Raw genomic sequence first — 134,634 nt, 5'->3', positions numbered from 1 at the left:
AAGATTGCAGAGTTAAAGATTTTAGTCAAAAGAGCATGGAAATGCCGTAATTCCTCTTCTAAAGTAGATAACTTAGATCTAAAAATTAACAGTTCCTGCTTATCACTCAAAGAACCTAGGGCTACAGAAAGTTCCCCAATTTGAGTCAAAATATCCCGTCTAAGATGCCGGGCCTCTCGAACTGACTTAGCCTCATCGTTATTGGGTCCCTCCCCAGAATGGCCTGCCCGACCGCAAAGAACATCATCAAGCTTAAACTCAGTCGAGTCTACGGCGGTCGAGTCCTTGTCGCCACCGAGTGTAGACATATTAAATGTTGGGGCTAAATTAACAATTAAAAAAAATGAAGTTACACAAACACACAAAATTATTAGGCTACAGTAGTTATAAAAAACTTAACTGCCAAGACCGTAAAAATACAAAAAAGAATTTAAATGCACGATACCGTAGCTGTACGGGTATGAAGTCCTAAAGTCCACAAAACTTGCTTGGATTCTTCCACTTGAATCTACAAGCACAGATGGATTGTCTTTTAATCTTCTTTCTTGCCAATGAATGTCAAAGTTATTTTTCTTCTGTACCAAACTGAGAAGAATTGTCTTTACTTTTCTTTGCTTCTGTAAGAGTGTAGACTACCAACCAACAAATCTTCTTTTATTATTTCTTGTACTTCTAAGTAGTTCTTCTGCACTAGTTGACAACAAACACGTCGTTTATTTTTATGCCTTCAAGTGCTTCTTGGCCTACCAGCTAACAAATTCGTTTTTTATTTTTCTTGCTTTAATTTCTTCTTGACCTACCAACTGACAAGAACTCGTCTTTTATTTTTTATGGTCACAGCGGTAAACCATAATCTCTTCGTGGGAAAATTGTAACATAAGATTCCCGAATCCGTTCGTCTGCATGTAGGTGACCGAAAAATAAACACTCTTTCGAAACGTCTTTTCAAAAGTGTATTCCTGTAAAATTAGCCCGCGGCTATCGAAATCGAAATGCAACGCCTTGCACCTCTAAAAACTCTCACTACGATACAGATTACTTGGATAAAAGACGGAGAATTTGTCCAGCTAGCAAGCACCAAATAAACCAGTTAAATGTGCGACCGACTTCCAACAAACAACTTCAAGAATGAATCAGAAAAATTTGTGATAACTCAAAGGCACGAGAGCAGTTCGTGACGCAATATTTCATGTCCAAACAGGTCTCAAACTGAAACAGGTTTAAACCGGTCTGACACGAGTCTTACGGACGATGGTGCAATTTTGGCTCATGTTTTAGGAATTTCCATGACGTAATATTCAGTAGACCCGAACGGTTTCTACATGACGTTTGACCAGGCGAACAACCGTCTGTAACACCCACCTATTGATGCACATCCCTGGAAAGGTAATTTAATACTAAATACGAAGCATGTAAAATTTAAGTGGCACGTGTTGCGGGTTATAGTTCTATTCGAAGATGTTTGGAGAGGTGTTTTTTTTATGCAAAAATCGTATTATTTTCTTGAATATCGTAAAAATATCCTCCATCTTTGAACCGTTCTGCTGGACGTTCCTCTCAAATGCCCACCTATTGATGCACATCTCTGGAAAGGTAATTCAATACTGAATCCGATGCATGTAAAATTTAAGTGGCACGTGTTGCGGATTATAGTTCTATTTGAAGATGTTTGGAGAGGTGCTTTTATGCAAAAATCGTATTATTTTCTTGAATATCGTAAAAATATCCTCCATCTTTGAACCGTTCTGCTGGACGTTCCTCCCAAATGCCCACCTATTGATGCACATCTCTGGAAAGGTAATTCGATACTGAATCCGATGCATGTAAACTTTAAGTGGCACCACTGGCACGTGTTGCGGATTATAGTTCTATTTGAAGATGTTTGGAGAGGTGTAATATTCAATTCAATTCAATTTATTTTTCTTTGTCAGAATGCAAAAAAAATGATATTGTGAAAAAGAAATACAGTAACAAAACCAACAAAAGGAAAAGGTGGCAAAACCTTAATGGTTTAAGACGTGCATGAAAGGATAGGCTATAATATTTCGGTATATGCATCGATAAATATAATTAAGCACGGCCACCAAACCTGTCGTAAAAACATACTCCATCTTTGTAAAACTTAAGTGGCACGTGTTGCGGATTATACTTTTATTTAAGATTTTTCGAACGTATGTCAGGTCGCATTTTATGCCTCGCATTTATTCACGGATTACTTTTTTAGGCGGAAAGCGGAAAAATTCTCCTGCCAGAATGAAGGTGTTTGTTTGTTTGTTTATCTTTATCCTGCATTGCGGGAAAGCGGACTTGATTGAGCGCTATGCATCGGTGTACGCCTTCTGACGTACACCTGACCCACGCTGCAGCCGACAGCAATGTCTGTTTCCGGTTGTCTATTTTACTTATGACTTAAATTTGGTACTACCCATTACTCGAAATCGATCACTGGGTAAAGGCAATTATCGTAAAGTTTCTTGCCCAGAGAAACAACAGGTTTATTTTGAGCCAACCCAGGGGCAGTGCAGGATTAAGGTGGATGCTATTGATGCTGCAGCATTAGGCCCATTCCTGAAATAGGCCCAGACGAAAACAGACGTGAATTTTCCAGACGCTGAACAGTTTTCCTTTGCTTAATTAACCCACAAATAATTCTTGTTATGAAATTTGTAGTCCGACTTTCGCACGCCTAGGCACAGTGTTACGCCTAGGCACGTAAGATAAAGCAAGATTTTGGCATAGACTATTTATTTAAGATGAAAAATTATAACACTTTTCGAGCTGTTTCAGGGCCCTTCATTACTTCAGCCGCAGATAAGATGCACGACTTTATTAACTCTTCCCCAATCGTGTATGCTTTTTTTGGTTTTAACTATTCGTAGAGAAACTAGATAGGATTCATGAAGAAAGGATTTTTCGGTAGTCGTCATCTTTTCATTTGCTTTTTTTAATCGTTCATATCAGAGAATATTCGTCCAAAATATTCAAGTGGCTTGCCTTCAAGATTGTTGTGCTTTGAATGAAAGTGACGAACAACTTTAGAAGGTTTCATAACGTCATTTGGCAGAATTTGGGAGCACACCAAACATTAGGGCCGTGACGATTGTTCACTACCCGGAACTATTGTAAAACCAAGCTCCAAGTATTTTTATTGTATTGCCTGACAAATTCCCCTTTTCGTTTCTTACTTCCCTCTGTGACACTCAACTTATCTGCATATGCCCTTTTCGTAGTTTACATTTGCACCTACTGATACTTGGTTCATTTCCATTTTGAGAATTATTTGTTTCAGAAGTCTTAGTTTTTTCCTTCTTGTTAAAATACACTTGTTGGTTCGTTGATTCAGGGTTGCCATATTGGCGTTTTTCCTGCCAAATTCCACAAATTTGGCGTTTTTTGAAAGCGTTTGGCAGGAGAAAATTACGTTTGGTAGTTTGGCATTTTTTTGGCAGTTTTTACTTTAGTGTTTTTTTGGCATCTTTTGGCGTTTTTTTGTAATTATTACCTGTACAACTCACCACTAAAGTTTTTCAAATACTTTTATCAATGAAAGTCCATCAAAAAAGTTTAATTTATGGTCTGGAAACTCTGAATTCCTAATTTAATCAAATGTAAGCTCCAGAGGCCTCTGGCGGCTGGCCAGTCACCAACCAAAGTTGGAGTTGGACTGGACAGCTGGAGGGATGCGTTTTGACATTTATTTTCTTGCCAATGGACTAGTAAGTGTTAACAGGTTATGGTTAATGATGCGATGTCACACCGTTTGAGTTGAAAGCATAGCGTAGGCCAGAGACCTTGTAGAAATTTGAACCGGAACCGGAACCTGAATTGGTACCGGAAGTTCCTTAGTTAGTAAGTGACAATCAAGACCTGATGCCAGATATAAAACACGTTTGTAATGGGTCGCAAAAATTATCTGTATTTTGTGTTTTCTACACCAATCGTCCAAGAAGTTGAGGGCGTCAATGCAGATGCCATGTATTTGTGCTAATAACTGTAGCCTCTTGACATGTAAAGTTATCAGGTGTAGGTGTATTTCCTTCATGCCATTAACATTGTGAAAATCCTTAAACCTTAAAAGTGTTTGTGATGTTTACCAATGGTGTTTCTTGGCATTGTCCTCTTTTCACATGTTGAAGTTTAACACTGAGTTTTTTGTTTTTCAGACTTTGGCTAGATTGGTTATAAAGCATGCATTAAATGAATGGCCTACTGTAAAAAGTAGATTGTGGGACAGAATGTTTGTGTCGCCAAGCAAGGAAAACAAACTTGAACTAACATACCACTACCAGTGATTCTGATAATGAGGAATGCTATTGCATGCAGGCCAAACTTGTAAAACCTGCTAGAAAAGCAGCCCTCCCCCATAGATTCCCCCCAGGCCAATTGGTCTTTATCACCTTCTTCTAATTGCGCTTCGTTGATACTTGATAGCTCCAACTATGTGGCTGCCTCCTACAACCTTTGAAAGTTTGTTTTAATTTAGCTTGATACATGCAGTTTGTGTTTCATTATTCGTACTAAGTGGTCTATCAAGTTAAATTAAGACAATATACCATCAGAGCTACATTTTGCACCATATATAATGGTGTATGGCCTTGCTGGTTAACAGGACAAGCCGCACTAACAGTTTGGCAGTTTTTTTTGGCAGTTTATTTGAAACCCTGAAAAGTTTGGCAGTTTTTTGGCGGTTTTTACAAAACATTTGGCAGGCAAAGCTATTTTGGATCTGGCAACCCTGCGTTGATTCCATATTAATCCTTCTGTAGTTTAACAGGACAAGCTATTGCAGCATCTGAAAAGTGAAGAATGACCTTGTATTACAAAACTTTTTGAAAGCTAGACGCAGTTTATGACGAAACAATCATAAACGGCACAAAATCTAGGTCATCGGAAGGTTAACATTCGGATTTCTTTCGGAGCTAACGTCATTGAGCATAAAGCAGATCGAGAATAAAGCTCAAAATCTCGTTTCCTCGTATCCAGATGACTTGGAAGACACGCTGGTGGCTGAGCTCATACAGTTTGCTGCATTTATGCGCACCCAGAAATCGGTGAGTGTGAACGAGTCAGCAGAGCTTACCATGTACAAGCTTTTGTCGTCGTTGAACCTTTCTCAAACATTTCCAAACGTCGAGATTGCTTTGCGCATCTATCTGTGCTTGATGGTGTCTAATGCCTCCGGCGAGCGGAGCTTCTCAAAACTGGGAATAGTCAAAGGAGAGCTGCGGTCCTCGATGAGGGAGGAAAGGCTAAACATTAGGGTGGCTCTTATTTGGCAAAAAATGAAAAAAATTTGAATTTTGTGTGGGACACCCTTTTAAAAGGTGAGGTTGTCAGAAAAAATAACTCCTGCAAAAAATTTTTGAATTTGAAATTGATTTAGAGGTGGCCCTCCCCCCCTAAAGTTTTGCTCCCTCCTCCAAAATACCAAATCTGCATATCTCAAAAACTGCTTGAGCTAGAGATACGGTTTTTGTGTCAAAAGATGCAGAAAGCATGATTTCCTATATGCTTTGTGAACAGTGATTGCGTCTATCTTAAGTAGAAAAGCAGTTATTTAGAAAAAACCTGTTTTCGGTATTCTAGCACAAAACAGTGCTAAACAAGTATTGTGACCCAAGCTATTCAATAAACAAAGTTCATAAACTAACCGGTAAAACTGGTAAAGCAATAAACGAAATAAGTATTCCTAAACTTTTATGCATTCATGCATAGCTAAAATGCCCGTTTTGTATCATATTCCTTGGAGAAACTCCTGAGCGTGGAATCCGCTTTCAAGCTTCAGGTGCTATGCATCGCACTTGTTGGATGGCAAAGGCGATTTATGCAAAAAGCTTGGTGTGCATTTATGGTATCTGTCCGAAGAAATGGTTGGACTAGCCTTGTTTGACTCTCGATTGTCTGTGGAAAGTAAAAAGCTAATGGTGGCAACCATGTTAGATGAAACAGGAGAACGTCCACCAAGGAGACCAAGCATCAAAGTAGATGCGTTTCTTAGCAATAAGGGTCTAGAACAGTATTGCACCTCTAATTCAAAATGGCTTCTTCAGCTGTTGGGTGAAGATGAAGCAATAATTATACTTTCAAAGGATCCTGCTCATTGGACTGAAGATGGTGCATTTATTCAAGCTTTACACATGGCAAAGGGACTTTCAGTAGTCAATGACAGAGCAGAGAGAGGAGTTGCTCTAAGTCTAATCCAGGATTTTAACAAAATCTTAACTGAAGATGAGTACCAACTTCAGTTTCTTTTGCAAGTTGTTACTGAACACAGAAAACTGTTTCCAAATTCCAACAAGAACAATATTGTCTATTCTTCTTCGTTTAAACCTTCTTTGTTACTCCAGGGGTCAAGGGCTCTGTCTTTTACCACTCTTGGGCAGTGGCGATGCGGTTTAGATGCTTGAGCAGGTGTCGAGCAGCAATCCTTTGATTCGTCCATTGATTCGTCATCCAGTTCAAGCAGACCACGCACACCATTTGGCGCAGTTACAGATGGTGTGGTCTGTGGTTTGTTCCTCTTTGCCACACTCACAGATTGCGGATGGAGCCATCCCCAATTTGTGCATGTTGGTGCGAAATAGTCTGACTCCAGTAGGCTAGCCCAGTACGCAGGCGGTTCAGCCGCACCCAGGCCTTCCTTGGCAAATTATGCATTCCGGTTGGATGGGGGCTGGTGTCGGAGATACAACTTTAGAGTCTTGAGGAGTTCTTCTTCCACTCTGAGCTCCATTTGTTGTTCTCCCAGGTAGCCGCGCTGATGGATTGGTCTTCAGCGGTTTTCATCAGAAGTTGTGCGTCACATACAAATGGGTGTCTCGATTTCAGTTGCCGAGGATGCTCGATTGCTCGCTCACAGACTCGTAGAGATTTGAGTGGAGCAAGTGGTTGGGGTTCGTAGTGCGGCGAGAAAGAGACAGGATGGCTTCTTCGCGACGAAACTCAGCTGGTTGGTTGCCTGCAAGGACAGGGAAATTGTCCAATGGTGTAGGTCGCAGACATCCTGTCACGATGCGCAAGGCAATATGTGAAATATTGTCGATAATATCGCTTCTTCCAGTATGATACTGACCAGAATTACATTTTGATATGAATATCGTTACCAGTGTTCCCTCTAAGGTGCAAAAATTAAGACAAAAAAACGAAATTTTGTAGACGGTTTCGTGGTCACAAAAAAGGTTGTAAAATCAAGATTTGGTCAAAGGCGTTTTTTCTAAATAACTGCTTTTCTATTCAAGATAGATGCAATCAATGTTCAGAAAGCAGATAGAAAACCATGTTTTCTGCATCTTTTAACACAAAAACTGTATCTCTAGCTCAATTGGTTTTCGAGATACGCAGATTTGGTATTTCGAGGGAGGGCACAGAACTTTAGGGGGGGAGGGCCACCTCTAAATCAACTTCAAATTAAAAAAAAATTTGCAAGAGTTATTTTTTCTGACAACCTCACCATTTGAAAGGGTGTCCCAAGCAAAATTCAAAAACTCAATTTTAAGAGCCACCCTACTAAACATGCTGGCGCTTATGAGCATTGAACATGAGGTGCTGAGCAGCCTTGACTGCACTGACATGATCGAAGATTTCGCGCTTGCTAAGGCTCGAAAAACAGTAGTATAAGTAAGCAGCACTAGCGCAGCATTGACAATATGCCAACGTTAAGTTGATCTGGATTAGCCTTTTCTTCATTAACTCCGCTTTTCAGGCAATATTGGTATTAAATTGTGTTGGTGTTACATAGCCTGATGTTACTCTCGAGTTTTTACGATAACACGTCGTTATTATTGTTCATGTTCATTAAAATTTGGCTGACTGCGTCGAAAGCAATAAAGGCTCTTTGGTCGGTCTGATTACGCGTGTACGGTGGAGTCAGAGTGTCGAATGCATATGTACCAATGCCTAGAAAAAATAGGCCTGTTTTTGCGCTGCAGCCTCAGGCCCAGTTTCGTCTTAATCCGGCCCTGCCCAGGGGTACCTCTAAAATCCATTGTCCGGCTGCTCCGCATTGTCAGGTATGGTCAGTGTTGCAAGATGTTTTTCACTATAAATAGTACATATTCTATTAAAGTCAATTCTAAGTAATAGGAAATCAAAGGAAACAACAATATCAAAATCTGCCATTGCACAAATTAAAGATTAGGGTGTAACGCTCCGACCAACTTACTTGTTGGCTAGTTATTGTGGTTTGCGAAATGACCTAACTTGATCAATGGAAAAAAAAATTTGGAAAAAAAATATTGTTTAAGCAGGCCACGCTCCCCGTTTTTGTTGCGAAATCCCCATTACCCCACAATTTGCTATATCTCGTATTCTGGTGGAGATAGAGAGCTGCTTTTGCCACCAAAAGATGCAGAATACCAAAGTTTCTATCCGACTTATGAACATGCTACAGCCCTAAAACCTTTACTTCTTTCTATAATTGAGAAAAACTGTTTTGAGAGTAAAATCTGTCATTTTTGAAGCAAAATGCTTGTATTTCAGATCTTGGCTTGCACGATTGTCATTCAGTCATTAAAAACATAACCTTTATAAATCAAACTTGTAAGCTGTATAAGAACAGTGATGTTTTATTCAATAATGAGGCAGGAAACAATCAACACAAAACTATACAATACATGCTAGACCAGTGGTTCTCAACCGGGGGTCCGCGAAAGTTTTCGAGTTTTCAGCATGATTGATAAATTACGAAATTTAAAAATTGTTTGTGCTTTGTTTATGTATCATATTAGCTTACAGTGATTCTCAAACTGTAAGTTGCAACCCACTGGTGCGTCGTTTAAAATTGCAAAGAACATTGCACAAAGGTTTGATTTTTTAACTAAAAAATATCATATAAATGACTTAAACCTTTTAATAAAGCAATGTTGGCTATGTTCAACTTAATTCTTTTGAGACAGCAGATTGTTGATCAATGATTAACTTGGAAATGCAACTCACATATTTTGCAATGACTGTGATTATAACGAATTAATATTGATTACAAATGAAAAAAGAGAGAAATTCTTTGTAACGGTCACAAGTATTCTATTAACTTTTAATAAAATTTATAGAAAAACATCCTCAGCATATAGATTACTGATGTTTGATCCTGTGTGCCAACAAATTATAGCTCATAAGTCATAACATAATTTCATCAATCGTCAAGTGCGTTGCGAATTCAGCAAATTCTTCTCAGTGTGTTCCTTCGAAACTTATATAACATATGATTCCATAAGGAGACGCGATATACCAAAATTTCAAATAGAAATTGTTAGGGGTCTGCGACTGCTTCGAAGGCACCAAAAGGGGTCCCACCAAGACAAAAAGGTTGAGAACCACTGTGCTGGACAAAGTACATTGTCCTGTTAATTTCTCATTGCGAATAGTATGCATTGTTAATGTAACTCTTTGTCTTTATGTCAACTTCACTTGTGTCACGAATTTTTTGCTATTAATTGTTTCCTTCACGTGGCCTATCAATCGATCACAAGAAGTATTGTTGTTTCGAAACACTTCCTAATCATCCTTACTCCCTGGTGTCAGATATAGTGAAAATGCAGAAGTTGCATCCATAAATGCCGCCAGCGGACGGTTTGACCACAACAGAGCTTTGGTGTCTGCTTTATTTGCTGTTGAAATCCTAGATACATCAATGTTGGCATGCAGTGCACCCAACACAGCTGTCTTTGGGTTCAGCCATTTCTCACTGTGGTCAATGAAGCATTTCTTCGCTGGCTCAGAAGCATTACATGCTTTCATGAAGCTTCTCATTTTTAAGACAACTGATGAACCTTGTACGGCACTGGGATGCAAGTCTTTTGTCTGTTAATTTACAAACATTAGAACTCACAAGGTGTGATGATGTTGAAGCAATTTCCTCTTCACTGCCACTCATACACTCAAATTCACTGGATGATGACTTTGGCATTTCCTCTTCAAAAGATGTCTCTAATTCATCACTGTTACCAGTAAGATCAAAATCATCACTAGCGTGTTTATGGCAAGTTATGAGAGTTCTGTTTTGTATTTGCTTCAAATGTATTTGCTTCAGACAGCCACATCAACACCACCAATCACCATGTTACGTTCTGAGCGCTGATCTAAAAGAAGTCTTAGCTCTTTTGGATGAACTCTTGAAGACATTGGACAAGAGCAAATAACCTTTGTTCTCCAATGGTCTGTGCAGGGGCGAAATGGCCTGTTTCGGCTAGTCCGATTCGGCTAGTCTAGTATATACATTTAAGTAATGCTGAAAGAGTTTCTATCACAGACATATTGCTGAGTATATTTTGATGTGATATTTAACACCAGCAGTTTTAAAACCTGAGGTAATTACTTAACCAGCTTAAAAAGCATTATTTTGGTGACCTGGGGAAAATTCATTATTCGACTTCTTACATCTTTGTAATCAATTTTGAGATAAACATCATAAAATTTTGTATACCAGTGCACAGTGCTGTATATTGGTGAAGGAAACTTGTAAAATTATACTGATTCAATTCTGTGAAAAAGTTTGAGAACAACAATACTGTCTTCTGTTCAATGACTGTACTAGTTACACAGTTGTGAGTTTGAATAAAGGCTATCTGTAATGGCTGAATGACATTCATCTAAGCCATGACCTGAAATACAAGCATTTGGTTACGAAAGATGCAAATTTTACTGTCAAAAACAGTTTTTCTCAATTATAGAAAAAACTAAAGGGTTTAGGGCTATGGTACATTCATAAGTTGGATATAAACTTTTGTATTCTGCATCTTTTGGTGGCAAAATTAGCTCTCTACCTCCATCGTGGGATGAAATATAGCAAATAGTGGGGTTGTTGGGGTTTCGCCACAAAAATGGGGAGCGTGGCCTGCTTAAATGATTTTTTTTTTCAAAAATTTTTTCCCCCTTGATCAAGTTAGGTAATTTTGCAAACCACAATAACTAGCCAGTAGCAATTTGTAAAAAAAGTGTGTAAAGTGTTACACCCTATTAAAGATGGCATCTATTTTATGAAATGTGGTTTGAAATAAAAAGAAATTAACTCAGTAAAATGCCTGCGACTCCAATACAAAACTGCCCCAATTACCAGGAAAAAGGGCTGAGCTGGCAATTCTAGTTGGAAAAATGTTAATAACACAACAGCGTTATGGGCTTTAATATGTTAGCTTAGAAAAGCCAAAAGAGTACAAAGAACGGAGCTGGTATACAAGCCCCCCCCCCCCCCCCTTGGTAACTCATGACAAAGAGAAATTGACCAAAACATGTGGATTGAAATGTGTGAACAGTAAAGCAAGGGTAAAGTAGTTTCACCCTATAAGTTTGGTCGAGTCCTGTCTTTGTCATGAGTTACCAAAGGGGAGACTTGTATACTAGCTCCCAAAGAACTGTAATTTTGCTCAGCGCATCGTGAGCATATCGTTTTCATGCAGAAATTGAACAAGTATTCAGCGAGATGAATATTGCAAAATCAAAGGTGTGAAACAAAATAAGAATTAAATTGTAGAATGCAATTTTGACTGTCCGGGCAATATTGGAAAAAGTCAACAAAGCATGATAATGATTATGCAATTCCAGAAACTGTGACAAGTCTTGTTGCCACCAGTTTGATATAGCTACCATAAAAACAATGATATGGCAACTGGTGTTTATGTGAATGACTTTTTTTTTGCAGAGTCAGTGTCCAATTTGTATATTTTCCTTTTATGTTACAGTATATTGTTTTTTTGGGAGCTGGTATACAAGTCCCCCCCCCCCCCCGGGCCTGGGCAACTCATGACAAAGAGGAATTGACCAAAACATGTGGATTGAAGTGTGTGAACAGTAAAGCAAAGGTAAAGTAGTTTCACACTATTATGTTTGGTTGAGTCCTGTCTTTGTCATGAGTTATCGTACCAAGGGGGGGGACTTGTATACCAGCTCCGTTTTTTTGGATTGGAATGTCAAAATACGATTATACATCAGTATTGCATGTTGGTTATTTTTAAGTTTTTTGTTTGTTTAAGTTTGTTTTATTCTGGTCTTTGTTTTATTTAGGTTCATCTGGTTTATGTTAGGAAAACAAAGATGGCAACTTCGTTGTCGGCATTTTTAGAAATTGGCCGAGTAAGGCTCAGTAACTGAGCATGGGACTTTTACTTACCATGTTCATGTAAATATAGAGATAACTTAGCTAAATAACTTGATACCGTAATATAGCCAACCGGTCCTATATTATAATAATATATATAAACACCTGTTTTATATCAGAATGTTTGTATTTTACATGTTAGCAGCCTAAAGAAGTTTAATAAAATATGCCTGTGGAAAAAAGTTCAGATGGTGCTATGAAAAAAGTTTTACAAGATATTGATACATATTCAGACCATAGTAAACGTATCAAGGACACTGATAAAGCATTTTTAAAAGTTATAATGGACAGTCCTGTCATTCAGTCATTAGCAAAAGCACATGGAACTTTGGCAAGTTGCCAATTTTTTTGCATTACAAAAGCTGCTAGTGACATTGTAAAGCAAGTATTGCGTGAAACAGAACTGATTGAAGATGTACAGATACAAGAATTGTACCACTTATTGCAAAATCCCCACATGTTAAATGTTATTGCTGCTCATGACGCAATTGCCAAGCAAAATTTTTTCCCTTTACAATATGTTAATGAACCCCCTGAAGCTTTTGATCCTGAAGAATATGCTGTCAGAATGATTGGTTTATACAAGCGTCCCGGTGAATCACTGGGATTAACAGTTTCAATACAAAATGAGGAAGTTGTTGTCAGTCGAATTTTGCATGATGGTTTAGTCCATAAACAAGGCCTTCTTCATGTTGGTGACATCATCAAAGAAATTAATGGCCAAGAAATCAAAGGAGATCTAGATGTTTTGAAAAAATGTTTAAGCAAGTCAAATGACTCATACACTTTTAAAATTATTCCAAGTTATAAACAACGCTGCAATCCAGATAGCGTATTTGTGAAATGCAACTTTGCATTTGATCCTGTTGATGATTCCTATATTCCTTCCAAAGACGCTGGATTGAGTTTTAATCAGAATGACATTTTAAGAATTGTAAATCGTGATGATATGCAATGGTGGCAAGCCCAGAAAGTCAATGAGAGTGGAGAATCTTATGGCAGAGCAGGTTTGATCCCAAGTTCTGAATTGGAAGAGCGCAGGCGTATTTTAATTAGCCATGCTTCAAATAAATCAACCATTGATACCAAAAAAGAAGTGTGTAAAATGTACAGATTGTCTGATTACTACAATGAGTATACTGATGATTATCTGCTTTATGAAGAAGTTGCATTACTGCCTCCATTTTTACGAAAATGCATTGTTCTATTATCACATGACAGCAGTGTAGCTAACCAAGTTAAAAGCAAACTGGTAGAAACTTACCCTGAGTTTTATAAAGCACCAGTCACGCATACGACAAGTGGAACCAAAAAAGAACATTATGAGTTTGTCAGCAAAGAAACTATGATGCAGGACATCAAAGACAACAAGTATTTTGAATTCACAGAAATAAAAGGAGACCTTTTTGGAACTAGGTATGACTCTGTGCAGAATGTTATGAAGTCTGTGAAAAGTTGTGTAAAAGATGTAGCATTAAAGAATGTTAAGTTTCTTCTGACTTCTGAATTTATGCCGTACGTTATTTTTCTCAAGCCTGAAAGTGATATTGTTGAATGCTCTGCACATTGTATAAACCTCACGCTCACTCATCACAGCATTGAGGAGTCTTGTTCACATATTCATTTGAATATGAGAGAATTATCAAAAAAGCCCCAATGGGTTCCGGTAAGTTGGTTATATTAAACAATTTATTCTTGATGCAAAGCATGCTTGCAAATATGAGTTAAGTCTATTTATTTGTGACAGATAATTGACCTACTGTATATGACTGTAATAGTGATGTGCTGATTCGTGAACTACCGTACCTTCAATTTTGTTATCTTAGCTTTGGTTAGGCTACGGTATGTCACATGGTGTGCCACTTTATTAAAATGTATTTGCTGTAAACATCAATAAGGAAAGGATTATATTATGTTATTTATGGCAGTACCAATATTGACTTTAAAGTACACTTCGGTATACAATTTACATCTTTTAATGTAACATTATGTGGCTATGCGTATGCATGCCTAATATTTTTCGTTGTGTTCAAACAAACTTCATTTTTCATTATTGATCAAAAAATTTTCATGCACTTTTTTTACAAGTACTTTTCTAGTCACTGGAACTTGTTTTATATGTAACTGTTTATTAAATAGATGCTTGTATCATGAAACACTTATATACAAATTTAGTTAATTCATAATTTTCAATTGGTTATCTATACTAGTTTACTTCTGATGATCCGTTAAAGGTGAAACAGGCTGTTTAGGTATCAGATAGTAATAACTATATTTGATTTTATACTAAACGTATATATATACAATATACATATGCGATTATGTGGTACTTGCAATACTACTAATTGCTTATGGTATGTAATTGTATTTCATTGTTGCATCTCAACATGACCACTATTGGCCAAAAGCAAAAATACAAGTGTAACAGTTCAATGGGTTTTCAGTCTGTCTTAAATGCTTGGCAATATATATACAAGCTTGCTAAACATTTTGTATATTGATGTTTTCAAACTAACATATATTATGGTCCGTTATGGTGCTTTAAAGTTAACCCAAACTTTGATATATAATAGTTGTACTTTTTAGTTTGCACACTTTCACTTGATAGATTTTGTTTACATTATATTGGCTCATGTCTCTTTGCTTTTACGGAAAACTTAACATACATTAAGTAAAATTAAATCGGCAAGATGAGACTAGGTCTTTTGAAATGGTTAACTATCAGTATAATCTTTCAGTTTCTTCAATAATTATCAACTGCAGTATATTGGCTGAGTTTAGAAATCTCATTCTAAAATTGCTTGTCTTTTTTCCATCACAAGTTGCAATAATTAGAATATATTTTGCGAATCTTGTAGGCTATTCAATTAAATTATCTTTCAAATCCTTTTCAGCACATTTTTTTCTTTACACCATGGAATTATTTGTGATTTTTAAACCATTTTGTTTCTTGTCGAATTGTTTCATTGTTTGTGTGATATTGTTGTGAAAGCAAACAATGGCAAGTTGTTCTATAATTCGGTAATTTTGAGTTTACTTTTTAAGGCAGTTATGAATTGGGTTTAGATCAGTTGAAGTACTTATATTATGTTTATTTTAATCCATAGATTTTTAAAGCCTATGCTCCCTCCAAAAATATCAATGTTTGCCCTCCCCTTTCCTTTGTATATCCAACCATAGTCATACTAATCCTAGAGAGGGCCTTGGTTTAACTATAAAGTTGGTTAAAGTAATGATATAATCAGTTGCTATAGAGCACTAATTGTACTTGTATCGTATAAAGTTGAATCTACAGTTGGTCCTTACATCAAAGTTGTGCTGAAAGCTGACACTGCATGTATTTTTTCAACATATGATATGTGTTCTTACTGCCTCTCTGAGTTGTGTCATGCTTTGCTGCAATAACAGTGCCTGCAATGTTTTATTTATAAGCTGTATATTAGCATGCAATAGTCTTCATTTAAAATAAAAGCAATACAAACTCGTAGAACAATCTTTCATTTATACAAGCCATGTATTGCTGTGCGGTATTTCATTTGTTGATTGTCCAAGTTCTGCTTGCTTGTTGAAGGTTATTTACTTTTTTGTCTCCAATTGTTCTTTCTTGCAGTTTAAATTTGTTTTTCTAGAACATGTGTAGTTATGCTTATGGTGTTATTTGCAGGTCATTGTGATAATGGTTCCAGCTTTCCATGCTAAATCAATGTGAAAATGAGAAGTCCTACATTTTTAGTGCGCACAAATGTGTGACTTGAATTGTACAGTATTAAATGATGTAACAGTTTCATTTGTGTTCTTGTGGTATGCTTGTGAAAAATGTGAATAGAGCTGTTCATTTCAGAACAAGGTTTTGTGTTGCATGCATGATATAATGTGTAAATGTTTATGATTTTAAACTTTTCTGGCTGAAGAAAATGAAACAAATTGAAGGTTTTAGAAAATGTTTATCACACAGTAGAATTGTTTGTGGTTGGTGACTTATGGCAAAATACTTTTACGAAAATAAACCCTGAAACAAATTAGATAACTGTTAAGATTATATGTGTCATTCAAAGGGAAACAGTTCAGACAAATAATGTGTTTTCATTTGAAACGTGGAACAAAGAAAAATAATTGTCTTTATTAATTTGCTTTATAACGATAAACATTTGACCAATTTTTGTTTTAATTTTTTTGTTTGAGATTGGTACAATTAAAAAATGTTGCCTTTTTAGATGAGAAGCATTAAAAAAATTAATTGAGATTGAGACCCTAGTAACTTCTGAACTACAATATCAGTTTTGGGTATATTATTCTGATATTATGAATGCCATATGACTGCTATGCTTAAACCCTTTGCTAACTCACTAACTACGTATTTTTGTCTATCGCTCGCCAATAGAATGTATTAAATGATGTTTTTCCCTTTAAACAATGCTTGTAAATATTTCACACTGTGCTATACTGTGTATCATCATTCCCCTTTATTTGACTGAACAGTTTTTAAATTTGCATCCGGAGCACCTTCCATTTGTTCTCAGTCATCATCCTGAATCATGCACCGAGAGAGCATCCTGCCCTTTTAAGGTTGGTGAACTAAACTTTGTTCTCGTTTGAGTGTCCTTAGTTCTTGAAAGTCGTTATCTTGGGCGTTTGAATAGACGATTCTTTATTTCAGAATGGAAGCTGCTGGGGGTATGAACGAGATTGCAAGGACAACTTAAGATATGGAAAGCCACCAACTGGATGCAAGTCCAACTATTGGAAACATGAATTTCAAACACGAGTTTGTGCATAATATAAATTGTTACGTTGTTAGTACAAACATTTGCACTTGTGTTTATTTTCCTACAGTACATTAAACTGTGCACGTACAATCGTACATGGCATGCATTGCATTTTGCACAGGATGTATAAGGAGAAGATGAACTCATTTTTTATGCACATTACATTTATAGTGCTACTGTGTGTTTGGAGCAGGTCTTTACCACGCTGTCCGATTGCCGTGATCCGTATGCCACCATACATGAAAAACGTGAGACCCGAATGCCGCAAAATAGGGATCCACGTCTTTTAGGCGCAGACTGTTAGGCGCCGGTCAAATAGGCGCGCATACTGTGGTGTCAGGATATTTAGGTGCGGAGCACTGTGGCGGTGTGGCGCCCGTTCATTTAGGTGCTATTCCTAGTAAAGTCTGCAGATAGTATCAGCTCAGCTTTGGCAAAAGCTAGTCGGAGTTTTGACGGAAAACTAAGTTACTCTTCACTCAAGCCTACCACCCGCTTGAATATAAGCTACGGTATATATATATTTTTTACTGATGTTTAGAGTAGTTATTGTTTGACTTAGCTAAAAGTGAACTCAGTAATGTTCGGAAACTTGAATAATTTATTGATAAAGCTTTCGCCGACGCAAACCTGGACTAACAACAAATAAATGCCGAACACGCGCAATCGCGCATTAAACAAACAATATATTTTGTGTAAAAAGCATTGCCGGTGTAACGGTCCAGGAGTGACCGCAGTCCAAGAGTTACCAGGGTTGCCAAATATAATTAATTATTATTTTTATGAAAATAATTGTAACTTCTACCGCACAAAAAGTTACATTGATTATTTTAGGCATTAATTAATCTTAAATGAAAAGGTATGCATGTGTTTGAGAATAACTACTTAATTAAACTTAGTTGTAAAATTTTTGTTTTTGTATCACTTTCAGAAGCGCCGGGCAGCTCTGGTTATTTGTGATCTGACGTCATTTCTAGAGTGCTACGCTGCAGCAGCACGGTAACTCCTGGACCGTTACACCGGTTTAAGTAGCTTCACTCACGGAAGCCATGACATATTTTTCTGTTCAATATAACATCTTGTGTGAAAAGCATTGCCCTACCTGCCAAGCTGTTACAATCTGCAGACTTTATTAGGAGTAGCACCTAAATGAAAGGGCGCCACAGTGCTCCGCACCTAAATATCCTGACGCCACAGCGCCACAGTGTGCGTGCCTATTTGACTGGCGCCTAACTGTCCGCGTCTAAAAGACTTGCTCCCCGAAATAGGACTGCATAAGACCGATGTGCAATTCATGAACATCACATTGGGTCAGTTACACCCTTGTGACCAGTGAAAACGTAAAATTAATCTAGGAAATTCAGCAACAACAAAAGTTGCGTGGACAGTGGACACATGTATAAGAATATGCCTGTCTAGTCGTATTAATATTGTCTAATATTTCTTAAAGATACCAGCTTTGGATTGTTTAGTTAAATGTTTAAAATTTCACGGTTGACAAAATGATGAAGCGCTACTCAAATTTAAAGAAAAAAGCTGTTACAAATAGTTAAAAGGAAACAATGAAATGTTGGATACAACACGAGAAAAATGCATTAGCCTTCACAAATTATGGACAAAACTTTGCTTCTGACCATCGAAGCGAAAAATAATACTGCACTTCCCATAACATCGTAGGAGTCTAGAAAAAAGTGTAAACGAAAAACTTCGACACTACTTTGATTTTAAACAGCGATCAGTGATCCATGAAATTTAAAGAGTTACTTTTGCTGCTCTAGAACTGCAATCGGCACCTCTAAACAAAAACAACTTTAACAACAGACACAAGAAATAGCCAAGTCTCGCGTTATTACGGGTTTGCGCCATTCCGACAGCGTCATAATGTGGTGTATCACTGTGTGTTTGTTTACTTGAAAGAAGAAAATCAGGTCCAATAAAATAAGTCTATTTCAGGTTGACTTTGATTATGTGAAAGAAAGGCGGAATGAAACAATGAAATTGTGCAAGTCAAAAGAAAGCACTGACTCTTACTTGCATTGTTCCAGGTAATCTATTTGTAAACTAACTCGACCGACAAAAGTTCGCCGTTTCTGAGAATGTTTTGTTGCGAGATGTTGAAACGATGTACAAACTGCAACTTTGGCTGGCTCGAGATAATCATATCTATGTGGTTAAAACAAAAACTTTTACAAACTGTGGATGATGTGATACTGGTGATATTGGTTCGAAATAGAGTGTATTGTTAAATTTACAACTGTTTGCACAGCTACAGTTTCTTACTTAACGGCTATGCAAATAACTTTTTGGCTTATCAGGTACACAAGGTTCTGTATTGGACAAAACATATACATGGATTTGAAAGCATTATTGCATTCGGATGGGAGGGATAAATACAGAGAAGATGTTTTCAACGAAGGAGACATCGGTGGATTTTGTCAGTTGGATAAAACGTTACTGCAAAAGCAGTATGAACACAAAAGCCCACTACAATCATGGTAACAACGTAATGCTTGTGTAATTGTGTTGGAAATGCGTTATGGTATCAACTGTAAATTGCATGAAGAGATTTTTACACCGTTCAAATCCGTGTGTGTGAATAAAATTCATAAACACGTTTAGATTTTCTGAAACGTGATATTTCAATAAAATTTTCCAATTTTTATAATTGTAAAGTTGACTTCGTAAAGCGGTAGATGATGTGTTGTTTTGTTCACTGCAATTTTGATATAGGTATTTATTGGCACTTCCTAAGAAAGCGATTTACACAGCTTTTTCGTGACAATCTTCCCCCCAGGTATGCAGAGCTGCAAAACTTCACCAAGTTACCATTCAATCCTTTGCTAGAAACAAACCATTGCGACGTCGTAATCAATCATCCTGTTGTTTTGATGAAACTTGATTACGGAGGGAACATGTTTCATCATTTTTGCGATTTTTTCAATTTGTACGTATCACAACATTTGAACAACTCTTGGTTCGGCCAGGACTTGCACATCATAATGTGGGACACTGTAAGTTTATTTCAAAAGCTGCGTGTTTTGTTGCTTGCAGGTTTTTTTCATTGGAGGCCCAAAAATGTTCATAATATAGTTATACACGCAAACAAGAAAATATGCGATAATTCTCAGACAGCCAATGTTGCCAATCGTTGAAATAATGGAAAAATGTCAAGCTTTGCTGTCTGGATTGAAGTGTCATGTTTTATCAACGTCAAAATACGTTATAAGTACGATGGCGTAATCAAATGTGAGATTGTTGAAAAGTCAAGAGTTTGTTATCTGACGACTTTGCTTTCAACAGGCAGTGCAGTGGTAACATTTGTCCATCAGCAGTGTGTTTCTTATCATTATATTTTTGTCCGTTTGCGATTAAATAATGTTGCGATTTTCCAACAGTTCATCACCACCGTCTTGTAAAGTTTTTAATCATTGGTGATGAAAGATGTTAGGTGCCAACACAGTCAACTTCATTCTACTGCACGTCAGTTGACATTGGGTTTCAGTGATGCGACACCTGGTTTGGAAACCTTTTGTTTCAATATCTGAACGGTTGAACTCTAGGCCACATGAAGGATTTATTACAGGTTCATTCTGAGTGCCAACATGGCCCTACACCGTAATGGAAAACAGCCCAGACAGCAACTCAGTCGTTTTTACATTGATTTAACGTCTGCAGACGTTGAATCAAAGTAAAAAACGACTGATTTGTGGACTGGTAAACTAACCTTGCTCGTGTTTTTGCTTTCAGGCCACAAGTCATTACTTCGATCTTTTTTCCAGCTCTTGGAAAGTGTTTACTAAGCACCCGGTCACAGCGTTGATGGATTTAAAAGGAAAACGGGTTTGCTTCAGAGAAGCGATGTTTTCATTGCTTCCCAGAATGCGGTCTGGAATGTTCTATAACACTTACGTGGTAAAATTAACTTGAGATGTACCTCAGTGCATTTTGCATTAAATGAACGTAAAACTTTGCTTGCACGAAAACATAACAGAATAACGTGGAAACCTGTCCCTATCTTGACAAAGCTGCCATTTTTTGCACAGTTTTCCATGTTAGCAAAGGCTCATACAGTTTATCAAGTGCCTATGCTGCTTTACGACAGAAATAACAAATAAAATATAGTGCTTGTGCAAAGTGACAATTTCCACCGTCTGCTTCGCTATATAATTACCATTTTAATGTTGTGTAAGTACTAAGTATAATGTAGACGACTTAGCAACAGAAAGGATTTTTTTGTGTTGCGCTTTTTGGTTGATTTTATTTAGGCATCTCGGCGATCTAATTAGGTCATATGGTTGCAGACAATTAAGCACACATATTTTGTTAACCGAGGAGTTTGTTTTTACATTTTGTTCAGTTGTTTTGGCGATGTATTAGCTATGTGTCGTGAGAAAGAGAATGTGTCGCAATGTATCAATTATTATTATTATTGTGTGTTTGATGGCTCGTGTGGCATGAAAGCTTCACAGTGGTGTACTATTTGTATTTCAAACAAAAACTTCCCATCAGAAAAATTGCAACCTATCGACAAATTATTGACATCGCACTTACACGGAAAACACTTTTCGCTGCTTTTTTTACTTATAGCAAGCAAGCTCTGTGATTGATTAATTGAACTGCATGGTGTGAATTACCCAGCCAGCAAATCAGCTCTTTTTTAATGATTTAATGTCAGCAGACGTTAATTAATGTAAAAAAGACTGATTTGCTGGCTGGTTATAATGATATTCGTGCAGAAGTGCTAACTTAGCCATGATTTCCTGGTTATTGAAATTTCCTGCTTATTCCTTTGCAACTGCAGCATATGTTCACAGAGATTCTGTTAGCAAGAATGGCTCATGATTTATGTGCGGCTATAATGCCTTAAAGTTTATTTCTGTGCTATCACAGCGTGACCTTGCTCAGTCTTGATCGATCGTTATTACGTGTAGTACATTATGCTGTTACATTATACACCTTATTACAAAAATGATAGACAAATGACATGTTTTGACTTACTAATGTGTTTACGTTTCAGCCTGATTCCTGTGTTGGGTCTAACTTGTTTCGTGCCTTTTCGGAACATTTTCTTTACCGCATGAATATCACTCAGAACGGCCCAATTCACGTCGGTGGCAAGCCCATAGTCCGTCTTACCTTGCTTCAGAGAGGTAACCCAAACAAAGAAGACGTTTTCCGACAAATCAAAAATCAGTCTCAGCTGGTCAAATCCTTGGAATATTTTGACAACGTAGATGTTAAGGTTTGTTGCAGTTGATATAAAACATTTTAAAACCAATGTAAACGTTAATTTCTGTTCCAAAACCGCCGAGGCAGAATTTAAATGAAGTTCAAAGTTAGGTTTACAACCATACATGGTATCAGCAAAAGCAAAGTTTGGCGCCTCTCAATCTTTGTTCAGTATTGAGATGAATGAGAAAATATTTAGATTTACGAATGAGGCCACAACCGAACCATATGATGTAGTAAATATGGTCGGTTATATTCAGCAACTTATTTTTTTATTTAGATTAAGGTTTACCCTTTTCTTTTCAAATGCTTTGTCAGGTGGTCGAGTATGACTGGAAAAGAATTTCCTTTGAAGATCAGCTATCCATCACACACAACACCGATATCTTCATTGGAATGCACGGGGCAGGGTTGGCACACTTTCTCTTCCTCCCAAAATGGGCGGTTGCTGTGGAACTGTAAGTTAATGCCCAAGTTCAAGGATCATAATTATGCTTATTTGATAACAACCTTTTAATAAAACGTATTTCCACCGACTTTTGCATTTATTTTTGGGCTTAGCTGACTTGCCTGCGGTGGTTGTTTTTGTTTATAATTATGGCCCTGAACGCGAGAAAAGATAATGAGCTGATATTTAAGATTTTCCAGCTTAACCAATGGTTGTTTCATTTATAAAACTAATGTGTAACTTACCACATTTTGTAACTAAAAAATTTGTAACTTTGTAAAAAAATAACTTTGGTGTTATTTCATGGTAGGTACAATTGTGGAGATTCTCATTGTTACTCCGACCTCGCCAGATTGCGTGGACTTCACTATCTCACTTGGCCCCAAGATGCCCCAGCGCCCAAGTCTTATGACCAGGGAAAACACAAAATGTACGGGGACAACCCGAAGTTTTGGAACTGGAAATTTGATGTTGGAACTTTCAAGTCCTTAGTGGCCAAAGCAAGAAACATTGTGTTAAACAACCCGGCTTATCAGTTATCGTTGAGGGCAAAAGATAATGGGATTAAACGAGAAGAACTGTAGCATCGTAGTGGATAAATAGATAAAATTATTTTCAGTAGCATTTGAAAATCCACTGATTGTTTGAATATTCTTCAGTCGAGTATGAAGAGGAATCGACGGTGGTACTTCGGCCCGATTGGCTTCATCAGTACCACATCATTGGCTTCATCAGTACCACACTTGTTGTGATTGGTGTCAGCTGCCCCTCATGTTCAAAGCATTTTGTGCATATAAGGCCAAGTTTTAAGTACTTAATTTTAAGCATTCTTACCTCTTTTGCTGATTTTCATCACCTTCCTAGCTGCTATTGCATTGCCTATTCAAGTGCGAACTTATTGAATTCCAGAATGTATCCTGTTTTCTGTAATAATTTGATATTTATATTGACACGTACTGGCACTATTGTCACAAGATAAATTTTGCTGACGCAAGCCTCTATTACTGTGTGTGTTCTGTTGATTTTAATGCGTATATGTTTTGTCAAGTGGTTGTGTTTTGCACGAAACTGAACTACAATGTGAGCCTTCCAAGATAAATCTGAACTCATTGCACTCAACACCAAGCATATCATGTTTCCCACTGTTTTTGTGATTGCAAGAATATTACTGACTAAGCGTGAAAACGTATTCCGTACTGCTTTGGTGTACTCTCCGCCTTTACGGTATTATACCAACTTATGTAAAAATTACACTATATGGTCTGTAGCTGTTTGTTTAATGTTATCCTCGTTCCACTTAATAATGTAAACAATATGTAGCCTACTTTTGAAACTGTTAGAATATTATTCCATCATCATCATAATCCATCGTTGGTTTGTTCCCCACTAGTGGGGGTGGCCGATTGTTTCCGCGCAGCAACTGTTTTAATCCCTTTTCTCCATTTCACTCTGTCCCTTGCATCTTCCTCCTTCAGTCCGACTTTTTTAAATTCATCCTTCACTTGTTGTTTCCACGTTCTTCTTGGACGACCGCGTTTCCTCTTCCCATCCACCTTTAGATCTAGTGCCTTTCTAAGAAAACTTCCTTCCTCCCTCCTTATCACATGTCCATACCATCTTACTCCATTTGCCCTTGCCAGTTGGTCTATGGTCTCTCTCATCTCTAGCATATCCAACAATTCTTCAGTCCTTTTTTCCCTTCTCGTTTTCACCCCACACATTGCTCTCACCATTGACCTTTCCGTTCTTCTCAGGATTGCCAGTTCACTCTCTCTCAATATCCATGTCTCGCTACCATACAGCATTGCAGGCCGCACACAGCTCCGATATACTTCCCTTTCATCCTTAGTAAAAATTTTCTGCCATTCAACATTTCCCCACATTCCCTGAACTTTGCCCAGCCCAATCTTGCCCTTGTTGTCACCGCTGCTTCACATCCACCACTTCCATTTATCCGATCACCCAGATAACAGAAGTCTGTCACTGTTTCGATGCCATGGCAGAACTCATCATCATGGCTTTCCACTTCATTCCTTCCTTTACTGCATTTCCCACAAACAAAACACTTCGCCAATCTTGTTGCGGCTCTCTTGACATTAGCACATCTTGCATGTACCCACTTTCCACAATCCTTGCATTGCATTGAATTTCTCATCACTCTCTTGCCACATATTCCACAGGGATCTACTTTGCTCTCAACAACTGTTCCTTCTGCTCCACTCACCATCACTTTTGTTTTTTCAAGTATCACCTTCATACCCTTGGTTTCAAATGCTTCTTTCCATTTCTCAAACTTTCTCTCCAGTCCCTCCATACTATTACTTGTCAAGACCAGGTCGTCTGCATACAAAATTTCACTCAATAAGCCCTCCCTCACTCCTTCAGTTACAACGTCAACCACAATAGCAAATATTAGAGGTGACAAAACTGATCCTTGGTGTACACCAACCTTCACAAAAAACTCGTTTGAATAATTTGATCCAACTCTCACTTTTGTTCTTGCATCCTCATACATAGACATCACAGCTCTCACTAATACCTCCGGTATACCTCTTTTCCTCATTGCCCACTCCATCACTTTCCTTGGTACTCTGTCAAATGCCTTTTCTAAGTCGACGAAACACATATATAGTTTTCTCTGCTTCTCTCGGTATTCCTCCTGCATTCTTCTCAATATAAACAGAGCATCCACTGTACCTTTTCCTGGCATAAATCCAAACTGCATATCATTTAATTTCACCAATGTTCTCAACCTCTTTTCTAGTATTCGCTCCACAATTTTCATTCCATGCTCTAGTAGTTTTACACCTCTATATGCACTGCAACTTCTCACATCCCCTTTTCTTTTGAACAGTGGAACAACAGTACTATGCTTTCCACTCCATCATGTCATTAGATAATTTGTCATAACTGTGTAGTTAAAGGAACTGTGTAGAGAATATTTTTTTTGTTATTTCTCGTATTAAATGTTTCTTTGAAAATATTTAGAAAGACATACAGTCGTTTTCCATTTTGCTTGCCTACAAAATCCCATGTTTTATTGTTAGCTAAAAGTTGTGCTATCACTCCAAGCAGGAATAACGTACAGTAGTCTATGAAAAGTAAAAACATTAAAATCACCTCTTACATTAATCTTGCAGAAATTATAAGTGCTTAGGCCTTGGCAGTGGCGTAGCCAGATCCATTTTGCAGGGAAGGAGAGCAAAGAAGGGCAAGACTTTCCAGGAAGGGCAACATTTTTCGTGACGTCATAAGTGAAGGCGATATAAATTGCTTTAAAATTGATGTTAGCGTTAGATTTTAATTGACGATAAAAGATTAACTGTCTGCCTTGGACTGGTCATTCGGATTGCTTTTGCTGATTCTGGTTCGGTTATAATTGAAGGAAAAAGCGACACAAAAGACAGTTTCTAAATAACGATCATGATGAATCATGATAACACATCATTTCGTGATCATATGAAAAAATTAACAGTATCAGTCGCGAAAAGGACAGAAAAGGTTACTCTTTTCAATAACAATCGTTGGAAAATGGTTGCAAGAAAGCCAACTTTCTTTGGTTCACTACAGTATGAACAAACTATAATAAAGAGGTTGCGGGTATTAGTTAAGTCTTGAGCTTTTGTGGTATTTTGGCAAAAGAAAACAACCGGCACCACTCAGACCAAAACGATTCTCCTGTTGTTGTGCTTATTCGCAAATATGTCAACGAATTCGTTTAGATCGAGATCAATTGACCTTTCCTTTTCGATGTTACTGATACCGAGATCACCAAGCCTTTTGTCTCTCATATATAATAACGTAAGTCATACTTTTGATTCTATCTGTTTGACTGTAGTTTGTTTGCTTTTTGACAAAAAACGCTTCATTCTGATACAATGTGAATGTAGTAACTACCGATCAACTGGGATTTTACCTATTCACCATACAAAGTAGCTGGTCACTGTGGTGCAAACAAAGCTGCAACTTACTCTCTGCAGCTGCGCTGACATTTTCATAACTTTCGCAGCGGGAATCCCACGAGCTCACTCATACATTGCAGAAATCAAAGATTTTCTGAAGATCATTGTGACATTGTTTTTAGCTGAATCAAGGAAAACGAATGTATTTAACCTCAGACAGCAAAATCCGTCATTTTTACATTGAATTAATGTACCAAATCGAGTTAAATTAGGCAAGCTACTGTACCTCATGCCCTATGAGAGACTGAATTCAAATCAAAAATAGAACAGTTCTCCCTGATTAACCTCTTATGAGCTTAAATTAGATTTTTATGAGGGGGTAATTGTCCCCTTGACTACGCCACTGAGCATTGGAATGGAAAGATTATTGTCGAACATATCGTTTCGGGAGAGAGTTTGCTTTCTTGTACCAAAGACAGGCAAGATACAACAGGGTTGAACAATAGCCTATATCGAACAGTAGCGTTAACATGAAGTAGGCCTACTTTTAAACCCGGGATTTTGCGGGGCCGTTACCTTTGCAAGAAACTTGAACAAACCACCTTATATTGTTTGGATACAGTGTGTTTTTCTTAGAAATGTCTTGATTTGGGCCCGAAGATCTCATTAGTACCGGACCCAAATTCTCCTCTCAACGGCCTGTTATCACATGTAATCTTAGTTGGTGATCGAAATATGGGCTTTCAGTGGTGTGGGCTACATTATGGATCATCATCAAGTTCTTCTCGTCGAGGGTTGGAGGCAATGAAGCGCCTAGTTTCTCTGTTGTGAGATTTTTCTTTTGCAGTTAGCATTAGTCCAAATTCGTGGTAGTCTGCCCCTATGTCGTTTTCCATTCATTTTTCCTTCGAGTAGGCCTAGTTGTTGTAGCGGACAGCAGGGAACTTAACTTATCCGCTCATACCTAGCTGTAATACTAGTCTACAGTACAGCGACATTTCGGGCACAGCAATGTGGCGGAAATGATCCGAGAACGAGGTTTGTGCTTCTCATGTATGATTTTATTGTCACCACATAATTCAAAAGATTGCAATCGTCTTTCCACAATAGAACATAATTCAATATTATTCAAATCATAAGTCCAACCCAGGAAACTGCACACTGAACGTTGACTGACGGAGCCAGAAGTAATATCACTACTGTACCAAAATCATATTATAATGAGCTGCACCAAAAGTATACCGTACTCTGACATACTCCCTACACCAGTAGCGGCGCCACGGGGTGGACATGTCCACCCCATTCCTATTTAGGGTCAATTTTGTAATTCGTCGAGATCCGATGAGAAAACTTGGGGGGTGTATGCAGGGGGTTAGGGGGGCCTAGTAACTGCGTCATAAGTTAATTTCAACTACTTACGTATGAATTACTTTTGCAGCATTGACATACGAAGAAATGAAGAATCTTCAATTGTTATCGCTCTGTTGTATTGATTGATTGTAGTCTAATTTTACCATTTTGAGGTGATGGCTTTTATCACAGCTGAGAAACAAGCTTTATAAGACCTAATAAGCAAAGGTTTTGATGGGGCCACCAACATGTCAGGCAAGGATGAAGGTGTACAGCAACACCTAGTTGCAGCGAGTGCCAAAAACTGTCGGTATATTTTCATTGTTTTGCACACCGATTAAAGCTTGTGCTTGGGCGCAGTGTTGAAAACGTAGCGACAGTCAAAACAATTTTTGAAACAATTGGTAACATCTACCACTTTATGGACTGTTCTCCCAAGAGACATTTTTTGTATGAAGAGCATTTGAAAAAGGAGGGAATCACGTCTGGAAAAATTGCATTGCACTCGTTATCTGATAGGCTACTAGATGGTCTGCACGTTTAGATGATCTGGATGGGGTTATTAATGTAGCCTCTATCCAGCACTGCTGTCAATGTTCCAACAGATGTCAAACGAAGGTAAAGATGTAGCTACTTGTTTGTTGTTCCGCATCAAGCAAACTGAATTTGTTACTGCTAGTCTTATTCCTCATAAATGCTTTTCGTTAAGTAAACAGGCTTCAGATTATTTAAACAGTGAAGAAATGGATCTCACCACTGGGGTTGTTGCTATCAACGACTTGACAAGAGCATTTGACTCACTGCGTTCAGAGGAAGATATTAACAAATTGGTTTTCAACTCATCGCTGTTTGCGGATAGAAATCAAATTACCAGTGAAACCACCACGCCGGCTAAGCGATGCCGCTACCCACTAAGCCATTTCCGAGATGGTAAGATATTATATTGATAGGTTGCAACAGTCTTTTTTGGAGTGAATCTGAATCCATTACAGAAAAGTTAAGAAGAGATTTTTCTCCATCCTTTGACAGAATGCTAAATGAACTTAAAAAGCGTTACTCGGATCAAGCATGTGAATTAATGTCAAATGCCGCTACATTTTATTTCATGCACATGTCTCCATCAAATTTGCCTAAAGTTGAATATTTAGTCAAATTCTATAATTTCCATGAAAATCAGGTTGGGCAGCAATATCTTTTTTTTTTTATGTCAGCTAATTGTCGCAAGTGGAAACTAGAATTTGAAAAGCACCAAAGTGGATTGACCAAGACCGCGTGGTTGTGTTCGCCTTCACTTTTGAATTTGTGTGGACAACACGATCTTAAATCATTTGTAGGCTACAGCGATTTGTTTCAAATTATTGCTACTGTTGCTACTTTGCCCATGACTGTGGCATCTTGTGAACGTATCCACAGCAAAGTTAAGACAATAAACTATTATCTGCGACCTGCCATGTCATCACAAAGACTTGAGCATCTGCTGCAGATCAGCAGTGAGCGAGACATCGCCGTTAACACTGGTCCTCAAAAATTGGTGAAAGCTTTTAAACTGACCTGCGAGCGCAAAATAAAACTTTAGTGCAGGGATTCTTAACCTATGGGTGGCTATGGGTAATATTGGGTAACAGCCAGGTTTTTAAAAATTCTGTTTAAGGGGCCACCCAATAAATTTTTATGAGGCCGCCTGTCATTGCAGCAGCAGCTCCATGACATAAAATAACGACAAGCTTGCTAACATCAAGATCGTAGTCGGCAATCCTAGATGGACCGCAGAGGAAATGTTTGGGAGCGTTTGGCTCCATTCTATTATTTTGTTCATAATTTAGAGTGCGCTCAATAGAAAACCAGTTTTGCCCCCTTTAAATTTCCTTTGCTTATTTTTCAATAAATTTCGCAACCGAGCTGCAGTGAGTCACATCGCAATCGGCAATCTTAGTGACCATACTTTACGGTAGTATATTACCTCGAAATATGTTTGTCCACCCCACTCATTTTTGGCTGGCGCCGCCCCTGCCCTACACCAAAAGTGAAATTCTCTGTCTGTCGAATTGAAGGCCATAACACGAAATACATAGTCGCTGAGGAATCAAGCATATGTGGGCTAAAACGTTGAAGAGACGAAAAACTACGCATATGTGATTGAAACTGCCGGTTGCAAGAATGCTTTAGCTTATTGGCATGCGATTTCTTGAGGCACGCAAATTCCTAATGGCGCTTCAAAATCCCGAAGCACAACTACAAAGTTACTTCAATTACTGGGTAACGTTACATATAGGCTATGCAAAAGAACGACAATTTCACGACGGTCTTCTTCTTTTATTGTCGCACTTGATTCCAAGCATTGACTGCCTCGTGTATGAAAAGTTTCCAGGATTCTCTGTTGTTTGCTTTGTGTATTAGGTGTATGTTGGTGTTGGTTTTGTCGGTTTGTTGGTTTAAGTATGTTAATCTTTGTCTGCCTTGGGCACGCTTCCCTTCAATTTTGCCTGTGAGAGAGAGATGTTCTAACTTTCCTTTTCGCAGCACGTGTCCTAAAAATTGAAGTTGTTTTTCTTTGATATTTTTTAGAAGATTGTTTGTTTGTTTGACTTGATTTAAAACAGTTTGGTTGCTTTTTCTGTCAGTCCAGGAAATCCTCTGCATTTTTCGGAATGCCCACATTTCAAACCCATTTATTCTTTTATTAATTGATTTGGTAATTGTCCAGGTTTCTGAATTATATTTAAAAATTGGATAAATGTAACACTTCAAAACTCTGAATCTGGTTGCGAAAGATATGTTCTTGTTGCATAATATTGTTTTCATTTGCTGGAAAGAGGCTTTTGCTTGAGCAATACGTATATTGAACTCTTTATCATCTTTGGCGTCCCAGTTTATTGTTGTTCCAAGATATCGAAAGCTTTTTACTTGTTTTATAGTTGTTCCGTTCATTTTAATTTGACAAATTGGAATTTCATTTTCTTTTTTCTTTGTGATTACCATCGTTTCCGTTTTCTTTTCATTCATTTCCATTCCAAATTCTTTACTTCTTTCATTTACTTTGTTCAACAAATTTTGTAGTTTTGCTTCTGAATCAGCCACCAAAACAGTGTCATCCACCAAAACAGTGGTAACAAACATTAAAAAGACCTACGGTGAAACGCAGGGCGCTACATTGTCTTTGAATAGAATTATTGCGAATCATATGACCAAGTCCAAAATACTTCAGTTTTAAATATTTGTAGAATTTCCATGTTGGTTTGCATTCGAAATAGTAGGCCTAGCCTACATCTTCGTTTGTGATTTTATTTTTCCATGAAATTTTTTGCTTTCTAAAAACCTACTAATCACGAATGCATAGCTGTTAAAAAAAGCATCTTGGTTTGCTATTCTTTCAGTGGATGGGTAGAGTTTGTTTACGACACCATTTTGTCGTTGACGTCTTTCGTTCGACCACTCGGCATGCGACAACTCAGCAGGTAGGCCTACATTTCTGCTACTGCCAAGTCAGCAAATGTGATTTTTACTATCTCAGTTCGGACTGGCTTGGTGATCGCTTGTTGAACCGGTTGAATTCATTTTGCTGACTTGTGACATTTCAAGTTATGGCTTGCTCAGTTTCATGGTTTATCAACTTCAGCCACTTGCTCAAATGTTGCTAGCTCAGTTGTCGCTTGCTCAATGGCAGTTCACACCTGCCGACTTGTAAGTGACTCGTTAACGTCTGCGTAATAAAAAAAAAAGAAGGGCTACAGTAGCTAGCGAAATGTTACAATGTAAGTTACTGTAGGCCAGGGGTAGGCAAATACTTTTTGGTGCGACCCAAAAAGCAATCGTTCGAAATCTTCGCGACCCAAACGTTTCGGAAGTATATAGTTTTGCGCAAAACACTTTGCAAATTAATATCAATTCCAACACGGTCGTCCCCGCTTATTAAGGCCACATCGGGACCGGACGATTTTGGCTTATGCGGGGGACAATTTGCTACCACTCCTATACCTTCAGTAATTCCGGAATGGACCAAATTGGGCTTAATAAGCGGGTGGACCTATTTACCGTGGGCTTCGTCGTCGTCGTGCAAGCCTCTGGGGCAGAGGGTCTACTCTATTTTTTTACCACCCCAGACTCAAGATGTTCCTGGACTACACTGGAAGGCTACTAGAGAGCAGCCAGTCTTTAGTTTCATCATCCATGACACGCAGACCTTCCACTCCGTTAGGTGGCTTGAAGATGATACAGTCATTGATGATGTGGTCTGCGGTCTGTTCCTCGGCACCACATTTACAGGAAGAGGAAGAGGCCAATTTCCCAATGGCGCATGGTTGAACGGAAAAGCCCGACGCCTGTACGAAGACGGTTGAGGCGCACCCATGCTTGTCTTTGTAGTGTCACGCCGATGGGGCATGTGTCGGCTTCGGGGATGAACGAATGGAGTCTGGTAGTAGGCTACTTCGTACTTGACTTCCCTTCAGAATTATATCTATAATCCGCCCAAGTAGCCGCAGAGATGAAGTTCATCTGCTTCGTTGATCAGAAGCCGAGCGGCTGGCACGAATGGGTGTCTTGATTTTAGTCGATGGGGGTGCTGGTTTGGGGGAGCAGAGATCTTGTGATGGATAAGATGGTTAGGCTCTAGTGCCCGTCGGCCAAAAAGCAGAGTGGCTTCTTCACGACGAAGCTCAGCAGGTTGGATGCCAGCGAGAATGGCAAAATTGTCCAATGGTGTGGGACGCATGCATCCGGTAACTGTGCGCAGGGCGCTGTTTATGGCAGTGTCGATGTTATGGCAGTTATCACTGCAGCACCAAACAGGTGCACAGTAGCCTACTCTGCTGAAGAGTAGACAAGGGCTAAGGCTGCTATACGCAAAGTGTCAGCCCTCGCCCCCCAGCTAGAGCCTGCCAGGCGCTTGAGTAGTGCAGCGTGGGATGTCATTTTTTTTGCACAGTGACACCAAATGGTGGCGGTATGTGTACGATCTGTCTAATGTCACCCCAAGATATTTTGGTTCGGGGCAGAAGGACAGAGGTTTTCTATTGTTCTGAACATGTAGCTCACGATCAGCTTCCCGATTGTGTAGGTGGAAAGCTTCCGCCAAAGTTTTGGTTTCGCTGAGTTTCAGTTGCCAGTTTTGGAGATAAGCTGAGAGAGTTTTCATGCCCTGGCTCAAGCTGTCTTCCAGGCTATATAACCGTGGGCTTAACTACTGTAGGCCTACTACAATCGAAAGTATAAATTTTCTTGTAGCCTACTAAATTGTACGAAACTCAGCACGTCAAAGACTATATGATTGTATTTATTTTTGCCATACAAGTTATATTTATGGTAAGTTTAAACCGTTTTGCGACCCACTATGGATGGTCTCGCGACCCAAATTTGGGTCGCGACCCACTATTTGCAGACCCCTGCTGTAGGCTACCAACAAATTAATAACAGAAGAGTCGCCTACAGGCTGCAAAACTTCGAAATCTGGAATTTAAATAAAGTTGAGAAAATTCTACTTAACTTCATCTCATGAATTATGTAGCAAAGCACAAGAAATTATTAGTCTTCTGGTAAATTTTGTAAAAAGCGGAACGGCGAAGAATGTTCATACAAACAGAAAGTTTGTTTTATTTACCTTTTTGATAATAGACTGCGAAAAAGGCCCAGAGCATTTGCTTTTTTTGCAATAAGCCCAGACTTGTAATGATTAATTCTGCAAAGGAAAACGTGGTTTTGCTTTACTGATATTGATAAAATTCTCAGTAAAACATCGCCAGAATTTTGTAACTGATCAAATAAGTCTTTCATTTCCAACTCTGCGTTGGTTACGCTTGAATAATTACACATGATTCAACCTCGCGAGGAAACGATTCCCAAACACTGACTGGTAGTCTGCATGAGTTTGAGTTTCGGCAAGAAATGACGAGTTTCCAACCAATGCAAACTATCTGGTTATTTTCTTGCGCAGCATATTGCAGTAGATCTACTTGAAGGAAATAAAAGGTGAGCTTGCAAGAAATTTTTGAAGCTGATAGTTTACGACGACAGTTTTACACAGCAGATGCTTGTGGCCGATATTATTGACAGAATCGTTGGAGCTTTATTACTAGTCTACACCTGGACAGGGTTAGCTTAACACACTGTTACGTCACCTTAATCTTTTTTAACATAGGCCTCAGGCGCGGATTTATGGGGGGGGCCCAAGGGGCCCGGGCCCCCCCCGAAATTTTGTGAGAAATTGTTGCATGGTTTGATATGCTTCTAAACAGCTGATATTAGTCCCACAGCGGACTTACAACCCCCCTTTGGCACGCTTGTGACGTCACGATATTGAGAATGATGCTTTCAGTCTCCATGTCTCTAAAACAAAGTTTGCCTAATTTTAAGCGAAACTGCATTAAAAGAGCGAGTTTTGCCAATACCAAACCACATTCAAACATCTCAGCCAGGAATTAGCAACAAGAAAACATAGAGACTTAGCTTTATTACCGAAAAAATGCCGAAGAAAACATGATCTTATCCTTTTGCTATGCCACCGGACAGCACTATTTCACAGGAATATTTATACCCATATTTTTGTTGAAAATGCTCTCAGAATGCACCAAATTCAAAGTAATTTTTCAAAATTTTCTGGGGGAGGCCCCCCAGATCCCCGCCGCTGGGTGTCGCCTTTGGCAAACACGCCGTCGGGCTTCGCCCGCCGGCCGTCAAACCCCCCAAATTCCTGGCTACGCCACTGGTTGTTCATATCTGTTTTTTCTTTTTCTTACTTTTTAGTTCATTTTCAAATTTTCTGGCCCCCCCCAAAAAAAACTCCTAGATCCGCGCCTGATAGGCCTACTTCCAATTCTGTAGATATAGCATCAGTGTAGTAAAGACTAATTGAGTGTGACTTCTAGAACGAAGAAGCGTCAAGATCAAGCGGCGCTGGTTCGACTCTCGGGGTGTGCGCTTGATCGAGCAAAGCACGTTAAAGACTGCTCTCCATTCAACGGCATCTCATGGATGGAATAATTCCTGGCCACAAGACTTCAACGATCGGTAACTGCAATCTGTCAATCTCACTAACCGGGCGTCAGCAGTAGTTCAAAGCCTCTACAAGTATGCGAAATTGCCAGGATTAAACTTTCAAAGAAGCTTTCCCAGTCCGAGGATAAAGATTCAATCAATCAATTTACTGGCTAGACAGTTTTTCTGGAATGAAGTATTTGAAATATAACGCGAAGTAGCTTCGAAAAAACATTCTCAATTCAGCAACGCCAACACAAAGCCCATTTAGTTTTCATCAAGCAGAAATAAATGTATTTTAGCAAAGTTTGTCGACTACGTGGCCGAGTGGTGAGAGACCCTTGCGACGTCCGAAATGAAATCGGTTCGACATCATTGTGCCAGGGCAAGACACGTAAAAGGCTATACCGAAATAATTGGGAGCAGCTGACTTGATGACCATACGTCCCTTTGCTGGTTCTAGCTATCTGTTGTATTGCATCTGTGATTCGCAGTTGGTTTAACGTATGTTTTCGCAATTGGCAAATCATTTACAATTATTTTGATTGCTGTAGGCCACGTCGGTTTGTAGTAGTTGTAGCCGTAGTTTTATTCGCTCAATTGCAGTGCGGAGTAGAGAAAATCTTAAGCTTTTTTATCTTTGTTTTCTAGCAACTTTTAGCTGGTAGTCTTTTGTTCGTCAATTTAATTCACAGAATGATCGTTGATAGTCTCGTTTTGCTGATATGTCAATTCGGTCTCATATCGTGTTTCGATTGGTCGAGTTTAAACTTAGTGAAAAATCACATGCAGTATGTCTTTAACAATCAACCAAGGATCAAAGAATCTTGCGTCGAAGATCCGCTTTGTCCACACAAGGTAATTTGATTAGTAGAATAACATAATACGTTTGAACTTGAAGTACACTCTACAGTGCTGAATTAGTAATGTGAATTAATGATAGCTGAATAATAAATAGCTTATAAAGTTGCATTGAAGTTATATTTCTACATCCGTCATGCGCAGACCCGTCGAGAGCAGGGGTGTTTTCCTAGCATACTTTTTGGGGGACCCAACCTAACTGTGTCCCAAACAGCAAATAAACCGTTATTCAACGTTGAAAAGGAGAATGCACAGTCCGCTTGAGGTGACGATTTGAAACTACACAAAAGCACTAACTGCCAATGCAATCTTTGGAAAGCACCAGATTTTCTACGAATTTTTTGGTGATCATTTTGATGCAGAGGCCTCTGAACATGGCCCGATCTGTTTCATAATATTTGTCCTTTCTGCGAGGGTTGTAAAATGTTTATACACTAACCTACTGGAAAAGCATTCCACTGAGCATTAACAGCACGATGTTATGGCGTAACCAAACGCACACTGAAAATATTACCCACTTTTCCTTAACTCGACGTCGAACTCTGTTGCAATGCTCCCCAGTTCCCAATGCAACTACGCGGATCTGACCTTACGCGATAAGATCTGTCTATATAGAGTCTATTGCATCAGATCCGGTTAATTCTAACCTGTGGTTCAAACAATGCCACAAAATTATGTTCGATATTAATTCTTTTATTCTGGGCTCAATACTCCGCTCTTGGTGCCCAGCATTGTTGACGTACCATCAGATGTGAAAGAAATCAAAAGGTTGTTTTAAGCAAGCTTCAGTGAAACCATTCTTCCAATACTTTCATAATTGAAAGCGGAACGGACAAAACTGCCAACTACGGAACGACAACATGTGCAACACCAAGAACTGTGTCTATAAGATTATATGTAAAAAATGCAAGGAAAGCTACATAGGCAGCACGATTCGCCCACTCCATTCCCGCCTCAAAGAACATCTCAGCTCGGATAAAAATTCGGTATTTGATCACCAACAACAATGCCAAGCAGACTTTGAATTTAAAATTATTGGGAGAGAAAATGACGCGGTACAATTACGTTTCAAAGAGGCCATATTCATTAGCAAACAAAATCCTAAAATCAACAACCGCGCCGAAAGGGAAGAACTACGTCACCTAATCTACTAATCAACTGATCCAACAAAACCTCACAGCAATAACGCCTAACAGCACAGAAACTCAACAGCCGGCAGCCTCAAGCTAAAACAAAGAGCCATTTAAAAAAAACACTCACTGACTTCAACACCATTCGTCATAGCACATGACTAGGGAACTGTGTTCCGAAAGCTAGTGTAATTAGATATTGCCAAAAAGAACCCGCAGCATCAGGCTATAACAGATCGTTTGAATCTACACTGTGAAGTAAACTTTCATAATTGCTTCACAAACAGAAACCGAGTCTTGGCCATTTAGTTCACAAAGATCCAAGTCAATTCTAAGATTAAGTTAATTCTTCTGTAGTCTGCTAGTTTTTGCAATAGCCTACGCAGAAATAAAGAATGCTATAAAATCATAGGGCATAGGTGAATGGGCAAAGTTATTCATGGAGCAGCCACGGCACATGCAGACTGCGGACAGACCCAACAAAAGCTCTTCCAGGCTTTGACACGGTTACCAGAAAGTTATGGTCGACTGCAAACCGCATAAGAACAAAGCAAACTAAAACAAATGACAACCTTTATCAATGGGGGATGACAACTCAATCAAACTTCCCAAAATCTAACGCCCCAAATCAGTCCACAGACTATCTCATATTGGAGTGCCTAGTAACCAAGCTTCAATGAGGATACCTCACAGCCCACCAATGCAACAACGTCCTCATGGATTGGCTAAATGAAAACTGCTTGGACTTATATCGTCATACAAAACAACAACAACAACTGTGGACATCTACAATGACAAAAGAAACAAAATCTGTCACATTTTCCCCCCTATTTTTAAAAAGCTCAAGTTTCTGTCCTATCCATGATAAAGTCATATAGACTGCCAGATATAATCGAGCTAACCATGGAAAAGACCACTTGTCACTAATCTATATCTGTAGGTTTGATAATTTTGTTGTGAGAAACCTGTTTACCGTTCAATCGAGAAGTTGCTGTTTAGTCGGAAAAGAACAAAAGATAAAAATGAAAGCTTAAATGATCCCCCCCCCCAGCGCCCTCTCTCCTTCATTAAGCTTTCTTGTATTTCGAGTGGCCGAGCCCCCTCAAGAATGCAACCCTGGTCGAGAGGTTACCTTGAGCCCGGTACTAATGACATTCCCAGGCTCCCAAAACACGACATTGGTAACAAATACACTACCACAAAGATATACGTGATATTTTCTTTAACTTTCCAAGCCCCTGAAAAGGTTTCACGCCCTAAATTTATTCTGGGCCTAAATTTTTTCCCGGAATTTATTCTAAAAGTACTCCCTAAACCACCCCCCTCGTCAAAGCTACTGGATTTGTACCTTTAGATCTTGCCACTATGTCGTAACATAACTAGTTACGACGTAGAGGGAATCCAAGCATTCATACACTCTTGTATCGTGGGCCACTCCTATACTGTAGATGTTTGCTGGTATACCCCTTCATTTTTTTTAAATACCCATACACGCTTTGGAAAATAACGTATCGTTAACTTAGTCAATGTAGTATAATCGTAAGATCAATTAGATAACCACATGGAAGGCCATGTAATTATATTGTTATCACTGCTTATTCAGCCAAGCCATGATAATGTGGTAAATAATACGCTCTGGAGTGTAATTGTGTAAATCCTACCCTAAATCTTTTTAGATAAAATGTAGATACAGAGCCTACAGGTGTTTAATTATATAATGCTTTAAACGACGCTAATAACCTAATAAGAACCATGGATGATCGATCGTTGTGAAGAATCGCGGTAGCTGACGCCTCATTGAGTCAGGGCCGACAACGATGATGAAAAAACGCTTAAAAATATTTAAGTATTTAATAACATTCTGTTTCAATCAAACGAAACTCGTCTTAGACAAGGTTAAAACAAAATCGATAATTTTATTAGTTGGGTCGTGCCATGGTTGAACAAAACAACCAACAACGAGTGCACATTGTACAACCATCATTATGGTACAACTCGAGTAAATTAACGACATTTTAAACGGCTGCCCTGAAACTGGTTACTTTGTAATCGCAAAACGCTGAAACCAGCGCATATCTGCAAATATATGGCAGCACTTCGTAACGAAGCTTAGTAATTTGCGCTTCATAGTATTGCATAAAAACGCACGCTATTGCCACATAACGCAACTAACATAAACACATCAATATAAAACTAAGTTACACTACACTGTTTAACATCATATTTTACTAAAAGAAACAGCAGGAAGAGCGTTTTCGGGTTCCATCGAAGCTTACATGAAATCTAAACTCGAAGTAACATACAGTTCAGTTTATAGACTTGTGACAACAAAGAATGCACTTGCCTAAGAGCATCCTTTTTTGTGAGAGAATTATTGAGTTCAACATATACTGTTTCTTCATTAGGAATTTTTAAAAACTGATGAGGCATGTTGGGGATTTGAACACGAATGCAAGAAGAGATTTCGGGAAAATCACCCAACTGTTGATTGCAAAGATGCGCGAAGTAAACAAAAATATTGGTACCAGGTGAACAAATTAATTTTTCTTTGTTATAAGTTGAAGAGCATCTGAGTTACAAAATCCGAATGAAATGTTTTATTCTACATCAACACTGTATGTAATTATGATGTAACTTCAGATTCAGTAATGTCCAAACACCTAAAATTTCCTAAACAATATTATTATGCATCACACAAGATAAAGTGTTTTTGCAAAAACGTAAAAAAAATTGAAACAGGCACAGCCGTATGGAACACGACGCATTGAATCAAACGAGCCAACTAATTCAGTGGTTCTCAACCGGGGTCCGTGAAAGTTTCCGAGTTTTCAGCATGATTGATAAATTGCAAAATTTTAAAATTGTTTGTGCTTTGTTTATGTATTAGCCTACAGTGATTCTCAAACTGTAAGTCGCAACGCACTGGTGCGTCGTTTGAAAATGCAAAGAACATTGCACAAAGGTTTGGTTTCGTTTCTTAACTAAAAAATATCAGTAGATCAAAGGTTTACTTGGAAATGCAAATGTTGGTCAGCAGTCTATTACCACTCACAGTTTTGCAATGACTGTGATTATAATGAATTAATATTGATTACAAATGAAAAAAGGGAGAAGTTCTTTGTAACGGTCGCAAAATTTCTACCGCATTTACTTTTGATAAAATTTATAGAAAAACATGAAATGAGCGTATAGATTACTGATGTTTGATCCTGTGTGCCAACATATAGCTCATAACATAATTTCATCAATCGTGAAGTACGTTGCGAATTTAGCAAATTCCTCTTAGTGAGATGCTTCGAAACTTGTGTAACATATGATTCCATAAGGAAACGCGATATACCAAAATTTCAAGTAGAAATTTATAGGAGTCCGCGACCGCTTCGAAGGCACCAAAATTGGTCCACCAAGACAAAAAGGTTGAGAACCACTGCTTTAATTGAAGCCAAACTTATGCTGTTTCCACAATTGCATCAACCGGACTAACAAAATCCGTCTTTTTTTATATCAATCCAAGAGCTGATCAAATGTATACAAATGTCAAATAAATGTATAAAGGATAGATTATACCAGCTCAGAAATTCTATTAATACCTGCAGGCTGATTTCGGATACCTGTCAGATCGCTTAAATGAAATGACTTCGCGACACTTTTGCAAATCCACTGCTACAAAACATTCTTCGCTTCACTGCACAAAGTAAGCCCCATCATTGCTATGCCTCACCAGTTCCACTGTTATAAAACTTTAGCATGATAAAAACCAAACCACACTATTTTATTTGATGTGCTTGTTGTGTTATATCTTATTATCGTCTAAGTCTAAGGCCACAAAAGTTCGTGTCAAGTGTCCACCTTGAAGCTTGTCAATGCGTGTTTTTCTAAGTTACGCGCTCAGCTCAAGATCAAGCGGCGCTGGTTCGATTCTCGGGGTGTGCGCTTGAGCGACGCATTTCAGGCTGCTCTCCATTCAGTGGCACCTAGTGAATGGAATAATTCCCCGGCAAGAACACTTCCACAATCGGAAAACTTCACTCTGTCAATCTCGGTAACCGGCCCTGCGTCAAAAGCCTCTACAAGTATGCGAAACTACCAGGAATAACTTATCAAGGCAGTGTCAGTCCGAGGATAAAGATTCAAAACCAAACAAACGTCGCGCTTAAAATCCGTGATCGGCTTGCAATATTGTATATCATTCAGTCTCTCAGCGTAATAACAATGTTGTTGTGCCGGTTCATGATCGAAACTGATCAGTTGTGACTGTGAGACATAACTTTGCACGAAACTTACCGCTTGCAGACAATCAACAATGTGCAGGGCTCGAAATTTGTACCTGGATCTGAGGTTTGCGCGTGAGAGGGTGTTTCGTCGTGACAAGGTGGTTCTGCAGAAAAACGAAATTGGTGGATATTGTGATCTTGATGAAAGGAGTTTGGAATCGGAAACCGAAGTCAAACGGGATTTATCAACCTGGTAGACTACTGTATACCGTACTAAGAATTCAATCAGTCTGAATCGGCTAAGAAAAAAACTTAAAAGTTAAATGCAGTTTAAATTTTTAACGTTAAACGAAAGAGGCTAAAGCATAACTTACTGATTAACATACTGTATGATGGGAATACTGAATAAGCGCTGTTATAGGAGCAAACATGTTGTGTTGCACACTATAGCATACCAATGGCATTAGACTTGCAAAAAAAAGTAGATTAAAACTGATGTCATTAGCAGTGGCGGATTTAGGGCAAAATTTTTGGGGGCACCAAAGAAGTATGGAACATTGGAACAACCTCGCCGCAAATGGCTTGGGAAATTTTTTTTGCGTTTTTATCAATAAAATTGCCTATCTAAGTCAGGTAGGCTACCAGTCATTCCCACATCACAAATCAACACCACAAGTGACAATCAGTTGTAAAGTTGAGGCAATGCCATAATGCCGCTCGTGGCAATTAAAAGCAATAACGAACGTGAAATGATAATTTAGGTACTTTTCACTACAACTTTAGGCTATACAACAGTGATTGCTCCAAGTGAATGAAAAGGGGTAGGCCTAACTACCAAAATCCTTTTCAATAAATCGCTAACCTAGAGTGCCTGAAGCTCACTGGTGCATAGCCTAAAAATTGCATTATAAAAAACATTCAAACGGTGAGGCCTAGGTCTACTTAGTACAAGTGAGTGGTACTCAGTTAAGATATTGCGAATATAAAAATAATTCAAATATGAACAAAGCGCTTGCAGCAATAAGAGTCTACTATTTCTATTTTGTAGAATAAGCGAAATCGGGCCTATGCCCTATCAGCAAAACAAAATATTGTGAGCTGACAGTGACGCAATTGAGCAAAAGAACAATACGATTAAACTACTCAGTACTCATGCTGATAATGTTGCAAAAACGTCTCAATACGCAATTGTAATTTGTAACAACGTATGTAAAAATGACATTAGGTTTCCTCAAACAAGTAATTCGATCACAAACAAGTTTTAAATAAAATACGTAATAAATTTAGCAGAAATGTGTTCAATACCAGATCCAGCTTTACTGTCCAAAAGGTTGATGTATGGCATTTCATCCTATCTCTCTGCCTAAACTGCCTTAAAATCTGGATTTCTACCATGCATTATATTATTTAAACTTGAGTTAAAAAAAGTTTCTTTTTATGTACAAATGTTCTTTCATATAATTTTTGAATTGAGGAACCTATTATTTTAAATCAGGTGATGAAAGGTCATTGTTACGCACACAAAAAAAGGTTATTTGCGGTTAGTAGGTTTACTTGCCGAGACCAGGCCCGTAGCCAGCCGGGGGCCAGGGGGGGCCTCGCCCCCCCCCTGAAAAAAAATTTGCCCCCCCCCCCTGGCAAAATTCCAACATTCTCGAGCAACAGCTACAATTGTAATGATTTTGCCCATCTTTCCCGTTGCAGAGCTCCAACCTAGGCCCAATTAACTACAATTGTTTTGTTTAGTTAACAGCTAAGATGATTAAACAATTTCGCCCCTCCCCCCACCCCCTCCTTTGGCAACCTCAACATGTTCAATTCAACCAAGGCCAACACGTGTTAGGTTGGTAGAAAAATTGTCAGAAACTGTGCAAAATAAAAATGTTTTGAGAAAGAATGATAACCTAACAAAGAGGGAATGGTTTTCCAGCAGGCCTACAAACCGGTACAAATTAGGCTATTTGATATCAGCTGTCGCTATTCTCGGTACCATATTCTAAGGGTCAGTGATAACCAATTTGTGCACTGATAAACCAAATTTGTGCAGAGATAAATCGCAAAATGTGCAGTGGTAAAGCAAGTGGTTTTTGAAGACAACGCATACAAAATATAAACCGTAATCTTTTAAGCAGTGTTTATTTTTTCTCTTCAATCAGTGTAAATAAAGTTTGTTTCTAGTTTTCTAATCTGTAAAGTGTTCAACCTTGCAGCAGATATTGCTACATTTGGATCTAGCACTGCCGTTTGTGAGTGTGGATTCTCAGTGTTAACAAGGGTTGACGCTCCCACTAGACGGAGCATGTTACAACCAAAACAGGCAAACTTGGTGCTTATGGCCTTTGAACATTCTGTATCGAAATCTATCGATTTAGACTTGTTTGTGAGACGGTTTGCATCCAAACATCCGCGACTGCAATAGACTAGCTCACGGGTGTATAGGCGGAATGTAATCATATCTATCAAAATCCTCGGCACTAGCTTCTTCGAGCCAGTTAAAGTTTTTGCTCATAACCAGTGGCGTAGCCAAAGGGGGGGGTCTCTTTATGTCTCTAAAACAAAGTTTGCCTAACTTTAAACGAAACTGCAAAGAGCGAGTTTTGCCATTACCAAACATTCAAATATCTTAGCCTGGAATTAGCAACAAGAAAACATAGAGACTTGTAGCTTTATTTCCGAAAAATGCCGAAGAAAACATGATCTTATCCTTTTGCTATGCCACCGGACAGCACCATTTTACAGGAATATTCATACCCACATTTTTGTTGAAAATACTTTCAGAATGCACCAAATTCAAAGTAATTTTTCAAAATTTTCTGGGGGAGGCCCCCCAGACCCTCCTCCGCTGGGTGTCGCGATAAGCGAAACTCGCCGTCAACCCCACCCCCTTTCAAAATTCCTGGCTACGCTACTGCTCATAACAAGTAGCCTAACGCTATTTATACAACAAGTCAACAATTGCTGTGTTATGTTGGTCATTGTAATATGGTTGCCGTGATTTAACTAGCGGATAAAATAAGAGACCAGTGTTGGTCTTAACACTAATATGATATATTGCAATTTTTGTGTATGCCGGTATTTAAGAGGTTAAAATGCCAAAATCATTTAAATTTTTTTGCCCCCCCCTAACAAAAAGTTGGCCCCCCTAGCTCTGCGGTCTGGCTACGGCCCTGGCCGAGACTAAACATCACGCATTGTTTTACGTCAGTAAAATGGAAATTTACACGTTAAAGTATAGCATAAAAGGAAATTTGCATGCAGACATAAAAAAATAAATTGGAATTTTAGGGGGCGCCCCGGCGCCATAGCGAAATCCGCCCCTGGTCATTAGCCAATTCTCAACAGCAGTAAAACTCTTGGTCTTGATCATTACTCGATATACCGTTCGCCGTGCAGTACACTACAGTAAGTAAAAGTAATGACTGCACCACTGAAGTGGTTTACTCTATCGTGACAAACGGTGTAGGCCGTAGGGCCTAGTGCGGTCCGTGGGTCGCAGGTTGGACATCCCTGATGCAGGCCTTCATGGTATGCGTGAACTGGATAATTCAATCTATGCAATGGCTGCTCGACACTTGCCTTGTTATTTAGCCTGACTCACTACCACTGCTAAAAAGTGAAGGGCAGAGCTCTTCCATTCTTGGTCTAGCAAATGAAAAGGCTCAAACGAAGAAAAGATATACGTGCGAGTGCGATAAATAAAGTAATTTAAAGAAACTAAATATTGGTTAATTTTTATCCGCAGTCGTTTAGAGTAGCCTCACTGTAGTGCGGATTAAAACATAAGCTACACCCCCGTGTTCGATTAGCCAAACTGGTAAACTTTGAAAGCCGCTTGTTCGAATCGTCTAACTTCCCATCTCTTCACCTCAGGGGCGAGCAGTTATTTCCGTATTCTCAGCTTTCCTTTGATCCATTTTCAAATACAAGTGCACACTGTGACGTGGTCATTGAAAAACCAGTTATCTTCGTCCAGCTGGATTTTGGGGGAAACATGTACCACCATTTCTGTGACTTCTTCAATCTTTATCTTACTCAACTTGCCAATAGCTCCTGGTTTGGAACGGATGTGCTAATTATCCGATGGGATATGGTGGGTGAAATGCTGTCACTTAGCCTATGTAGGTTTTTTATTAAAATTTGACGAAAAATGGAGAGAGATTTGCCCTCACATTAGGGCTAAGCTATCAGATGTAGCCTACAGTTACAAGTTATCCACCGCACCGCACAACAAGCATTGACGTTAAAGCTTGTAAGACGACTGAAGCAAAAAACATTTCGAATATTTCGTGCAATTTTTTAATTTTGATTCATGTCGAAGTCAGTTTTTACGTAACCGAAAGAAATGTGTTTCAAAATTCGGCCAGAATTTGTTTACATTATTATTAACTCCACATATGCAGTCACCGCGATATGGAGATCTTTTCAAGAGTTCATGGAAAGCATTCACGCAACACAAACAGCAGTCACTGCTGGATTTTGCTGGAAAAAGGATTTGCTTTCCTGAGGCAACTTTTGCTTTCCTACCACGAATGGCGTTCGGTCTTTTTTATTCTACACCATTGGTGAGTAGAAAAAAATACTAGTAGCCTACAATTGGGCTTGTCAAAGCGAAGGCTGCATTGAGCCCCATACCAATGATATTCCTAGACCCCTAAGCAATACACACCGCTAAACAAATGCACTATAGCAAAATACATGCAAAGTTTTCTTTCACTTTTCGGACCCTCTGGAAAGGTTTCGGACCCAAAAGTACCCCCTGTCAACGCTACTGGGGCTTAGGCTATTGTGGTTTTTGCTTAATTTATTACTAATCTTTAGATCAGGCCAATATCAAGCGTAGGCCACAAAATTTCCGAGACGTTTTGTGTTGCTCCAGGCCCCAGATGAATTGTTTCGTGGTGGTTGTACAAGATCATTTCTTATCTACTTAACACAAGTTGCCAAGCCCACTTGTCCGAAAACTTTTAATACCAAGAAAAGGGCTGACACTGATGTCAAAATGGAAAAAAAGAGCGCCAATTCGATACTTCCCATGAGTACGCGGCTGTGCTATTGGTAGAGAGAGAGAGAGAGAGAAGTTCATTTATTTGCATCAACAGCACATGTGGAAAAAAACAATACAAGATTACAATGTGAACTAGGTTGTTTTAATGTTTGCTGACGATGATGGGAGTGGCAGAAGGACCGAACTGGTCATCAAGTCTGCCACACCCGTAGAACACTTAAAAATATACCTTGAGGTGGACACGAAGATTGGCTTCCTTGCCTTTTCGTCTGCTTAATCCAAATCATCAACCACCAGGCGTAAGCCTGGATACGACAAAAAACATATCAATCGCTTAGGATTTGTGATGAAATCGTCTTAATGTTCAGGAAGAAAATTGCAGAAGATCGGGACTATTTCATGCTTTCTCAGAACATTTCCTTCATCGAATGGGCATAATTGATGATATGGCAGTTCCAACTTCTCTGCCTTCTAATGATCCTCAACGAATCCGAATCACGATGTTGGATCGAGGCTATACTGAGAAATATAAAATCTATAGAAAGGTGGTGAATCAAGATGAGTTGGTGAAAGCATTAAGGGAATATCCCGAATTTGACGTGCGGGTATGTGTTGCTGATTAAAACTACAACATAGCCTACTTTGCTGTTGTGATTACTTGAAGATGGCGCGAAAACCACTGACGTACGTGGGGTGTTAAAATTTACCAGTATTAACATTTCTGCCTAACCGAAACAAGTGTTTAGTAGACGAATTACTACAAGTTGTTTTTATGTTCCAGCTTTTTTTGGAGCAACTTGGTGGGCCCAAGTGTTAAATGTGAACACTGCGCAGAGTCGCCGAAGGCGCGGTTCTTTTACTTTCTAACGAGTTAGCTTATTCTCCTCTAGAATTTCACGTTTAGCTTCTCATACCGCAGCCTAAATCTGCACTTCTGTTGACTTTGTATCTTCGCAGCTCGTTAAGTACAGCGCAGAAATTCCGTTTGAAGATCAGCTATCCATCACACACAACACCGATATCTTCATTGGAATGCACGGCGCAGGGTTAGCGCATTTTCTCTTTCTTCCAGAGTGGGCAGTGGCTTTTGAACTGTAAGTTCAACTTCCTGCATATTACTTTTTGTAAATTCTATTAATCAATTGGGTCAAATCAAAACCGGCAATATTTTTGTTTGTAACTTAGTCACACTTTCAATACCCGCCATGTTTACAAGCGTAATAAACTGCATGTAATAAACCAAATGTAAATCACTATCATTTCTAACCTAAGTTCACTGCCAGATACAACTGTGGAGACATCAGGTGTTACCGGGATCTCGCTAGACTGCGCGGACTTCGCTACCTTACTTGGGAAGACGCTTCCAAAGTCAAGGAAATCCGACAAGATGACAACGAACAGTATAAAGCACATGCGAAGTTTTGGAATTATCAGTTTGACATCACTGAATTTATTCGACTCGTAAAGAAAGCGAAATCTTGGCTTTTAGAGCATGACAGATTTTCTTTCTTCAAGACTGATAAAGACGAACTGTGATAATTACATTATTTGAACACAGACCTGCTATAGTGACCTCTTATTTTATTTTTCAAGAAAGTATTATATTGGTGTCCCAATTTTGTACCACTGGTATTATGAAATATGGTAGCCACTTTAACAAGTCGAAATTCTGCCACTGCGAATGACTACAATGCAACCGCCAACCAATCAGAACATGTTATAAGAGGCTACCGTCCAATTGTGCCCCTTCTAGCACTCATCCAGAGAGTTAATGCTTGTTTTGAACTTTATTTGGTAATTACAGAAGAAAAAGAGCAATAGCAGTGGTGGGAATCGAACCCGCGTCAATGAAATGACTACTTTCTAGCCCTAACCCCTAAGCCAACCAGCTGACAAAAAATCCATCACTTAATTTGCTTTCTATCATCTTCTTTTCGCCATTTTTTACGTCACTTAAACCGTAGCTTATGATTGGTTGGCAATTTCATTCTAGTCAAGTTTAGTGGCAGAATTTCGACTTGTTAAAGTGGCTACCATGAAATATTAGTAGAACTCGGTTAATCCGGATCTTCGCCTAATCCGGATAAAACTGGAAGAACAAATGATTTGTAATCTTTTTCTTCAGAAACAGGTTTGGATTATCCGGATTATTTAATCCGGATCTTCGCCTTTTCCGGACAAAAGTTGCGCTTTTTCTATAGCTTTATCCGGATTTGCCCGTGATTACTTTGTTTGCCCGTGATTTTTTGTAAGTTTTCCATAGAAACTCGTCTTCGGTAACTGTTTTCAAAAGTTTTGAGTGACTACAGATTATTCTGACACGCATGTCTGAAGATGTAACTTTTGCCAGTGTGTTCTTGCGTTAGACGCAGAGTCTACAAATACATTCATTTTACATGCATAGCCTACTGCATTTTAAAAGAACTCTATCACTGGGTCGCTAAAGTGGTGATCGCGCGTCTCGGAATTGGCAGATGACCACACTAATGCGTTCAATTTCGGTGATTTTTACCGATACCCTCCTATATAGGTAACGTCAGGCTTGATATAACCGTCATCGGTTAATCCGGATCTTCGCCTAATCCGGATGGAATAGCCGGTCAAATCGAATCCGGATTAACCAAGTTCTACTGTATACTTTGTGTATTATTACCAGTGAAGACCCAGGGGGGGTATCGCCCTCTAAAACACAGAAAAGTAACTCCATTCACAGTGTATTTCCAAGGTCAGATTAATATAGACGGACACATTATAGTGTTTTTATTAAAATCGCCCTTCCGTAAAGCTACTCGCTCGATCCGCCCCTGATTATTACCATCGTACGTTAAAATGTCAAAACATTTATGCAAGTTTCGCTTTTTATTTTATTGCATTGCAAAATAATTTAGTGTTCAAGCTCTTCATTTGCACGCAAGATGTTGAGTTGATAGTGGAGCTAGGCTATTCTCAACAGGAATGCTTCACACCACGCAATAAAATATTAATGAGTAGAACGAGTCGTTTTTTTTTCAGTCATGGAAATAACAAACAACCTTCACTTTGATGTGTGGCGACGTCGAAGCCATATCCCAGTAAGCAAATCATTGACGTCTGCAAACGTTAAATTAATGAAAAAAGATTGATTTGCGTCTGGGATAAGTAACAGATGAACTGATTGGTTATAGCCCAATTTGCCAGCCAGAAAACCAGTTCTTTTAATAAAAAAGGAACTGATTTTGATTTTCGAACTGGGATGCTCTCGAGCTCCAACGCTGCATTTTTACTTCATCGAATTCCTCGGTTTGACGTCATTATGTGACCGACCAAGCGTGCAACCATAAATGGGCATAACGATTCATGTAATTGGTTCACCTTGTGCGCAGCTGGAACTTATCTATTCGCAAACAGCACTGATAGTTCATTTTACTTACGTACTTTGATAAATTTGCTTTTTGTTTAGTGTTAAAGCGGTTTAGATGACTTGGAAACTCACTTGTTACAGAACTACTTTTCAAGGCATGGTATATCAAAGCAAATTTCATAATATACCAGTCTTTGTTGGGCGAGGATAAACTGATTGGGTTAGCCTAGCCTAGCGGGTTCTAAACTACAGTTCCAAAATCGTTCAGTTAGAATCAATTTCAGACACACCTCAAAGAAAATCTTACATATGAGTGACCACATTGCTTGAAAAATCAACTAGCTGCTAGGCTATGTCCACATAACAAATGATGAGACATGTAAAATGCAACACAAGTTAGGATCAACAGTGAACATTATTTTGCTCCGATGAAAGCGAAATTTATGTCTTTAAATCGTAACAAACAATAAATACCTATTACTGACAAAGTGCGATGCGGTTCATCATGCCCGCAAAATTTACAAGGTAGTTCTACAATAGGTCGCATAATAAAACCAATAAACTGAAGCTGTAGGAAACTTGTTACGAAACTTTCGAGCATCGTCATTGCAATATGTGAGAAAATTATCGACCAAAAAGCGCTGCTTTATTCAAAAGCTTTTTAGTCTAAAGATTTTCATAAACCAGCAGCATTTTTAGTCGTGAATTTTGTTACGTGTTGCGACGAAAGACGTTAAACGTGAGAAATTCACTTAGTCACAGATCGAACGGCAATAATAGGAATTGTATCCTAGACAGCAAATCAGTCAATTTTTACATTGATGTTACGTTTGCAGACGTAAAAAACAAGGCGTAAGTGTCAAAAACGACTGATTTGCTGTTGGGATGATATCATAAAAGATTAACATTAGTAAGTAGTGACTCTTGAAAAGGTACGGATAGTCCCAATTAACATGGAAATCAAACCTATATAAAAATTAGCGATTTAATTCTAGTAAAGGAACATCTATTATATTGTGTCGGTCTTAACATCCTTTTATATTCTTTGTACGTAATAGAAGAGGCATCCCTGTGATAATGTACACGAGAGTGCAAGGATTTCATAAACGGCAATGAATCACTGACTGAAGAGATCAATTTTTACATTACTTTGGTGAACTGCTAGCAGCTAAAAGTGACGTTCACGTCTGGTTACTCAGAGAAATAGTTCTTGGCAAGATGTTGCGAAATAAAAAAAGGACCAGTAATAGACCAACACCCAGGAATACTGTGATCCTTTACATGTGAAAAGGTGATAACGAGTGAAAATCAAGACGACGTCACAAACGAGTTTGTGAATAGTTTCTTTTTCGGGGAAGGCTGAAAGCATCTCACATCATTAACTAACCTACGACATTCGATTTGTAGGTAGTAGCATTGTTCTGGCACTGGCGAAATGAATGAGACGATCCTGGAACACACTGGTAGCAAGGCGGTGTTGCTGCAGATCAATCACAGGCAGGTACCAAACTAGCCGCTTTTTACATTAATTCAACGTCTGCAGACGTTGAATTAATGTAAAAAACGGCTAATTTGCTATCTGGGTAAATGTGGCGCAACATGTTAAGATTCTGCAATTGCAATTCACCAAAAAATCACAGACATATTATTTGATTGGGACATATGTACGGTGCTTGTCCTTAGAATGACTACAAAAGGATTAAACAGAGAATACACAAACACATTACTAAGTACAGAATACACACTTCTGAACCAATTCTTGAGGTTCAAAGCCAAACCAATGTGATTTTTCGCACGACAAAATAATCAATGCATCCAATTAAACATCAAATTTTCAATTTTTCGGTGTCAAAATGCGACAACTTCATCAGCACTGCCCAAGCTGGCAAATCAATCTTTTTTACATTGAATCAATGTAAAAAGTACGGAATTTGCTGTCTAGGAGCTTGGGATGTCAGCATTGTAATGTACTTGAATGATATATTTTTCATATTGATAAAGTAAACACGATTTAAGCGTAGTGACGCCAAGCACAAATCTACATGGAAAAGTGCAGTCACTCCCACGAAAACAGCTCTTCAACTTTGTCAGCTTAGAAGCGTGCAGGCGTTTTTTGAGATGATAATAAAGTGAGAGTAGAAAAAAGTGTAAATTAAAATGGAAGACTATAGTCCCGGAACATTGCTTTACATAAGCCAAGACTTTCCCACCAACGAATCCCAGACAGCAATATCCGACCTTTTTACATTGATTCAACGTCTAATGTAAAACAAAACGACTGCTTTGCTGTCTGGGTAAGAGACAATGCATGGTGGTATGTCTTTGTACTGCAGGACGTGGGTAACCGGATGTGGATCAACAGTAGGTACCCACGTTAAGATTGATTTTTGCCATGATGCTTGCAGTATGCTCTCAGGTAGCAAATCAGGCATTTTTGTACAAAAATAAAAGCTCGATTCACTAACTGGGTCACGTCACTTGAAGTTCTGTGTTTATTTAAGTTTTGAAAAATACAGGACCGAAGCACAACCCGACTAATCAAAGTTGCCTTTTTACATCGTCTGGAGACGTCAAAACGACGGCGAAACAAAACTTTGACAAGCTGAGAACAAACAACTTGGAATAAACAAAATCAACATGAAGAATCTATGCAAGAACATGACAAAGACGGCAAGTCATTGTCAAGGAAGTTGCTGAATTTATTCTGGTTTTCTATTTGTGTGCACTAATGCCACAATTGTGACCAGCAGTGCTACAGGCCAGGCAACAAAATCCATCATTTTTACATTGATTCAACGTTTTCAGACGTGAAAAAATGACGGATTTTGCTTTCTGGGAGGCGACGTTCAATGTCAACAATCGCATACTTCCATTTCTCACAGAATGAAAGTGATCTGACGACTTGAACCTGTTGCAAGGCAGAGGTGAGTTTTTCGCTTGCCATCAATAGGCCACTTACAGGGGCGCCAACGACTGATGTGAGGCAGCACAGATGTCAACAGAACAACCACGCGCTTAATTCACCCTGCCAGGCATCTCTCAGCGCCCCAGTGTTCATGATGTCTTGCAGCAGCAGCAACCGGTGAACGATTTGCTAGGTGGTCACCTCGAATGGCGTTTGATTGTTTTCTTGGTCGAAGTCTTGGTGGTGCGAAGGTTGTTTTGAGTTGACTGAAAAAAGCATACAAATATCCGGTTATTAAGACGACGTCTACTGTGTTACTTGGTCGTTGTTGCTAGTGATTTCATACGCGTTGTATTTTGTATCATTCATCGAAATGACGCTGCACATAGTATACCGATATTACACATTCAATGTGGTCGGTGGGAGGTGGCGGACTGGCGGTGGGTACTGGCCACTGGGTATGTGTAAAGTCTAGAGTCTAGGCTCCACATCTAGATTATGTCACAGTGCAGGCTGATACAAAACAGGCCTAAGCATTGTGCGACAGTTTACTTGCACACGTGATTTTGCAACACGGCTGCAGCAAGTTAATAATTAGAACAAAGTTAGTTTCCTTGTAGAACTATGTACGGTATTCGTTAAGCGGTTACGCACCACTGTAAAAGCGGTTTGAAAGTTCAATGGAAAAGTGCTAATGTTGCGTCATGTAATGCAAAGTTGAGGTAAATTGGTTTCAACTACGGCGATACACTCCACTACTTTATCCGATTTCAAGGTCTGGTGACTCTTAGTTTACAAACATGACCAATATCCAGCTCAGGTGCTCCCAACTTGACTTTTAAGAGAACTTAGATTAAGTTTGAAATCCAGCGTGTTATAGGTAGACGATTGCGTACGGATCTTGCTACAGCATCTTGCATTGCCGAATGCCAAGGTTCGACACCGCTCAAAAGCACGTGGCTGTTTTACATTGATCCAACGTCTATAATGTGAAAACGACTGATTTGCTGTCTGGGAAAAACAAAGATATGAATGACTGAATGAACTCTGAACCGCTGCAAAAATTGTTTAAAGTCGCCTATCGGAAGCAATTAGAGAAACTCAAGTATCAACTATAAGCAACGTTTAGTCCGACAAACTCGAGGAGTCGCTGCTGTCTGAGCTTGAAACAATTTGGAGTTTTTCATCATTTTTTACAGCAGCCAAGAAAAAATCGGGACAACGAACTTGCAAGAGCGACCAAGAGCCAAAGGATTGCACAGCTAGTATTCCACTGCTGTTGTACTAGGTTGGTTAGTTGGTTTAATTAACACCAAAAGAACTACCCACACAGCAAACTTTGTTGTCTGGGTAGGTAGATTGTTCGCTGGGTAAGACAACTACCAAATGCCATAAACTTTTATTTTAGCTTCATAGTGACAAATACACGTTGATATGGAGTGCATTTAGTTCCTATTTTTTGTCAAACTTGGACCCTTTTCTTTCGATAAGTAAATTAATTTCAGAGTTATAGGATCAATAGTATCCGATCCAAAACATTAACTACAACCTAGTTTAGAAACGCATGAAACTCTTTAAACTTCACAGCGGTGGCAGAGCCTTGCGTTGGCAGTCGAATTAAACATATCCAACTTCTACGACGTCAATTTTCGCAGACCGACTCCCAGACAGGGCAAAAATCTTTCAGACTATTCAATTCCACGACCTCGATCAGTTGCGCCATCGAGATCCCACAGCGGAAACCCAACTCGAAAAGTGACCAGAATCAGACTTTTTTTTGCATGTATTCAACGCTTACAGACATTGCTCTACCTCATTCAGCTGATGTTGAAACAACGCAAGAGAAGGCGGATATTGCTAGTTTGGATGAAACTTGGCCTGTAATGTGTGCAATTGTGAATGACCATAGTGCCATCCAAGAGAGAGAGTGTGGTAGAATCTCCATTAATCACTCAATCAAATCATAAAAGCTACTAGGTATACCAAATGTCAGTGGAATGTTTTCCTGAAACTACATCACGTCGAAAAGAAAAACGTGTCTCAATGACATCATCAACATGTTGATGCATGTACAATTGTACAACCGGGTATAAATTTCCTGAAATCGATTAATCAGCAGCATGCGAGTTAAGAATCGAAAAGCAGCTCCAGACCCAAGAATCATGCTCAATATTGGACGAAGAAAACAAGGAGTTGATAGAGTGGCTGTTCAATACAACGAGAAAAACATGAATCGTTTTGTCTCTTTAGAATTTTGTTGCAAAGTGGAGTTGCAACGTGTAATCGCAAAAAAAAAGTGCCCTTTAACAATCTGTAAACGATGTATGAAGTAGTACAACAACAACTTTCGCTGCTGGCCGGGAAGCTTTCGAGTTTACGACTGAATGCAACCAAGCCAGCAAATCAGTTTTGCACTAATTTAACATTCAGCAAAAGTTGAAACAAGTGTTAACGTCAAATTAATGTGAAAAATGGATTGGCTTTTGAGTGGAAATTGTCACGCCGAACCATTACTATCAACAAGAAGCACACACCTGTCTGCCGAAGAGTCGACTTAACAGTCCCTTCTTCATGGGGATGGTTTGTTCGTCGTATGGGATGAGATCGGGCGAGGGGCCACCGTCTGGTCCCCACATGTTCAAATCATTGTATACGGCTGTCTCGCATATCTTCAAAATAAAACTGTGAGTAATAACAGTGAACTATGACACTCTCTAGGTAGCAACAGGCATCATCACAACATATGAGTGTTGTAACATAAGTAGTCACATGTTTCAATTGATTAGTCTGTCTCAAACAAGATACTAACACAGCAATGAAATCAGTCCATTTTTTTTACATTGATTCAATGTCTGCAGACTGATTTACTAGGTGGGATAATGACATCATAAGCGCAGTAGATTACAAGTAATCGTGCATTCATTAAACCTACCTCTTGTTGCCATGGTATCGACACTGAGCCAGTTGAAAACTTTGCATAGAACTCGTTGTCTTTCGGTTCGATGGTGACGCCTTTAACTGTGGAAAACTGTTCGATGTCGAGCACATCCTTCGCATAGACGGCGTGCGGCTGCAAGTTATCACAATGACGTCACAATTAATAACATAAGTCGTCTTGACGCTGAGTAATAGAAAGGGTAGGCGGCGAGTCGCTTGAGAAGCCTTTCATAATTCATGAACACAAAATCGATATTATCAGATAAAAGCAAGTTTCTTTTAATCTCATTACTTCAACGAGCCTATCGCTTTTCAATGAAAGGTTTTGGCTGCTGCAAAATCAGGACACAGCAGCGCCAAGAGCGAAGTCTTTTAGGTCACCGAGGCGGAAGTGACATCACGCGGCCCATGTTGGTGTACAGGAACTCACATCACGTTCACAAAACACGATACAACGTCACCCATCGTGAATATTAAGTTAGGATATGGTACAAACTGCAGACACGGGACAGAAACAAAAGAAAATTGAATAATGATGTCAATGTTATGCGAAAGGTTGGCATCCTAAATTTGAATTCTAAATGCTTAACTGCTGACATTTGCACAGTAATCTAGTCTTTTAAAACTATTGATTGTGTTAAATCGATTCAATTTAATGCAAATGGAATACAAAACTATCTTAATGTGGCCCAAACCAATAAACACTAGGCAAAATAAACTTTCGGTTGGCCGGGAAGCCGAGAAATCTTAAAAATCACAATATCGATTAATTTCCAGTTGATTTTGAAAACCATTGAAAGAAACTGGACAGATTCATCGCTGTGACATCATCAAAAGTAACAAATATAAACCGCATGCGCTTCAAAGCAAACTACGCTTGGTCAAGGGCCAAAGGGGAAACTGACACTTGAAAACGTACAAAACTGCCGATGTCTGTGAAACCAACAAGTCCGATAAATTCATGTTAATCCAACGTCTGTGAATCGTGAGTCCACAAAACTGACCACGACTGATCCCAAAAAGTTGGCAAATTGCAATTTAAATTATCATTGCACATAACGATTAATGATAACAACAATATTCAACGTCTACTTTATCGCTCATGCAAATTTGATCATTGAAATCTCGAAACAATTGAAATCTCAACCCCCAGCATGCAAAAGTTGTCCTTCTTATATTGCTTCCACTTTGGCGACGTTGAAGCACTGTGAAATGGACAACTATTTTTAGCCAGTAACAACTATCACGAACCACTGCAACCAGTCAATCTCAATTGAACGAGTTGTCAAAAATCTTCAGCTCACAAAAATTATCCACCATCATGAAACGTTGAAAGGAAGAAAAAAAAAAAAAACTATTTCTGCTAACTGGGTTGTTTGAGAACCGAGTGGTCCTTGAAATTGGGAATTAAGCCACGACCAAAATAGGCCATGATCCCAGCTAGCAAATCAGTTTTTTTGCACCACACGTTGATTCAAGTTGGGAGGATTGATTTGAGTCAAAATAACAGTCGAAGTTGAAACAATGGAAAAAACGACTGATTTCAGGACTGGAGTGCAACTCAAGTAAGGCAGCAATATCCCAGGTTGAATCAATGTGATAACGACTGATTTTGTTGTCTGGGTCTATTCTTGGTCTCGTGTGAGAAATGGCTGAACGCTAAACAAAATCGACCATGATGTATCCTTTTTGGTATTTGAAACCACCCTGGCAACAAAACCAGTGCTTTTACATCGATTCAACGTTTGCAGCCTTGATCCTATTCAGCCTTGATCCTACTTGAATCAACGTAAAAGCACTGATTTAGTCCGCTGGAATAAATACAAATGATGTTCATACGTTTTCTTTCTCTGCAGCATCACCAGGAAATAAAATCTGCTTCTTGTCTTAGGTTTGACGTTGAAAAGCACATAATCGACCAGAAATTACCTCGTTTGTGCTGACATAATGTACCTTTCACGGTGATATAATGTTAAAAATACGAACAAACAAGATGCAGTAAAATGGCTGATAGAAGGTGATTAGTCACGCAGAGCCTTATCTTAAATCGCAGGTTCTCGCTGCCTCAGTAAATCATTATCTGTTATCTGAACATATTTGTCAGCAGAAACCTATTACCAAGCCCAGACGTGCAGATCACAACATGGTGGCAAGTCTGCGGTGTTTGAAAACTAAACATCAACTCAAAACCTAATGCGGACCGGCTCGATCAACGTCAACAACGGCCCCAGACAGCAAATCAATCGCTTTTTACATCAACTCAAAACTTAAACAAAAAAACAACAAACCATTGATTTGCCGCCTGGGAGGGGGGTGAATTCTACTCACATCAAGCTCAAAGGGGACTTTGTTAAATGGCGGGTTTCCGAAAGGTGCGTTCCCGGTTTCCAGCCGTCTAAAGTTGATGTTCTTGAAAAAAGGATGGGCTTTCACGTCTGAAGACGAACTGCCATTCCTGCAGCCAAGGCGTTCTTTAATGGGCTTTTTCAATAACTAGACAACAACAAAAGTAGTTTTAACAAAAAATAAAACAACAAATATAACTTTAACTTTTGTTTTGTGCAAAAAACACGTTATTTTTGCACAAAACAAGATACACTTGAAAATATTTCAACAACGACATAATCGAATCGTGGCATCAGTGTTGACAAAACAAACTAGCCCCTCTGGCCTCAGTTGCTCTTTTGCATCGATTCAACGTCGCCAGATGTTGAATCGATAAAGCTATCGTAACTTTTGCTCGCTGGGTAGGTTTTGTGCCGAGGAAATCATCCGACATGATCGATTATGAAGAATAGTCAACAATGCCACGAAAAGAAAACATCGCGACCATGTCAGCCCAGCCAGAAAATCGGTCCTTTTTGATTGATTCAACGTCTATGGACGCAGACTCAGTGTAACGTGGGTCTGGTTTTCTGGTTGGAATGAGACTTTTGCTTAAATGGGCAACACTACATTCCAACACAGGTTGCATTTTGCAAAATCTAATTCTAACAACAAATGTTTAAAAATACAAAATACGATTCTTACAAATCTACAAAATATAACTTTTGGATAATTATAGACTACCCAGCTTATATTACATAGCGTCTAAAATATTGAGCTTGGCCTCTTTTTTCATCAGTGAGCAAGCTTCAGTCAGATATATATATTTTCAAAAGGTCTCGACATGGATAAAAAAAATAGAAACAAGTTTTATTGCAAAAGCGAGCGGTGGTGTGAAATGAATTTTTTTAAAAGTAGGTTAAAATGAGGAAAAGCCACTCTTGATGTAAACTCTGTATCGGCAAATCTGTCCGTTTTCACATCAATTCAACGTTAAATAAGAGCCCATATGCTAGCTTGGACCACAAAGGCAAACATAAAAGATCAATGTGATTCAAGTAAGTGTTTTCTGATGTCAAAATCTATTGTCCAGTCAGTCCTTCCAAGAAATAACCAGCCCATCGGCAACATAGGGAGAAAGCAACTTGCCGTCGTGTAGAGATCATATCAGAGCTAACGAGTAGTTGCCTTGCGACAAACCAGCCAGCAAAGCAGTCCTTTTACGTTGATTTAATGTCTGGAGACGTTGAATCAATGTTAAAAAAGTACTGATTACTAAAAAAGTACTGATTTGTTGTCTGGAAATTAGCACTAGGTCTATCAAATGCACTCTTACTTATAACAAAATGTGATTAATTCAAAACATTTTAAGCATGATTTAAAGCCATGATATAATTCTCAGCTATCCGAACTCCTACATGACGGAGAAAATATTTTCGATTAGGCTACTTAAAAATGTTTCTGTAAGGTATGGTGGAGCAATAGTAGTGGCAGGTGACATCTCACAAACACATGACATCACAATACACCACTGCCATTTGGTTCAGATGGGTCGAAATGTTGAAAATAGAAACACGCCCATATGCTGTCACTCGTATTACTGTCACAATATCAAGCAATCAGTGCGACAACAGTTGCAAAGATGCAAACTGAGGCTATGCAGTTAAGTCCATCGACAACAACATGCTAGTTCTCAATGAAGCAAGCAGTGTCCCCGAAGAAATAACCCGGCCAGCAAACCAGTCAAGTTTTATATTGGCATAAAAGACCGATTTTCTGACTGGATTGTCCAATTTCACAAAACTTGGTGGAGAAGCGATATCTAAAAAAGATTCACAAACGAACAAAGTAAATTGATCAACTTTACTGACCATTGAGCAAATGGACTGCGCGTCAGCAGTGAACTTTGAATTGTAACTTTCGGTGTCTTCTTTCACCCTTCTATCAACCTCTTCTCGCTTGACCTTTTCTTTTCGCTTTCGGAAAGGAGCTTGCCCTGAGATCATTTCATAAATGATGCAACCGAGACCCCACCAGTCAGGGCTCAGTTCGTATCTTTCGTTTCTAACGACCTCTGGAGCTGAAACAACAAGTGTAAAACATTTACTCTGGGTTTGGATTTCTTAAAACAGTCTTGAAGGTTGGTTGTTTTATACATTGATTCAACGTCTGCGCACGTTGAATCAATGTAAAAATGACAGATTTTGCTGTCTGGGTTAGCACATGGTGTTTTAAACAACCGAAAAGAGTATTATGAAAAAAGGCAATCTTTGACGTCAAGGTAGCATTACTGTCCACGATCAGCGGTTCATGAGCAAAAATAATTAACAGAAATTGCTTGACACTTGTTTGGCATGTAAAAGCCACTCACCCATATAACCGACCGTGCCAACACGCCCTTTGATCTTCTCCCCAGAAGGGATTTTGACAGCTAAGCCAAGATCAGATATCCTGATGTGACCTACAAGACAAGGTACGAATTGGTTAAGAAATGCAACCATTGTATGTCAATCATGCTTTACGTCAGGCGTCATGGTCTGTTTATTTTCAAGACGCTGAGAATCGTTTTATCAATTTGCGGAGAACTTTAAAAGTGAACATACGCAACATAAGCCGGTTATAACCAAATTCTTACCGTGATCATCCAAGAGTATGTTTTCTGGTTTCAAATCTCTGTAAAATGAAAGTGGTAGTTACGCACATCTCAATTCGATAAGTGGTTATATGGTTCTAACAAGAGTCTGGATATCATCGTTTACAAATACCGAAATGATGGGTTTCGAAACTCATTATTAAAAGCACTATGCCGGTGAATAGATGAAAGAGTTTGGTGTAACACTAAACTTGTGTTGCTTCAACAAACCTGTAAACGATACGGAGTTTGTGGAGGTCATGTAAACCGCAGGTTATTTCAGCAGCATAGAATATGGCACGTTCAATGCTGAAGCCCGGTTCTCCCATGTTGTGGATATGAAACTTGAGATCGCCACCATTCATGATTGTCAGCACAAGATTGAGCGCGTCTTTCGTTTCGTATGCGTAACCCAGACTGACCTGAAGGACAAGATCTCAAACAGGAAAACGTATTCAACGCATTATTTTGTGTCTTTTACATACTTAAAAACGTTAAATTATCGCGAAGAGACGCAATTTTAAGCCTGTGGTTAGCCACTGTGTAAGAAAGTTCAAGAATTTGCAGAATGTGCTTTTAAGTTCTTTCTGCGAAGATAGTCCATTAAGAATAATGTACTTGGATGTTAATGTTACATCACCAGTCGTTGTATCACAAGCTCTTTAGACAGGTATGACATCAGTTACATGAAAAGAATTTCAGATACAAGCAGAAATCAAACATTGCCACAACCCAGCAAGCATGCAATTCATCATGACATGCGCTGCACTGTTGTAAGAAATAACACCTCGTCATAACACGCTAAGCTACCAAATGTTGAGTTGATGTGACGATAGAACAAAATACCAACGTGTTTTGCATCAAATTATTATAATCAAAGATAGTTAGCCTGATGGGATCCCACTTAGCAAACAATTTGTAGTTTGAATTCAAAGTGCAATATCTGTCAAAGGCGTCGTTCAAAGCTTGTCGTTGAAAATCTTGGACGTTGAAATATGTCAAATTCATCGTCTACAGACGTTAATTCAACTGAATCAATGTAAAAAGCACAAATTTTGCTAGCTGGGACACAGGGCTCACACTGGCTCATTTCTTGTCAAGCAACGAGAATCACAAAGCACCAGCATCTTGCAGTTGAGCAAACACACGCCAGTAAGCTGTGTGTTATCTTGCAATTAGCTGGGATGACCATTGATCTAACATACTGACCAATGTGGCCATGTTAATTCGAATATAATCAGCGTTTTCGACACGCTTCAAAATTCAGTGATGTCACCCGCCATTCAAACACGACACAACGATTTCTGGCATAAAACGTAGCTTTTGTATTTGGACGTCAGCAGCATTAACAAGCTTTGCAATTACGCCAATAATTCAAGTGTGATTCATTGCGTAAACAACATAATGGCATTACAATAATTGTGTGGTGTCATTAATCGAACAGTGTTGTTTTCAAAGGAAATTTTACTGATTTTGCGAAAGGTTATTTTTCATGCGGCTTCTTACAAAGAGAAAAGACCAACTGAACAAAAAAAATTGAATGAGGCTGGTTCAAATCTCACCACAAAGTTACTGTTGACCGATTCTAGAATTTGTTTTTCATTGAGCGCCATTGCTTCTCCCTTTCGTTTTTTTATTCTTTTCTTTTCCAATCTCTTGCAAGCATACATTTTCCCACTGCTTCTCACTTGACAAGCACAGACTTCTCCAAAGCCACCCTTCCCAAGGACTCTATATTGTCTAAACGTATTCTTAGTGACCGGTTGCCTGCAAAGATGCAAAAAGCTTATTTGAATAACGGTGAATCTTTTCACTTTAACCACAACGCTGAAACGTATTGAATCAAAACTGAGCGGATTAACATAATGAAAAAATTGCTTGAATACTTCCAGGCAAAACACTTAGAAAGTAGAAACAATTGTTTTTGTTTTTAACGCATGTGATGTACCCGACAATCAATGTGAACAGTGAGCATATTGGTGTAAAAAAGTTTCTTGTTGATTAATAAGATAGAAGAATTTGCAGCACAACTTGAAAACCAGATAAACTGTGTAAATATAGCAGGCCAGATTCATCAGCTTTTTATCTGCTTGCCGTGTCTGGGAAGTGGCTTTGTTGCAGCTGACCAATCGCGGCGCATGCTTTCAAAAGCTTCCACAAGCTTGGCAGCTTCCTGGGTGTCGGCTATGACGCAGGCTGAGTAACAGGAGAAGCATTGTTGACGATGCGTGAATGCGATTCATCTGGCCGCATGCCGCAATGCGTAGTGACGTCACAACTGTCAGCCCGAAGCCGACGGGAAGTCGAAAGACAAACCAACCAGCACTTTCGGTAAATTGAAAGCTTTAAACGAAACAAACTTGAGGTTTTTGGAGCTTTTCTCAAACAGCAAACTGTCTGCAAGCAAACCTAAGACGAAATAAACTTAAACAATTATCACCTTTCCAAATACTTCCATTGCAGAAAACGGGAAAAATACATTGAATCAAGAAATCCATTGAAGGGTTCACCGCTGAGGTAGTTGGTGATAGCGCTGCAATAAACAAAAACTTCCCTGATATGAACTCGCTACATCATCGGACTGCTACGAAACAATGACCGGCGGTTTTAATTAGATTGCACTGACACAGAATTTCGTAAGTTTTGAACTTTATGGCACTAAATGTCACAGTTTTGATTGGAACAATGCAAACAACCCAAGTTTTACAACAAACTGAACTAGTGCAACGTCCTTGTGCATTAAAGAATCAACTAGGCTACTTAGTAAACAGAAAAAAGCAAACAGTTTCAAAAAATATGGTGCGTAGCTGCAGGATTAGTAGCTGGTCAGACATGCCCTATCAGACAGCAAAATCTGTCAATTTTACATTGATTCAACGTCTGCGGACGTTGAATCAATGTAAAATTGACGGATTTTGTAATATGTCAGCTGACATCACGGAGAAAGTTAAACAAAAACTTAAAACCGTCATATTACGTTTTTTTACTGGTGGGCAGATGACAAATGCCATAATTGGCGTTTCTTGGGAGAGAGTTATAAGCAAGAAAGTGGAGATGTGATGTTCGAAAAACTCCTCAAATTCTTACCTTGAAATTTCAGAAAACAAATCTTGACTGAGATTTTCTTCTTGATCACACTCTGGGGGAGTTTTTAATCTTTCCTCGATTGCTTCAATCATGTCGTTGGTTACGGTTGTTGGAAGTTTTTCTGTCTGCAAGACACCAAGAAGAAAAATTCTTTTAAAAAAGCATATTATATCCATATAGCCTTTCCAACATCTTTCCAAACCCACCATTACAGTTGTTCTCAAACTGATGATACGCCATTACAAAGAATCTCATTAATCGCATTAGCAAATACCAATTCATTAAAAAAGTTTAAAAGCCTATCTCAGATCACTTTTAGGTGAGGAATAGCTTTGTATTCTATGAGGGAGGAATTGGTGTTGAACGTGACGCAAGCATTTCGATCGCTTGCCACTGTCAACTTACCCCATCTTTCAAGTATTCATCATAAACGGTCTGAGCAGCTTGCCTTCTCTCTTCCCATAAAGTTTCTTCATATTTTTTCTGCAACATATCAGTTTTACGACCTTGCGCAAATGCGTCACCACTGAATAATTTAATCCCAGCTAGTTAAATAGCTTTTATAATATGATTCAACGTCTACAAACATCTGTTGAGATGATTAGACAGACACGTTTGAATAATAAACTACAACTTTAAGAAGGTAAGACATCTGAAGGATTTTCCACACTGGACATATTGTAATAAAATTGTCAGCTTAAGTACGTTTGAATTGAATCAATGCATGATGCGCATACCATTTGTTGCAAACATTTCCTACATATCGATAGTTCTGGTTTGGTTGAACAAAAATCCGCAAACAATCTTTGCCCGATAGGTTGTTCTTCACATATAAATGTATAATCTTTTTCTGCAAGCAGGTTGATTAGAATTAATAATTCCATGCAGTTGTTGGTATTTTAATACGTCAACTAGATAAATTATTTAATGCAAATAAATAAATTACTGAATGCAGTGAATTGCCTTATGCATTGCCTAATAGTTTAGATACTTATCAGCATAACTTACTTCACAGAAACGGCTGTACAAAACATTAGATGAACGGAACATTACAATCAATGCCGGAAAAGCAAATTGCTAGAATTACACATAACACAGCATTTTGCATGATGACTGAGTAAACCTAAAAATGACACAAAAAGTTAAGAAACCAAAGGCAACAGAAGTTGCTGGAGAACCTTTGTTGGAGTAACCTTTGCTGGAGAACCTTTGCTGGAGTAGCCTAAGTTTTATAGACTAGTACAGCGGTGCCCAAAGTGTGACCTGCATACCGCCCGCAGGAACAGCTCCTGCGCCGCTCGTCTGAACTCAAGAATATACAACCTTAAAGCTTAGGAGAAATTTCAAGGAAAAAATTAGTGAACGTTTTAATGCAGCCACCAAAACTCGCAAAATTCAGCGCATGTGAGTGTGACTAAATAAACTTTATGCACCTCTTCACCAATAGGTGAATTGTTATAATCCAACTTACTTATTGTTTTCTTCAATTCGTCAGTTTCGCTGATGTGTGGAAATTTTAGCATCTCCTTCCATCTCTTGCTCTTTCCTTTCCGTTTTCCTCCCCCACCTATTGATTGCTAACATTATAAAATCTGAAACCAGTAACTGGCAAGTATAAACCCCAACAATGAAAAACACCCGCTATCCAAGTATCCAGTCACAATGTTGTAAACATTATTTCTACTTTGAAATCAAACAAGTTTAAAACAACAATTAGTACAACTAGTCAACTACTCGTGGGTTGTTTTTTAATAGTTTATAAATACCACTTTAATTCAAAAGTAAATTTGCACTGTGCCACTGTAAAAAATGAAGCACTGAGCTACAAAACACACCAGAAACAGATTTACATATTAAAGTCTAGAGATGTACCGATACCAATATTTTGGCCGATACCGATCCCGATATCACTTTTTTAGGCCGATACCGATGCCGATACCGATATTTTGGCCGATACTTTGGTGTTACAAAAAGAAGCAATTTTGGTATTTGCAAGGAATTATATCAAATGCTAAGTTTTACCTTATTTGCATAAAACTATTAAAAAAGCTTTGAATTGGCATAATTTATTAAAGATTCAAGAATCCAATCTCAACCGCATTGTTGTGTCATAATACTAGTAGGTTTCAGTAATGAAAGGCCACCATAATTGAGGACTGGGGTATAAGGAAAGAAACATTACATCATAATTGGGGTTTCTGAAAAATTAATAAAGTGTTTGCACAAACTCTCCAAATAGGCCATCATAATTGATAATAAGATGTAAAATGTAAACCAAGTGATTTGTGTAGTCGTACAAAAACTATTCAACAAGTAATGTGCAACCTAATGGCGCTTGCCGTTCGGTTGAAAAGCTTTTGCCAGGCCAAGACTAGCCAGGTAGCAAAAATGTATACTTTTGCATCGTTTTTACGTTGCTAAACGTTTAAAAAATCCATGTAACTTGGTTGTTTTTAGTATGCTGGTTCTATCAGTTTGTGATTAAATTTCCACCTTTCGTTGTAATAAACCCACCAAGCTTAAACAATGTCACGGCAGAATAAGTAGGCTATGCTTAAAATGAAAGCAAACTAAGAATCCTCACTAAACTAATCCAAATGGTCTTGTTGCGCCTAAAATGACCAAGGCCTATGAGAGGGGGGTACGGAAGGTACGGCGTACCCTTGACGGCCCAAGCCTGTGTTTGTTGGGAGGGCCCGAAATTGTGGTTTTATAGTTTACACACAAAAATGTTTGGCTAAAACCATCCTAAACGACTGATTTCAAGCGTTAAAGTTGTTATTCTTTAGTCCTGGGGGGCCCGTAATCTGGCAAAAGGGCCCAGAAAGGTAATCGAGTGCTTTGCAAGCAAATTATGGGCCCAAAGTGGTAATTTAATGCTTTACGTGCAAAATGTTCTGTTAAAAGCACCCTAAATTAAATCATAAAAGTTAGTTATTCTGCTGTCTGGGCGTACACTAGCCATTTCAATTCTTCGGAATGGCCCGATTCGGTGAGTCCGATTCGGTGAGTTCGATCCCTTAACGGGGGATTTTTTCAATTTTTTTTTTAATTATTGGGTACCGTGGCCTAATTATCATTGCCGTTTTAAGGTTAGGGGTTAGGAGTTAGGGGTTAGGAACTCACCGAATCGGACTCACCGAATCGGACTCACCGAATAGTAGCAGACCCTCAATTCTTGTCGATGTCAATTCTTGCTACAAAACGGCTGCCGAGAAACATATGCTGTAGTTGATTGGATGGTCTAAATGGCTAGCGTGGAAGCTACACCATTATGGGTAGCGAATCGCAACAGCTCGCTGTAGTGAGTGCTCAGCCTTGTGCTGATAGCCGGGAAGAACGCTCCTTTCTTCACAATGAGGTTGTCATCTTAGGCGCAACAAGACCATTTATTGATTAGTTTAGTGAGGATTTGTAGTCCCATTGCTTTCATTTTGAGCCTACTTACTCTGCCATGACATTGTTTAAGCTTGGTGAGATCATTACAACAAAAGGTGGAAATTAAATCACAAACTGATAAAACCAGCTTACTAAAAACAACCAAGTTCCATGTTTTTTTTTAAACGTTTAGCAACGTCAAAACGATGCAAAAGTATACTTTTTTGCTACCTGGCTAGTCTTGGCCTGGGGTTATCCTCTGCTGAGAGTAAAAAAGAAACACAAAGAAAAGAATGATAAATATTGGAGAAATTGAGTCTCCTTCACAACTTAAGAATCGAACAACGCAAAACTGCTGAAACAAAACGTTTTGTTTGAGTGAAAGAATCACTGTAAGCAAACAATGCCAAAAGGTGCGCGCATGAAGTCATGGGAGTGTGAGGTATCAAAAATTTGAACAGGTTGTTATTTTTCTACATCAATGTGGTGTTAGTTACTACTTTAAAAAATTTATGTAATATCTTTGCTTCTGCAGAAAATCCGCAGCAAACGCCTTTTTTACATGTTTAGTATCGGCCACAGTATCGGCCAAATTTTGCCGATACCGATGCCGATACTCAAAAAATGGCCGATATCACCGATACCGATATATCGGTACATCTCTATTAAAGTCTATTAAAGTCATTAAAATTTATTAAAATACATCTATTAAAATTTCTATTAAAGTCATAATTAGTTTGATTAATACTAAAAAGAAAATAAAAGTTACACCACCAATACCAAATATGACATTTAGCATCACCACACTAAATTAATTTGCAACCAAGCATGGCAACATAAACCTCATGCAATTATGAAAATTAAAAACATTTTGTTACAGCTTGAAAAGCAAATACCTGTATGTTTATTGTCAAACAAAAACATTTCTTCAACCATGCAACAAAAGATTCCACTGAATATTTACTTGACACAATTATCATATATATAACACTAAATTCTCATTATAAGTCTCATTTCACAGACTTACATATTCAACATACCCTAATCAGTAATCAACAAGTAAATGGAGAACAGCCCTAGCAAAAAATCAATTTTCGTACATTGATTCAATGTCAGTCGATGTTCAATTAATGCAGAAAAGGAGCAATTTGTTAAATTGGGCATGACAACTTGACAACCACATGTTTACAAATGTTTGTCAAAAAGTGCTTTTAGTCCTTGACAATCAAGAATTTGGAGTGGCAAGGTAATTCAAAAACAAATGTAATATATAAATTTGGTAATGATACAACTTTACTAACAAAAAACTTTTTAATCACCGTTACAACAAGCTTATAGGACAGTGAATAGCTGAGTGGTGAGAGTCTTGGTTCGACATTGCCAAAGACACAGCTATGACCGTTTTGCTGCTTTGACACCGAGCAAAAGCACGTGGTTGTGTCTTTGGCAAGACACTAAAAGGTATGCCTGAAGGGACAAAAATTGGCTTCCTTGCCTTTAAGTCCACTTAATCTAAATCTTCAACCACAGGGCATAAGCCTGAGTACGACTAAGGGAACGTTCAAATATTACGTAACGCTTTTTTTCCGAATTTTTGACCCCCCCCCTCCCCCATGTAACGCCAACGTAACGCTTTTTTCAATCCCCCCCTCCCCCATGTAACGCTTTTTCAGTACGAATTCAGCACAAAAAACTACCATTCCGTACTCGAAAGCGTTACGTAACGTTTTGCTTGAACCCCCTCCCCCCCAATGTGACGCTAACGTAACGCTTTGCATAAACCCCCCCCCTCCCCCTCGAAGGCGTTACGTAATATTTGAACGTTCCCTAAAGTAAATGCTTGTGGGACAACATATATCTATTTAATATGAAACCTCAGTCAGTGACAGCCCTGATTAATTTACTGTTTCAGAGTGACTCCTAAAATGCTTCTAAAACATTTAGCATATTTGCAAAAGAAAATCAGTAATGCAATAACCCAGCCCCACTAACACAATAGTCTCTTGGATTGTTAGCTTAGTAGGGTCCCAGTGTAGATGCAAATATTTCCAAATAAATCAGGAGTTTTGGAAACAAAATGTTAGGAATTCTTAATACAAACAGGTTCGCTAAGAGACTTCAATAAAGCATTCATAACATTGACTGGTATTAGAACACAGTGTCTAACGACAGTTTTTTACGCACTCTTTGAGAAAGTTAAACATGTCATAAGTAGCAACAGTAAAGAAAGTAATTAGTAAAATATATTCTTTTAAATTTCAAACACCAAGCTATTTTCAATCAACACACATGGTTCAAAATAGACAAATATATAACTGATGAAAATCAAACAAAACCAAACAGTGATTTATTTCAGACAAACAACTCAGGAAATCATGCAAACGTACCTGAAGACACTTTAAGACAAACCATAAAAAATATAAAGCGGTTTATTTTAAACTTGCCTTAAAATAATTTATTCAGTGAGTGTGTTATTAGTGTTGCATTTATATTTCTCATGTCAATTAGAAATAAAATCAAAATGGTGGAGAACATGTCAGTTAATTCTAACTGAACGCATGTAGTCTGTATAATTTGATAATTCAGTAAACTTACCATCATGTTTGTTTTCTATGAGCAAAAAAGCTGTTATGAGGTTAAACTCATAAACCTCACCATGCACCAAATACTTCATTCATAAATCATGATATTGATATTTGAATCTTTATCCTCGGACTGGAAAAGCTTCTTGCAAATCTTAATCCTGGCAGTTTTGCATACTTGTGGAGGCTTTGAATCACTGACACAGGCCCGGTCACCAAGATTGACAGAGTGGAGTTTCCGATTGTTGAAGTGTTGTTGCCGGAAAATTATTCTATCCATTAGGTGCCATATTGCTGCTCATGCGGTCATGGTTATTTATGGTTTGCAGGTCTGCTTTGAATATTTGGCTATCCAAGTTGAAGCTAACCCAACCCATTCAACATATTTAGTTTTATTTACAAAAGGGTTTTTGTATGATAAAACAACTGTAATATTTCAGGGTGTAAGAAGAAAATCTTATGATTGATTGATTGAATCTTTATCCTCGGACTGGGAAAGCTTCTTCCAGAGCTTAATCTTGGAAGTTTCGCATACTTGTGGAGGCTTTGAATCACTGACGCAGGCCCGGTCATCGAGATTGACAGAGTGAAGTTTCCAATTGTTGAAGTCTTGTTGCCGGGGAATTATTCCATCCATTAGATGCCGCTGAATGGAGAGCAGTCCTTAACATGCACTGCTCAAGCGCACACCCCGAGAGTCGAACCAGCGCTGCTTGATCTTAAAGCTTCTTCGTTTCAGAAGTGACGCGCTAACCAATTGAGCTATCGGGGCGGACTGCATTGACAAACATTTGTTACCAAACACTGGTCTAACATAAGCTCAAAAAACTGTAGCTGTTTAATTGCTGCATCCTATATAGTCAAGTGAAATATATAGAATGCTGCCTGATGCACCACGACTGATAATGTTGACCTTACGAAGGAAGCAGCCTAAGATTTCTTTAGTCTATGTTGCCAAATTGATGCAATATTGTTCGATTAAACACATAAAAGCATAACATGGTGAGGCAGCACATCTTCACTGCATCAAGCGATCAGACCTTCAGTTGAGGAAAATTTGGGAAGCATCTCCAGACTTGCCTCAATGTCTCATTAGTGTAAATAGTTTACATTGGGGCTTGACAAAAAGTATGACGCAGACAGTAGGCCATGTAATCCAAGATTGGTGTGTGGGCCTTGTTTTCAATAATGATGACATCAGTCAGTGGCGAATCGACAGTTGCCCTGATACTGAGCAACGATAAGAAGCGTGATAATGCTGATGTGCCAGCAGAAGTACCCTACTACAGCAAGCCTACTTTGCTTCACCAATCTTCAGTACAAACATTAATTCGCTTTTCCACCACAATTGAAAAGTCATTGCCAAAACTTTGATCAGTGACATTGACACTGCTGTATTTCTTATGTTGATTTTTTCAAGAGACGTTTCAACTCAGTTCAGCTTCAGCTGTTCAGTTCAGCTCAGTCTGTCTGACTCAGCTCAGTCTGACAGTTCAGCTGACGATATAGTCTGCACTTTATGGGACATTCTGTGGTTTAAAATTGCATTTGAATCAGATTTATCTTTAATTAAAAGAGAATCTCGCCAGCAAATAACATCCTACTAACCGTTATGCTAAGGTTTTATCTCACTAGTGGGTCTAACACTATTGGGAAGCACCTACTACAAGATAAAAAACTTATTAGGTTTTCACAATTTCTTCCGATATGATAGCGTTAAAAGGTATTATGTATGGAACTTAATAACTGAAATATCTGTGTAATTAGGTCAGGGTTTTGATCTTTGCCCAGGACTAAAACAAATTTCAAAATATATACGGTACCGTACCGTATACAAGTTTTTGTTTTCAACAGCTTTAAACTTTTCTCAAATAAGGGCAGAATTCCTTATATAATGAATTCCACTATATAGTGTAAATATAGCCTCAGCCTTTTGTTTTCAAAAACCAAAAAAATATATTAAATTTTCTTTAAAGTATCATAGGCTACGATTAACGATAACTTGCACAGACTGGAAATAAGATAGGCTATATGGTATTGGTAGCCTATTGCTATTTCCTAGGCCTGTTCAAAAAATAATTTCATAGGCGTCTCTACAATATATACTCTACTATCTGACAATATATCATAAATTTCAAATTAAGTATGTGCAAATAAGCCAGTCAGATTGTTTGCAGCAACATTACAGTTTCACTGTCAGTCTATAATGAAAGTCACAACAAACCTAAAATGAAATTGCAATACTAACTTCATTCCATTTACCTACCTTCTCTGGCTTTTAGGTAGACCGTATTGGCCACGATATTTTCTAATTCCATATCCATCATTGGAGGTTGTTAGATTCACTCTGTGTCTCTTCAGGATCTAGCTTCAGTGGTTGAACTTGGAAACCAATACAAACCATGAAGGCAGATTCAGCGAAGTTGCTTAGCATACTGGAACAAATCGATATAAAATCTTTTCTGGCTTTGAGCACAGCACAAGAAAAAATACAAACTCGCTGCTTTTTTTCTTGTGAGTGATAAATGCCACAAATATTTTATGCCAAATATTTTTTTCAATTAATTTGGAATTTTTCACGAAATTTGTGAAAGTTTTATTGGATACCAGTTGGATACCCAATCAAAACGACATGCATTTTTTTATAACAATGTGATGGTTGAAGAACTCTTTTAGCTCATGCAAAGATTTGACAAGGCCTGATGGAATGGCTGTGCCCAGACGAAGATATATTTTGTGTGGTTTCCTTTGCCAGCCTGCTCTTCCTGGTGAGACAAACTAAACGCATCAAGAGTTGTGTCCCCGACATCGGCCATCAACATTGTTGATTAACGCACAACGGCCAACCAACATAGCAACTATCTATCCTGCTTTTATTCTTGTTTTTCATCAATTTTTTTTTGCAAATAGGCTATGTTTTTAGAGCTTCGGTAGAGAGTTTGTCTTGTCGTACCATACGCATACGAAACCGATTAACGCAACCAGATTTAACATATTACGTTTATTTTTAATATTCAGAAAACAAAAACATCTGAACAAAATAGGCTACAGTTTTGTTCAAATGTGGATAAAATTAGCCTACTGTGTGGTGGGTAATTAATTTTTATTCATGATGAGGACATCATGTGATGTCAAAAACCGGGACTTTGGGAACTTTAGAAAAGACCCGAGTCGAAAATGTTTTTTGCGAATCTTGTTTTAATGTAGGCTACGGAACTTGGTTTTGTGGGTAAATGTTAAAAGTAAATGTGTTAAATCTGGTTGCGTTACTCGGCTTCGTAGGCTTTGCTACAATATGTTTTTAGACTTAGGCTATTCAACATTTTCTTCGCTTTTCAATTTTTCAGGATATTGTAAAAATTATTTTGTTTGTGGCACGAAGCAGCGAAATCCGTTTTTAGGATTTTGTTCTAGGCTTCGGTATAGGCGACCACAGACTTAAGTTGCTTCTGACAAAACACAAAGGACTACTTAGGCTACCTTTGCTGAGCAACCCAATATCGAGAGCTCCCACTCTCACATGTAAGGCAACGTCGACAGGGATGGAGGAACCACGTGGGCCTCGTGGGCCTGGGCCCACCTACTTTATTTTCTGGGTGAGCCTGGCCCACCCACTTTTAAAAGCCAAATTTCTTTGAAAAGGTAGCGAAAACGGCAAATCAGAGAGGAGTTCCAAAAAAAGGTCTTCACTCATTTGATACACAGTAGTTTGATTATTATCTTTCATAGCTCAATGATGAAATCCAATCTTTAAACTTTTCTGTTGAGTCCATTATTGATGTGCAGCACGTGTGGGTGTGATTGCGTGTGACTGGTGGTCTGGAGCAATCTACCAATCAATTTAATTATTTTCTATGCTCCTTATGGTTAGAACAGTGATATCATTACATATGCACGTAGCCTACTGTATAATGCTGCATATTATTACAAATTACTGCCAGGTGGCATTATAACTGTGTGTGTATTGTTGCCTTTTTATTTGTAGCCTATGTACATCGCCATATTTTGTAAAGCACTATAGCCTAGAACCATTTAACAATTTTGTAATTTTTTTTGACCAAATCCGGCCCAAAAATAAAAAGTTTTGCCTGTTGGCACGAAAGGCAATTATGAAAACGCAATGTGTAAACCAGGGGTCGGCAACCTTTTTCTGACAGCGGCCAAAGCCAAACTTTACATGGTCTTGGCGGGCCGTAGCCTATTAATACCAGTTTAGATAGATTCAGAGGCATGATTTCAAGGCGTTGACGTAGCCTAATGCCTTCAGAAGATCGGCTAGTAATATCCTTGACGGGAATCAGCTGAACAAATTCTTAAACATCAAAATGTTTGTTTACTGCACGCACAAATACTGCCAGCTCAGCTGTAGGCTTATCTGTCGTGGCTGTGCTCTCATCTATTGCCATTGCGAAGAACTGTAGATGTACAATAACTTTTTGCTACATGTTACGTTCTCCGATATCTCTTCTTTTCGTTGAGTTACGATTCTTGTTGAAAGACTTAGGCCTATATCTGAAATACAGTTTTGTTTTTTTTCTCTGTACATATTACGTTTTCAATAACATCCATCTTACACCTTTTCCCAAATTCTCCATTCCTATACGATTTCTTGTCTTTTGCTATTGATTGTGCTACCTTGTAGCTAGCAGAAGAATTTTTGGATTCATTGGTTTTTCTTTCCTTTGTAACAGAGAAATTTGCTCTTTTAAAGCTATTTTTGAGTTGATTAACCTTGCCGTTCCTTGTTTGACACATTAACTTGGAAAAAATAGTATGTTTTGCATCATAATGGCGCTTTATGTTGAGTTATTTGTTTGCACAAACAAACGCTGCAAACCAAAGACGTGGGCCTACTAAAATGATTAATGAAAAGTACTTGTTCTTCCATTCGATAATACTGTAATAAACCACTGGCCTGGCCACATATTATTATAATTTGTAAAGGAGCGGCGGGCCGGATGATTTTTTTTGTCGTAGGTTGCCGATTACTGGTGTAAACGATTTCAAATATTAGTAATGCAACAATGTTATGGGGGGTCTGGGGCGCGAAGCCCCCCAGAAGTAGAATTGACATTGACTTCTGCGCCTCTGGGCCCACCTACTTTTAAAATGGTTCCTCCATCCCTGAACGTCGACCAACGCGGGTGTGAAGACTAGTCATTCTTCCCGCATGATTGATATAGGGCATTAGGCTATTTCGGTGTAGAGCACGCTTTAGCATTTGCGTTTTTTTGCATCTACTTTTTTCTAGACCCACTGCCAGGGCCGTTGCATGGATAATTGAGTCCTGCACCAATGAGATCCTCAGCCCCTAATTAAAACACTTTAAGAAAAATGCACTTTCTCCAAAGAATACTCCGTGGTTTCTTCAAGTTTTCCTTGGAAATGAAACGAGCCCGTAAAATCATCCCGAGTCCAAAAGTAGGCTACTCCGAGACCTCCTCTCAACGCTACTGCGGCCACTGCAATGTCATGATGAGTAAGCTAAGGGAGACTGAGTAAAACTAAGCACCCTTTTGCTGGTCGCTTTTGCAATAAAGTTCGCTTTGAAAAATTTTGAAAGGGTGGGCTTGAAGTAGGCCTACCAGAAAATTAGTCACATTTTAAATTGAGTTTGATAATATATATTTTATATATCAATATGTATATAGCCTACGTGTTGCTAAACTTACCCCAACAGAAAGTTTATGGGGTAAATGGAGCAATGACTTGGGTCAAGTTGAGCAATTCCATCAAGCTGAAGCATTTCACTGTCAGTCTGTTTTATAAGCTTACCGGTACTGTAATTGCGAGACTTTAGCCTATGCTTTAGTTTAAAATATATTTACTTCTAATATATGCTTTAAAATATATCCTACTAATAGGCTACTGTACCGTAATACATTTATTAATAAAATTATTTGGGAAAAAGTTGCCTGCGTTTTTGACTACGCACACTGCCAAGTTGATGAATGTGGAGTTATTAGACCAGGGGTCGGGAACCCATGGCTCGCGAGCCATATATGGCTTTTGGTGAGGGCATCTGGCGCATGGCTCACAAAACGTTTCATCTTCACTTTTCATTCCAACTTGAACCTGAAAATACGCTTAGACTGCACCAAATTAAATGCAGTTTTTCAAAAATTTCTGGGACAGTCCCCAGGACCCCCGCTGTTTTTCTCATCCTTAGTGAACACATGGCTTCCCTTTAAGCCTACAACTCATCACCTGCCACTACATGTTAGCTGTATTAAGTGTTAAAGCATTATATGGTTCTTACGAAAATACATTTCTAAAAATGTAGTTTCATGACTCTCTTACGTAAAAAGAATCCCGACCCCTGTATTATAGGCTATACATCACCTCATAGATTGTTAGTAATGTTGCGTTTTTGAAAGTATATTTGCAAAGATGAAATTTGAGCAAACTTTGTTCGCCCCGCCCCCAAAATGTTTTATTCTCCTACGGCATTGATTACAAATAATCACGAGCCTGAGCCGCCACGAGATAGGGAAGTTCTAGATCAGTGGTTCTCAACCGGGGGTCCGCGGACCCCAAGGGGTCCGTGAAGCGATTTCCGGGGGTCCGCGAAAGTTTCCGAGTTTTCAACATGACGGATAAATTAAGAAATTTAAAAATTGTTTGTGCTTTGTTTATGTATTAGCCTACAGTGATTCTTAAACTGTAAGTCGCAACGCACTGGTGCGTCGTTTGAAATTGCAAAGGACATTGCACAAAGGTTTGGTTTCTTAACTAAAATATCATATAAATTACTTAAACCTTTTAATAAGGCTATGTTGGCTATGTTCAACTAAATTCTTTTAAGACAACAGATTGTTGATCAATGATTAATTTAGAAATACAAACGTTAGTCAGCAGTCTATCACCACTCACGGTTTTGCAATGACTGTGATTATAACGAATTAATATTGATTACAAATGAAAAAAGGGAGAAATTCTTTGTAACAGTCGCAAGTATTCTATTAACTTTTGATAAAAGTTATAGAAAAACATCAAATGAGCATATAGCCAGTGCCGGTCTTAGGGCATTTCGGGCCCTGTGCGGAATATGCTTTGCGGGCCCCAATGACAATGATCCAATTTAGTAGCGTATCTAGGTAGGCTACTTTGAAAGGGAAGAGGCGGTGGTGGCGGCGTGATCGCTGAAGGCGACAACCAGCGGCGGGGGGTCTGGGGGGCCTCCCCTGGAAAATTTTGAAAAATTACTTTGAATTTGGGGCATTCTGAGAGCATGTTCAACAAAAATTTAGGTATGATTATTACTGCAAAATGGTGCTGTCCGGTGGCATAGCAAAAGGATAAGATCATGCTTTCTTTGGCATTTTTCGGAAATAAAGCTATGTCTCTATGTTGAGTCTGGATGCAACCTATTTCGTCCCCTGAAAAATTTGTACCCTGAAATCGTGTAACAAAATCAAATTTCGACCTATTTCGTCCCCTGAAAAGATCGAGAAATTTTGAAATGTTTGCGGCAACTCCGATCAGCGAATTCGGCTATGTTGTGTTTTTTTCTCAATCTTTTCAGGGTACGAAATGTTCAGGGGACGAAATAGGTTGAATTCGTTGAGTCTTTATGTTTTCTTGTTGCTAATTCCTTTGTTGAATTAACTTGTTGAATTTTTTCATTGAAAATGACAAAATTACTGCATTTTCTGAGTAAATTGCGGGCCCCCTAATTTGCGGGCCCTGTGCGATCGCACGGTTTGCACACCCCAAAGACCGGCACTGATATAGCTTACCGATGTTTGATCCTGTGTGCCAACATATAGCTCATAAGTCATAACATAATTTCGTCAATCTCATCAATCGACAAGTGCGTTGCGAATTCAGCAAATTCTTTTAAGTGTGTTGCTTTGAAACTTATGTAACATATGATTTCATAAGGAACGCCCCAGCCAGCAAGCCCATATGGGCCCCATATACTATATTAATGGGCTTGTGGGCATGTGGGTTCTATGTGGGTTTTTGTGTTTTTGCCATATGTGCCCAATATGGGCTTTCTTGCAGAATGTGCTGCTAAATGACAAGGTGGAATATAAAACTTCCAATCTTCAAATGCGTGATCATATAAATGCATTTTAATAAATTTAGCCACATAAAATTATTGATCATGGGCTAAGCATGAAATATTGATGGGCTTCCCACTTTGTTTATGGGCAGACCATGGGTTGCCCACTTTGTTTATGGGCAGAACATGGGCTGCCCACATTTTTTATGGGCAGAACATGGGCTGCCTACATTTTTTATGGGCAGACCATGGGCTGCCCACATTTTTTATGGGCAGACCATGGGCTGCCCACATTTTTCATGGGCAGGCCATGGGCTGCCCACATTTTTTATGGGCAGACCATGGGCTACCCACATTTTTCATGGGCAGACCATGGGCTGCCCACATTTTTTATGGGCAGACCATGGAATGCCCACATTTTTTATGGGCAGACCATGAGCTGCCCATGAAAAATGTAGTAGCCTCAGTTGGTAGTAGCCTCAGTTGGTAAGTGGTTGCAAGCTGGTGTCTACATGCAGGTCAACCTAACAAGGTCGTTAAAGTAACAATCTGCTGTTTCTAAGCGCAACAAGACATATTTCGTCATCTCATATATTCTATTCTACAAGACTACAATGTAGGCTAGTCGGCAGCCATGGCCGAGTGGTTAGCGCGTTGGGCTCGCAGTCGAGAGCCTGCATGTTCGACTCCAGCCACACGCACTTGCTGTTGTTTCTCTGGGCAAGAAACTTTACGATAATTGCCTCTACCTAGTGATCGATTTCGAGTAATGGGTAGTACCAAATTTAAGTCATACGTAAAGTAGACAACCGGAAACAGACATTGCTGTCGGCTGCAGCGTGGGTCAGGTGTATGTCGGAAGGCGTACACCGATGCATAGCGCTCAAGTCCGCTTTCCCGCAATGCAGGATAAAGATAAACAAACAAACAAACAAACAAGGCTATGTTTTTTTCTTGTCCAGGACCACATATTTGTAATGGTAAGCTAGCTACTGTACAAAAAAGTTTGTTTGAGGACGCTCTTGGCAGTTTTCACACAATTTAAACATATTCTTCTACTGCTTTCTTGGAGCTAAATTGAAAGGAGTTGTCGACTTGTCTTTGGTTACGTGACCCATAAAGCTGAAGAAGAGCACCGATGACCCAGAGAAGTCCAAACGCTAAAGATATCTACCAATAAAGAAACAAAGTTTTTGTCAAATCATTTTAGGTAGATTTTCAAATGAATAAACCAAATGCGATTTTTTTTCTCAAACAACCTTGAAAAAGCTTTTTAAAAGTGAGAAATCTTTTTGCTACTTTGCTCTCTATCACCCTAGGTCTAGAGCGAGGCCAAGCTACTGATAATAATTACTCGCATGAAGCAAGGTTCTCCACCCTGTTTGCTTTTTTTCACTTTATGAATCTAATTAGAACGCTGTCATCAGTTTGTAAGGTTTGGTTGTGATCTAGCCCGGTTACGAAATGATTTTGCAATCGACGCAACTTTCACTTTTATCTTAAAACAATGTGCAAAAATAGGCAAATACAATAAATTGAATTTCTTAATGCATGATAAGGCTTTTTATATAACTTAGTTGAAATACCTTTACAGCTTCATGAATTTCAAAAGCAATTTCTTCCCCTCGGGGACCGATGCTAGAGGGCTCATTCAACACTGAATAAATGTACCCGCTTGATGCCACTGTTGTGCAAGTTCCTGCAAAAGAAATATTTTTTACGACAGTGTCCAGGTTTGTAGTTTTTAATGTCAATCATGTTACAAAAGCGTTTTGCTGAAGTTTAAATGAAAACCTCGAGCAGCGAGTATTGCCAAACTAGAAGAATTGATTCCGAAGCCAATGTCGGATACAATGGAAGAGATGGGGTGTCCTCCTCTCTGATGATGTCCTCCGCTCCAAACAAAAAAATTTTTAAGCCAATGACAAAACTTGAAACCGGCAAAACTTTGTAAGGATGTTCTATCCCAACTACAAATTCATGCTTTTTTTTTCTACATACGTTGAATCACTGTAACAAAGGAAAGTGATTTTATGGCCAGGATCTGGAGAGCCCAGCTGTCAAACATTGCATTTTTTAATGGCTTTGACGTAGTGAGACTTTGATGCAATGCAACTTATTTTTCACGTCACTTCATTATTGACAGACGCTGGTGTAGCACCCTTACCTCACATGGGGAAAAGAAAATAGTCATAAATTGTTACATGAAGCTTGTGATAGTTACCGCATAACAAGAGCATAATTCCGCTGATTGCACAGAGTCGAATTCGTCTGTTTTCTTCTTGCGGTCCGACTCGAGTCGACTCACAACCAAGCAAAGCCAATAAACCAGCAATGGCACCAAGTAGAATGGATATCATCAATAGAACTCTGCAGGCCACAATAATCCCTAAACAGGATTGTGTAAATATGCTACCGATTCGTTGCATGAACGTCCATAAACGTTGTATTGACGAGTTGCATGAAAACTGTTGTAAACGGTTTTGATTTATCTGGATTTAATCAAATTCGAAACCCAGCGCAAACAGCATAGGCTATGTTTGGAATGTTTGTGACAGACAGCATAAACTTAAACGCTCTTCCACGAAACACTATTTTGGAAGTTAAACATTTTTGATTTAACAACCAATAAAACAACTATAAATTTATAATTATCCCATTCTAAAACCTAAAACAAAAATGAAATTCAATAAACTCTTCGTTGGCGATAATCTTAAAAAAGTGAATAGAAAAATATGAGATGATGTTAAGCTTTCATTTGTATTGCAGGATGTTAGTTAATAAATTTTTGTCAATTCCATCATTCCATGCAATAGCCTCAAATTATTTGGTCAACATCTCGATTCAAAGCAATGTCACTTAAAGCATGTTCCAAAAATATGTTTAGCCTATCAAGAAATGGGATAATGTTAGAATTTGGACGTTAGGTCAAAAACAAATTCGATTTTAGACAAATCGTAATGTACATTGTTACAAAATGGCTGAATATTACCCGGTAAGGAAAGCAAGGGGCCAGAAAATGGCCAGCATTGTATTTGACCGGTAGGATATACTTGACAAAACTCCCATAATCCTTCCATGTTTGTGACAGTATCTAAAACCGAACGACTACTTCCTTCTACACTATTTTTCTTCCATTTGTGTGATAAAAGAACACCAATGGACGCACCCCAACTTCCCATGCTCAATATCCATCCTATTAAAGAAAATCACATATTTAGACCAAACAAAATAATTTATCAAACATGACTGTGTGGAGTAATAGAAATGTGTAGGCCAATAATTCAATTTTAAAGAAAGGTAGTTTTTAAACGCAGCAGAATTCGCCTATATTGAAACCTAAAGGGACCTTTGAAAAAGAAAATGTGTCACTATAGCAGAACTTTACTGTAGCCTATACTACAGCATGTTATATTCGATGCCATGAATTCTTTTAAAATCGCTTCAGTGGCTTGTTGGGTAGCTTTTAAATGCAGATGTGCGATTTGATACCCAGTCATTTGCAGGGACGTGGCCGAGGGAAACCTGTTATTAGGTTACTGGGACTGAAAAGTTAGGGGAGATGGGTAATCTTTAAACCACCACCCAAACTTTTTCCTTTTAAATTGAATTTGTTAAATCAAATGTCTTTAGATTGAGATTATTCTCAATCTATGATTTACAAAAGATCACAACAACGCAGTGTTGAAAAAGTGACTTTTTTACAATTTTCTGTTTTAAACAGCCAAAAATAATTTTTACACACCAGCAGGGTCATCTCATACGGGTGGTTTGAAAGCCCCACCTCAATAGAATCTTTAAACCAGTTTTATAAAAATAATAAAATCTCTGCATATTTAGTAGAAATAAAAGTAGAAAACACATATTGAAGGTAATGCTTACTATTGTTGTTTGTTTTTGTTTGAAATTTTTTTAGAAATTGCTCAAGAAATAAACGTTTTAGCTTTAAAAAATCTACTTTTGATTCAAAAGTCTCACATCTCCCCTACTATAGAGAGTAGCAATAGTTTTTGGTCTGATCATCCAAGATATGTAGCCTACCCTTTGGCTGGTCGTATCAAAGATCTCATCAAAATCGCATTCAATTTTGTTCCTGCTAAGCGCTAGGGATTTTTAAGCGAAGCATATCAGCAACTCAACTGAATGGCTTTAGTTAAAGCATCAATATAATCTTCGACGCTTACGATAGGCCTACAGAGTTTGCATTAAAAGATGCTGAGAACAACGCTTGTCTGCAATGGATATTGCGGTATATAAGAACACACATTGTTATTATTGTAGCCTACATTAGCCTACTCTGGAAATCACAATCAAGCTCATAATAACGTAACGCAACTCATGCTTACCCAACGCTTGAAGACTAACTGATACCATTATTGGAGATGAAAATGTGCAAATGGATGGAAATTCTTGACAAATTAAACTTTGTATGTTTTATCAATCTTTTTGCACAAGTAGCCTATAGCCTATACCAGTGGTTCCCAACTCGATTTTAAGGCGACCCATTTAAAAAAAAATTCAGTTCGGTAAAATCTTGCGACCCAAGCAAATTGTCGTAATATTTTAAAAGCCATACAAGATTGTGTTGCAAACAAACAGCACTACAAAAGCAGTAACTTTTTCCGAAAATAATATGTTTATCAAATTTTCGCTGTTCAGTTTTCAATACACACATGGCGCTAAATCCAATCTTACAAAGCCAAGTTGTTGCAAATGGAATCTGTTTTTGAATCCCTAATTGTGAAACTGTGAGATACACTTTGTACATGGAAGCCCAAAAGTGGATATTTGCAGAATCTTTGGGGTATTTGTCTTTGAAGGACGCAAAAGAAATACGGTTTGCTACTTCTGTCGTTATGTCCGTAAACTGTTCTGCAACATGGATGGAAAGTTGAGGCAAACAAATGGATCAATTATCCAATCATTTTGGTTATTAAGTGTTAGAGATTCTCCATAGTAGTGCACAAACTTTTTGGCAAACTGTTCCAGGTGTCTAATTATATCGTTTGCTTAATATCAACTTCATTGCCACAGATATATTGCGTTAGCTGAGGAAATATATCGTACTCATCTCTGGTGACATAACTTTTCCAGAAGATGAGTTTTTTGTGGTAAGCAGAAACTTTTGCGGCGCGATCAATCACTGTAAAACCGTTGCCTTGCATATATAAATTTAGAGAATTCAGAGAGTCAAATATATCGGCAAGGTAAGCAACTTTTGCCTTAAAATCTTCTTGCAAAAACTTCTCGGCTAATCTCACACAGTTCTGTTGCCTCAGGAAGATAGCAATGTCCTCTCGCAAATTGCAAACTCGCTTCAGGACACGACCTCGTGACAACTATCGCACTTCTGTGTGCAGCAACAGCAATGCTTGATAATAATCAGAATCCACAAAGACAAAAACAAATGCCGATTTAGTGGACTTGTTTTGATGAAGTTTACACACTTCACATCATTCAACACTTCGTGCAACTCTTGAGACAGCTTTTTTGCAGCAAAGGCCTCTCTGTGGAGAAAGCAATGAGTCCATACAGCACTTGGGGCTTTGTCTTTGATGCGTTTTACCACACCAGACTATGCGTGGTCCAACGTGTGGAAAACTTTGTCATAGTTTGTCCTACATAGCGTTCGTGACATATAGTGCACGTTACAATATATATCCCGTAACTTTGTCAAGTTAATTTATGTTTGAGACTGAAATTTTTGTTAGGTTTACATTTAACAATAATAATAACAATAATAAAAGCGAAAACTGTTAAAACTTCTGCCACTACGATCATGCTATAAAGCTTTCCGATGTCTCGACATGAAACGCTTCATTACTTGTGTTTATATTTTCCAGTTTTGTGATCGATCTCATCACGTTTTAAATTTTTTTTATTGTTATTTGTTTCGCCCAAGATACAATATGCCTGAAAAACAAGCGACCCAAAAAAATTATCAGGCGACCCAACTTTGGGTCGCGACCCATGAGTTGGGAACCACTGGCCTATACTATGTATTTTTTGCAATAACAAGATGCAATAATATAACGTTAGTATAACTTTAAATATTATATTAATAATATTTGCGAAGTTGCCGACTAATTTATTCTATTATAATTATTGTAATTTTTAGGCTTGCTTGTATTATGCGCTGAATGATCAGTTTTCAGTTCAGTTTTGTTTAATAACGTGCATGATACCAAAGCAAAACAATCAGTTTAAAATATGGCACAGTCAGTTACAATCACGGTACCCAAACATGAAAGAGAACATAGCAATTGCAACCTAGGGACAGTGACTACTTTTACCATCCCTATTCCCTATTGCAACCCTAGGGAAGAATAGAATCCAACACGATTATGATATAGACTAAACCTATCTTTGTTCTCATTTAGGCTACCATTCTAAGTAAAGTACAACTTCACTTTCTCTGTGAATAGCTTAGGCTACAACCAATAAACATGTCAGCATTGAAGCTCATTTTATCTGTTAAAGCAAAATAATGTAGCCTACAGCTTGATTGCTAGAAAATGAATATCTTAATTGTCTGAAGGCATCCTCCCTCAACCCACCAACCTAACTGTTCGTTTTCCCTCTTAAATCGACTAGCGGCACTAGCCTATTCTCTTTGACATCATTTCTTTCGAGGAAACTATGTTGGCCTTCAAAAAACTTTTTTTATATCCGCTACTGCATCCATTCTATATAATATTGCATTTAACCTAAATTTGGATTGTTTAAAACTGTATCGAAAATTAAAAATATCTTCATAGCAACTGCCCATACAAATCTTAAATATATCAGCTAAAGCTATGTGGGCTAATAAAGCTATAGCCTAAATACCTATATGTTGTTTTTGTTATGTAATATTTTCTTTTTTTATTTTCCCTTTATATCTCAAATTTTTCTGAAGGTGTTGCGACCGTGCCAAATTTCTTTCAACTCAATAACTTACTTCGGTCTCAAGCACGTTTTAACGTTCGCGTTTTGTCGCTTCTACCCTTTTCTCGACCTTTGCTATGCTGACGTGTAGCCTATTGTTTTGATATGATGGTCAGAAATAAAAACAACCGAACTGAACTGAACTGCCTATGTTTTTGCTGATTTCTTCAGCCTATTGTTTTGATATGATGGTCAGAAATAAAAACAACCGAACTGAACTGAACTGCCTATGTTTTTGCTGATTTCTTCCATATCGACAATTATAGCTATCCCCTGCTGTTGTTATCTTCTTTTTTCGTTTGTCTCAATGTTTCAAATAATTACTCTCGCCTTTTCCCTTTGAATTATCTTCAGCGATTGGATTACTATTTCGAATATTACTTTAGATGGCCAACCAATAATTATAAATGTACTAAATTAGGCTATTAGGCATATAGCCTATTACAGTAGTTCCCAAACTATGGGTGGCAATGGGTCAAAAAATGGGTCGTGCAGGAACAATCCAAATATGCCAAAATGGAACTTATTTATATGTGAACTTCTTTTTTCCTCTATTGAGCTGTTTAAATCGCAACATCGACTGACTCATTGCATTATATTTATATGGTACCCAGGGGCGCCGGAACGATTTTTGACTGGGGGGGGGCAAGATTACGAAAAAAGGGCACTTTTTTTTACTAAAAGGCAAATATTTTGTCAAGTTTTAAGATAAGATATAGCGATAATGCTAATCTATCAGCTCACTATGTATTGAGTAATGATAGCCTACAAGTGTCCGGTAGCCTATACAAAGAAGGGCATCATGCTATGTTATAATGATGTAACCTACTGTCAAGCCTTAAAGCAGCCTGCGGCCATGGCCGCTAAGTAGTGCTTGAATGACCGCTGGTACTACCTCCTCAATCGGCCAAGTTTGGCCGCCGGTCTCTTTTAACCAAGTATTTAATTTCGCAATAGAGTGATTGTGGATTAATTGTCAAAAATATGTAGTATCAAAGAGTGACGCAAAATTAAGTCAGCGAGTCATAATCGCCACTGTTGCATTGTGCGGGGATATTTGTTATTGATGGAATATATCCATCTGCGATCACCAGCGCTGTAAGTCTTGTTTGTAATTCTCGACGTTTATTTTAACAAAGTCTTAATCCGAAGTGCTAATTTGCATCGGCTGGCAATATTGTCGTTTTTATGTCAATTTGATGTTGTCGGACATTGAATCGTTGTTGAAAAGGAGAACTAGGTTGGTTGACATCCAAGAGGAAAACATTTTTTGATCATATTTTGCAAAAATTATGCTTCTTTTAGTAATGTCCTTCACATCATTGAAATACTTATTTTATTACCTTGCCGTCATCGTCAACACAATCATGTCGAGCGTTGTTTTTCGTTGCTAAAAAGAATTCTAGGGGAGTGGCGAACTTCTTTAAAATCAGCCACATTGGAGACACTCGTGCGAGTGTCGTTAGATCAAAGTCTATGGTTAGATGGTCCCGCAGTACTGGATTACAATCCCGATAAAGCAGTTATTGCGTGGTGCAACGATTCTATTGTAGAACGTCGCCCAGCAGGCCCAGACTTCAACAACCCTAAGTGATCATTTTAGCATTGTTGCAAGTTCAATTCTATTTACTTGTGCTATCGTTATTTTTATTTTGTATGTTTGGCCTCCAAGCACACAGATTTGGCCGCCGAAAAGGAGCTCCCGAAAAAAAAACGAGTTTTAAGGCCTGTACTGTGTTGCAAATTTTCTGCTGTAAATATTATTTTGAGGCAAAAATGAAAGATTATTATTAGGCTAAAAGCGAATAGCAGAAATTGTTATATTGCAAAATGTGCAGTTGCTTACATGACTTAAAAAGGGCACCATTGCCCCCCTGCCCCTCTATCTGCAGAAAAATTGAGGGCAGGGGGGGGCATCCGCCCCCCTTGCCCCCCCCCCCCCCCGCTTCCGGCGCCCCTGATGGTACCTATTTATTTGGATCTTTTATCAAAGTCAATTTTTGCTTCATAAGTCGTTTGCCGGCATTCAAGTCAGTTTCTTCAGTAATTCACGAAGCACATGTTAAAAAGTCAAAGAGACATCTGAAGACGAAGCACTAAAGAAGAGCATGAAAAAAACGAGCGTATTTCATAAGCACCAAGAAACGGCCCTTAGCCGGTTTGTTGGTTGGTTGGTTTTGAATCTTTATCGTCGAACTGACAAAGCCTTTATAGGTTATTCCTGATAGTTTCGCATACGGTACTTGTAAAGGCTCTTGACGCAAGGCCGGTTACCGAGATTGACAGAGTGGAGTTTCCGATTGTTGCAGTCTTGTTGCCAGGGAATTATTTCATCCATTAGGTGCCGCTGAACAGAGAGCAGTCCTTGACGTGCATTGCTCAAGCGCACACGCCGAGAGTCGAACCAGCGCCGCTTGATCTTGAAATTTCTTTGTTCAAAAAGTCACGCGCTAACCAACTGAGGTATCTGGGGAGACTAGCAACGAATCCAGCGGTTTTACTTTTGTCTCAACGCAAGTCGAGCTATTGTGGACCACCCTGCAACTATGGTTGTCTGTATGGTGTGTCTTGTTTAAAGCAACCACAGATTGAAAATATCATAGAGGAGTCTACTAAGATGTTCACCAAAGGTTGTCTGTGTCTTGGGTGGTGAGATATGTTCACCAAACTCAGATTAGCATCGGGCTCAAAAAAGTTTAGGAACCGCTGACCAACTTATAGGCTACGTATTATTTTGTAGTAGCCTAGTTTATTGCTGTTCTATTAGTCTACATAGCCTACCGGACTACGGGTAGCCTACAGTAGGCTAAGTAGACCTATTTTTATTGATTTTCAGATACAGTAGCTAATTTAAACACGTTTGCAACAAAAATCCTAAACCCTGGGTCATAATAAGTTTACTAAATCCCCGCCTAAACCACATCCCAACTAGACCTTGCCATCCATGTGAAGCAAGTAAGCAACGAAAACCAGTTCAATAAATCCAGCACTTGCATGCAACATGCACTGAAAAACATGCAAGAAAAAACAAGTGGGCGCTGTACACGTTTAGACGCAGTATCTTGACAGAGGGGGTCCAATAGGACCCAGAGGTACTTTTGAACCCGGCCCGAGATAATTTTAGGGGCCCGGAACTTTTTCAAGAGGCCCGGAAACACAAAGAAACAACAGTGTATTTTAATTGTCGATGCAGTGCATTTTTCTTACATAGGTGTCTTGATTTTTGACCATAGGAATTTCATTAAGTAGGCTAGGCTGCCGGGGCAGAACTTTCTCTCAACGGTCCTGATTAAACGTGTAGGCTAGTAGGCTAGTCTACGTTCAGAATGACATTATTCTAGATAAAGCTATATGGTAGGCTATGTCTGCAATGTTTCTGAAACAATGACAATAAGAAGCAAGTCGATTTCATGAGCGTGGAAATTGAACTATTAGCTAAATATCCTCACCGTTTGATAAACGCAAAAAGAGCCTTTTTTTTTTATCAAGGCGTCATATGCGACAAGAGATTTGAAGCCCATTGATATGGATATGATGAGGCAGTTCACATAAAATGCAAAACGAATTATCATACGCCTATCATACGCAAAACGAATTATCATAGATGATGAAAAATAAAACAAATCTCCTCCATAGGTGACTTCCATACATAGGCCATTATATAGCCCATTCATACGAACAATCGGAACAAACACGGTACCGGTAGCCTACAGTAACAGTAGGCTACCATCTAAGTATTTTTAATCAGTTGAGTACACCTGGAAAATTTAGCTCTTAATTTATTTGCAAAGCATTAAAAAGAACAAACTTGTCTATTTCTATCACAATCATCGTGCAAGTCACTCCTTCAATGCAGACTGAAGTAGCTGCTTGACTCCGTCCACAAATTTAAGTTAGGAATTAAAAAAAGACTATTTAGGCTTTCAGTTCAGTTGTTTTATTTATGACCATCACAGCAAAACAATACAAGTCAACAAAGCAAAGGTCGATAAAAAGGTAGAAGCGACAAAAAATGCTTTATATTTAGTTGGGGCCCAATAAATGTTTGAATTTTTCTTTTATTTTTATGCTTGATGCGAGCAGCAAGCTGTAGGTCCAACCATGGTCCAACGGTGCTGCTACTTACGTGCATTCTTTGACAGGAGACAGCAAACACATTTTTATGTATTTTTATAAAATATTCAGTTTGAGCTGAAGTTTTAATCTATTGGGCTAAAAATTTAAAAGAACATAATTTAATTTTTTACACGCAATTGTTGGATTGGGCGTTTCAGTGCATTCCCCACCAAAACCTAAAATATATCATTTATGACGTCATTATTTAACGGATTTTTACCCGATTTTCAGTTTGTTTTGATATCGATTGCTACTGGCGGGTTTATGAAATGTGATAAAGGTATAAAGATAACCTGATGTTGAAGAAGTGTGCTTTATTATCACCCCATTTATTTTGGTGATGCTTAAAAAAGAAATTTATACAGTAAGAAGACTTGAACGACTAAAGAGTGAAGAAAAAGAAGAAATAAAAACAAACTGAACTGAATCCTAATCGTGTACAGCTGCATAAGCTAACGCTACGGTACTTAGTTTCACAAAATGTCTGGAGAGAAGTCTACGTTGGATAATAAGTTATGTGAGTATTTGTAGAAAAGATATAGGGTTTATTTTTATAACTAAGCAATTTTCTCTGTAATTTTTTATTTTATTTTTTACATTTCTAGTTGCCACTGCTTTTCATAAAGGAAGGTCAGGACAGTTCAGATGAAGAATAGCTTTAGACGTGCACTTGTCTATTTAATTTTGTTTACAGCATGCAGCTGACCTGTTAAAAATTGATCTTTTTTACCACTTTTCTTATCAGCACATCCAATGAAAATTTAGCATTTATATTTTTTGTCAACTTAAAAGTACTAGTATTTTGCTTCAAATGGTGTCAGCTCTGGGGATAGTAGAGGTACCAGTACTAAAGTAAGTGGTTTCTGCGTTATTGTAACAGTAATGGTGAGAAAATGGTAGAAAAAATGTTACAAATTGCAAATAAGAACCTGATTTAAAGACAAGTTTAAAATGCTTAAAGAAGTATGAGCTATAATTTGTATCTTTGTTCAGTAAAATGCCTCATGATTGGGTGGCGTCACACATAGGAATATGGGGTGCAACCTATTTCGTCCCCTGAACACTTTGTCCCCTGAAAAGATCAAGAAAAAAATACAACGGAGCCGAAGTCGTTCATCGGAGTTGCTGCAAATATTTCAATTTTTTTTCTTTGAAAAGATTCAGAGAAAAAATACAGAAGCGCCAAAGTTACTGATCTGAGTTGCCAAAACAGTTAACCATGCTAAGTATCTCGAAATAATAGTTGATAAATCAAACCTCACTTTCAGGTTAGGGTTATCGAATTAAGATTAGGGTTTGGGTAAGCCTAGGGATGGGCAAAATAGAACAATAAGCTATTCTAGAATTATTCTAGAATAATTTTTCAAATTTAGAATTTCGAATACCTATTCTAGAATAATTTTTTTTAATGTCAGAAAAAGTTAAAAACGTTGTTTTTATTCTGGTTTTATTAAAGACACATAATGGAAAAGTGGCAACAAAACGAAAAACAACAGTAACTGCCCAGGAGAGCAAGTCTTTGCGGCTGTGAAGAATGTTTAAAGCTTCTAAATGCTCTCCAGTTAGCCGCAATCGCAATTTTGATGCTGTTAATCCAGCACTAGAGAAGAATCTTTCTGAGGATGCAGAAGTGGCTAAATACTTGTAAGATCAAACAACAGCGGGAACTTTTCTTGATTTTTGTTCCACAATTCAATTGCATCGCTGTATGGCACTTTTGCCTTAAAGTAGGATCGGTTTTCTTTGGCAACTCAAAGCTGTTCGTTGTTGTGGTTACTTGATGCTGAAGTATTTGTCAATTTAACACCGGAGCTCAATAGATCATCCATTTCATTGGATTGAATTATGACACTAGTTGCAGAACTTATGACACTAGGTGTAGCGGTAGCCCCACCCAGAGTTGAATTGTGTTCCATGTTTCGTATGATAAAAATAGATGCAAATCCACAGCACAACAGTCTTCCGACGTCTACTAACTGCACTGGTAAAGAGGGCTGGCTAGCCGTTTTCGCTAGAGCGACTAGCTATCGTCGCTGAGCTGAATGTAATTGATCGGCAAAAAATCAATAAAAAATTTTGGTTGTATAAAAAGTGGATATTTCTATTTCGGTTTGGAAAATTCTATTCGAAATTCTATATTGCCCATCCCTAGGTAAGCCACACTTATTTTGTGGTGGCCCATAAAAATTCAATGATTAATTCAAGAAAATTTAAAAATGTTTGTTGAAACTCCAATCATCAGCGACATCGGCTTTGTTCTACTTTTTTTGTCAATCTTTTCAGAGGATGAAATCGGATGACGAAATGTTTAGGAGACGGAATAGGTTGCATCCTTGAATATTTATCATTATGCCTGTAGAGATGGGTTACCTTTATTGTGCAAATACTATCCAAATTTATCCCATGTTCCGTCTCGTATCTCTTTATTAACGGAGAGGCTTTGTACTCTTGACAATCTGACAATCCTTTCAACTTCAAATTTCTCTGAGGACCAAATCAATACTGCATGTGGCCTGCATGTTTGAGACCCTTGCCATAGATGTTGCACGTCATATCTATTCTTTTTATTTGTTAATTTGTTACAAAAAGGTGAAAGTTATTACGCATTTTTTCATAATGGTTTTTCAATTAAGAGCATGACATTTTTGGTCTGCTATTATTTGGAGAACGAGAACCCATTTTTGGAGAAGCTGATTCAGGGAAACCCTGGGTTCAGGGTTCGGAGAAAGCCTTTTTCGGAAGAACCCTATTTCGGAGAGTGTTAAAATTTTATAGCTGCATCTGTTTATTCAAAGGAATTAGCTTAGTAATAGAGGTTAAATAAGTAAAATGTCAGCGATAAAGTCTCAACTAAAGAAGAAAAAAAAACAGTTATCAAATGGCGTTTCATGATTAACAGTAGAGGTTAATTAAATAAACTCTTTTTTGTGTTTTTTCTACATTATACTTTTTTACAGTCTGGCAACATCCGTTTGTTAACATATTCAAACAATTCAAAGTGGAAGAATGGAAGAAATCAAGTAAAGAAGGAGATGTGACATCTGTCTTGGATAGACATATTAAGTGTACTGTGTATAAGATACATGGTGAGTATTTCAAAAGTGATATTGTAGTGATTATATCTATGCTGCTGCGGTCGGCTGCGTTGCCGAGTGGTGAGAACGTCTGCGCGACGTTCGAAAGGACGTGGGTTCCACACCGCTCCCGAGCACGCGGCTGTGTCTCGGCGAAAGACACTTAAAGGCAAGCCAAAATAAGGGGAGCAGCTGACTCGAAGACTATATGTCACTTCGCTGCTTCCTGTCGTCTGTTGTATCGCATCTGTGATCGCAGTGTACTGTATGTTATCGCAATGGGCGCAAATAAAAGCATTATTATTATTATTATTATGCAATATCCTTGTGGTAGCTGTAATCTCGAGTTCAACACCAGGCCAAATCAATACCAAAAAAGTGGATTCTGAAATAAAGATTTTTATTGCCCTAAGTCTAATTGAGTACGGTATGGGAAAGTGTTCCTTTATTGTTTGTTGCCTGTAGTCTACCATTTTGAAAAGTTGTTTAAACTATTGTTTGGTATTTCTTATATTGAAATGTATTTCAGGCTATGACATTTATGTGGAACATTCTACAGAAAGGAAACGACATAACTCTCTTGCAAACAGTCACTTTAACTGAACCTCTATCATAAGTTTGAAGAGTATTGTATCATTCGTTGTTTAAATTTTGAGCAAACAAAGTATGTTTACTGTTTATACAGTAGAACAGGGCTACTCAACTAATGTTAGCAAAGGTCCATTTTGACAAGTTGAATACTTTTGTGGTCCGGTGAATATTTCATATGCAACCATGAAAATTAAACAACCAGTAGCCTACGAGCATTTAATATGAAAATTAACGCTAAAAAGACTAAATCAATGATAATCTGAAAATCACCAGACACTCCAGTACTCCAAATTATAATTGACAATGAAAATATACAAAAAGTAAAAGCATTTTCTTATCTTGGACATTTAATAACTGAAGATGGGAGGTGTGAACATGAAATTCTAAGACGAATAGAAATTGCAAAAACTATATTTGGTAAAACGAAAAATGTTTTAATCAATCAAAGTTTAAATTTATCAATTTGTCAAAGGATATTAAAATGCTATGTCTGGTCAACCCTTTTATACAATTCTGAAACTTGGGCAGTGTCAGAAAAAATGGAAAAACGGATCGATGCCTTTGAGCTCTTGTCATACTGGCAAGTCTTAAAAATTTCATGGAAACAAAAAATCACTAACGATGTAGTATTATCCAAATTTAATTTAAGCAAAATTCTCTTACAAATAGTCAAAAGAAGAAAATTAAAGTATTTTGGACACACTTAAGGCAAAACTCGTTACAAAGATCAATAGAAGGAAAGATAAACGGTAAAAGAAACAAAGGTAGACCAAGAATGATTTGGACATCAAACATGCTAAATGGACAAAATTAAGTTATGACATTGCAGTACAAACAGCTCATGGTCGAGAACAATGGCACATTGTATCCAACCCCAGCAAAAGGCAAAGCCCCCAGCTCCTTGATTAATCACAAAAAATTACTTTTCTCTAATGGAAATCTGTTTAAAGAGGCCCTAAAATGTTGCAATGAGATTATTCTTCCAGAAGCCCGAGGTCCACCTTCAACACCCAGAAGGTCCGGATTCAGACTGCGGTCCGCCAGTTGAGTAGCCCTGCAGTAGAAAAAACTTTCACAAAATAAGAGTACCAGTACTGCACTAATAATAAACCATGATATTTTAGGTTCTATTCCAGCGGGCAACTACATACAGTTTCCACGCTCTACCACACAATCTCTTGGATTAACTGGGCGGTATCTTTACATCTTGTTTAAGGTAATAAAGTCAAGCATAGTGTTCGTTTTAACTTGAAACATGGTCACTGCACTACCATTTTGGAGCTACCAAGTGAAATTTGTGTGCTGTCTAGATACACGGAATGGCCCGTTTCGGTGAGTTCGATCCCTTAACGGGGGATTTTTTCAATTTTTTTTTTTTAAATTATCGGGTACCGTAGCCTAACTATTATTGCCGTTTCAGGGTTAGGGGTTAGGATCAGGGGCTAGAGGTTAGGAACTCACCGAATCAGACTCACCGAATTGGACTCACCGAATCGGACTCACCGAATCGGACTCACCAAATAGTAGCAGACCCCTAGATACAGATGCTTAGATTTGTTTTTAAAATGCAAGCTGTTCTTAAAATGCAATGCAAACTAGATTGAAGCTGCAGTTATGTACGATTATTTGACAAAATTTCATTTCAGACTGTTAATGCACATTTTTTTTATTGCAGCCAATACCAACCAAATATTTTGTGGTTCACATTGATACTGTTGCTGAGAATGGTCTTGTAGTTCGAATTTCATTTTCAAATCTTTTTAAAGAATTCAAATCTACATCAACATGGCTACAGTTTCCGTTTGCTTGCCATGCTGCAAAAGGTACTTTTTTTAAAAGAAAATTTTGCTCAATTTTGTGAGTATATATTAGTTTTATTGTATTGAGATACTAAAATGATTTATTATAGGCATGTCATTTGTTTTGAGCTTACGAAATGAATATGAGAATGTTCCATTAGTTTTTTCATTTTTTTTTCATTTGCATTTTACTTATCGAAGCTTCTTATCATTCAGGAAGTGTAGAACATTTCACATCCTTGGGGGCGCGACAGGACTTTATGGGACCTGCTCCTCTTGCCCAGAAGTGGACTATGCTCGTGCTTGATCTTCATTATATATTGTCTGTTTATATAAACAGGTGAAACCAATTACAGTTAGTTGTAATTGTTTCAATACACTGAAAATAAACGCGTTGAATTAAATTGATTTCATTTTAAAAATTGTTTCAATAAACATACTTGATGCAGAAATGCTGGGTTATAGTTATGTAACAAATAATGAATTATTGTGTTTACAAACACGTTTTCCAGTTTTTAAACGCCGATAATTAATTGATTATGAGGTCTACTTAATATTAATATTGTTTGTATTTGGTTTTAAGCTTTACCACTTTTTTGAAATAGGAAGTATTCCCACATCAAAAATCTTCGTCTGTGTGCCAATCTCCTGGTCAAGAATTGCTTTACCTCCGATATTAAGTACGATCCTCGCCTCTCCATCAAGCAAGCACGAGCCATCGGACTTAAATCTGTGGATGAGAACTTTGCTCCCATGCCTCGTGATATGAACTTTTATGTTCCAAAAGACAAGGTTTATTATTCTGTAAAACATTTTTGTTAAATATAATATTGGCATAACGACATACTGTGCTAAACGTGAGTTTTTTAACCTCGTCTAGTTTGATGTCGTCATAATAACAAGCTGAAGAACATATTTTGAAATCCTAAAAGCGTTGAAGTAGTTACTGATCATATTTAAATTTTAAGTCTGTCTAAAGCATTATTCTCAGTTTATAGATTGGGCTGTACAGTTTGTGTTTTCATCATTTTGTTACAATTTAAATGACGAGAAGTGTTGTTTGCAGGAGTGGGATGAACTGTATGATGTTGTTCGGTTTCCAATGGATTCTTCTCAATCTTCCAAGCCTGCTCCACACCTTCCTTATGACTCCATACAGCGTGATGATGAGGAACCACAAAACTTGTTTTTGAGCCACAAAAATAAAGAAGAAAAAGAATCTCGTAATGCTCTCGGAGTCATAAAAAGTCCTAGGAGGAAGAAAGTAAGCAGCAAACCTTGAAGTTATTGTTCAGAATTTAACATAAACTGCGTTTGCAAATTCATCTTTGTTAGTATTTCTGTGTGCACTTTCTTCAAGTTATGGACTTCGGTTTAAAAAACGATTTTTTTTTAAATAAAGACAATAAACGAAAAGCCTTCATTCTTTGATTGTGTTTAGCCTCAAAGTGTTGATGTATCTCGCAAGCATGGTGTGTTTTCATCCACCAAAAACATGGCCGTATCCACCAATGTGACTGCTGATGTCAAAAAAGAAAAACCGAAGATTGTCCCAGAGCTTCCGTCGATTGGCTTGTCGCTGATGGAGACAACTGCCGCCAGGTTGATAGTTGGCTTTTGTTCATTTGATTGCCTTTTCACTTCTGATTGTTACTGTGTGTTCCAGTCCCTGATGATACAACAAGGAATTGCATTTTACTGCCTTGTTTTTATGTCTTGCACTGAAGTACAGCTTCAGGCTGAGATATAAGTTTAATACCAAGTTTGGATACTATCTTCTCAACACAGTAAAACACACTAGCTTTTTTGGTTGAGTAATGGAAGTCAAAACTGTGGGAGGTTTACAATCGAAGGAAATGATGTGACGTTAAGGATGTGTTTCGACAAAATTCTTAATGACAATGCCAAAATGTTAGTTCAATTTTTATTTATTTCTGACCATCACAACGAAAAACGATATATGCCAAATAGCAGATGTCTATAAGAAAACAGAAGCGACAAAACGCGGACGTTATATCGTGCATGATACCAAAGCAGCACAGTCAGTTTAAAATATGGCACGGTCGCAACATCTTAGAAGCAATGATTCAATATAATTAGGAGAATCCAATTCATTGTGTACTGATTCCAGAAAATGATGACGTCATCAATGACGTCATTAAACAGTAATTTGCAAATAGCGATAAAACTTATGATCTTACATGCTTCATCTCTAAGTTACTTGATAATGAATTGATGTACTTTCCAAACATAAACATCATGCTGGTACTTGATGACGTAATCGATGACATCACCTACATTATTAAGATGAAACTGTTAAGATAGCATCAAGAACAGGTGGCAAGATTTTTGTTCGCGTAGAACACTGCAGTGTTGTTCAGAAACCTGGAAATCAGTATTTAACTGCTGTCAGTCCAATGTCAGGAACAGCTGAAGATATTACAAATGCTCTCATGGACTGTATCAAAAAATATAGTATGGTGCATTGTGTCAAAGTATTTGGGTGTGATTCCGTGAATGTAAACACTGGGTTTAAATCAGGTGTGATAACTGGACTGAAACAACGCCTTGGTCATCGTGTGAGTTGGTTTATATGCATGTTGCAGCCAATGAGTTACCCCTTCGACACGTCTTTGCTACATTAGATGGACCTACCAGTGGTGACGCACCATTTAAAAGGCCAACAGGGAAGCTTCTAAGTAGAGTTGAATTTGAAGAAGTCAACCCTTTATTTGTGCCTGTGAAGAGGGGGCCAGGAAATCGTTTGCTACCGGAGCACATAGTAAAAGATCTATCGACTGATCAAAGGTGTCTGTACGAGATTACCAATGCCCTTAGGAATGGCTATGTTTCATCTAAACTGATGTACGCAAATATTGGTCCGTTAAACCATTCGTGGTGGCTAAGTTTCGCTTCACGTTGCTACAAACTATACATCAGTGGTCACCAATTGCCAAGTGACATTGCAGAAAACTTGAAAATATTTGTTGCGCATATAGTCATTCAATATACCCCATGTTGGTTCAATATACTGTAAAATGTGAACCATTGTACAAAGACGGACCAAAGGATATCCTTAAATCATTGCAGTGCTGTTCACTTTTGCCTGATAAAATTCGAGACATTGCTTTAAAATTTGTTAACAAGAATGCCTATTTTGCACACCCAGAAAGGCAGTGTGGAACAAATCTTTAAAGAGCAATATTGTTATTTAAAATCAAGCGAATCATAACTAATTGATAACGAATCACAAACACGCAATATTTTCCAGAAGCCATCATACTGAAATGTAATTTAATAATGTATAATTATGACGCCATCAATTACGTCATCAAGTACCAGCATGATGTTTATGTTTAGAAAGTACATCAATTCATTATCAAATAACTTAGAGATGAAGCATGTAGAAATATCAGTTTTATCGCTATTTGCATATTACTGTTTAATGACGTCATTGATGACGTCATCATTTTCTGGAATCATTACACAATGAATTGGATTCTCCTAATTGTATTGAATCTGTTGACGCATAAATCATCTTTTTACAATAAGAATTAAGTAAGTTATGACGTTTTCAAATCTAGTGAAAACAACTTCCTATTAAAAACAATGCATTTTCAAGCCTCGAAAAGATCGCCTCAGGTACCTTTATAAATCGCGATTTTTAGAAATGAAGACGATGTCCGATCAAGCTCAAACTTTCAGGAATGTCGTTTTATGACTATTTGCAAGAAAAAAAGTTTGTAGCAATGAAATCGGAGAAAAAGTCCAAATTTCGACCCACCCTAATGTGCAATCGTAGTGTACTGTATGTTGCTGCAATAGGCTCGAAATAACACATTGTTAATATAATTTGTTGTTTGTACAGTGATAATCAAATCTCTTAATCGATATTGACTCATCAACTCAAGGAACTCTTGTTTTTTATCTGATTTATAATTTTTATTTTATAGTTGCTCTGATCCCAATGTGACCTTGGTGGAAGGGGACTCTGGAGAGGTGCACGTATTTGCCGAGGATTGCTCTCCTGACCAAGACATCATCGTGCATCGACATTTCTCCAGCAAAGCATCCGGGTTTAAAGGGATAGCTTCCACTGACGTACGGAGCCAACGAACCACCTTCAGAACAACTGGTGAGACCAAGCAATGAATTGCAACTTTTCGGGCATGTAGCATTTCTGGGCAGCTGATGGCCAATAAACTAAACTAACAATAAGTAAGCCAGCCGACAAATTGAAGTATTTGTCAGCGAGCTCTTAATCACCTTAGCTTCACATCCTGTGTGTTGCCTTGGTATTAATATTAAACTGTAAGTAGTGAGTACAAACTAAAATTACATCTGCAACACCGCCTGGATAATGCGTATGCGTAATTGCGTATGAGTGAGTTGTGTTTTAAGCCGAGGATTTGGCTATACCTATGCATATATACCTTTGGTCTGCAACGTCTATTGTTGAAGGTGGCGTATACAACTATACAAGTTTTAAAATTTTAATAGTTACCTCTTCCAGAAGTGTGTACTGTGTGAGACGAAGCGAGAGTAGCATTTCAAATGTCCGTCAGACAAGAAAAATCTCAATGGCTTTTAGTCACGAACTTCGCTTTAGATTCTACTGCAGACATATTTCAATGAACTGTTTGTTCTTGCAGCCAATTCAAAGAAACGATCTTCAAAGCAACGGTCATCGCCTGTCACGAAAGACAAGTCATTGGAAAGATTGACCTGTCTTGAGCCCAACCCTATTCTTAAGTTAGAACGCGCGATTGGGTTTGGAGGGGCTACTATCAATCATGTCAGGATGTTCAGGTGAGTAAATAACTAATTTGTACGATTATTGTGCAACCAGGGGCATAGTTCTTTCCATTGCCTGTAAAGCCAAATAAAAAAGCACGATTTCCTGGCAATTGTGCAGATCACACTAATAAGTGGAATAGCCACGTGAGGAATAATTAATTTTTAAAGTCAATCACAAATTTGCTGAAATAAACAACTAATTAAGTGTTTTTCCTCCTATTGTTATGGCTCGTTTGTACCGTAATTAATTTTTCCTCCATACAATAACTGAGGATAATCTTGATTTTCCTCATCAAACCTCCAGATCGATCTCCGCGTGGCATCCGGACTCGTCCGTTCATGGAGGAAACGACGTTGTGGTATACGCCGTGCATGCTGTTGTGGTTGCCGTGGAAACAGCAAATTCCCGTCAACATTTCTTCATTGGCCATACAGAGAGCGTGACATCAGTCGCATTCAACAGCTGCCAAAGTAAGGCTTAGATCACCCAGATCTAGAGGGTCTCCCATGCCCCATGAATACACCTTATATTAACATATTGATGATGAAGTATTTTTATGGGCTTTAAAAGGTCAGGTTGAGGGCCGCACACGCCTAACGTTGCGGCCTGGACTACTGTGGGTCATAGGTCAACCTATATTGTTTTCATGCGATTTATAATTAAACTGCATGTGGAAATTGTGTCGTTTAGTTTTCACAGCAAATACTGATGCTGCCGATCTAACCTAACTAAGTGAGATCGTGAGGATTAAACAAAAACAAAACATAAACAATAAATTTAAAAAGCTTGTAAAGTGATATTCTTCAGGTGGTTCCCCCTGCATACTCGCGTCATCCCAGTCAGGAGTAGGAGGGATAGTTCGGATATGGAAGTTCGAAACACAAAAGTGTGCGGCTATTATACGAAGCCAGCATGCAAGCGGAATGCATGCCATCGCATTTTCACAAACAGGAGCCGTACTGGTCGGCATAGGAAAGTAAGACAATATTGTCGAGTGGATAACATTGATGTGATTTTCTACTGAGTGGTTCACGTACTCCTATATTATGTTGACCTAGGATGAATGCATGCGTGGTTAGTGCTGCGTTTAATTGAGATTTTGTATAAAAAAAATTGTAAGGCACGTTTGTAGGATTACTCTGCTCATAATCACTGCTGTTTTTGTTTAGGCGCTTTCCAAACAGCAAGTATGTCATTTTTACATTGATTTAACGTCTGCAGACGTTGAATCAATGTAAAAAACGACAGATTTGCTGTCTGGGTTATTGTAATCTTTTTAAACGTTTAATATCACTATTGTACTTGGTTTAACCCTTCATCCAGCTGACTATGTTCTGCGTCATTTCAGGGACAGCCACGGTAAAACACTGCTTATGGTCTGGAACACTAGCGGCGCCCTTCGCCATGGCACTGTCAGCGTGATCGCGAAAGCTCACACTGACGTCGAGGTAGGCAGGTCTTCAAGTTCGAGACCTTAACGTTAAAACCAAGACTTTGACGTGCTAACTTTTAGTAGCTTAGTAACCGAATTATTAAATTTTGAGCGACAATCGCAATTGAGAAATAAGTTTCCTGAAGCGTAATGTGCGTATTTGATCACTCGACAATGAGATTCATCCAACACAGCTTCCTACCATCACCCATTGCAAATTACCCACTTTCCTACTATATCGACCTCACAGTCGGAATGTTATCCAGGTATCCTGCATACGTATGTGTCCCACTGATGACACCCGGATGGTGACGTGCGGACGGGACAACATCAGGTTCTGGAGGGTTCGCTCCAACCAGCTCAGATCATGCCCAGTCGTTTTGCCTGCGGAATATAAACTAGAGGAAATCACTGACGTTAAGTTTGCTCCATTAGACTTAAGTAAGTTGTGTTTAAGCGAATAAAAAGACTAGAGTACAAAATGCAGAAACTCATGGTCTAGCAAAGGTTTTGAAAACTATACGACTTTCATCGTCAGCTACGTGGGCGAGTTGTGATGGCGCGACGTTCGAAAGGACGTCGGTTCGACACCCCTCCAGAGCACGCGGCTGTGTCTCGGCAAAGACACCTAATGGCAAGCCAAACTAAGGGGAGCAGCTGACTCAAAGACTAGTACATGTCAATTCGCTGCTTCCTGCTTGTCTGTAGTGTTACACCTGTGATCACATTGCACTGTATGTTGTCGCAATAGACGTAAATTAAAACATGAATATTATGATTATTCTTCATCATCTCCAAAGCTCTTTGATCGCACATTCAGTTAAACCTTATTCACCTTTTGCAGTTTCACCCAAGAATATTTCTGAGTCCAATCAAACAGGAAAGCTCTCGATATACGCTTGCACGAAGGCTGGCTACATACTCGAAGTGAACTTTCAGAAAGTGGTGGTGAGAAATATCCACAAACTCTACCCGTCCAACTGCTCAGATGCCACCAAGGACGAAGCTGGCCTAGGTAGAGAAGGCCTCGAGATATACCACATTTGTGATAGTAACCAATTAATATTGAGAAAGTACTTACGTTTTCAGTTGATAATTGTTCAGATTGATGTCCTTATAAAAAATGTTGCAGATCTTGAAGTTATAGAAATAGCAAATTGTACCACACAAAATCGATAAAAACAAAGGACAGATCAATGTGGAGGCAGGGTGTGAAGGCGATTGCTTCACGTGGAGGTAGATCCGGCCACCCTCAGTAACGGGGACATCGCCGGATTGAAACTGGACATACAGATTTATTGTTAAGCTTTCGCTACAAAACTACGGGCTCCATCAGTACTGTATTCTTAGAATTGTGTCTGTTTTCTTGCACAAACGTTACTGAAACATTGTTAAACGAAGAAACTACGTTGCTTCCTGATTAAATGGCAGCCTTCCAACTTACAGGTCTCGCCCTTAATACTTTACGTTTCACAAACTCGTACGTTGCAACTGGTTCGGACGACGGCTATTTGAGGTTGTGGCCTCTCGATCTATCTTCTGTGTTCCTGGAAGTTGAACACGAGGGTCCGATTGTTGACATTGACATAACTTCAGGTTGGTATCCTCTGTGAGGGCTGCGCAAGTGTTTTTGCACACGGGCCGCCTTGTTTATTCGGTTTCGAAGCTTGTCAACCCCGCGAATTTAATATTAGTATTTAATAATAATTTAATCTTAACATTAGATCTCACAACTTTGTCCATATAATGTGTGCTTTTGGTCTATGTAGCTAAAGTTTTGACTAAATTCTTCACTTTTGATGCAGTAAAGTTGATATTAAATGACGGAAACATTATAAAATTAAGCCACACTGTGACAATGCAGATGGACTAAAAGTTCTCGCAGCCACCAGCGTGGCTACCCTGGGATATCTCGACGTCTCAACGAGGAAGTACAACACCATTATGAGATCACACACTGACGAGTAAGTAAATAATAAATTGCTAATGATAAGTATGAAAATTTTATGAGTTGCTTCAATTCAAAATCCCCAGGTTTTGATGATAATGACATTTAAATGAAAAGTTTGTTTTGTTACTTTTTTGTATTTGGCTTAATATTGGGGCTTCGAATCGCTGTATAAAAATAACTTTCATGACTTTTTGTTGCTAGAGGCAAACATAATATTGAGGACAAGTATTCCAGCGTGTTTGTTAAAGTGTTATTTATGTATCTCAATGAGCCTCTATGCGCCTTAATCCCATCCAACTAATCTAAGTTCTTAAACCCTGAACAGCTTGCATCTTTATCCTTCAGAATTAGAGATGCATGCTTGGATGGTTTGCGCCGCACTTTATGCACTTGCTCCAGCGATCACACTATCAGAGTCTGGGAGGCTGATTCCATGCGACAATCATATGACTTTGCAACCCCTGGGGATTCCCCGACCTGCATCAGTTCCCACCCTATGCTTGAGGTGAGGAGGTTATTTCATTCATAAATTGTACAAGTTCTTGTCGTAGCTTCACACTACGTCAAGAATATTATTTATGCGAATATTGTTGTCCACCTAGATTAATGACATACTCAAGTTTTAGTTTTGTGGAGAGTTTTTTAAAAAAATTCTTATGCAAGTGAAATGCAAACATACCATTTGTTTCTGTAATTTCGCTTAAATTCCAGCACAACCGAAGTCACTTTTGCCTCAGCAACATAAAACTCAATGAAAACAACGGTTCTGTTTGCAGGTGTTTGCGTGTGGATTCGCCAGTGGAGCTGTTCGTGTGTTCCACGTATCCAGCACCAGTGTGTTGTTCGAACACACTAACACGGGTGCGAGTTTGATCTCTGTCGTGTTCACCCCATCCGGGCAGCGCTTGATAACTGCAGATGAAAAAGGTTCATATCGTTTTTCACAATTTCATCAGTTTGATGTCGGTTTTGTCGTTATCTTGAGCTATTCCAGCTTGATGGCTTGGTTGGTTAGTACGCCCGTCTCTGAATTGGTAGGCACGGGTTCGATCCTCTGTTGGGTCACACCAAACACTTTTTAAAAGTGGTACTGGATCTGTTTTTTGGTTTGGCACTCAGCAAAGGAATGGATTCAGGATAACGATGTGCTCGGAGTTGTCTTCATATGGCTGCACTGACACTGTCTGTATTTTAGCCCTGAGAGCAGCGCACATCTGCAATGGATGGCACTACATAAAAAGGCACATTATTACCTTTGATTATTATCAATCGGAATACCTGGGGAAATATATCCTGGTTAAGGTCGAAGAAATGTTATTAATTTTAATAATTATTTTATTAATTTTTTTCTTCGACCTGGAGAAGAATATATATCAATCATTTAACATCATTTCCTTTACTTCCAACAATTTTGTTTCGGTATTTTGCAGGTACCATGGCTGTGTATGACTCGTCCGATGTTGACCATGTGGGCGCCCCACTCTTGCGCACTCTGCCAAAGACGGCCGCCCCCGGGCGTAGGTATGGGCCGCACAGCATTGCTACGAGTCCCGATGGAAGAAAGATTGCTTTCGTTGGTCCGAACGATTGCACAGTGACAGTAGCATCGGCCGCCATGTTAGACGAACTACTACGCATTGATATCTCTACCGGGCTACAGTTTGACCCTGATTTATTGAATCAAAGGTAACATGTGATGAATGTTGCATTCTTAGTTATCGCATTGTACAGGCTTAAAGTACATGCTGAGATATTGTCAGTTTCAGATAATTACTTCTACAGTATTTTTGGTGGAATAAGCTGCTGAATGAAAAAACTACTGGCTATAACTCTCCGTGAGCAGTTTATAAAATTTTATGATGTTGCTTGTATTTCTGTACAAGGAAGAGTAAGATATTTGTAGCCTTTCCACTGTGCGGTTATTTTTTGTTTTTTTTTTTCATGTCACTCCATATGGATGTGCATCATGTGTGCATATCTGAAGCAATTACTTGTAAATAAATAAAGATTTCTGTATTATGTTCAATTTACTATTAGTCTGCAGTCGTTGAATCAACTTAGGAGGACCAGCGTTTATAGCTGGGTACCACGCCAGTTTTTTTGCCATGAATTCAGCGTCTGACGTTAAATCAATGTAAAAAAGAACTGATTTGCTGGCCGGGCAGCAATAGAACAACATGATTGGCTTCGCGTCGCCCATGAGGCTGGCATGAATGGCCGTGGCAACCAGCGTTGCAACAGGAGCCATGGAAGCTTATGGGATATTAATGCTTTGGAGATACAAATGAATTTATTTGGATATTTATCTGAACAGGCCGAAAGTTGACGCCCCTTTGCGCCTGGCCTTCTCATCGAAGGAACACAACCAGCTGCTTGTTGTGACGAGGGGAAATCGTTTGCTGAAGCTAGATGCGAAATCAGGAAGGCTTTTGTCTGTCACCGAGGACATGCACCGGTGAGATGGTTTTTATTTTCTAACATTAATCGCAAACTATATTTTTTTTACTTAAATATCAAAACATTTGCTTATTTGGTTTTCGACTTTACTCGGTCTCGTTTGAAGAACGTCTATTTAATTTTTAAATTAAAAATATCTTTCCTATTTCTCCTCGGCGATGAATTGTCTAAGACCTTATCCAAAACTAGTTTTAAGGAATTTCTTCTTTGCAGATGCTGTCTAAATGAACAACTTGTGTATTAATTTTGTTGTCAATTATTCAGGAGCAACTCAACCGCCATTAAGTCAAGCGATGATGGGAGGCATTTGGTCACTGCTGGCGATAGAGTACTTAAAGTTTGGGACTACGAGATGTCTATGGACATCAGCTGCCAGGTATAACTGGTGGCACACTTGAGCAAGTGTTTATGGTATCGGCAGCAACAAATTCTTTACACTGAGTCGTTTTCCAACTGTTTTGTTAAACTTTTTATATACTTATAATTGATGTAAAAAAATGATCTGTTTACGTTACAAATGATCCTTGCAGACTTTCATCGGCCATTCGTCCCCCATCCATAGTGTCTTCTTCACTCCAGATCGCCTCACCTTGATCTCGGTGGGGGAAGATGCTATATATGTGTGGAACTTTCTGGGATCCACTGGGACACCCCGCCCTCCTCCGGAGAAAGAAGAAAATATCATCATGACAGGAACCATGAGAGAAGGAAGAAGATACACCCCAGCTGAAGAAAGAGCTGCTGAAGGCAAGAACAAATACGAACTTTCGATGAAGTATTCTGCATTGAGCATGCGTGATAGATCCATGAACATTTTATCGTATTTCATAACTTTTTATCGGGTTGTTTGATAAGTTATCCATGATATGTTAATTGTATTGTGTGAAATGTTTTGATTAAACTTTTGTTTATAGGTGATGTAGAGGAATGTCCTCGACCTCTTGAACCTCCTGCTCCTTTGAAAGTCCCTCAGCATTCCACCACGTGGGTTCCTCCTGAAACGCTTCACTCTTCCGATCTGGATGCGAGCAACGTGTCCGAATTCACTGTGGATGCCAACATGATGGAAAAGCTTCAAAAGCCGACAGAACAGAAAGTCGTGGAGTCATCCAACCTCTCGGTAAGTTTAAAAGGAAGATCGCAAATCATGACGTAGGAGGCATCTGCCCGCGCAGAGGCTGGTTTTCTTCGGATCGGTTTCGGTATGAAATTAAATTTATATAATTTTCGTGTGTGATTTCAAAAAATACAGTATTTGCATAACCTTAGAGAGATGCAGTAACCTTAAACAATTAAACATGTAGCCTAAAATGGTGCTGTGTCTACCGAAAAATTTCCGAAATACTTTATTCGATTTTATTTTCCTCGAATATCAGGTAAAGTGAATTGCGACTAGCCACGTTAGCTCTAAACTCACAGAAACCTATATTACTGTACGAGTTGTAATGCTTGGTTTCGGTCTTGAGCTATTCTTTTCAGTTTATGCTTCATGCGCAGAGCAAACGTACAGACACAGAGAAGTTCACCGAGAGCCTAAGCGACCTTCAGATCATTCCGGAAAAGGACACCCTCTCCGCATCTTCATCTCAGGAAGTCTCTTACGATGTCCCAGTGAAGGTTGCATGGAGTGGTAAGCCGAAAGCTAGCGCCTCCTTTGTGTCTGCTCCTCCTCAACAATCCGAGGTGGTGCTGACAGATCGTCCCAACGTCCTCTCCCACTTCAACTCCCGACCTGTGACCAGCCAGGCCGCACAGCGCACGTACGCTGCACCGCAAGGAGAGGAAGGCTTGACGCTGCAAGCTGTTATCGGGTAAGCGAAGTCACTGCATTGTCCCAGCCGCCAATCTGTCCTTTTTTACATTGATTCAATGTCTGATGACGTTGATTTACTTGCTAAGGAAGTCCTTCATGTGTGTTGTCAAAACTTTACACTGATTATATTCATGCGGCTCTACATTACGTTCTAATTATGTCGTATTTGAGATTGACATTAATTGCGTTGTAATGTGAAAATCACTTTGATAACTTCATGGGACGACAAGTTGCAATGTTATGCAACCGCCATTTTGTGCTACGACTGTTTCCTATAACTTTAGTGTCACTTCAGGTACAACGGCAACGGGCGAAGAAACCTTCTCTGGAGTCCTGAGACTGGCTTGCTGGCTTACACGTGCGGATGCGTTGTCATTCTGGAGAACTTAACCGACAACAAGAAGAACAACTTGCTTGGCCACACTGAGGAAATCGCGTGCCTTGCTATGCAGCATGATGGGCAGGTAGGTATCATAGAAGCCAATATTCCATTCACCCCGAAGCTGAACTTCAATCTATGTCTTCCGATTTACATCTAATGTCATTCCAGATTCTCGCATCCGCCTCTGGAAGTTGTGGTCTGGTCCAGAGCAAGATTTGCTTGTGGGACACAACGACTCTGTCTTGCCGTGCCACACTCAAGCACCATGAATACGATGTTGTTGATCTCGCCTACTCTCGTGATGATAGGTGGGTTGGTTTGTATTTTCAACTCAAAGTGAACTTTTTATCAAATAAATCCGCTGCAACTTTTACTAAAAGGGTGAAGGGGGGTCCCATACTTGATTCAAGTGTCGGGTATGAGAAGATAAGGTTCTCATTGTACTAAGCCTTCGGCACTAAGGAGAGTAGGGCGGCCAGTTCCTTTCTCTCGGCCGCCTTTACTTCAGCAACTACGCCCACCCAATTTATTACACCCTGGGTAGAGGTGAGCGGTGTTTTCAGCAACCAGCTGAAGCCGGGAGTCGAACCAGGTTTGCGTAATTGGAAAGCCAACGCCTTATCCGTTGCGCCATCCCACCGCTTACTAGGTAACTTTTACTAGGTACCGTTTATTTTAACTTACATACGATTTGTACGTGAATTTGCAAAAAAGAAATCTAAAAGTACTAACTTGAAAATCGCCAATTATGAGACTGTCAACGCTGTACAAACTGTGATTGCTGTGAAATAAATTAGTTATTTTTACGTTAGTGTGGCGTAGGCTTTCCGTTCGGTTTTTACCAAAATTAAGAAGAAATCACGTCACAGATTTTTGATTTCCATCGGAGACTACCGGGAGCGATCGATCGTGGTTTGGAGTTCATTCGATGGTTTGTCTTCTCCATCGGTTCTGACAACCACCAAGACCCTTTCCCCTCTGCATCGGGTAACCGGCTATCTGCACTGATTTCAATAGCAACTTTGCGTCCTGTTTTTAAATGACTGCACTTACAATTCGATACTTTTCTACTTCTCAGGCGGTATGGGATCCATCGACTTCAAATGAGTTTGTTACAATCGGAGCAGATGCTACTGTGCAGTTTTGGCTGCTGGATGAACATGCACAGAAGGTATTTTAAGCTAAAAGGTTTTGGTTGTTATCTATTTTGTTGAATGAGATCTACTTCTGTTTTTTTTTTTCATGCAACTGAACAGTGAACACTTTTTGAAGGCTTATGTGTGATTCATGTATGTACTATGAGGGCACTGCAATTTGAACTCAAACTTCATACGCAGCGGCTAAGCTCAGCACCCTGCAACTGTTGAAGTCGAACGCTGATTGGTTGTCTTACGTCTTTGTGTAGGTGACTTTGAACCTTCACGAAGGGGCCGTCCCTCCCGCTGTCAAGACCGACGAAACAAACGAGAGGCTGGTTCATTTCACGGCGGCCTGTTTTGGCGATGACAACACGTTGTTTATAGGTTGGTTCGTGGTGTGTCTCCTTTAGTCGAGTGCAATCGAGTATTTTTTTGTTTTCATAAAGAGTATTATAAACCTAGCTATTGGAAAATTTGTAAACCTTTGCTCGTGGGAAAATACCATGCCATGGTGGGAAGATGGTAAAGTCTTCAGTTGCAAGGTTTTACATTAAAGGAAAACAATTGCATTAAATTTTCAGCGAGTAACACTGGCTCGGTATCAGTTTGGGACACCACCACCAACAACTGCTTCCTTCACTGGAAGGCCGACTCGGCTGAGATTACTTTGATAAAAAGTCGCGGCAGTAGATTGCTGGTGGCAGGCTCCTCCAGGACTGTCAAGATGTGGTCGCTAACCGGCATGAAGGAATCCCGATTCAGTGATCCTACCATCGGGGACTTTGTTCTGGATGATGAGCTCAACCTCAATGCTGAGGTTGGTCGATAAATTGTCACAAAATTATCTGCACGAGAAATTTCTAGAATCTTAACGAACATTTTTACGTTTCTCGGCAGCCGATTGTAGCAAGAATAAACAGCGATAGACACCGTGTTTCGCCCATGAGGCTGGGCTCGTCAGTACGGTGCTATACTGACGTGCCCACTGCCCAGCCTCATGGGCGAAACACGGTGTCTATCGCTGTTTATTCTTGCTACAATCGGCTGCCGAGAAGCATATAGTTGATGGGATGGTCTGAATGGCTAGCGTGGAAGCTACACCGTTATGGTTAGCGAATCGCAACTACTCGCTGTACTAGTGAGTGCTCAGCTTTGTGCTGATAGTCGGGAAGAACGCTCCTTTCTTCACGAATATTTTTACAATATAATAATAATGTGTGATTTTATATAGCGATGTATCCATCGCTGATATGCATTACTCTTCAGCGCTTTACAAAGCAGTCTGTGCATTAACATCATTGAGTAATAATGTGATTCTGGTGTCTCTAAACCTCCGTTCTGGCCTCGATTGGTTACCAAACCTGATTGTTTTTATTTTCTGATGTTAACCTCGTTAGCTGTTTCATCGTGTTGTTTTGTTTGCCTGCTTGAATGAGATAGCCATCCCTGTAAAGTGTAATTAAAGAAATAAGAGCTGATGTCTCTCAACCTCTATTGTGGTTCTTCGATGTTATTGAGGATGAAAAGTTACACAAAGATCCTTTATTTAGAACGCAACCGAACAATTAAACATAATAAGTAATCAAAATCAGTCAGGTTCGAAAACTTGTATAATTTGTTGATAAAGCTTTCGCCACCGTAAAAGCGGCTTCTTCAATATCTTATTCAAATAAATATTTCAAAGATTTATGCCTTTATGCCCCATTAGTATTTTGCTACCTGAAAAGCTAGTAGAAAGAACCCGTAGGGATGTTTAACCCCTTGACCGTGCAGGTGATTGCTGGGGCTTTCGACGACTTGCTCGATATGGGGGTGGTTGGAACCACCGCTGGTACCATCTGGTGCTTGGACTGGCAGAAGCGCACCAGGGTTCGCATGGTTACCGGTCACAAAGGAAAGGTGACTTTTCTTTACAGTTGTTAATCTGAAGCACAGCGTGTATTGTGCTTGATTTGTACTGGTTATCATCCAGGGGTGTTCCAAGTGTATCGTGTGTTCGGCGAAACATCATGTTTCCAACACTTGTGGGATTATATTATTTTTTAATAAAACAATGATAAATACTATTAATACTACAAAAAGTGCTCAATGCCAAGCAAAAAGCCAAGCTGAGCTAATTGCATCAAATATAGTTACTATTCACTAAAAACCTCTACAGCCTGTTTCACCCTAAATACAACGGGTTATCAGCCGTCTTCTCATCACGGGGATTGGTGATCTCTTGACACAAACGTTAAAAAACGTTTCTTAATTGTTCATGTTTTCTTATGCGACCCAGATTAATGGAATTGCTTTTGACGATGGAAATTACTTCGCAACTTGTAGTGAAGAAGGAACAATTAGATTGTGGAATATCCAAACTCTTGAGTTGGCCGTTCAATTTCAGGTAATTTTTACATGGGTGTATTTTTGCTTACAATGGAATTTATCTTCCTGCGTGGCAAAAGGCCATTAAAATATTTTTCTACATTACTTTAGGTCATCGACTACGCGTGTGGTTGCGTGGTTTTCAGCCACCAAGTTGACTCAGCAAATCTCTCTGCGAGTATGACTCAGCCAAAAATGCTGGCCGCAGGATACAAAGATGGCACTTTGCGAGTATTTGATATTGACAAGGTCAGTTCAGGCGTGTTATCTCTGAATCCAAATTAATAAAAGAACCTATTTACATTGATTCTACATCATACTGGAATATCCATTCAATATACAATTATACATAGAATATTTTTCATATAAAATCACATGCAGTAAAGCTAAGTGGTTATCTTGTCATTTTTACCAATCTTTGTGATTTATATTTTTGTTATTTCGTTGTCAAAATTACATTTATATTTTGTTATCAAAAAGTTATCAGTTGCCAAATTATGAATACCTATTACCTATGTAAACGGAACTATTGACATTTACAACCTAGCTGTAGTTGATGTCGTTCCAATGCGATTTTTGTATTAAAGATTGAGTTATAAACTTTTTGGCGCTTTGCAGTTGATTCTCAAACTGAAGCTGCAACCTCACTCCTCCAGCGTGAGATCCCTTCAATTCTCGTATGACAACAACACGCTACTCTCTGGCGCCTCTGATGGCACGGTGGCTGCTACGTCATTAGCAACAGGAGTCACACTACGGGTGCTGAAGGACCACAGGGGAGCGCCCATCAACAACATCGCCTGCTCACTTAGACTGGTATGGGAAGTTGCTTCTTGTAGATTTAAGCAATTTGTATGCTTTCTTTATTGCTATGACAACTACGACTGCAACTCGCCAATATTTTTGGATTTAAAACCAAAGTCCAGGACTGTTTCGTCAGACCACAAATTTCCGACTTATACCTTGTAATCGCGATCTATAAATCAGTTTGCTTTTGCATTGATTCAACGTTTAAAAATGTTTAATAAATGTTAAAAAAACTCTTGTCATCTAAGTCCGGAAGCACCAAAACCTGTCGACTTTACAGCTATACGTTCTCCCTCCCGTCAGTTTGCTAAAATAACTGAAGAATGAAGGTTTCTGCTGCAAGCACGACCGAACCGACGACTCTGAAAATACCTTTGTTATCACCTTAGCATTGTGTAACATCAGAATTATGTAATTTCCACACAACAAGTTCAACATTTTTGATATTGTTTACAAGACTTGATTGTGACACGCAGGACCATCCTGTTACTCTTGCTATGCACGACAGCGCCACTGGCGGCGAGGATGGCATGAAATTATCATTAATTTGTGGAGGGGACCGCAGAGTCAGCGTGTGGGACACCGCCTGGAATCATGACGTGTGTAACATGGTGGACTGGCTTACCTTCCCAGCGCCATGCTTTGCACCTGATGGCAGCAAGCTCCCCAAGGACAGCAAGGTTGGCTTTAGCTTTAATTCTCGTTTTTGTCTTCTTCATGTGTCTTACTTCGTGATCCATTGCACTACTTTTCTGTGCAGTTGTATCAGGAATGCAATGCATTTTGAACACAGTATGTGTTGAATTGAACTTGCGAGAAATGTAAAACCAACTTTGTAAAACCACCTTTTAAAACCACCTGAGAAATGTAAAACCACCTTATATTAATGATTCGGCTTGAGTTTAATGTGTTCTGCTTCATCTGGCTAACAGTTTTTTTTTGTATCCCGGTTTTATGCCAGGTGGTTAAAGGTCTAGTAGGTTAAGTGAATGGGAAGGCAAGAAAGCCCAATCCCGTATCCACCTTTTACGCCATTATGGAACAGTAACTTTATGTGGTGAGCGTATACATTTGTGAAGCTTTATTGTGGGAAATGGAACACGTCATTGACAGCGGCGTTGCTTACACGTCGCTGTGTGATTACTGTCTTTGTGACTTCATAAACTCCCTTTCAGAATTGCGTTAAGATGCTTCCTCCCAGCGTGTGCTTGTTCCATCCAACCAATCCTGACCTTCTCGTATATTGCGGCTATGGGATGAACAAGAGCATACAGCAGTACAGCCTAACGCAGAGAAAGGTGGGATATCAGCAACTGTTTTACGTCTTGTATTTTTGTTAATTTTCTTTTTCCAGCATACCAAAGGGTTCCGATTTGCATTTAATTAAACTCAATAAAATTCATTTTCATATTGATAACAAAGTTTTTATTATCCGAAAATATCGACTGTCAAACCAAGTGAGGTTATTTTTCCTCACATAACTGAGAATATCATTTTCCCTCGATTTATAGGCGGTTGGATTTACTGAGCGGCGTCTAAGACAGAAAGCAGGGGAGATCCCCTTTGGTGTTTAATTCTTATGCATTTTGTTTTTCAATTCATTGTGTAGATCCGTTATTTATTTTCAATGTAGATGTAAAATCAGTTATTTTTCGTTACTTGAAAAGGGCTAACATGTGTATGGCCGAAAACGTTCGTAGTTTATAGTTTATGTTCACTTTAATGTATGATGTTAAATGCCGTGTAGTAGCTTGGTTTTTTCTGTCTATGGTTGAAAAAGGTCTCCTCTTTACCAAAATTGTATTCGTGCCAGACGTGTTGAAGAAAATCCTGCAATGGCTGCAATGATTCATTCTCTTGTTCGGTTTGTATTACCAGGTCATCAAGACCGTGCCGCTTCCGAACTGGGCTACGTGTATGACAGTGTCACCTTGTGGTGACCTTCTTGCGATCGGAACAGGGGCCCGCTTGGTGGAGCTAGTAGACGCCAATCACGGCACATTCCAAGACTTTGTCGGGCACTCTGATGCTGTCCGCTATCTTTGTTTTTCACCCGATGGTAAAAACTTGCTGAGCTCAGCGGGAAATGAGTTGTTTGTTTGGCGCGTTAATGAGTAAATGCGACCGAGGTATGCCGACTGCTTCACAATTGAACCTTTAACTTCAAATTTGTCACTGTTATTGCGTCGAAAATGCTGCTATTTGTTAATGCAGTAGCTTTGCAAGTCATCATCTTCTATGCCAAATGTCATTATTAAGCTTTTTGTATTGATTTTATATTGCATATTGACATACATGCAACGTAACTCTGGAAAACCTTCCACAGAAAGCTGTTTCACATCGCGCGGATTACGTCGTTGTTTGCAATAGCAATACGAGAAGGTAGCACGCCTGTGGACTTTCTTGTTTAACAGAGACGATTTTGCCGGTTCAACTCTGCACCACAGGTGTACAGAGTCAGGTTTTATGGATTTCTGCCAGAACTGGCAACCTGAATTTCATCTGCACACCTGGAAAATGTGGAACTGAAAAATTTGCTGCAAGGAAAATCTACACAACATTTATTACGAAAACAATTTTTTGTGACAACTGCAGTGAAAATATTTGTACGCTAAAAGTATCAACTGGCACGAAATCAGATTCCGGCGCCCGTTTTCGCCTCGAACTTCTAACTCCGATCGAAATTTAAGACACCGGCTCCTAAATAACTCCAAAACCTGACTTCTGTACACCTTTGCTGTACACTCTTGTTAAACCATAACATAAAATCATCGCTGCATTGCTGCTACTGGCTTATTTAGTTCAAACTTTTTGTATGTCATGAAACGGTGTTTTTTTCGCGTTTTAATCAACTTTGTTCTGCTTTGCATTTCATCTCATCTCATAGCTTGTAGCACTACTAGCTCAATGTATAAGTGTATTTTCGTGATGTAGAAGATATATTTTAAACGTAATAAAGAACGTATTTTCGTAACAATTTGGTTTTATTGATAGTTGGAAACTCTTCATTAGAGAAGTGTTTCCCAGCCACAGAAAAATTCCTCTCTTAAAAGTTATTTCATCAGTTCAGGAGAGAATATTCTCAGTTATTTCTTATCAGTATCCCATTTTTCTTGAAATTACCACTGCCTCTTTCGATTAATTATGTGCCTTTGTATTTGTGCTCAGTGAACTATCCCATCTACTGCTAAGCTTTTGTGAATGAAATCTATGAGATGGTTTGGGAAGTCTTTAAGTTTCTTTATTTGTACATAGGTTTATGCGGGGTAGGTTTAGGTTGCACAAGCGTGTAAATCTTCGTTTCCAAGCTACTAAGTGCCATGATGCAGCTATGTAGGCCTACTCCACCAGCCAAACCGTACTGCTAAGTGTCGAGCTGACGCTTTCACTGCTTACTGGTGCTTTCACACTGAGTTATTAAAACTATTGACTAGGAGACCGAATGAGTTTGCATCATATTAGACGGTTATAGGCAAATTGTTCGTAAAATTAAATCCCTAAAACAATTCTTCGTAAATCATTTCTTGGTATACATCAATTCTCAATTGCATGCACGAAGAAATGCTTTATGAAGAATTGTTTTACGAAGAATTAATTTTACGAACAACTGTTTACGAAAAAACGTCGGACACCATATTAGACAAGGCAGATTGTTTCTTAAGCTTTTTCTCAAATAATAGAAGTTTAATTTCACTCGTCTCTACCACGGCATGCCATTGTGCAAACGACTTGCAGTGCGAAAAGCTTGGTATGACTTTTTTTGGCGTATCTAAACATGCGACCAATGGAGGCAATTAAAATGGTAATTCAACCTATAATGTGCAGTCTGAGTCATCTTAAAACAACGCCTCATTACTGTTTTTCAGCCACTCTGCCTCCTTTACAAAAACAGAAAGAATGAAAAGTTTCAAAATTTGATGGCAATGCTGAATGCATCTACAAACGTTGGCAATTATTCTCCCATTGATTCAGTGCACAGTGACATAAAGTTTGCATACAAAAAGAATATTTCTTTTGCAAGACAGCAGCGGTCTCGTTCTTTTGACGTTTCACAAAACTTTTTGCATGTTCATCATTTTACATGTTCGAATAGGGCCTCGCCGACTCACCATCTTGTGCGTGTGGCTCAGATTCTCAGACTGCACACCACATTATTTACCATTGTCCTGTATATCGAACCCAGGACATATATGTGGATCTCACAACGCTCGATGGACACGCAATTCATTGGCTGCTGCGCCTGGATGTAACAACGTGACCTGCGGTGGCCTCAAACTCAAGAAGACAAAACTATTTCAAACGCGTAACTTTTCTTTTCCTTCTCCTAATACGTTTTTAAAAACCTTTAGCCTAGATATGTTTAGGTTGGTTGGTTTGTTTTGAATCTTTATCCTCGGACTGACAAAGCCTCTGGTAAGTTATTCCTGGCAGTGTCGCATGGGCTACTTGCGGAGGCTTTAAACCACTGTTGCAGCGCCGGCTACCGAGACTGGCAGAGTGAAGTTTCCGATTTTGAAGTGTTGTTATCAGTGCGTTATTCCATCCTCTATAGGTGCCGCTGAGTGAAGAGCAGCCCTGAAATGCGTTGTTTAAGCGCACACTCCGAGAGCCGATCCAGCGCTGTTTGATTTTGAGTCGGGCGCGTAGCCGCTCAACTGACGGGGTTATATGTCAGTTCGACAAGTGAAATCTTGTATTGTTTCAACCGTTGTTTTATACCGACGACAAAAAGGTGAGATCTTTAAGAAACAATAACTTGTCCATCCTTTTCTCTGCTGGATTTGTAATTTAAACCGCATACACACTATAAGTCGATCTCGTAACATAATTCTTTTTCTTTGTGATAGTAGGCCTCAGTCAGTGACGATCGGTGAGGGAAAGCAAGGAAAGCAGTGCTTACCTGAGCGAAAACTATGCAAAATATAATGACTGAATTCTAGGTTTAACTTCTTATTATTTTTATCAAATCTATTTTAACTTGAAAATTACTGTGTTCGTGACTAGAATTACTCGTAACTCTTGTGAGTATCTAAGTCTTCACCAAACCGCATTTCTTGCCTATAAATGCCAATTAACGCAAACGCTTTTGTCAGAAACCATCACTGAAGCTCCAGGGAAATCAACTTTCAAAAGTGCTTACCTTACATTGAAAAACGCCTTCGTTTTATCCAATCCTCAATCGTTTTGCAAAACGACACCAGCTGCTTAGCCAATCAGATGTGTTATCTGGTGTTATGGTTAAACTTGCTTTCCCAGTGACGTCATGCGTATCTCATAGCGGCTGCTTTTGGTTTCAGGCGAAAGGAAATCAGCCTCTACGCATGAGTGATTTTCGGGCTTGTAACTATAGGCTACTGAGTACGCTGAAAATAAAGCTGGTTCTCTTACCAAAAAAAACATAGATTCTACAATAAGACATGCAATTCCAAAGGGTACATTAACCAACCAGTACTGAAACAGCACAAGTGTTTTTTAAATTCTTTGGGTCAATAGACTGACATCACAAGTTCAGAGCAAACATACTTGTGTTCTTCAAGAATGGACTAGCTTAATTTATAGGCTAATTATTTGCTCTTTACTAGTGCACCAGTCCAATGCATGTTGTAAATGCTTACAGATGACATTGACAATAAGTTTTTGTGCTCAGTCTAAAAAAGCAGCCAACATTCTAGACTAGTCCCAGTTTGATTGATTGATTGAATCTTTATCCTCGGACTGGGAAAGTCCGAAGATTTTGTTTTGGAAATGCTCTCAGAGCGCACCAAATTGGAAGTGTTTTTCAAAATTTTCTGGGGGAGGCCCCCCAGACCCCCCGCTGGAAGTGTTGCCTTCGGCAACACGCCTTCGGGCTTCGCCCGACGGTTACGCCCCTCGTGCCTACTACCTTGCTGCAACATATTTCCAAGTTGCTTTCCCAATGGTTTAAGCCACCGAACGTCACTGGCCTCAGTAGCTTGACACAGGCAGCCTATTCAAGCTGTAGGAGTTCACGAAGCGTCATGGCTCGTCAGCAAATTTATTAAAACATCCAATCAAAAGTGTCATAATAGCCTACGCCTAAGAAACGGACTTTGGCCAATTGATTTGTGACTTAAAAATGGCGAGAGACTGCGCAACAAGACCATTAAAAACTCTCAATCCTTTTTGCTTAAGTTTTGAACTAAACTAATAATTTTCGATGGAAGTCTGGATAACAGTCTTCAATGACTTCAAGGTAATTTCAGTGAGTCATGTAAGCTGTGGCCCATCTTTATTGCTTTTTCATTAGGCTAACTTCCAATTATCCAAATGCAGGCTACCCTACATTACATATAGGCCTATAGCCAGTGTTGTACGTTGACGCCGTCAATTTGACGGCGTCAAATGACGGCGTGAACTTTTTGTTGACGCTGAGGCTAGCGCCATCAGTTTATTTTTTAGTTGACGGAAGTGATAGCGCCGTCAACTATTTTGCCGATTTTAAGCGTCAAGCGCTATGCGTCATTTTTCGTTTTCATGGAAAATCTCGTTTCACTATGAGAGTAAAACTTTGTTTGACGTTTTGACTTTCAGACTGATAGCAAGGAACAATCTTTTTTGTGGCAGCTGTTCGTCTATCCAATTATGCAGTTTTAAGTTTGTTTATCGTGTCCTGGGTTAATCTGAGTCGAGAAAAGACAAAAGCGTCTTTCACAGCTCGAAACAGTCTCAAAAACCAAACTCGTTAGAAGTCGAATACTTTCGTTTTGTGAGACCCTGGCTAAAATAGCGCTAGAAATTAGCGCTGACGCTGACGCCGTCAATTTCTTTAAGAGCTTACGCAGTACTTTACGCCGTAAAGTTTTTAGGCAATTCGCGCTGACGCTAACGCCGTCAATTTATTTCATTGACGCGTACAACACTGCCTATAGCCTATATTTTTATTGAAAGCTTGAAACTTTAATACTTTTTTGTTGTTTGCCTATGCTGTTCTTAAGCGCAGGTAATATGAAAGTTTTTATCATGCTTACAGCGAAAACTTGACTTGGACAGGATAAATATCTAGGTAGGCTTTACACAATGTAACAATAATACAAAAATGTTTGCAGTAGGTCTACATCGTCCATTTAAGCTGGCAGGTATTGGGACTGAGCTTGACCTTGAAGATTCTGTGCCGGCATCATATTGAGAGGCATTTGCTGAGCTGAGGTGCTCCATGCCACTGTCTGGACAGGCACTACTTGTTGAGCCTATAATGAAAGTACATTTTGCATAAAATTCTGTCAAGAAAATGCCCGATTTTGCATAAAATAGGCTAGCCTGTTCAGAATTAGACCAGTTTCATTGGAGCAAATGATTCTCTCCCTTTTCACTCTCAAATTTGCTCTCAGCTGCTCACCAGCATAATATTATTTAAGTAAGATTTTGAGCATTGGATATGTAGGCTATTTTGTCTTTTCTTTAATTAATTTACACCATTCACAAACGCAATTTACCCATTTCGGGGTTGCAAACTCTTGCACGAGTGTAGATTAATTGTCTGTGCACTGTATGAGTGTTAATCAGTAGAAACATTCCCACCTCTAGTCCACCTTTGGCGCAGCACATGATACTTCCTCCAATAATGAACAGAAGTCCAGCTGCGTAGACCAGGAACAGAGAGTAGCCGAAATTAACGGAGACGAACGCTGAGGAGAAAGCGCTCACTGTGAGGGTGGACGGTACCACTGTCTCTAAATTTAATGCCGTGTATGTTGCTGCAGCTGACAAAGTAACCAATCCTGAAACATATTATTTTGAAATAAATCAGTATAATATTATGTAGCCTAATGTCCTTACTTGCACTTGAACCAAGTTGTAGCCTACCACTGAGTAGCCTATCTACTACGACGAAATACCTCACGCACAATGGTGCCATCTAAAATGTTAGACTGGAAGAGGTAGCCTAGTAAATTTTGCCTAACTTATGACATAACTTTTCCGAAGTCGATGTGCACATTGTAAGCTGTGGCAGTAGTTCTCAAAGTGGAGAGCTCAAATCATTATTCTGTGACCGCGATGCACTTTTGAAAAAGAGACGCTGCAGCTTAAGTTTTTCTGAAACAAACTTCTGGACGTGCTTGCAATATTCAATCTTACTAACTCCATCTTTTCTTTTGGTTTGGCTTCAAACTTACATTTTATTGAAAAAGATTCTATATAGGCAGCTCCCAAACTAGGCTATAATTGGTTAAGAGACTTCCTAAATTTTCATTTAAGTAGGTTAAGTCTCTGAAAACTGAATCACTCGTGTAGATTTGCTTTAGATAGTAGGTTACTGTACTTTTGCAGTATAACAGAAGCAGTAGTCGACTAAACTCACCTCCTAGAATTTCAAACACAGCTTCAGCTGTTAACAAACAATCCCGTGTTCCCGCATCGCAGCACCAAGATATGACTTCAAAAAACACTCCAACTCCTATGAATGCTGCAGCAACAATCATCAAAATTCTAACCGCAGTTGTCCTGATGATTGAAAAATCCCATTCTAAATAACAAAATTACAACAGGTTTTGTAACAACGCAAGCTCTCCGGAAGTGTTCTATTCTACGCTATTATTATGTTCTCATAAAAATTGTGATTTAGAAAAAAATATTTCTTGCTCAATAATCTCATTAAAGTCATTCAGATTGAAATGCCTCGTTTTAGAACGTCAGCATTATAGCCTACTAGCATACTTCATAAGGCACGCTACTGTCTGTTTATATCCTTCATCCTGCTGAGTGAGGTCTCTGGTTTTCTCATAATTAATTTGGCATTTACTCTATGGCTGGATGTCCACCTTTCGTCTCTTCGTCACTGCAGCTTCATTTGAAGATTGATAAATTGCAAAGCGGAAAAGCCCAACTCCGGGACGAAGGCGATTGAGACGCATCCATGCATATCTCGGTAAGGACAGGACCGACAGATCAAATTATTATCTGAGACTACTTGTATTGGTTTGTATTGTCTGAGTATTTTTAACTTTATTTAGCACTTTAGTGTATTTATTATCGTCTGCTCATTCAAATTAGCCATAGATATTATTTAGCAGAAACCCTTTAAAAGAACTCAGCTTAGCCGAAGATATTTCACACCTAGGAATTTTGTTCAGACCAACAAACAAGTGTCAAAAAGGCCAACTTAAAGCAAAGTTTACTATCACTTCATGCTTACCAATATCCGTACAACTTCCAAGCATCACGTTTGTTCTACAAATCTTCCATATCCCATATTCCAATCCATCTTCAACTCTCCACTGTGTTGTTGCCATTCCGAGAGAAAAACATACTGCTGCTGCGGTAGTCAAAAATACAAAACCAACCACTTCAGCAAGTCTTCCCATTTTTCTTTATTATATTAAATAAACACCCTTAATACCTTAAACGTGATAGGCAATGCAGATGGATTGAATGACGGTGGATAAACAACTGTTATGATGTTTTCTTTTACGGTGAACCATGCCATTTCTCTAATTCAAAGAAATTATTTTTTTTAATTTTAAGTTAATTTTTTTATTTAAAGTAAGGTACCGTACTTCTTCTTCCTCGTTTGGTTTTTGAATCTTTATCCTCGGACTGACAAAGCCTTGATAGGTTATTCTTGGTAGTTTCGTATGCTTGTAAGAGGCTTTTATTGCAGGACCGGTTATCGAGATTATAATTAACAGAGTGAAGTTTCCAATTGTTGAAGTGTTGTTGTCGGGGAATGATTCCATCCATTAGGTGCCGCTGAATGAAGAGCAGTCCTAAGAATACATTGCTCAAGCGCACACCCCGAGATTCGAACCAGCGCCGCTTGATCTTGAAACTTCTTCGTCCACGAAGTCACGCCCTAACCGAGGCATCATGGCCGTTTGTTGTAGCCTACGGCATACCATACGTCCAGAGTATGTCGGCCTATAGATAGCTATGACCCAGAGCATTAGGCCTATTTGTATTGGTGAATTATGTCAAATCTCGTACAACGCATTCCGAATTCAAGCCTGGCCACTTGAGGTGACATTGCATCATTTGTTCCTGCCTGTATTTGGAACAGATGTTGCTTCTGTTCTGTATAAACGTCTTAGGCCTACATTAGCTCGTGCGAGTGCTCAGTCGTTTGAAGCATCTTCAGTATTAGCCTACTGTGGATAACCTATAACTGGAGAAAAGATTCTCCACGGGAGGAAGATTACAAATCAAGGAAGGATAGCAAATAGCATCAAGGATGAAATCTATCAAGTGACCTAAAACTTTTGAATTGTGAACAGGAATATCAGTTTCTATCTTGGCTATTCTTGCTTCAAGCTTGTCACAGTCATATTGCTAAGACAAGGTCACGCGCAGCTTTTTGAGAGTCGGTTACAGTTTGTTTCGATCTTCCTGGCACAAAGATATCAACAACCATCGTTCGATAACGTTAAATTTTACTGGTTGGTTGTTTGAACAAAATGAGTTCATAATTTCATTTCAAACACTTTTAAGTTGTTGTTTGTATGGTCTACAACTGTAGCCTATGCCTTTTATTTTGGTATTTTCTTTTTTTTGTAATTCAAATATGAAGTCTTGTTTGATGCAAATAAATATTAATAAAATTCAAGTTCATCCATTCATAGCTTGTCACACATTTAACTAAACAGGTTGTCAATTTCTTGGGAATCAAAATAAAATCGAGAAAAAAAGGCTTCGACAGCCCGGCGTTGTTATCCAACCTATCTGTAAGAGGAAAATGTATTCATGTAACTACTGCGTAGAAAGCTCAAACCTTTAAGAGAATTATCGCTAAGCAAGTTGCAAGAAATTTTTAAAAGATTAAACCGCTTTGCTGCATATCGACTTGTTTATGCATAGTTCATAATTGCTTACTCTTGCTAGGTAACCAGCTGCGTCTTTTTATTTAGGGAAATGTTACAGTTTCCCAGAGCTTGCCATCTCAACAAAAACCAACCGTAAAATATTTGTCTTTCTGTTTTCAGTAAAAGAGTTCTCGTCAAGCAATTTTGTTTGATGGGGTACAATTTGAGCATGAAGCGATTTATCAGAAACCAGGCCTACTGCTATCCTAGGCAGAAAATTAATCCTTTTTCCATCGATTCAACGTCTACAAATAGGCTATAAAACGACCTAATTTGCTGGGTGGGACACTGCAACCTTTTTCGTGTTTTTCTTCTGACTGCTGTAGCCTACACATATCAACTAAAAAAAGATACAATTGACATGCTTTATTTAGGTATTTGTTTCTCAATTTCATCTGCATTTTGTGTTTGTTTTCAAATTCAAATTGGCAGTGCGCTTGCAACAGTTGCATTGGTAATCCGTCGTGACGGAAGAAAGTGCCTATTTTCCGGCACTCCCCAACCTATTTATTTCATGATAACAAAGAAAATCCTTCAGACAATATCTCGTTTTTGTGAGCGGAGCTTCATTAACGCTGCAGCAACAACTAAAAAATAGCCTGTTCTGACTACTTATCTCACTGGTTTTCTGCTTATATTTCCAGTTGCAATGTAATTTCCAATCGACCTGAAACAAGAAACATTTTTGTTTTTGATATAAAGTTTTGCAAGAACTCCTTGTAATGTTACTTCTGAAGCACCTTCTTCAAAAATAAATAAATTGTTTCATGTATGTTTCTTTGTTGGCATAGAAATGCTGTTGTTTTCAACTATCAAATAGGCTAACATGTGATTAAATTACAGAATGCCGTACAGCAGGGGTGGCCAACACGGCGATCGCGATCGACCGGTCGATCGCCAAGTCTCAACTGGTCGATCGCGTTGGATTTAGTGTTGACCTTACAAGATTCCTAAAAAGCGAGTTTTTCGATCAAAATGAGAAATATTGTCCATCAACTCAGACAAAATTCAATCAGGGATTTTGTGAGTATGAAAACGAAATACCTGTCAGTCATACACACTCATTGAAGCAGATTGTGATGTAACAGGTACGAACATCTAAGTGTAAAAATCGAAGTAGACCAAAACAGGTGCCTTTGCCAAACGATAAAGGTTGAGACATGACCATAGATTTAACGAAGAAAAAGAAGCATAGGCTAAGCTGTGAAGAAAGAAATATTGTGGTTTACAGAACTGAGAAAATAAAACGAGGAACTAACATTTAAAAAAAATAATTGTCGTTCTATGAACCTTTGGTCTATCCTTTCACCACCTCAGATTCAAGATCTTCCCGAACTACACTAGAAGGCTACTAGAGAGCAGCCAGTCTTTGGTTTCATCATCCAAGACGCACAAACCTTCGACTCTGTTAGGTTGCTTGAATATGGTAGCCTACAATCGTTGATGATGTGATCTGCGGTCTGTTCTCCAGCACCACATTCACAAAAAGTGGCCATTTTCCGTTGGTGCATGGTTGAGTTAAAAAGGCCTACGCCCATACAAAGACGGTTGAGGGGCACTCACGCCTGTCTAACAATAAGCAGCAACAAAAAACACACTTTTTTCACAGCTTGTGGTGTCATAGGAAAAATGTTGCTCTGTGACTTCATCACCGACCGGTCGATCGCTAGTGAATAAAAATTTTGCTAGTCGATCCCATTAGATGAAAAGTTGGCCACCCCTGCCGTACAGTATTTGTTAGAAATTTTATAACAAAAGCTTTCTTGCCTAGCTTTTGTTTTAGCCTACTACACTCCTTGAAAGCTATTCTGATAGGCTACTACAGTAGTTTATAAATAGAACTTATGAAAACAATATGCTTTGTGTGTCAACGTATTGTGTCATAATCATGAGGTTTGCACACCTAGATTGTAATAGATTAACAGAACAATACAGAAAATGGAATGTAGCCTACTACTGTTCTTAAGTCCAAAGAGCAACACTTTCAAATTCTTCAGTTTGATGGCTTCTAATGCTTTTTGAGTACCAAACAACTAATTTCTTTCGTTGTTAAAACAAAAATAAAACGCACAGAAGTCTCAGAAGCGTTCTAAAATTCAATAGGTTACAGGATAAAATTTTTTTTTTTTTTTGCATCAAAAACAAAAATATAATTTATTTATAGCAGCCCTATTTTATGCCCCTAGGTTACCGAGATAGACAGAGTGAAGTGTCTGATTGTTGAAATGTTGTTTGCCAAGGAAATTATTCCATCCACTACATGCCGCTAAACGGAGAGCGGGCCTGAAATGATTGGTTGGTTTTGAATCTTTATCCTCGGACTGACAAAGCCTTGATAGGTTATTTCTGGTAGTTTCGCATACTTGTGGAGGCTCTTGACACAGGGCCGGTTACCGAGATTGGCAGAGTGAAGTTTTTCGACTGTTGAAGTGTTGTTGTCGGGAAACTATTCTATCCATTAGGTGCCGCTGAATGAAGAGTAGTCCTAAGAATGCGTTGCTCAAGCGCACACCCCGAGAGTCGAACCAGCGCCGCGTGATCTTGAGTCGGGCGCGTAACCACTGAGCTATCGGGGCGGACAATGGGGCAGACAATGCGTTGCTCAAGCGCACACCCCGAGAGCTGAAGCTCCATATTCAATAGCATTTTCCTTGACTTTAGTTTTTGTTTGTAAAAAGTGTTGCAACTGCGAGTTTTTGCAGCCCACCGTTTCATTGCTACTGTAGATTCAGATTATCTTTCAAAGACAACCCTGTTGACCATAGCCGTACGAGCCAGGGGGGCAAGGGGGGCAGCTGCTCCCCTGTTGTTTCAAAACGTCGCGAATTCGGGCAAAATTTTGCAATTATTCGGGCAAAAATTGCTATATGAAAAGCTATAAAATTGCATGAATTAAGAAAAACTATAAATTAATATCTTTTACCTATCAAACTAAGTACAGCCTCTTATTTGCACAAGAAATGTGCCGCAAAATTTTCATTTGGCACACCCGTATTGATGTATTGTATTGCATGGTGATCAAACTGTAGTAGCCTACGAAATGCATTTAACCAACCGCATCATGCCAATTTGGGCAGCCACCAAAGTATGTCTGTAATACTTAATTGTGAAACTGCCTAAATCAAAACGCAAAATTTGCTATATAGCTAATTTTATTAATTTTTACAAATGCATCGTGTCGATTTGGGCAGCTGAAAACATGAAATTATTTGATGAAACTGATTAGTCTATTTATGCAAAGTTCTGCCCAAATTACCGTGAGGCAGTTTCCCCAAAATGAACAAATTCATTAATTTTTCCCATTTACATAACTGTATCATTTAGATTTGGGCAACAAAAAAATATGAAATTATCTGATCATAGTCTATTTATAAAACTGCCCAAATTGGCATGATGCAGTTGTCTCGCATCAAAATTTACAAAGTCTTTAATTTTTGTCATAATATTCATAAATGCATCATCTTGATTCTGGACAACTACAAAATATGAATTTATATAAATCTGGTGAATACTTTTATAAAACAATTTGGGTGGAGAGGTTACAGTACTTTTTCAACCATAAACAGACATAGCTAAGCAACACCACAACATTTAACAAAAAAATGTTATACCTGTTAAAAGTAATGCTAAGGTGTTGCTTAGCTTTGTTTGGTTACTTTTATGAAAGGGTCTGCTGCTATTCGGCGAGAGCCTTTTTCGGCGAGTTCCATATTCGCCGATTTTTTGAAAATCCAACAACGCCTGCAAATCCGACGATTGAATATTATTCAATATTCAGACATTGAATCAATGTAAATATGAACCGTTAGACTAATTGGGTTCTTTGAATCCTACGTCACCGTCTGTATGCAACCTTAGAATAATTAGTTATTTTTGTCATCAAATTACCTAGCCTAGCCTAACTATATTTTTAGAAGTAGTGCTGCCAGACCTTTTTTTTTGTACTAAAATTCGTATCATCAAAACTACTTTAATTGATTGAACCACAGTCTACAAAGTTTATTTGAACAGAAGTAGTATGTTTGTGTTTTATTACATTTAATTATAATTTCTCTATTGTTATGTACTTTTTTTCTGAATCCGCATGGTCACCCTGAGCCGGTTTCCTGCAATGTTTATTTTTCTGAGTCTTTTATGACATCTCAACTGAATATTTAAGTGGGGTTGTTTTTTATTTGTGGTGTGTAAAACAATACTTGTTACTCCTACCTACCATGCCAAAGTGCAGAAGCATCGAGCAATGCACAAGCAAGGTATCTTCAAAGATGAATTCAGTTGTTCTATTTTGATTCCTTTGGTAAGAAATTCTAGCTAGCTGGTGATCAGTGGCGTAGCCAAGGGGGGGTAGTTGGGGTTGCACCCCCCCCTTGGCAAGCGTGTGACGTCACGATATTGAGAATGATGCTTTCAGTCTATGCCTCTAAAACAAAGTTTGCCTTATTTTAAATGAAACATGCAAAGAGCGAGTTTTGCCATTACCAAACATTCAAATATCTCAGCCAGGAATTAGCAACAAGAAAACATAGAGACTTGTAGCTTTATTTCTGAAAAATGCCGAAGAAAACATGAGAGATAACAACAAGAGAATTGTTGCATTTCATTGCATTGCAATTTGCAACTCTAAAAATTATTGTGTTGTCAAGGCAAGGCCGTCGCTGCAGGGGGGCGTGCCCCCTCCCCTGACAACGACCTGTGTGCATATACACTTCAGGCACTGAAGAAGAACCGGTTTCAATTTTAGTTTCATTAACTAGGTGGCTAGTAAAAATATTACTTTTCATGGTTTTTCCACTTGTGTGTTGATCCGAAATAAAATTTATCGGCGATTATCGGCGATAATCAAATATTGCCTTTGGCGATAACGATAAACGATAACTGAAAAAATAATTGAGCGATAACGATAGGCGATAAAAATTTATCGCCGATAATTATCGCCGATAATGCCCATGACTGCCTACTGTTGTTTCATCAACAACTTGTTTGAAATTAATGTTAGCAATCTGCTTTCTGGAGGCAACTTTATTCAAGAAAAGTTCATGATGGAGGCGCAAAGCGTATTTTCTGTGAGGTGTGTTGCAGTGACTTTTGATTTGAAATGACGCAGTCTTATCCTAATATCGCAAAGATGGCAATGCTGCAAAACTGCTGATTCCAATTCCAACAATTATTTACGGATGTGAAACATCATTTTCAACACCTATCAAAACAGGTTGAATGTGATGCATGATATGGAGTCCCCGTTGGGCTAACCGGAACCGAACATAGAAGAACTGGTAACAGCCAAGCAGGTGCACATGTCCCATTGACATGTGAATTTCTAATTGCATCCTAACAAGGAAATGATTATTTAGGCTACTGTTTGTGCGAATTTGAACATAGAAGAACTGGTAGGCTAATAGCCAAAGCAGGTGCGCCGTGCACCTACCTGATTGACGTTGATGCAAACTTGCCTTAATTTTATGGTGGACCGTCAGTCATTGAAAAAAATCACAAGGAGACTATAAACAATTTTTTTTTAAGTTGAAGAACCACTGAGTTAGCCGATCAGCTGAGGAAATTGCTGTGCTATAAGCGTCTCTTAAGAAATTAAAATAACACAACAAGAACCGGTAAAATGGCTACAAAAACAAGAAACGCGGGTGGAATAATAAAACTCAACATTACAAAACGTAAGGACAACTCAAAAACAGCACAAAATACTGTAGGCTTTAGTTTAGTTCAGTTGTTGTTATTTCTGACTATTTTAGCAAAAACAATACATGTCAACATAGCAAAGGTCAAAAAAGATAAAAACGACAAAACGCGAACGTTAAAACGTGCTTGTGACCGAAATAAGTAAGCCAGTAGTCCTCAACCTTTTTTGGCTTATGCTGCGGCACCCTGCAAACAACCATAAGCTTTGGCGGCACCCACAGTCGAACCAAAAGTTTCTGTATTAAATAAAAATATTTTTGAAAAGAGTTTTCACAAAAACAAAACTAACTACAGCTCCGTATCATATCATGAACAATTTAATGAAGTTCATTTTAAACAAGGTCAGTGCGAAATTTGCGCTGAGTTTAAGCGCAAATCCTTTCAATGTCTGGGCGGTTGAGAACCACTGAGTTAGGCTATTAAGTTGAAAGAAAATTGGCACGGTCGCAACACCTTTAGAAAAATTTAAGATAAAAGGGAAATAAAAAGAGTTTGGCTACAAACAAAAATAAAAACAACACAGGCCTATAGTTAAGCAATAGCTTTAATAGCCCATTATGGTTTAAGATGATATTTTCAAGATTTGTATAAATAGACACCTGCTATGAAGATCGGCCATGGTGTGTTATCAAGAGAGCCGATGGTCGTGACAGGAACACATGATAACTGCTTAGTGCTTATGGTCTTTCGTTACCATCCTGATTGCGCCATGATCTTGTACACTTGTACAATGCATTGTATTGACAATTAGTCTGCATTTACTCTGCTTGTTTGTTAATATGGGCGCTGTTGAAACAAAATAAATTGACTTGACTTGATGCGTTTAGCTCAGGGGTTCTTAAAAATTTTTTTAACGCGGACACGTTGAAAAAAATTTTGGTTTGCGTGAACCCCCTTTGTGGCCTAGTCTGAGAAACTTTTTTGATTAGCATGAATTGAACATAACGCAATAAAATGAAAATGAATTGGTGACAAAATTTATGTTTTGTTAAATTTAAGAAATAGCGAATGCAGATTGCTTTTCAATATCTTCGATTTAATTTCATTACTGTGAAGGATGCTGCTGTTTGTCTTCAACAAGAACATGAAATCGTAGGTTCGTCTTTGATAGGGCAACATGCATGTCATCCTTTGCATCCAACCGGTTTCGACTTTTTGTTTTGATAGTTACCAAGGATGAAAATTCTGACTCACATAAATATGTAGTAGGGTGGCTCTTATATGGGGGTAAAATTTTAAACTGATTTTTTTTTGCAGCTCTCAGGGTGTCAATTGGATGCAATTGGTATAAAAATACTGTAGCCAAAATTTGATGCATTTTGATTGATCTTTACAGGTAGTCCAGAGTAACTTTTGTAAAATCGTGTTCAGGTTTAGTTGCAGATAAAGATAAACGGCATCAAATTTCAGCAAAAAAAGGCCCATTTCCATCATAAGCAAACTTACCGGTATGGGCATTGTTTTATCAGTAATATCATGTCTTCATCATTTCAATGTCATCTTACATTATAAGTTTAAAACGATTTATTTCACACTAACTTATGATGCTCAAAACCTCGGTTTAAAATTAATTTAAAAAAAATGGAACATAAATGATACAAATAAACAGTCCAACAAAGTTGTTGCAAAAGATTCCCCACAATGGGCATAATCTGCTCAAATTTAATTCGTTTGCTCATTGCATATGAACGTTAATATAGAAATGTATCAGAGGTAGCATGAGCGTATCAAAGTTAACAGATGCTGCTCTGTTCATTGTTTGGGCAGGATGAGAGTTTCTTTACGTGCATCTGGAAAGATGCGTCGATGCTCAGTAACCACTTGCAATAGAAACTGCAGCTGCTCTTCATCTTTTGTCAACAGTCGGTTATAAGACTGCACAAGAGCAACTCCACGTTCTGCATTGTCATTAACTACTTTCAAGCTCTTCACAATAGCTTGAGAAGATTGGAAGCTCACTATTTTCGACCAGTTGCTTGGATCTTCATTGAGGAAGGTCGTATTCAATCGAAGCTTTGTGAAAAATTTCATTGTCTTTGAACACCTGTACAACTTGAGTGAAATTTATTGAGAAACACGAGAGTTATGAAACATTTAGTTTGGGGGGGTCTGCCGAGGGGGCACGATTTTTTATATTTTTGGCCATGATTGAGGCCCTATTAACTTACTGCTAAACTAAATTAGTTTAACAACCCAAATTTTTTACAGGTGATAGTGCTTCTTCCAAATATTGAAAAACATTTCAGTGCAAATTTTCACTGGGGTCATGGGTAACCTGAATTTTAAAAGGACCCCACTTTTTGATTTTTTTTCATTTCGCCCCATGTTTCACATTAAATACCTCCCAACCCCTTTAATATTTTGTACTGAAATTGTTTCAGTTTATAGAGAATCCTGTAAACAACATTTCTACCAAATGTCAGCCAAAACCAATCAAAAATGGGGTCTTGGCAAGGTTTCAAAATTTTGGAAAATTATAGACGAGAGCTGGAAATGGCCAACTTTGGATATCTATGACCTTTGACCTTTTTGTGTGACAGTGTAGACGATGTTATTTTTTTTTAATATTTGGCAGAAGTACTACTACCTGTAAAAAATTTGGGTTGTTACCTAATTTAGTTTAGCAGTAATAGGGCCTCAAACATAGCCAAAAATACAAAATTGTGCCCCCTCGGCAGACCCCCCCAAACTAAATGCTTCATAACTCTCGTGTTTCTCAATAAATTTTTCTCAAATTTTGCAGTTGTCCAACATATAGGATAGTAAAAAGATGTGTAAAATTTAAGGGAAATCGGAGAGGTTGAATTTTTGACTGTGTGAATTGACATGGAATGGCCCTGCTAGTGACCTAAACTTTGAGTAGGCCTATGCGTGGACTACCTCTAAACATTATCGAAATGGCCTAAAATTTGGCATGGCGGGTTTTTTCAGTGATTGAATCCAACTCAGAGGGTGAGAGCGAAACATTTCCAACTTTCAAAATTAAGAGCCACCCTAATATGTAGTCGCAAAAGGGATTATATATAGCAGCCACTGCTCTCTTTACCAAAAAAGGATATGCTTGCGTCAACGAACTCCAAAAATCGCCAATACTTTTCGAATTGAAGGACATTGTTAACGATTCCATTGCCTTTAGTTCAATGAACTCATTTTTTGCAAGATCCTTATCACTGATAGATTCCAGTTTAACGAGGAAAGGGTAACGTATCCAATATCCATGCTGTTCTTTTAATATCCTCCTAAGCAGTAAAGGTTTCTCTCTCTCAGTAACCTTTGAAAGAGTTTTGCAATGCTTCCAAATGTCTGCACATGTCTGTGTGCAGAGAAGATGATAGAGCATTACAAACTGCGGTTTCTCTTTGAAGCATCAATTCTTCCAACTTTGAGAAATTAAAATAGTTGTTAGTCTCCAATCTCCTTTTCCACAGAGATAACTTGTCCTGAAAAGTTTTAAGTTTTTCAAAAGCGTCCATAGTTGTAACGGCAGGGTCCTTGAATAGAACGATTTTCCTCATTCATATGAGTAAAAACATCCACCACGTAAGCTAACCCTTGAATAAACTCTTTACTGTCAAACTGCTTTGAGAGTTCAATATTTTTGTCTCTTAGAAAAAAAGAAACTTCCATTCGAAGTTCAAATAAGCGCTTCAAAACTTGTCACCTTGACAGCCAGCGAACTTCTGTATGATAGAAGAGAACTTCATGTTCTGCTCCCATTTCTTGACATAACCTCTTCAATATTCGATGGTTCAAAGCACGAGCTCTGAAAAAATTAACGATTTTCACATTACCAGACAAAATTTCTTTCAAATTTTGGGAGAGTTTTCGATGCTAATGCATGGCGATGTAAAAAGCAATGAGTAACGATGACCTGAGGAAAATCATCAACGTTGTTTGAACTTAATCTTATTTCTTTTGAAAAATTTATTCCGTTTTTGAAATTATACACTAAGATTTCTATTGGGCCTTCATGGACCCCTTAAAACTAGTCTGGGTACCTCTTGGGGGTCAACGGACCCCAGTTTAAGAACCCCTGGTTTAGCTTGTATCAAAAAGAGCAAAGCAGGCAAAGAAAACCGCTCAAAGAAATCCTTCGACAAAACAATGACAAAAACAAGTAAAAAACAAAGAAGCAAAAACAACATCATCATCTTGCCGAAATCCAATTATAGCCTACTTAAGGAAGTTATGTCTGACAGATGTCAAGCGTGTTTTGGTATAAAATTACGTCGATAGAGCGATAATTAAAGACTCCAGCCAGCAAGACTTGTCACTTCCACACAGGGCCGGATTTAGCTGATGGGGGGCCCGGGGCACTTTTAGATCGGGGGGCCCCCATGCAAAAAAAATTTTCAAGCCTACGGCGCGAAAAACCATCTCTACGTCTACAGTAGCATCAGTCCAGTACTGCACAGCATTTTGCAAAAACTTTAAAAGCCAAAAGGAAAAAAATAACACAAAACCACATTTTAACCACATAGGGGGGCCCTTCAAAAGTCGGGGGGCCCGGGGCAACTGCCCCCTCTGCCCCCCCCCTAAATCCGGGCCTGCTTTCACACCAACCCAACGTCTGCAGACGTTGAATCAATGTAAAAAATGACAGGCCTGCTAGCTGGGATGTAGGCCTAGTGGTGGCATGTCACACTTGTCACAGTAATATAAGAAATTTATGTTACCTTATGTTTTACTCGTTAGATCAAAGTAGAAAAGTAATTCAATTCAAAAATTACGTGGAAAAAAGTAGTAGACAAGCAATGGTATGAAGATCCAGTCCAAGATATTGATTGATTGATTGAATATTTATCCTCGGACTGGGAAAGCTTCTTGCAGAGCTTAATCCTGGCAGTTTCGCATACTTGTAGAGGCTTTGAATCACTGACGCAAGCCGGTCACCGAGATTGACAGAGTGAAGTTTCCGATTGTTGAACTCTTGTTGCCGGGGAACTATTCCATCCATTAGATGCCGCTGAATGGAGAGCAGTCCTTAACGTGCGTTGCTCAAGCGCACACCCCGAGAGTCGAACCAGCGCCGCTTGATCTTGAAGCTTCTTCGTTCCAGAAGTGACGCGCTAACCAATTGAGCTATCTGGGCGAATAACTATATTAACTGGTTATGGAAAAACTTCCGTGGACTCTGTAGAATTTCTGTAAACAAAAAAACACAAAACTATTTCTAATATTTTCATTCAGAAAAACCACCTAAACCTAAAGGAAAAGAAGACTATTTTTTCAAAAATTGCGTTTATGTCGGTGGAAAAAACATTCTCAGATGCTTTGCGATGTAGGCCTACCGGTATCTGCAGTAGCGTAGCCAGGAATTGTGAAAGGGAGAAGTTTTGACGGCCGGCAGGCGAAGCCCGATGGCGTTTTCGCCAAAGGGGATACCCAAGCGGCGGGGGTCTGGGGCGCCTCCCCAACAATATTTTGAAAAGTTACTTTGAATTTGGTGCATTCTGAGAGCATTTTCAACAAAAATGTGGGTATAAATATTCCTGTAAAATGGTGCTGTAATGGTGCTAAATGGTGCTGTAAAATGATGTTGTCCGGTGGCATGGCAAAAGGACAAGATTATGTTTTCTTGGGCATTTTTCGGAAATAAAGCTAAGTTTTTATGTTTTCTTGTTGCTAATTCTTGGCTGAGTTATTTGAATGTTTGGTATTGGCAAAACTCGCTCTTTTAATGCAGTTTTGTTTAAAATTAGGCAAACTTTGTTTTAGAGACATAGAGACTGAAAGCATCATTCTCAATATCATGACGTCACATGCGTGCTAAAGGGGGGTTGTAACCCCCTACCCCCCCCCCTTGGCTACGCCACTGCAGGTAAGAGTGTTGGTGAAATGAAATTAACTGTTAAATTATTAAGAAATTAACTAATTAAGCAATCTTGTAGAATAAATTCCCAAAGCAAATCACAATGTTGTCGTTTTCTTCTTTCAAAAAGGAATATAAAAAACAACTCATTTCAAATTACTAAAGCTGATTTTTGGCATTATTTACATCCTGAACTGATTTAGGCTCCTACTTACTGACCCATTTAAGTGCCATTCTGTGATTATATTGTTGCTTTAGGCTACTGTTGTTGATAACTATTTTTTTCCTTTTTTGTTGTTGTTGTTGTTGTTTTTCTTTGTCTTTGTGTTTGTGTTTGTTTTTTTCGTACTATTAATCCAATTATATATTGTCTCCAGTAAAGCATCCATGTTGGGGCACCTTGACTTAGATAACCGCATGGTTTTTTGGTGCCTCCATGGTGTAGTTTCCATATCAAAAAGACGATTTGTTATATCTCCTGATGTTTACATTGAAAATGAATGTGGAGCTATGCCGAAACAAACTTGATTGATTGATCGGTTGATGGAATTATGCTGGCGGAAATTTTCTAACTAGTGTGTAGAAATTCATTTGTCATCATCTGGCAACACTGACTTGACAAGTTTTGCAAACAACAGAAAAGAAAAAGTGAAACTCTCTGCACCAAGAGACAACAGTAAACAAGCTCCAGTATGATGAATCTAGCCAACAATTAGAAGTCTTGAATTTTGAGGCATTTTCTTGAAAAGCGTCAGTGAAGTGTTGCAGAAAATTATAAGACGCAAAAATATAACCCAAAGGCTGGACAAGAGATAATTACGAAATGAATCAGTTTTCTGAATATCTGATAAAATAAACACAGGTTTATACCTTATACGGTAGTAGTAAGAGGGCAATTGCAGTTGGCTAATCAAATGCAAATATTCAAACCTGCTTGTTCTTAAAATAGGGCAGTTGCTATTGTTACCTGTGTTGCTACACAAGGCTAGCATTAGGAAGTAACTATTTTTACAGCTCCGTAGCATAAATATAGCCATAACTATTCCGTGCAAAAATTTAAAACAAAGTTTTCTTTTAACCTAAAATTCTATTGTCTTGTCATTTGGAAAGAAATTTATAGGGCAAGATTAGGGTTCCCACGCAGTCTGGAAAGTAAAGAAAAAGTAGGGAATTTGAAAACTTGTTCTCCTGACTGGGAAAGGAATTTCATGAAACCTCCCTCTTGGTATTGAAAAGCTATGGAAAACCTTGATGACTAAATTGTAGATACAGAATCTTGCAACATGAACCGGATTAAACTGGTTTCAGTTTGAGTCTTTTGAAAAAAAAATAGTTTTTTGTTCAAACAGGAATCTTTTAGTTTTACATTATTATTTTTACATACTGATTCGAATTTAATAAGAGTCAAGATATACAATTTTAAACCTTTGCATGATCGTGTTTAAAAATAATACAGCACAGAATTTTCATTGATTAAGGACTGTTAGTGCGCAATTTAGATC

The 134,634-nt window shown here is 38.7% G+C and overlaps 6 protein-coding genes and 1 pseudogene across 7 annotated transcripts; 4 read left to right on the top strand and 3 right to left on the bottom strand.

Annotated features, from left to right (window-relative positions):
- The first annotated feature begins 12,219 nt into the window (after window positions 1–12,219).
- LOC145778455 (MAGUK p55 subfamily member 2 pseudogene) lies at window positions 12,220–13,801 on the top strand (annotated as a pseudogene).
- Window positions 13,802–16,470: 2,669 nt separating this feature from the next.
- LOC145778015 (EGF domain-specific O-linked N-acetylglucosamine transferase-like) lies at window positions 16,471–25,660 on the top strand. Its single transcript, XM_082589399.1, has 9 exons — window positions 16,471–16,657; window positions 16,749–16,856; window positions 18,811–18,902; window positions 19,173–19,352; window positions 19,652–19,868; window positions 20,605–20,769; window positions 21,875–22,099; window positions 22,405–22,544; window positions 22,845–25,660. Exons 1-9 carry the CDS (start codon window positions 16,505–16,507, stop codon window positions 23,116–23,118), a joined length of 1,554 nt encoding a protein of 517 aa, XP_082445525.1. The 5' UTR covers window positions 16,471–16,504; the 3' UTR covers window positions 23,119–25,660.
- Window positions 25,661–35,415: 9,755 nt separating this feature from the next.
- On the top strand, window positions 35,416–48,373 carry LOC145778584 (EGF domain-specific O-linked N-acetylglucosamine transferase-like). The gene is made up of 9 exons (XM_082590102.1): window positions 35,416–35,613; window positions 39,152–39,274; window positions 40,343–40,440; window positions 41,040–41,213; window positions 44,831–45,050; window positions 45,361–45,522; window positions 46,334–46,570; window positions 46,923–47,059; window positions 47,249–48,373. Exons 1-9 carry the CDS (start codon window positions 35,452–35,454, stop codon window positions 47,499–47,501), a joined length of 1,566 nt encoding a protein of 521 aa, XP_082446228.1. The 5' UTR covers window positions 35,416–35,451; the 3' UTR covers window positions 47,502–48,373.
- Window positions 48,374–49,564: 1,191 nt separating this feature from the next.
- On the bottom strand, window positions 49,565–71,578 carry LOC145778583 (G protein-coupled receptor kinase 5-like). Of its 2 annotated transcripts, XM_082590100.1 has the most exons (15): window positions 71,418–71,578; window positions 64,663–64,758; window positions 63,929–64,041; window positions 63,597–63,674; window positions 63,192–63,316; window positions 62,545–62,637; window positions 61,667–61,871; window positions 60,336–60,526; window positions 60,108–60,145; window positions 59,844–59,933; window positions 59,344–59,552; window positions 57,476–57,640; window positions 55,143–55,280; window positions 54,745–54,879; window positions 49,565–52,476 (listed from the first exon to the last, which is right to left on the bottom strand). In XM_082590100.1, exons 1-15 carry the CDS (start codon window positions 71,476–71,478, stop codon window positions 52,408–52,410), a joined length of 1,806 nt encoding a protein of 601 aa, XP_082446226.1. In that variant the 5' UTR covers window positions 71,479–71,578; the 3' UTR covers window positions 49,565–52,407. The 2 variants fall into 2 exon arrangements, with proteins under 2 accessions (XP_082446226.1, XP_082446227.1); XM_082590101.1 differs by lacking the exons at window positions 63,929–64,041; window positions 64,663–64,758; window positions 71,418–71,578 and adding an exon at window positions 64,200–64,236.
- A 6,622-nt stretch (window positions 71,579–78,200) lies between these two features.
- Window positions 78,201–84,675, bottom strand: LOC145778454 (claudin-19-like). The gene is made up of 6 exons (XM_082589933.1): window positions 84,662–84,675; window positions 81,506–81,519; window positions 80,152–80,355; window positions 79,384–79,548; window positions 78,746–78,858; window positions 78,201–78,329 (listed from the first exon to the last, which is right to left on the bottom strand). Exons 1-6 carry the CDS (start codon window positions 84,673–84,675, stop codon window positions 78,201–78,203), a joined length of 639 nt encoding a protein of 212 aa, XP_082446059.1.
- A 6,474-nt stretch (window positions 84,676–91,149) lies between these two features.
- Window positions 91,150–113,764, top strand: LOC145777956 (WD repeat-containing protein 90-like; the record flags this gene model as incomplete). The annotated part of the gene is made up of 37 exons (XM_082589328.1): window positions 91,150–91,288; window positions 92,992–93,083; window positions 93,543–93,690; window positions 93,883–94,006; window positions 94,272–94,458; window positions 94,733–94,930; window positions 95,108–95,268; window positions 97,620–97,801; window positions 98,319–98,475; window positions 98,768–98,934; window positions 99,272–99,440; window positions 99,813–99,912; window positions 100,163–100,337; window positions 100,741–100,911; window positions 101,343–101,492; window positions 101,761–101,860; window positions 102,193–102,352; window positions 102,624–102,774; window positions 103,278–103,533; window positions 104,162–104,302; window positions 104,569–104,680; window positions 104,835–105,051; window positions 105,219–105,424; window positions 105,802–106,115; window positions 106,413–106,581; window positions 106,668–106,807; window positions 107,369–107,486; window positions 107,578–107,670; window positions 107,905–108,022; window positions 108,220–108,455; window positions 109,412–109,537; window positions 109,917–110,024; window positions 110,117–110,254; window positions 110,624–110,821; window positions 111,289–111,492; window positions 111,988–112,110; window positions 112,691–113,764. Coding segments are annotated over 37 exons (5,988 nt in total), but the record flags the coding sequence as incomplete, so codon positions are not given.
- A 3,047-nt stretch (window positions 113,765–116,811) lies between these two features.
- Window positions 116,812–120,164, bottom strand: LOC145778649 (uncharacterized). The gene is made up of 4 exons (XM_082590183.1): window positions 119,967–120,164; window positions 119,133–119,297; window positions 118,352–118,551; window positions 116,812–118,020 (listed from the first exon to the last, which is right to left on the bottom strand). Exons 1-4 carry the CDS (start codon window positions 120,133–120,135, stop codon window positions 117,898–117,900), a joined length of 657 nt encoding a protein of 218 aa, XP_082446309.1. The 5' UTR covers window positions 120,136–120,164; the 3' UTR covers window positions 116,812–117,897.
- Between the last annotated feature and the right edge of the window lie 14,470 nt (window positions 120,165–134,634).

Source organism: Aplidium turbinatum, chromosome 10 (genome assembly GCF_918807975.1).
Source record: "Aplidium turbinatum chromosome 10, kaAplTurb1.1, whole genome shotgun sequence".
In the NCBI taxonomy this organism is placed as follows: domain Eukaryota; kingdom Metazoa; phylum Chordata; class Ascidiacea; order Aplousobranchia; family Polyclinidae; genus Aplidium; species Aplidium turbinatum.
Note: the sequence above shows the minus strand (reverse complement) of the source record. Positions and strands in the feature narration are given on the sequence as shown.

What these genes read in the sequence shown, in the direction of transcription:
- LOC145778015 (XM_082589399.1), top strand. Translation starts at nt 16,505, where the DNA reads ATGCTTGTAAATATTTCACACTGTGCTATACTGTGTATCATCATTCCC. An exon ending in AACATGAATTTCAAACACGA is followed by an intron (nt 16,857 to 18,810) that starts GTTTGTGCATAA and finishes AGTCTATTTCAG; the next exon opens with GTTGACTTTGATTATGTGAA. An exon ending in ACATCATAATGTGGGACACT is followed by an intron (nt 19,869 to 20,604) that starts GTAAGTTTATTT and finishes TTTTGCTTTCAG; the next exon opens with GCCACAAGTCATTACTTCGA.
- LOC145778584 (XM_082590102.1), top strand. Translation starts at nt 35,452, where the DNA reads ATGATCGTTGATAGTCTCGTTTTGCTGATATGTCAATTCGGTCTCATA. An exon ending in ATCCCGAATTTGACGTGCGG is followed by an intron (nt 46,571 to 46,922) that starts GTATGTGTTGCT and finishes GTATCTTCGCAG; the next exon opens with CTCGTTAAGTACAGCGCAGA. An exon ending in TGGGCAGTGGCTTTTGAACT is followed by an intron (nt 47,060 to 47,248) that starts GTAAGTTCAACT and finishes GTTCACTGCCAG; the next exon opens with ATACAACTGTGGAGACATCA.
- LOC145778583 (XM_082590100.1), bottom strand. Translation starts at nt 71,478, where the DNA reads ATGATGGATATGGAATTAGAAAATATCGTGGCCAATACGGTCTACCTA. An exon ending in CGGTCAACAGTAACTTTGTG is followed by an intron (nt 60,527 to 61,666) that starts GTGAGATTTGAA and finishes CTTGTCCTTCAG; the next exon opens with GTCAGTCTGGGTTACGCATA. An exon ending in TGGCACGGTCGGTTATATGG is followed by an intron (nt 59,553 to 59,843) that starts GTGAGTGGCTTT and finishes TTGTTGTTTCAG; the next exon opens with CTCCAGAGGTCGTTAGAAAC.
- LOC145778454 (XM_082589933.1), bottom strand. An exon ending in CCCCTTGCTTTCCTTACCGG is followed by an intron (nt 79,549 to 80,151) that starts GTAATATTCAGC and finishes AATCCTGTTTAG; the next exon opens with GGATTATTGTGGCCTGCAGA. An exon ending in AATTATGCTCTTGTTATGCG is followed by an intron (nt 78,859 to 79,383) that starts GTAACTATCACA and finishes TTTCTTTTGCAG; the next exon opens with GAACTTGCACAACAGTGGCA.
- LOC145778649 (XM_082590183.1), bottom strand. Translation starts at nt 120,135, where the DNA reads ATGGGAAGACTTGCTGAAGTGGTTGGTTTTGTATTTTTGACTACCGCA. An exon ending in TGGAAGTTGTACGGATATTG is followed by an intron (nt 119,298 to 119,966) that starts GTAAGCATGAAG and finishes TTTGTTATTTAG; the next exon opens with AATGGGATTTTTCAATCATC. An exon ending in GCGCCAAAGGTGGACTAGAG is followed by an intron (nt 118,021 to 118,351) that starts GTGGGAATGTTT and finishes CTTTCATTATAG; the next exon opens with GCTCAACAAGTAGTGCCTGT.